Source organism: Arvicola amphibius, chromosome 7, assembly GCF_903992535.2.
Source record: "Arvicola amphibius chromosome 7, mArvAmp1.2, whole genome shotgun sequence".
Taxonomy (NCBI): Eukaryota; Metazoa; Chordata; class Mammalia; order Rodentia; family Cricetidae; genus Arvicola; species Arvicola amphibius.
In genome coordinates this window covers 82362958-82507136 of record NC_052053.1, presented here as the reverse complement: position 1 = coordinate 82507136, position 144179 = coordinate 82362958, and the positions used below count along the sequence as shown (strand labels likewise).

At 41.9% G+C, this 144179-nt stretch overlaps 2 protein-coding genes across 2 annotated transcripts; one reads left to right on the top strand and one right to left on the bottom strand.

The window, feature by feature from the left end:
• Positions 1-52820: 52820 nt before the first annotated feature.
• Galc (galactosylceramidase) lies at positions 52821-101809 on the bottom strand. The gene is made up of 17 exons (XM_038338024.1): positions 101609-101809; positions 94570-94638; positions 94268-94331; positions 91605-91718; positions 89990-90129; positions 86548-86586; positions 83330-83460; positions 76484-76639; positions 73818-73942; positions 71676-71803; positions 66948-67037; positions 63908-63994; positions 61916-62066; positions 60647-60827; positions 58493-58656; positions 57197-57273; positions 52821-53617 (listed from the first exon to the last, which is right to left on the bottom strand). The coding sequence occupies exons 1-17, from the start codon at positions 101807-101809 to the stop codon at positions 53471-53473; spliced, it is 2064 nt and encodes a 687-aa protein (XP_038193952.1). The 3' UTR covers positions 52821-53470.
• Positions 101810-110457: 8648 nt separating this feature from the next.
• On the top strand, positions 110458-115879 carry Gpr65 (G protein-coupled receptor 65). Its single transcript, XM_038337400.1, has 2 exons — positions 110458-110516; positions 113833-115879. The coding sequence occupies exon 2, from the start codon at positions 114260-114262 to the stop codon at positions 115271-115273; it is 1014 nt and encodes a 337-aa protein (XP_038193328.1). The 5' UTR covers positions 110458-110516; positions 113833-114259; the 3' UTR covers positions 115274-115879.
• The last annotated feature ends 28300 nt before the right edge of the window (positions 115880-144179 follow it).

Genomic DNA, 144179 nt, shown 5'->3' with positions numbered 1-144179 from the left:
TAAATTCCCACCATGTTCACCCCCTGCATAAATAAGCAGGCCCAGACTTTGCAAGAAATATTAAAGTTCATTTAAATTGCAAATATGACCTTATTAAAATGGCTCTCCCAACGTGCCATAAACAAATAGAGTGTGTCGGTAATGCTGCCAAACAACAGAACACACTCTCTACCTGTTCTATAATTAAACGGCAAAGATGGGAATTTTCACAGCTCTTAATGACTCAGCGATGGACAACAAAAACATGTCATGTCAGGGACTTGAGGTGAGGACAATGTGTCCATGTGGAGGGTCCCTTTGATAAACGGATCATCACAATTGCTGTTTGAAAGTCAAAATGAGTTCTTATGAACAGCTTGTAAATGTTATTACATTGTTGCTAAATTTAATGTGTTTGAAATACTTTTTCTAGAGCTACCACATTCCCTCTTAACATTAGCAGCTCAGCCATTAAGATTTACTGTGTTTGGGGGTAAGAATAAAAATGAAACAATTAGGAATAAGCTTACACCTGCAAATGGCTTGAAAGTGCTAATAAATTTCTAAATTAAAAGCCAAACAGATATGCTGGGCTGTTTACTGAGTTTATGGAAAATCCATACTTTAAGGTATATTTAAATTAGTGGGCTGTCATCAAGCAAATGGCTTCCTTGTGCTTAGAAAAATAACCCAAAGTTCTATAGACCACGAAAATTCCATGAGGTGGAGATGAGCCTTGGCTTAGTTTTAGTTGAGTCTGACAGTCAAGGATTTTAAAAGTGCTCCCAACATCTAAAGCAGATAGATGGGTTTTTGTAAAGATATGGGTAGACCACAAACACTTAAGTTATCCACCAACATGGAATCATACCTCCTTCAAAAATATGCTAAATGCTTTAAACACCACTATGGCTTATTTAGGTATGATTTGGAGCTTATTTGGATGGATATGATTTGAGACTTATTCATTAACACATTCAATCATTGTTAATAAAGTTCACGTGGTATCCAGAGTATTAGATTGTAACAGGAGCAGAAGAGGGTTTCTTGTTCTTCCTGGCCACCCTGGCTAGCTTAACCCCTGAAATAATCACACAGAAACTGTATTCATTAAAACACTGCTTGGGCCATTAGCTCTAGCCTTCTATTGGCTAATTCTCACATATTGATTTAAAGCATTTCTATTAAATCTGCATTCACCACGAGGTCCTGGCTTACCAGGAAAGATTCAGCATGTCTGATTCTGGCAGCTCCGTGGCGGTTCTCTCTCTCTGGTTTCTTCCTCCCAGAATTAAGTTCTGTCTTCCCCGCCTACCTACATTCTGCCCTATCAGGCCAAGCAGTTTCTTTATTAATTAACCAATGAAAGCAACACATAGACAGAAAAACCTTCTACACCATTAGATGAGACAATACAGAAGAGATCGCCTTTAAAATCTAGCCTGTGGACACTTCCACAAGCTGTCAGCTACTGCAACTGTGTCTCTCCACTGCCTACGAAACAGTCACTCTTAAAGGGGATGTGGTGAGGAATCATGTGATCTGCATCAGCCCAGAGAATGAATCTCCAAGAGAACTCACCTGTGTGAGCAGATGATTATACGAGTCAATCAAACTGACAATGGTGCCAACCAAGTGTCACTCCCAAGGAGGTCTACAGTCTGTTGTGACCCTTAGAACAAGAGGTTCTTTCTGCAGGGTGCCCAGCTGTGTGCATCTGGCTGCTCAGAGCAATTCCGCCGTTAGTCTCAGATTGCAACCAGGACAACTCAAAAGATGCATTCTAAGATTATGCTTCTGACCTTGTCAGATCTAATGTTAAACTATCTCTTTGAAGTTTCCCAGAGTTTTATGAGCATCTGCCTCCACTTATGTAAGGCTGAACATTCTCTGTTGTATCCCATTCGGTCCCACAGCCAAGCATTAATTGCGCACCTCCCTTGAACTATGATGAAGTTAGATTCTATTATAGGTGCCACGGGGACCCATTGGAGAGTTAATATGGAGGCTCATGCACCCAGCGCAGCACGCACCCAATTATTCTTAGTTCCACATAATTAAAGATTTGACTATAACAAGGCCACTAAAATAGAAAATAGAAAAATAAGCAAGTCATCAAGCTAATAGAGGCACTAAACTCGAACATTTCACTTTGTTCTCTGTGGAAGCAGTTCAGAGCAAGGACTGTGCTCTAGTTCTTGTCATTTTCCCCCTCCCTGTAACACCAGGAGAGGAAGAAAGTTTCATATGACTAATGACTAAAGCGCCCCCAGATTCTTCGTCCCGAGAGGACCATTTTCTATGTTTGAAATGTAATGAGGAAAATATCCATCAATGCTAAGCGCTTGAGTGTGGCTGTTTCCAACTAATAAATCACCAACCTTGGTCAATTGGTTGATCCCAAAGCCTGACCAGGGAGATTACCATGCACCTCCCTTTGACTTTTTTGTTTCCCCTTTGCTTTACCATCCTAAACCACTCTAGCAGACGGTATGGGCATAGAACTGTAGCTTCTAGGTCTGCATGTGTGCCTATACCTACATGTAATCTCCATATATGCATGCATATATACATCTGAGGGTGCCAGCACTACCCCAACTATAACTTCCATCACAAATTAGTAAAGCCCATTATTATCATCTGCAACACTGTCCTCTCATCCAACCCACTGACATAAAGACTCAACGCAATTGAAAAGCAATTCATTGAGCAGGTTGGGGGAAAACTCTCAGAGTGGAATTCTAGGTGATCTCAATATTGACATTGAAGTTAAGTGATTCCCCTGACCATGGGAGAGTAATCTCTCTAGGAAGGGCAGGAGGGATTTGAAAAAGAGTCAGGAATCCCCTGCGTACCAGTTACAAGGGTATTCTGTTCAGTCTCGATCTAACTAAGCACAGTAGCCTACTAATTCTGACTCAGGAAATAAAAATCAAGAGGTTGGAACTAAGCAAAAACAAGAGGCAGGTGCGGTTTAAGCTTCGATTTTTCCGTGTAACACAGCTTGAAAATAGCGAGCTCTATGATTCCTTGAGGGGATAATAAAAAATGTGATGGATTTCTCAGAGGGCTTAACACTAGGCTCCCCCAGAGCACAGCTTAGGACTCTGTTTTCTAGCAACATAAACTCCCTAACTATGTCATTGTTTTCCTTTAGCTTAACTTCCTGTAAGTGACCACAATTCCTACAAAATAGGTGTGGATCTAATCTGTCCTGGACTGGCCAGGCAAGGTTTAATTGACGACAAAATAAACAAATAAATAAAATAAAAATATCTGAAAATCTGAAACCATTCTCTCTGAGAGAAGACCAGTCAAGTTGAGAACCAGGTGGCAAATATCCACCTGCAAACGCTGATGTTGCCAGGGCTCAGAAGACGGGGTGGAGTTCCGCTGGTGAGAGTCCAGTGCTGTTTGGAAGCTTCCAAAGCTTGCATGGAAGAATTAAAGACAGTCTGCTGTGACACTTGACACTGCTGCTTCTCTTTCTAAGAACATGTACAGAGCACTAAACCCCAAAAGAATCAGCTGAAAAGAAAATGGGTACACGCCAGCAAACAATAAATAAATACACTGGTAAATGTGACCTGGAGCTGCAGGGACTGGGAGTAGCGACTTAGAAGGATGCTTTTAGAGACCCAAGCTGGTCCTTTTGACTCAATAATCTATTACAAGGAGGTTAAAGCTGTGATAAAGATTTGCCTAAAATTTTGTTTATGTTATGTAAAGTCTGAAACAAACTAAGTGGCCAAAAATAAGAAATCTATTCAAGAAAAGTGTGCTACATTGATAAAATAAAATCACTTAGCTAATAAAATGAAAACAGATCAATGTGGATTAACACGAAAGCAAGTTCCATTATACTAAACAATGTCTTATAGTTTTATGAATGATTCTAAAATTCGCATAAAGTTTATAATATACACGCAACCCCCACTATTATTACATAGCCTCATGTGCACATTTATAATTATAGATAAAGCATTATTATCTCTGAGTGGTGGGATTAGAAGGGCATTTTCTTTTATTTTTAATTATCTATATTTTATCATTGTGATTCGATGAACATATATTTCTTTAGTTATTAATAAAATGTTATGAAACTGGGAAGATAGCATCATCAGTAAAAGGTTTGCTCTGCAATTAAGAGGAGCTGAATTCAATTCCCAGGATTCACATAGAAAAACCAGATATATTTGGATTTATTTGATTCCCAGCAATAGGAAGGTGTAGACAAGTGAGTCCCTGGAGGTCACTGGCCAGCCAGTCTAACCTTCTCTGTGCATTCCAGAACAGTGGGAGACTTTGTCTTAAAAAATCAGGTAACTGGTCCCTAAGAAAAAATACTCAAGGTTATTTTCTGGCTTCCATGGACATATGCATGCACACACACAAACACACATGCACCCTTTCTCTCTCTCTCTCTCTCTTTCTCTCTCTCTCTCTCTCTCTCTCTCTCTCTCTCTCTCTCTCTCTCTCTCTCTCTCTCTCCCGCCGAAGAAGCTAAAAGACAGCTCTTGAGAAGACTACTAGATGAAACCAGTCCAAGAGCAAAGCTCTCCAAGGCTCACAACATGATCTGTGAAGGAAACGGTTTGATTGGTGATTGTTACCAATCTATGGACATGAGTTTGAACATTTTAATCCAGACAGGCCAAAGACAGCTTGGAAAATAAAATTCACAGCCCGCTAAGCCTCGACTGTCTTCAAGGTATTACTCACAATCAGAAAACCATGAGAATGGGGGACAAACAGCAGGTCCAGCCAGGCGTGAAGGCAGCAGGGAGAGCCTTGTGTTTGGATAACTGCTAGAGAATTGATACCACCAGCTCTCCATGAGAACAAATAGAATCTGGCAAGTCAGAGGAGATACCAGCAAGGCCCGCTGGAGGCTCTCATTGGTGCTGAAAGCACACACCCTCTGAAAAGGACGCTCTTACTATGCCACTTAGTAACAGTTGTTAGGTGAGTGACAGAAAGCACATCAAAACTACATTACCCACTGAATAGGGAAAAAGCTAAGCAGCACACCGTTTATTAACTGGTGGAGAAAATGATTATAGGGTAAATAAAAAACAGCTCAGGGAAAGGGCCATGGAGACGTATTAAGGAAGAAAGAGAGATATTAACAGCCACGGAGAGCACGGGGGAATGAGGTGGGTAGAGGGCAGACAGCTGATAGGAAAGCAGAAGAGAGGAGCTGGCTCTAAACTCCATGTAGAAACCCACTCACAGGGCAGCCACGATGGGCAATAAAACCGGGCTCATTCATGCACGCAAGGTTGAAAAATGCAGAAATTACAGTGCTGGCACTGTCCAGGCGTGGTGCAGGCAGGTATGGGATGCTTAGGCAAAAGCATTGATTAGAGTGCTAGGAAGAGGCAGGGTGCAGACCAGTCAAAAACTACGATGGTTGCCTGCTATGCAATGGGGGTGCGTGGGGGTAACACCCAGCTGGTGGGGAAACGAGGCTTGGGCTTTCCTCCTGTCTCCACCATTCTAGAAGAATCTCTGGAGTTACCGTGTCTTTAAAGTCTCTCTAGAAACGCTGATTCCACACTAAAACTGCTCACTGTGTGCTTTGGACATATGGATGTGCAAACTCTCACTCTGCATGATACATTCCCAAAGCCAAGTTTTGTTGTTCTTGGTTTTTGTTTTTTTTTTTTTTTTTTCTTAAATCTGTGACTTCGCTGCTGAGAGTAATGTTGTTCATTCCTGAGCTACATTCTCGGCAACATTTATCTCCCTTGTTTGGAGGACGGCGCGTTCGCTAATGCATTCCTTATGAATAATTCTCCGATACCCTCCACAACTGGGATTCATGCAGAGTTTAAATATTGGCTTCCATTTATTTAACACCTGCTTCGAACTCCCTGCTGGGCAAGCTGCGTTTGTGCTCAGTCTTGTCTTCTGGTTTCTCATGCTTATGCCTTCATTCCTGACCACTATCATCTCAAAGCTCCTTCACAACTTGAGTGGCTACAGAGGCGATTCCTAGGATGCAGTAGCATTTCCATTTCTGTGTAACAAAACGAAAACACATAGGTAGTGCGGAACTCTTAAGAACCTCTCGCTTGTGCCACGTCTGCCTGCATGTGCCCCCCCCCCCCCCGAAACACCAGAATGTCACTCTATACACACTTTTCCTCTTAACCCTTTTCTGGTGGCTCCTTTTAAACATTAAAAAAGGTTAAAAAGAAAAAAAAAGAAAAAAAAAAAAAAAAAAAACCTCTGAAACTCGGAGGAATAGCTCTATTACAAGACAAAATGGCTGGTTGTAAGAGCCGGCCATTGAGTTGCCTAGGTAATAACAGCACTATATACCGGCACTAGAAAAATCATTTGGGGCAAAGGATGCAGTTCGGCTCTTTATAAACTGGTTTATAAACCCTTCGCTTGTTATGTTGTCAGCAGAAGAAGAAAGCAGTTGAGATTGTTTCAGAAGGAAGCAGACCATAGCCGAGTTCCTGGGAATTGTATTCCGTGTGCTGCATCCTCACAAAAAAAGCAATACTGTGTACGGAGTCCGTATCCCTAGATGATGAGAGGCTATCTTTTGAGAAAACTAGCCCAGGTGAAGAGCATGTGGGAGCCTGATCCAAGAATCCATCAAGCAACTCAAAAAGATATGGGGAAAAGGTGGCATGTTATTACCTCCTGGCGTGGCCACAGCTTGGCCAGATAATGAACACATCTCGCTCTGCTTGTATTATGTTAATAAATGAGATATAACTCTCATAGTACTGCTGTATTATATGGAAAAAGGTATTCTTGAAAACTGCAATTACATTCATCATTTATTTGCAGTTGAGGAAAAGAAGATCATCAGGGTAGGCGAATTCTAATAATATACCTGAGTAAGCCAGAGAGTCTGAGCCAGTTGGTGGCAGGATAAAGGAATCAGCGTGTGATGGAGATGTATCCTAAGGGACACTGCTGCCAGCTGTCCTGATGAAGGCTGGCCTGGGAGAAGATTGTGACAAGCTACCGCCAGTAGTCGATAGCATCTGTGAGCTCTTGATGACAGGAAATAGAAGGCTTAGTCCCAGGTCACAAGAAATGATTCTGGCAGCAACCTGAATGAGCTTAGAAACGTTCCTCCCAGGGTCTTATTGTAGACTGTGACCTCTTTGGGACGCTTGAATAGGAAGCCCTGGGCAGAGAGCCCAACCAAGCCATTGAATGTCTAAGAAACCAAGTAACTACTCCGTTAAGCCCCTAGATTGAGAATGTGTTGTTACACAGAAACAGAAAGCTAGCTCAGCCCTTCTATTCATTCCCCAAACACACGAATTAGTTATGCGTGATGGATGGGTGATAGGTGTAGACATATGGAACATGCTTGTCACAAATGCTCAAAATCATGTATTCCACAGCACAGTCCCAAAGCTCTCCTAGAACCTGAGGGGAAAAATTGTAAAAGACACATTTGTTTTGATAACTGATTGCTAAGTTCCTTTCCAATTCTGATGATGAAGACTCTAGTATTCTAAGGACCGGTATGACTTGATCCACTCTGTTCTATGATTTATTATTTACTAACATCCTTTAATCAATATATTTAGAATATTATCTTATATTCATCTGAAATTATATACAGTACATATATATACACCTACAGATATGTATTATATGTAAATATATACATATACATACACACAAACACATTTTAAACAAAGTTATGCCATTTGAGCTGGCAATGCTCCCCATAAGGGTTGTAAACTATCTCATAAAATCTCCAATACCCCAGACAAGAGAAACCTCCACTAGCGTTTTTGCTCAGGGTAACCCAAGTCATACTCACTAAGTCATAGCCCCAGTTCACAAATATTTATTGAAGATCTGATATATGCTAAGGATTATTCGAGGCACTGAACACATAATGGTAAATAATTTTTTTGAAATATCTTGTGGCTTTAATTCTTTGTGGTCAGGCTGGGCACTAAATGAGTAAACTACTAAATAAACAAGATAAATTCATATTTTTCTAAGTTTTAGGAGGGAAATAAAGATAATAGAATAGTGACCAGTGAAGCAGAGAATGGCCACTGTAGGCTGAGGCTCTACTAATAAAAATAGTCCCAGTTGTGAGCAATGAGCACCTCAAGAAGAAAATACCACAGAAACAAAGACCTGAAGAAGAAATTAAGAGGCCAGATATTCAGATCATAGGAGTCCACATGGAAACTGTCACTCAGAGGAGCTACAAGCTGAGGCTACCAGTCAGTTGATCATAGACTGGAATGCCATGAGCATTAAACACAATACTTTTGAGAGAGAACTGAGATTCTATGATCCATGAGCCAAATTCAGCTGTTTTGTTGTTATTGTTGTTATTGTTGTTTTGTTTGTATAACCCATAAGCTAGTAATATATTTTATACCTTAAAAATGGTTGGGGAAAAAAAGGCAACAGAGTATTTCATGACATTGGAAAACAATGAGAAATTCAATCTTTGATGGCCCTCAATAAAGTTTTATTGGTGCACAATCCATAACCACTGCATTAAGAATTCTCTAGGATGACTTACGTGCTACAATAACAGGGCATAGTACTTGTAATCAAGACTGGAAGGTCCAAGTAGCCTAATATATTTTATACATAGCATTTCTCAGAAAAGTTTACAGGTTCCTACTCTGCACACTGTTATCAGACCACTTAAGTGAGTTGGAAATATCTGCCAACAATAAAAAGCTACAGCTCCCACTGTGAAGCCACTGAGGAAAGCCGGAACCTGAGTATTTCCATGCCTGGAGCTCACAGGCAACCAAGGAGGCTGAGGGCCCATGCAGGTGATTCTGCTCTTTGTCTCATGTCGAGAGTGATTTCTGCTACTTGAGTTCTTATTGTCATATCTTTGCCTTGGGGTGAAGGTTAGGATAAGGTGGGGAAGTTGAAGTGAAGAACTAGAGAGAGACACCTTTAGGACACAGATGCGGTCACATGTCCGCATCAGAGCAAGGTAAGAGAAGTCACTCGTGAGCCTGAGAGGATGACTTGGGTACCCTATGAGAAATGTGAGGGAATGACAAACAGCAGGCAATCCTGTCTTCACTACTGACTTGCTAGCCCAATCATTTTCAAGATGCTAAGTCTCAATTTTTTTCAAGTGAAGATTATTAAGAGAGAAGTCATTCTTCTTAAATGAGGCTCCTCCATGCATCATCACCTCGTCCTGCTCCTGCACAGTGTGGCTCATTTAGATAGATACCTGCCTTAGAGTCTGACCAGAAAATCAAGTCGGGGAGGAAAGGGTTTATTCAGCTTACACTCTTCCACATGGCTGCTCATCATCAAAGAAAATCAGGACAGGAAGTAAAACAAGGGCAGGATCCTGGAGTCAGGAGCTGATGCAGAGGCCAATGGAGGGGTGCTGCTTAAGTCACATAGCTTGCTGTACATGACTTGCTCAGCCTGCTTTCTTACAGAACCCAGGACCACCAGGCCAGGGATGGCACCACCTACAAGGGGCTGGGCCCTCCCCCACTGATCACTAGTTGAGAAGATGCTTTACAGCTGGATCTCATGGAGGCATTTTCTCAACTGAGGCTCCTTCCTCTCTGATGACTCTAGCTTGTGTCGAGGTGATACACAAGATCATTCGGCACAATACCCATGTGTCTGCTTTCTCCGCTAGAGTCATATGCATGCCTTATAAACCCAGCACTTCCCCTAGGACCTGTTCTTTGGTAAGCCCTCAGTAAAAACTTAGATGAATGTGTAAATGAATGCTGTGATGATTAAAGTGTGTGTGTGTGTGTGTGTGTGTCTGTGTGTGTGTGTGTACAATGTGTGTTAAGAAGTGACAGTAGTGAATGTATTGTCTAGTACTTCCAAGGTAGAGGCAGGAGGATTGCAAAGTTAACACCAGTCTGGGTTACATAACAGGTTTTAGGCCAGCCTGGACCACATAGAAAGACTCAAAATAAAAATGTGCATTCATGTATTAAGTTTGACATAAACAAAAGCACCTAGGCCAAGGCCCAATACGCTAGTTTCTTTTCTTAATGAAAGAGGTAGCATCACCTTGGCCCTCACATGGTAGCCGCTATTTCAGTTTCACAAGTTTGTCATGCTAAACACCAAATGCACCTGCTCAAGTCTCAGAAACCCCCAGGCAAAGGAAGAGTCAAAAGCTGTTTTCTTCAAAAATTACCCTGGTTGTTTCTTTCAAAAGCAGTTTGTAGACAATATCATCATGCCTAAACAGAGCCTCTTACCCATGATCTACTCTCCTCACAAAATGAAATACTTCCTAGGGAAAACTTAGAAAGGGAAATATGTGTCATCCTTGTGTACTCTTTCTTGTGAAGAAGAGGCGTCTGCTTCTATTATTTAGTGAAGAGGATTTTGAGGCAGGGATCAGGAGACTATAACTCACATAGTCTAGTCTTGGGAAAGCCAGCGAAAACATCAGAACGATTGTGGAGAGATGCTAACAGAATCTTCATGTTCTCTGCACATTTCCAGACTCCCCTGTACAGCAAGGCAATCTTTAAAACCTTCCCTTTCATCTTGCCTGCTTCACCCTCTGCATGAAGCTACTCTTATACCTACAAAATTAAGCGGAGACATTCCTGGTAAAGACGGGGAGGAGAGAGAGATGACAGAGGTCAAGATAATGACGGTAGAGCTGGATATAGAGACAGAGATGAGACTGAGAGACAGAGGCATAGGAGATAGAGATGGGGACAGAGATAGAGAAACAGGTAAGAGACACAGATACGGACTTATTTTAAGGATTGACTTGCACAGTTGTGGAGATTCAATTTCAACAAGAATGGACAGCAAACAGGCTAACATTCAGAGCCATTGAATTCAAAGCAACCTTCAAGCAAATTCTCATTTGTTTGGGGAGGGCAGTCTGTGTGGCACTAAAGGTTCCAACTACATAGGTGAGCCACCTCTAGGACTGAGGATAAGTCACTCCAATTCAAAGTCCTCAGTTGAAATGCTAATTTTATTCACTGCCCCACCCACAAACCCCCCAAAAACATCTTACATAGATGCGCTCACAATAATGGCTAACCAAACATCTGGGCACCAAAGCCTGGCCATACTAAGCATACAAAAATAATTACCACATCCAGGCTCTTAGCCAAGGTTGAGAAATGAGGTGCAAAGCATCCCACACCCCTAAGGAGCCCTTCTGCAGTTCACATTCTCATGATATTCTCAAAATCTCACATGATTTGCTTGAATAAATTTCCTGAATATGAAATTTAAATATATGAAGTTTAGAAAATAATCTCATTAATTAAATCAATTCTGCCCAGTAATAAAAAAGGAAAAAAGCTACAAGAACTGAACTGCTGGATATTCAGACACACAAGATTATCAGCTACACATTTTCGCCAAAATAAACAACAAATAAAAACTTCTGTTTTCCTGTGGATCCATTTTAGCAATCAGATTTACATGATTGATAATCTATCTGCAGTTTTGATTATTGATACAGAATTAGGACCCCAATGGAGTTTTGAATGTGTGGTCTCCAGAAGGTCAAGTTTATCTCAGGCAGCCAACTTTTGGTTATTAATGAGAGTTTATTTATTCTAAGTTTGTGTTTGATTCAGTGAATTCTACACCCAGTGGCATCCAAATTATGAAGGTTCTTCCAAGCAGGATTTGTCTAGCAAATTTGCCATGCATTTGGTCTTTTGTGTTCTTTTTCTAGTGCGCAGTATTTCCTCTGGGTGTAATCTCAGAGAAGAAGCTAGAAAACGTCCTTTCCATGTGGTCCATAAAACACACGAGAGAGAAGCATAACAGAAGGACATGTACGCAAATACCCAATGCAAGGCCTACATATATGTCTGCTGAGTTGAAACATAATATCAAACAAGGCCAACCTGGGAACATTATACAGGTGGGTTCAAGAGCAAACAAAATTCCTGACAGGCTAGACAAAGAAGACAGCTTAAGGAGGTTTATCAAATGGCAATGGTGAGTTATTCTAAGAACACAACCATACCGGGGGAGTCCTCTTCTAAAGACGATTCCTCTCTAAAGTTTCAGGGTTCTCCCCCAACATAATTTTGGCAATGAAAAGTTATGAGTTCCCCTCTTATCAGGGACACAGCCAAGTTAGAAATTCTCTGAGGTCTCCTAGTGCATTTTCCCACCAGGCATGTCTTTTATTTCTGCATTACCAAGCCTAACACGTTTTCTTGATAGCCACTTGATTTCTATTCAAGATTCTTTTGAAAATGCTCAAGTAAATGATGCATAATCGTTGCAGGTAACTACACTCCACAATTTCGTTTTACCCCCATTCATATCTTTTTCCTTGAACTGTACTATTTGATGATTAATTTTGCTTTTCCCATAATTTGCAGTCATGAAGATAATAGAGTTCTGTTCCCCTGAAGAGAAGCTAGGTAAACAAGATTATGACTTGGACCCCTCTGTAGTGATCCCACCTCTGGGCGGGGCTCACGATTGAAGACATTTGAAAATATTGCCAAGATACCTACACTTCTGAGGAGGCTTTCTCAGATGATGGACAGAAACACTACAAAATAGATTGAAGGGACAGGAAAACAGAATTTCTAATACTTGCTTCTGTATCTAGGAGACTAGCCAAGTTGCAACCTCAGTTTCCTGACTCGAAAAGCAGAGGGTCAATTCTACATACAGTACCTGCGCAGCAAATCTGCCTTGTATTGGCTTCCGGGATCAGAAAAGAAAAAGATACGCTGACTGTAGGAATCAAGTGCTTTCAGAGAAGAACTTCAAAAAGAGATATCAAACGCAACAGTAATGCCTGGATTTATGTACTTTTTAATAACGGGTATGACACATTCATACTCAGTTTAGATAGAGAAGACAGATACTCAAGCTAGCTGCCCTCGTATGCAACTCAGTCAAGCTCACATAAAAAGCTATATTCAGAGATGTCTCTACAAGGAACAGAAAGCCCCATGTGCCTTACCGGGTAGGGATTCGGATGCTCGTGGAATATGCTTGTTACTTCTGGCTGGCTGCCAGCAATCAGCTCTTCCAGTTTTGCCAGGACATGTGCCTCACTACGTTGCTCTCCTCCCCATGTGCAAGCGAATGTTGAACACAAAGGCAACTCAATACCAAAGAGCACTAAAAGGTTCCAACAAGATGACCAAGGGCGTCAAAGATTGTATCCACTTGGACCTCTGCTGATCGCTGGGACAGGCCTGCACACCACGTCAGACATCAGAGCAAAAGGAATCATGTAACAAAGGCAATCCCTGAGCAGACCCTGCCTTGTGCACTTAATGCCAGGCAGGTGATCACGCAGAGGTGAACACTGAAATTTATGTCATGTATTTATAGCACTTAGTCTGTGTGTTGACTTCAAAGTACATGATGACCAAATGCCACAAGGCTTCCTCCTAAATGCACTGCGGACCCAATAAATACATTAATAATTGACATTTCTTTGACATTTATTGGCTTCTCAGGGGTATATGGTATATGAAAGACAGGCCACTTGAATTTTAAACAATATACTACCGACATAGTTCGGATTGTTGTTTAAAAATAGCTTTAGCTCTGAGCTATCCCCCCAGTACAAGTGAAACGAAAGGATTGGCTCTGGATCAGCTGCACACACGGATTCTGGTAGGTGCTTGAGGGACGTTCGAGACAAATGCCCACTGCCTTCCCGTGGGACAGAGAGGCAGCTTCGCAGTGGGGATTCCTCCTTTGGTAGTCCAAACTTCTGTCTTGTAAGATGGCATCCGCTGCCCTGCAGTTTTAGTGGCATCCAGTTCGTCTGGGGTGAGTTTAACGGACCACACTGACCAGTCTATAAAGGCTGTCCTTTGCTACAGGTGATGATTACGCCAGGATGTCTCCTGGCGCTTCTGGGCAGAGGCATGTCAGCTTTTCCATTGGAACCACCTGCACCAGCACTGAACGCAAAGTCCTACAGGAGAAGCCTGCGGCTGAGGCTCGCCTGGCTTCCTCCAGGCATCTTGTACCAATATGCTACGGCCAATTGAGGAAGCTGTATCTCATCTTCAAATGGCTGAGCTTTCTACTGCAGCTCTTTAAAAAAAAAAATACTGTTTGTAATTGTAACCAGATTGTCCCCCCGCCAAACACACCATAGAATCTGGCAATAAAGGTAATGTTCTTCTATAAAACAACAGTTTCATAAAATGATCAGAGCCTGGCCCAGTGTCCTAAACACTTACCTACCCCCTTAAAGTGTTGAATTAGATTAAAGTGCTGTGGGGACATTAACTGATGGAATGTTTCAAAAGCATAAATGCAGGAGGTGGGATTCTACAGCGGGATAATGGGGAGAATGGAATAATGCAATAAAAGCTGGCTCGAACGCCGCGTCTGATACCTGATTTATTGTTTTAATATATGCTGTAAAGGCCATGCTTGAATATACAGCAGTATTTTATTGATCAAAGAGTCACGCTCCTAACAATGAGTGTTTAGCAATGGTTTTAGACCGAATGTGGTGGTACACACAAACAAAGCTGGTTTGGGGGTATTCCATAAAAAGGCAATGGGACAGAGGGGATGTTGAGAGGCAATGTTGCAGGGATGCCTAAGAGCCCTCCTGAAAACCCCATTTCTCATCTGTCCAGAATGGCTCTGCATCTTTTAGAATTGCCTCCAGCCCAGCAAAGCTCAACTAACTGAATACATTTTGAAGATACTGGTGAATAAGCACAGACCTTGAGACCAGTCTGAACTTAACTGTTCCGTGTCCTGTCTGAAGCTAGTGGTGGGGAACACATCTTCTCAGGGGAAGGTAAGCCAAAAGAAGGAAAGGGAGAGCATATGCATGCGCTACTTCCTGTTCCCTAGATGACTCCCTCCCTGAGAGCCGGGGAAGCCCCAGACACAAACCCTGAGCTATGGCAAAAGTTCCCTTGCTGAGGAACTTTTCAAGTCACCTCACCAAGAGATGGGGAGTTAGACTTGCTACATTGGCCTGCGTCTGTGTGTCTTCAAAAGAAATAGTCAAAGCAGGGTGGTGGTGGCATAAGCTTTTAATCCCAGCACTTGGAAGGCAAGAGACAGGCAGATCTCTATGAGTTCGAGACAAGCCTGGTCTACAAAGCTAGTTCCAGGACAGCTAGGGCTGTTACACAGAGAAACCCTGTCTTGAAATGAAAAAAAAAAAAAAAGAAAAGAAAAGAAAGGAAGGAAGGAAGGAAGGAAGGAAGGAAGGAAGGAAGAGTTGGAGGTGATGATACATGCCTTTAATCCCAGTACTTGGGAGGCTGAAGCAGTAAGATCAGGAGTTCAAGGCTAAACTATGGGTTTAAGGCCTGCTTAAAATAGATGAGATTCTCTCTCTCTCTCTCTCTCTCTCTCTCTCTCTCTCTCTCTCTCTCTCTCTCTCTCTCTCCCCATACACATACACAAACACATACACACACACACACACACACACAGTCCAATACTATGTGTCATCTTCACAAGTTCATTGTTAGCTTGTCCAGCAACTGTGCCCTTTATTGCTTATGCAGCAACAAAACACAAGAGCTAGGAAAAGCTCCAGGGTCCCATCTGGTCCTGCGACTTCATGCAAGCCTTAGCTCCTTCATCCTCACAGCAGGGTTAAGAACATGACCCATTTCCTACAGCGTTGAATAAAATATCCAGTTTCTTAAATTTATGGGGCCATGCAACTGAATGTCAGGGTTATAAAGAATTTGGCAACAATAAAACGTTTCTGAATCTGTAAAGGCAAAAAGTAATTCAAAATAAAATACGTAATGAATCCACGCTGCAATATGATCATATAGGAAGTGAAATCTCTGGTGAGGCCCTAAGGATGGGACCTGCAGAACAGGACAGGTGACCTTCTGTAACTGGCCTTAACATCTTCCTTGGGGGAGGATGTGAGAAGGCACAGCATCAATGGCTCAGACACTGGGAGTCAGGTAGAAGGCACATAGCAGACTTGTTTATTTAACGATAAGGGAAACCCTCCCAGCACTCCCAGGTGTTCCCATCCATTGACATTGCCTAGTCACCCCTCATTGGCTGTTCCTAGGCCCTCAGGCAGCATGATGTGATTGCCCCTCACTGCTTAGGCAAAGGACCTCTGACCACACCAGGCAGACTTCTGGTTGGCTCCTCTTGGCCTGGTAGGCCTTAACTTCCTACAACCTTCTAAGAATTCTCTGTTACCACATGCTTTCCGAGGCCAAAACAGCAACAAGACTCCATCTTCCACAAGTGTGAAGAAGGGTTTCACCAGCACCAGAATCAAGGCTTCTCAGATTCCAAAACCTTGAAAGATAGATGGCTGTGATCTAGATCACCAGCCCTTGGTATGCTGCTATAGCCGTCTGAGATGACTAAGCAACATATCATTTGCCTATTATTCTCCCTTAAGTGTAAGTGCCTTCTCTACATTGGCCATCTAAAGAAAAACCTCAGGTTTTAAAAGGCTACAAAGCAAGGTGTTCATTTTTTGTTGACCAACGACTCTGGGATGTGAGGCCTTCCTCTTCAATGTGGCTGGTATATCTAGCGGCACTCCTTTGAAGAAAATTTATTTTTCCCCTTGCCAGCAGATATCAATCATTTGGTTAAGGGTGGGACCTCATGGCCACTTTACCCTCTCAGAGTTAGTACCTGTATCTGGCTTAGACTTTTGCAGGGATTTTTTTTTTTTCTTATTCTTCCCCCCCCCCCCACACACACACTTTGTTTTGATTGGGGGTAGTGTTTTTGTTTTTGTTTTGAGAGAAAGACAAAACTCAAGTTGGGTGAAAAAGGAGGTGAGGAGGCCAGGCGGTGGTGGCGCACGCCTTTAATCCCAGCACTTGGGAAGCAGAGGCAGGCGGATCTCTGAGTTCGAGGCCAGCCTGGTCTAAAAGAGCTAGTTCCAGGACAGGCTCTAGAAACTACAGGGAAACCCTGTCTCGAAAAAAAAAAAAAAAAAACAAAAAAAACAAAAAAAACAAAAAAAAAAAAAGGAGGTGAGGAGAATCTAGGAGGAATTAGGGGAATTAGGGGAGAGGGAAACAATCAAATATTGTGTTAAAATATAAATAGGAAAAAGAGACATGAAATAAAACAGGAGAAAATTAGGAAGAAGAAATGGAAATGGGAGGCAGGTTGAGAGGTGAAGATGATAGAAATGCATAATGTCCATGTATGAAAATGTCATAGTAAATCCATTATTCTGTATAATTAATATGTGCTAATAGAACATTCAAAGACAAAACGGAAAGAAATGAACCGGCCCCACCCTCTCTCAGGGTCATGCTGCCCATCACCTGCTGTTGGCCAGGCAGAGGGTGGCTCCAGGGCATGATCCGTGCTCAGCATTTTACCTTCTCTCCCGCTTTACAAATTAATGGTTCAGCTTCAGATTTAAGGCTGGATTTTTTTCATAAATGTGCAGAGTCGTCATAGATCTATAAATTCAAGACTGAGTTTTTCCCAGTCAAATTCTTTTCAGCTTAATCATCACCTTATGCGTTTCTGTGAAATTTATCAGTATCTGTTGGCAGTCACTCAAATGCTAGGCCTGTAAGGGCTGCCAATAGCTTATGTGTGGACTCACCCAGGGCATGTCACTTCTAGACCAAGTCCTGGAGAGAGCTGCATGTCTTTTCTTGTTTGTTTTATAATTATTTCTTAATAGGATAATAATAGCATCATTTCCCTTTTCTCCCTCCAAATCCTCCCAAATACTCCCTTGTCCTTTTTCAAATCCAAAACTTCTTTCATTAAGTGTTGTTACCTAAGTGTGTGTGTCTATGAATGTACATGTGTATATTTATGTTCTAAGAGCTGATCATTTGGTATTAGACACTAATTGGTGTGTTCTTCCTCATGGAAGGCTCATTCTGTTGTCCTCAACATTAGATGCCTGTAATTCTTTGTGTAGGGTTGAGGTCTCCTGGGCTTTCAGAGATCATTGTGGAAGAAGAGTCCAAGAAAACTGGCTCTTGCTATGAGGCTGTCTCCAGTAAATGTCAGAAGCTACAACCTTAAAAATCTCAGCAACCTGACTGCCTACATGAGTTGAACAAGGACAACAGACATACTAATGTGGGTATTTTTTTAAATTATTTCTTTTATTTTTGATATTATAACATAATTACATTACTTCACCCTTCTGCCCCAACCTCAACCAAGCCCTCCCATATACCTCCCTTGCTCCTTTTTGAATCCATGGCCTCTCTTTTCATAAACTGTTGTTACATATGTGTGTGTGAGTGTGTGTGTGTGTGTGTGTGTGTGTGTGTGTGTTTGTAAATACAGAAATACAACCTGCTCAGTCTGTATAATATTGCTTGTATTGTTTGTTTATTTTCAGGGCTGACTATTTGCTTTGTTTTAAGAAAGCAAGAGGGAGACAGGGCCAGAACTACAGAGATGGGCTCCCAAACATTTCTGACGTTAATAAAATATTATTAACGTTAATAATAATTATACGCAAACAAAACCTACTGTGTATTAAGGACTCATTGAAGAGATCAGATAATGTGAGTTTTGAAGCCATATTTGAGCATGTTACTTCCAATCCAGTCTCAGTTTCAAAACAGGGAAGCAGCTGGGCATAGTGGCGTATGCCTATCATAACAGCACTTGGGAGGCAAGGCGGGTGGATCTCTGTGAGTTTGAGGCCAGCTTGGTCAACATAGTGGGTTCCAGGACAGCCAGAGCTACATAGTGAAACCCTGAACTGAATGAATGAAGAAAGGAAGGAAGGAAGGAAAGAAGGAAGGAAGGAAGGAAGGAAGGAAGGAAGGAAGGAAGGAAAACTGGGAGGCAACAATAAAAGAATATTTGACGACTGAGCGAGTTAAAATATATGAGTTTTTAAAGCAGTACTAGCATAAAAGTCTTGTGCAAACCTGAGGCACCTGCCAGTTAGGAGCCAGCATGGGGTATGCGAGAGGAGACCAGAGGGACAGCTGCACAGGGGCCACCCGGACCACAGCCTGGTGCAGACTGGGTGAAGCACAGCTCCAGGAACCTGCACAGCAGTGCAGAGAAACAAAGAGGCCTCCATCCTGGGGGTGAACAACCTCCCCAGCATTCCCTACCCACTCCCCCCCCAACATGATAGGCTTAGTGAGATCACCCTCTGCCACAGCTTGCCTGGAACAATTCAAATGTAGAGAGGCTTCTGTTTCCCAAAACAGCCAATGAAGTAGATTGAATAAAGGCTCCCCTGGGAAGCCCATATCCAAATCCACAGAACCTGACACCTTTACCTCATACAGACTGCGTAGAGATGGTGTAGTAATGCACATTGGAAGGAAAGTGTACTCTAGAGTATCAAGACAGGCCCTAGGTGTAATTATGAATATCCTCATAAAGGGAAACTGGGCGGTGGAAAATTATGTTAATAAAATCTGGAGCTTAGCATGATGGGAGGAAAAAGAATCATAATCCAAGTCATGGAGGAGCCCGAAGAAGGCAAGGACCAGAAAATGCCTCCTCCCTACCCCCTCCACAAGGAACTCGCCCTTTGGACAAGCAGAATTAAGCCCAGTGAGATCAATTTCAGGAATCCACCTTCCCTTTCCAGTACCGTAAGGCCCATCCCCGGTGTTGCCAAGTCTGTGCAAAGTCACACCTCTGAGATTACACTCACGACCTCACTGGGCCTCATGACCTCATCCTGCACGCAATAGTTAAAATTGGACGATGGATAAAAATCACAAGAAAAACCTAACAGCTATCAGGTTTTGAAAACATGTTGGCATTAAATTTTTTTCCTGTCTATGTAATCCTCAGAACAATTTCCTTTTATAGGTAAACAAGCTGGTTTCTTAAAAGGTTAAGTGATTTGTCCAGTCATAAAGCTAATGGAGTAGACGAATGTGGATGCAAACCCAATTTAAGTCAAAATTTAATTACACTGAGTTTAATACATGAATTCTCTCAAAATTGGCATTTGTGGTGGGGCTTTTCTGTGGGTTCTGATATCACATCTGCTTGCTTGTGCAAGCTGAAAGACATGTGAATTAATTAGACAGAACCAACTTCAGGAGCAAAACTCAGAATTTCCAATGAACAAGATAAGATGCTTTCTTTAAAAACACGAGACAGGGCCAGCAAGATGGGTTAGCACGTGAAGGCCCTTGCTAGGAGACTGACAACCCGAGTCCCCCTGGCAGACACATACATGGCAGAGGGAGGCGGTGATTCCCACTTGTCTATTAACCTCTACATCCACACTACAACATGTTTGCTTGTGCATGTGCACATACTTACATTTACACGCACTTACAGATGTGCACACACTAAATAAACAAATATAATAAAGTAAAAGACACTAGTTATTTGAGCTTGTAATTATAGTGTTCTATAGCTTGTGTATATAGCTTTATGTAAGTGTGCACATATCTCTCTCTCTCTCTCTCTCCCTCCCTCCCTCCCTCCCTCCCTCCCTCCCTCCCTTCCCGTGTGTGTGTGTACGTGTGTGTGTGTGTGTGTGTGTGTGTGTGTACGTGTATGTGTATGTGTGTGTGGTGAGAGAGAGAGAAAGATGCTTGGGAGGGGTGCTCACCCATACAGAAATGTATGGCGGCCAGTATCAGGTATCTTCCTCAATTGTTTCTCCACTTGATTTTCTGAGGCAGGGTTTCTCATTGAACCTGGAGCTCACCCTGTCTTCTAGACTTAAGCCCCCAGGATCATCCTGTCACCTCTTCTTCCCCACCTCTTCCCTTGAGCACTAAGGTTGTTGACATACCCCACCAGGTTAGGCTTTTATGTGTGTGCTATGGCTCCAAACTCGGGTACCCATATGTGCACCGCAAACACTTTACTCACTGAGCCATAGGTCTCCCTAGCCCTGCCTTATACAGTTTACAGAAGCATTGCTTGTTTGTATCAGTATCCTTAGCAAACTTGAGACAGTTTGCAATAGAGGGTCTTTTAAGGCTCCCCTTATGTACCTGTTATTGTCAGATGCCAGGACACGACAACTATCCTGGGACAAATGAAGCTAATTTTTGCATAACACAAAAAGTTGAAAATTTCCCCCAAGCTCCCCCACTTAAGAACAGCAGAGTCATGGCTGGACAATCTGACATAAAGCCTGCACCCTTCTGTACTCCACTAAAGAGAGAAAACCTAAACCCTGATGTCTTTCAAAAGAAACATGCCTTCTAGAGCATTCCACCCCAAGCTCAATCCCATGTGATCCACTTTGTATCTAAAGCAATGACTAGCTCTTTTGGAGAGAAGGCCAAAGGCAAAGTGAAACAAACATCTGGTTAATTTTGTTCAGGATCTGCAAAGAACTTGGTGACATCTAAGTCTGAGAGTCCCCAGGCTAGAAAGTTGCCCATGCTAATGAGGCCAGGCATGGCTGATCAGCTCTTAAGCTCCTTCCCTGTGTCTACCCTTTGTCTCACAGAGAACAAAGCTCTTCCTCCATCCAAGGGGCCTTTCATGCTTAGGTTTCTGTTTGTTTATGAACTGATCGGTTCCTTTTCTTCAATGCCCCTTGGTGTGTGACAAGATTGTTGCTTTAGGATCTGCCACAAACACGGGTGACTCCCCGAATGACTATGACCTTCATGTTAGTTTTGTCAGCTCGGCAAGATGGAAGCCTCGGGACATGGGGAGAGAGAGAGCAAGCAATGAGATTATTTTGATTTTACTTTTATTTTCCTTTAGTCGCTATCAAGACCCTGCAATGTAACATTTAGCTTTTCTAGTCACAGCTTCTAGTCCTTGGCCTAAGAAGAGATCATATGAATGAAGGGCAATGTTAGGCTTATAAGATTGTTGTTGTCTAACACATGAGCAGGGCTAGCACAGACGATGAACCACACCCCACAGCCAGCCTGTATTGTATGACCAGGAAGCAGAATTGATGTGACAGCCAATGCCCTGGAGGCAGAAAGAGTCCTACTTCATTGAGGGTCTTAGGAGGCGGGCTCCCTCTCTCTCCACAGAAGCAAGCAAGTCTAAGAAAAGGGCCACAGTACTGACATGAGCATCCAGTGAGAAACAGTGCCCACCACTCATTCTGACTGTTGAGCATGTGGGCATGTTGTATTTGGTGAAGTCAATCTGTTCCCTCTCAGGAAAACAAAACTAAGTATTCAATTCAGGAAAGCCTCACTAGTGGAACTTGACCAATGGCCTCCATTAATGTGCTCCATCCTCATCATCTAGTTCTCCTCTAGATGGTTTCCATTTAAGATGGCTCAGACCTCGAAACAATAGCACCAGGGTATTTGTTATAAAACAATCAGTAGATTTGCCATGTCCTTCCTTAAGAAAAATAGCGGAGTAGAAAGGCACTTTTCCCCATCAAAATCCCCTAAAGTCTAATTTTTTTTCCAAAGAGAAATGACTAGAAGCTTAGCTTATATTTTTACCACTCAAAAGTCTGTTAGTAAGCATTCTGTTGCTACAACAAAATAACCCAAGATTAATCAACATACAGAGGAAAAAGCAACACTTGGGCTCATAGATTCAGAAAAACAGTAACTAACTCCATTGTTTAGGACAGGGCAGAACCTCATAGCTGGGGATGCATGATGGGATAAAATGAAAGAAGACATAAAAGGGGGGAGCAGAGTCCCAATATCCTTTTCAAAAGCAACCCAATCACCTCTTCAAGGTTCCACCACTTCCCAGGAGAGCCAAAGGCTGGTGATCAAGCCTTTAACACATGGACTTTGAGGGAGGATTTGGATCTAAACTACCCAAATGCATGTGAGCCCAGATACATAACACTTTGCAAGTCAGAAGCAAGCTATCTGACAAAATCTAGGACTTTCTGAGAATGAGAATGGGCTCTGAACTCTAGGGTCTTCACCTGCTTTGGGTCTGTAGCTATTTCTGACTACACTCTGGCTTCTCTGTGTTCCATCAGAGTGGTACTTCTCAACTTTTCTAACGCTGTGACCCTTTAGCACAGTTCCTCATGTTGTGGTGACTCCCAACCACCGACCATAAACTTATTTTCGTTGTTACTTCATAACTAATGCTACTACTGTCATGAATAATATATATCTGTGTTTTCTGATGGTCTTAGGTGACCCTCCCATGAAAGGATTGTTCAATCCCAAAGGGATCACGACCCACAGCGCATTAGAGTAAAATACATCAGGAGATCAGGACCCAGCCGCACTTCCAGCAGTTGGCAAACTGGGATCTTGCACACAGCCCTCACATTTTGAAATGTGGTGATCTCCTCGACCAAATACTTATTAATATTGCAGTGACACCTATCTTCTGGGCTACTGTCAAAAAGGATGATGTAATATACTATACCGTACAAATGTAAATTGTGGAGATACCTATGAAGCTCTTTCCATAGGGCAGGTCTTTTTTTGTCTGTGAATCAGATATAGAACAAATTTCATAGGTGGATTAGATATTCTCAACAAATGGAAAAAACATCTCAGTTCAATTCACGTCTCCAACTCAATTGGATAAATAAAGCATTTGGTGTCTTTCAGCCTTTGAATGTTCATAGCCCCCCTGGCGGAGGCTGGCTGCCTTGAAGAAGGTGGAGATTGACTTTCCTTTCTGCATCTTGTCTAGTCATCCTTTCTCTTCAGACCTGTCACAACATCACAGTTTCTGACCCTTCTCAGTTAGAATGTGAGTGGAAAGCAGAAGCAAAGAGGTTTCATGTCATAGGACCAAGTACATTGCCCTCATCTTCTTTCCTTGGACCCGGGGCCTCATAAACACGAGCCACACACCTTTATCAAATGAGCTCCATCCGACCCCCGCTGCATTCGGAGTTCCTCACCTCTTTTCATCACCACCTCCTTGTTCCATCTTTGTAATCCATCTGAGGCTGAATTGAGTGGGTTGGGACCTAATGTTTCCCTCACCTACTTTTACAAACCTTGCTTATGCTTTTGTGACTCCCTTTGGATTATAGCTTCTGTTAACTCAACTGAATAGCTGAAATCAAGAATACAAGACCTATGTTATAATCTCATTATAGCCACAGTAGCAATGACAATGACAGCAGCCAGTGTGGCTCAGTCACTGAGATAATGCCAGTTCTAGAGATGTATGACAGAAGTCCCCACAGTTTCACTATAACCCTGCAGGGGACTGAGATACATAGAAACCGAGGCTCAAAGTAGATCTCTAGCTTTCCTTGGGTCCCCGAGTTCATAAGGGTCAGTAGCAGGCTTAGAAATGCTTGTGTAACCATCCGATCAGCCATGTATTTGATAGTTGAATGAGAAACATCCTTTATAACACTATAAAGTCTTCTTCAATTATTTACAATGTTATTACAGTTATAAAGACAATAACGCTGTATGTTCTATTCATTCAGCGTTGAGATCCTTATATAAGACACATTAAATATTCTGAAAAGATTTAAATTTAGGAGAGATGGCAAGATGAGAGAATAACCCTTAGATGGCCATTAAAATGTCTTAAACATGGAAGCAACTAAAAGCAGAATACTTAACTGCTTGAAGACTTCCAAATTCAATACACTCTTCTTGCAGCTGGGATCACCCTAAGGACAGGAGACAGAACAGTGAAGCAAGCTGACCAAAGTGTGGGCAACACAGGCGGCCTTCCAGCCAGCCCCCCTATCACTCACTAGGCACACTTAGCTCTACTGGCTTCTCGGGAAACAGGGCAAACGTACCTTGCTTTGTGTACACTCCAACATCAGAGTCACCTGCACAGGTGTCTCCAGCTTAAAGGGATTTAAAACAAGGCATAAGATGAACAGCCAGAACACAATGAGATACTGCTGCGGGCTAGGCCCTGGACTGAGGGCGCTGCAACCTTCAACAATAACTCCTTCTAATCCTCTTGTGGACTTGTATAGCAGAACCGCTCAGATTCCCAGTTTCCTCTATGAAGGGGTTTTGAGATAGTGACTATAACAGACAAAGCAAGCCCCTCAAGAAACATTCTCGCCCCACTCACGGGAGCTTGTCTGTGTACTACTTCCCATGGCGCGCACTGTGCAGAGGTGCCTGAGGTCCAGTTGTTCACAGGAAGAGCTGGAGCATTACCCAAGTGGGCCCAACAGAATCACAAAGGCACTACAGAAGATAACACAAGGAGGCAGAAGGTCGGATTCAGAGAGAGTCAAAGATAGCCACACCATGAGCTCTGAGGATTGAAGACTATGAGCCAAGGAATGTTGGTGGCTTCTGGAAGACGGGAAAGCTAAGGATGAATTAATTCTCTCCCCTAGAAGCTCCATAAGGACACACTTCTGCTGAGATCTTAATTGAAGCCCTTTAAGTCCCCCAGAAGGACCATCCATACTTCTGACCTCTAGAACTAGGAGGTAATAAATGTGTGTGTATGTGTGTTTAAGTTACTAACAGTGTGTGTGTGTGTGTGTGTGTGTGTGTGTGTGTGTCAGTCACAGCCGCAGTGGGAAAGCAAGAGTCTCTTTGCACTGGTTCACCATGAAATCTGGATTTAACAGTTCTGTGCCTTGTGTCTGTTAGACAAACATTCCACCATCGAGCAACATCCCCAGCCCACGTGAACAGGAAGCTTGGAAGCAGACCTTTGTAGGAAATAGTTGATATAAAGAGATATGGGGAAAGACGGACATACACAAGCAAAGGGGAGCCTGAGGCTGCCATCACTTAGAGACCACACCTTCAGCAGCTTCAGAGGGATAGTGGCCCTACTGATAACTCCATTTCAAACCACTAGCCGAAGCAATAAAATTCAGCTGCTCTAAATCATCCCAGGATCATCGATGTTCCATAACACGACCCTCTGAGAAGCTGCCTTGAAGCTCTTCCATTCAAAACTGTAGTTAGACACCCCCATATTTTATCAGCAGGGACAAGTCCCTGTCTTCTTGTGCCACTATCTCATATAGCGGAGGCTGGGTGACTTAAAAGTAATGAGAATTTATTTCTCAGGAGTTGTGAAGGCCTGGGAAGCACAATGTCAAAGTGCCATCGGGTTCTCGATATAGTGAGAATCTCCTCTCTGCCTCCAAGATGGCACTTCAAACAGCATGGACTCCCAGGAGTGAAGAAGGGACTGGAGAGCAGAAAAGCCCTCTGCTAGCCCCTCCCATCCTTTTATATGGTAATAATCAGCTCATGATAGAAGAGCTCTCAAAATTTCATCACGTCCCACCAAACTTGGGTTAGCCTCAAACGCACTATAGTAGATACTGACCCTGATCAGCCTGTCTCCATCTCCTAAAAGCTGGGATTCCAGGCTTTCCCCACCACACTGGTCCATGTGTTGCTGGGGATCAAACCCATGACTTTGTTCATGGTGACCATGTTCTCTACCCACTGAGCTATACTTCCACCTAAGGCCTTGTCTCTTAAATGGGGATCACTTCCAAAGGAATTGTGGAAGAGACCCCTGCATTCAGACTATAGCAGGAAGCCATTGGTAATCACTGGGATACAGAAACCCTTTGCATTTACTTCTGAGGTTCTGGCTTTTAGAGGGCTCCTCCTAAGTACTACTGTGTGAACCACACCACAGTCAGACAAGCTAGCCAAGGATTGTTTCTCCAGGGTGTGTCTGTGGTAGCCATACACTTGTAGAGAGTTTTGTTGTTGTTGCTGGTGGTGGTGGTGGTGGTTTTGTTTAGTTTTGTTTTTAACATATCGGTCTTAAACTGTCTGAGTCCAAATTCTGCCACTTTCAATGGTCTAGAGGTTACAGTTTTCATTGTGTTCACTTTCTTTTCTTAAGTAAAAGGAATTATAGTAAAAACTCAACAGCCTCGTAACACTGCTGAGATGGCATGTTGGTATGTTAAAACGCTCTTGGACCTTTTCATTCGGCCCACTACAAAGTTCTGAAGACTCTCCTTTACAGGCAGGAAAACCAAAGCAAACAGGCATCAGGAGATTTACCCAAATGCATGTGGCTTCTAAGCAAAACCAGGACTGAAATACAAAACTTCAAAATCCTGTGGCAAAACCGTTCACCCCATAACACCCTTCTCTCAACACCCTTTCTTTGTGTGTGTGTGTGTGTGTGTGTGTGTGTGAGAGAGAGAGAGAGAGAGAGAGAGAGAGAGAGAGAGAGAGAGAGAGAGATTCTTTGCTGTTCTAAGTTGAAATCCATTCGAACCTCTTTGTCTGTTAAGCAATTATAAATTTAATTCTGCTTTCAATGCCCACCCCGGCCATTCAATAAAGATTACACTTTCTCTAAACCGCAAAGTCTTCCTGCTCAAATTCTTTTATGAGAACCTTTATCTCAAGAATTAACTCGTCTTACTGCCCAACAGAAAAGCAGTTCTCTGGAGATAATGTCATCCCTAAATAAAGCGCCAAGGATGTTAAAAGAGAGAAAACACAATAGTCCTGGCCAGCAGCTTCCAAACCACAGACTCCCCCTTCCCCCATGCACACACATCCTTCCTCTGGCTCATTCCTACAAAGTGAGCCAACCTGGAGAACTTACACACTCAAAACTATGGGGTTTTTTTTTGCTTTGGTTTGGTTTGGTTTGGTTTGGTTGGTTTAATAATTTTGGTTTGGTTTGGTTTTGAATAAAGCCAATTCTCTGCGAAGCTGCTTTCAGACCTTACTTCCACCGTTTTCTATACTTCTCGCACTTATCCAACCATCTCAGAAAATGGTACTCCTTAAAATTATGGGATGCAGAATGAAAAACGCATCAGGATTTAATGACCATATTTCAGCATCTGACTACTTAGCAGAACTTGGCTTTTTCAGCGTTTCCACAATTACTCAAACTGGAAAGGGATCAAAAAGGTAGAGTTTGGAGATTTTATTTTTAAGCCTCCACAAACCATTCATCAAAGCTAAACGGCTGTTCAGAAGAGGGGCAGAGGGGTGAGGAGCCATGAGCATGGGGGTTGGAAGGATATTTTTAAAAAGACAATCTCACTGTCTAACAAAATACAATTAACTGAATTTCATCAGGGTTTCTATAAAAAATACACGAAGAATCAATATTAGACATAAAATCCAAAAGTGGGTTGTTATCTATAGACCAGGGGGGAAAGAAACCATTTCATTAGGCCGAAGGATTTTATACTCCTGTTGGGAAAATTGCTTTTCCCTTACACCCCTCCCCTGCTCACTACAGAAACTCCACCGAAAAGTCAGTCGTCAAAACCACTTAGCAAATGTCACAAGGTGCTGTTGCTCTCCACAGACATTTGTTTCTCAATGGGAAACTCAGCCGCTGGGAAGCCTGGCACCTTTTCCCCCTGTTGAATGAAACTCCTCCATCTTTCCGTGGTGTTTTATTCTCTCGCTGGGTCCTTTACTGTTTGCGCGTGTTGTTACGGGGCTAGGGGAAGATTCAGTATCACAAGGCCCTGAGCAACAGCTTTTCCCTTAACATCGCAGTGTTCCTCCACGTTCCGCGCCCCAGTGAGAGCCCTGCTCGCCCAAGTTATAAATGAGCATCACGGTCTAGTCTTACTCCCTGCCGCAGGGAAAGCCTTTTGCAGGCTGGTGGCCAGAGGTGTCCTCTTTTCACACTGCATCCTCAGAAATGCCTGTCACTTCAGGGACACTCTTCCTAGTAATGGCACTGTATCGGTACACCGCTCTGCAGGCCACAGATCAACAAGGCTCCCCTCCCCTGCAACAGAAGCAGAGCGGACACACAGGGAAGCACAGAGAACCCAGGAGGGAAATTCGAAGATCAGGCACACATGATCCAAGAACGATCTTGAAGATGCCAAGTTATAAATTATTGAAGTGGAAAAAGTATGGGAAGAGACCAGTATGCCAAGGCTTGTAGTGAGTGGTAGCCAGAGGGAAGTAATAATTTCCCCGATACCTCCTGTGTGCAGGTGATACATAGTTCATCATTGCACTTCTGAATTCTGTTTACTGGCCAGTCATTTGAGCTGTTTCTTTTTTTATATGTTTTATTTTTTAATGACTTATCTCCTTGTGAGATTGGTTTATCTTTTATTTTGTGTGTATGGGTGTTTGTCTGCATGAGAGCTGTGTATCACGTGTATGCAGTGCCCTAAGAGGCCAGAAGAGGGTGTTGGATCCCCTGGAACTGGAGTTAGAGCAATTGTGAGCTGCCTTGTGGGTTCTGAAAATTGAACCCCAGTCCTCTGGAAGAGCAGCCAATGCTCTAAACCACTGAGCCGTCTCACCAGCCCCAGTTGCTTCTATTTTAAAACACGGGCTGTGAAACTCACACAGTGTGTTTGGACACACCTTATCGGCTACAGGATATTTTTAAAGAGAATGATTAATGGTGCCAAACCTAACAGATGTGTTATCAGTGGACTAGTGTATGTGGGTGGGCTTGTGCGTATGCACATGCACATATATGTAAGTGTACATGTGTGCTCAGTTGACTAACTCAATTAACCAGACTTACTATGTACACGTCTCTAACTTTGTCTTGACCACATGGACATGTCATAAAGATCACAGACAGCGACAGTAGCAGGCAGCCCCAGTGGCACCCTGGTTCCCCATGAATGTCCTGGGATCAGTCTCCCACTAACCCCCAAATCTGGAAAGCCACACGGATGCTCTTCAACCCCAACTCTTGCTCCTCTCTTACTCAGCCAGCTACTTAGAAAGAATTTCTCCAGTCAATAGAACCGGGAGCCCTGATTTTCAGTTGATGCTAAGAAAGCATTCATTTCTAATCAAAGAACACACTTTATGTCCATAGTATACTGCCCTCCAGAGTGAAGCAGCAGACATCTTGCTCTGCATGGCTAAATTGCTAACAGCTCACAAACCGCCTGGCACTCGGGGCAAACATGATTATTTAATACCTTGCCTCCATAAAGGTCAAAGCTGGGGCTGCGTTATTATGAAATTGCAGCAGCAGAAGAAATACTCACATCCCACGACTAAGTGAGAAGTCACAGCGTAGCAGCCGTTAGTAGGATCGTAACTGTGTGGTTGGCTTCAAATTAGTGCCACTGAGCAAAAATTGCCACCTGCCCTCGGACAAGTGCAGCCTTGGCCAGGCAAACCCAGGACTGAACAACCAAAAGTGGAGGTGGGTGACAAGAAACTTTTAGCTTTGAACCCTAGCATGAAATTCGTTTAAATCATAAATTACTTAGGGAGTGATAGACAGAATACTAATGTGCTTTATACGATACCAAAGAATTCTTGGGTGGGTGAGATCGCTTAACAGATAACATCGTTTGCAGTTGTCTGAGCCTGATGAGCTAAGCTCAGTCCCTTGAGCCTGTGTTGAAGGGGAGAACTGACTCCATCCATAAAAGCTGTCCCCAGTCTCCATGCGCACCCTGTGGCATGCATGTCTCTCTCTCCATAAACATGCATGCACAGACAAGCACACACACACACACACACACACACACACACACACACACACACACACACTAACTTGGAATACTTTAAGAGTAGATTTACATACACAAAGCACTTTGCGTTCCAATCTCTCAATATTAAGAAACCCCCTTTTCGAAGCCTATATACTTTAACTGAAGTCATGCTGCCATCTAGTGGACATTCCTGGAAACTGAGCTATTTCTGTTCTAGAGAAATGTCCGACAGGGATCCCCCCCCCCATCTTTTTTTTCCCTGAGGGCAGCATTTTTCTCACTGCCTCTAGTTCCTGGTTTCATAGAAACACATTTTCAAATGTGTCAGTCACACTCAATGAGCTGGAGTAGAATTTCTGTCTTTCAACTGTTGTCTAAAATTGAGATTCTCAGGAAAGAAAATGTGTCTCCCCAACCCCCAGGAAGCCGTGCCCAGAGACCAAGCATGCTCTGCCCTTTCTGCTCAGCTCTGCCATGTGTCTTTGAGGAAACAGACCTCAGACAGACAGAGATGGATTTGACGTGCCGTGTTTCTTTCCTTTCTTGTTGTTCCCAGACAACACTGAACAGCACTGTGTGATACAACATGGTACTGCTTGGAAGGGGACATGTCACTTCAGTCCTTCACACACATCCATGAGGCAGCAAAGTTACCTGACAGATTACAGACAGTGCAAATAAAAAATCAGATAACTGACTCCTTCCTCAGAAGATCCAGCAAGGGCCACTTTGTCCTACTGCCCCTCCGTTTCCCCATTCTCTGAATAATGGCATCAGGGAATAAGTACAGTGCTCATAAGCACATGTAGATATACCATGTGTGGGTCTAATTGCCTTAAAATAAGGCAATATTATGCCAGGATGACCCAAAAAGAGGCAACTGAAAGATTTCTCACATTTTAATTTACTTTCCTCTGTTGATAGCAGGCCCTTATTGCTATCAAGAAAGATGGGTTATTGGTTATCCAATACTACATGGCCAGCACTGAAAACATACATACAAGTAACACTAAACAGACTGAGCAGGTTATTTGTGCAGTTATGAATATATGCATATATTTATATGTATGTAACAACAATTACTAAAAAAAGGAAGTCATGACTTTGAGAGAGAGCAGGTGGATGTACAGAGAAAGTAGATTAGGAGGGGAGAAAATAAAAAGGGAAAAGATGAAATTACATTTATCTTAAAAATAAAAAAATTATTGTAAAATCTAAATAAATCTTCAAAATAAAACAAAAAGAATTTACTAGGCCTTGGAGGTGACTCCCTGGGTAAAACACTTGCTGCACAAGCAAGAGGACCTGAATTTGAAGACCCAGAGCCCAGGAAGGCGCAGATGTAGTGATCCTGCCTGTAATGCCATCATTCCAGATGTGGTGACTCCGGGTGTAATGCCATCATTACAGAGGTGGTAATTTCAGAAGTAATGCCAGTATTCTTGTCATTAGATAGCGGGCAGAAATTAAAAATCTCTTAGAATTCAGGGACCAGCTAGCCAAGCATAAGCAGTTATGTTCTAGAGACTCCATCTCAGTCAATGTTAAAGGTAAGGACCAAAATTCAAGAGGATGGCATTTCAGACGGAGTCACCACATCTGTAATGATGGCATTACAGACAAAGTCACCACATCTAGACCAACATCCCCTCTGAGCTGACAGAGAAGCCATGACACCCGGAGCCCCCCCACACACACACTCACACATAATCTCCCATACACTCTCACACACACATACTCACACATACTCTTACATACACACACTCATACACACACACATACACACAGGAACTACAGGTCACTACTCTTGGCTCCATAGGGAGTTGACAAGTAGGACTGACGTCTGAGCCCTCCTAAATGGATCTTGGCATGCATACTGGAATTGTCTGGAGAAGTTGGCCATGCTGAAGTCCAGGGTGTCCTGAAACTGTGCGGTAATCTCTAAACTCTCTGGTGACTTGATACAGTCTGAAGATCACGACTTGAGAGACAGCAAACCACAGAGCCCTTGGAAAATGAAATGAACATTTCTAGAAAATGCCTGGAGAGAGAAAGAGACCTGCCATGAGTCACCTCATCCCACATCCCTGTAGCCTTGATAACTATAAGCCTCTTCTCGTTTAAGCTCTACTACATCCACTGGGAACTTCAAATACTGATATTTGGCTCCTTGTATGTACACTCTGATAACACATTCTCTGCTACAGAGGGGAAAACAAAAGTTAGAAGAAATATTAAATATTATCAATCATATATTATACATAAATATTTTCATGTGTACAGTTTCCAATGTGTCAGGCAAATTATTTCTTATTTTTTAGTTAGCCTAAACATTTTCATTATACGTAATATTAAATACAGCTATGAAGGCTTCAAATAAGTTTTATCAGAACAGTTTGGTTGACTCAACCATTGCTTGGGAATGACTTTAGTAAAGATGTTTCCTGTTTACTTTAAAACAGTATTTAGTTGAAAAGAACTGTTTAAAAAGTCCATTTTCTGTGGACACTCCAGACTTCTCAGAAATCCTGTCACTATCAAGGCCCTACCTTCTAACCTTACACCTGTAGTGATATTCATTTTGTATTTTAATAAGTAAAGCTTGCCTGAAGATCAAAGAGTTAAAACAGCCCCATTGGTCAACCTTACAGACCAGGCAGTGGTGACACACACCTCTCATCCCAGTAACCACACTAGTTTGTCATAGAAACTGGGTGGTAGTGGTGCACACCTTTAATCCCAACACTAGAAAAAAATAAAACAGGAGGAGACAGCTCCCACACACAGTCTCATTGTGAGATTCCTGGAGGCTGAATCGCCATTTCAGACTGAGGTAGAGGTAAGAGCCAGTGGATGTCTGGCTTTTCTGACCTTTAGGTTGAACCCCAATAGATTTTAGTTTTCATGCTATATACACCTCACAAAATAAATAAATTGAATTGTTAGTAGGAAATTTTATTAAAATGTAAAATATACAACAATACTATCTATGTACACCAACTTCAACAGTATCAAAATGCACCTGCATTTGGTAAAGAGTTGAAAGAGAACTCAAAAAGAGAAAAACAGGGCTTTGATTAGATATAGGAATTAGGAGAAAACTTTATTTTTATGACTTTCTTTCCTTTGTTAAAATGGCTTTTTGTGGTAAATAATTCAACCTATCAGGTAGGATGACCATATTTGATCTATTTAAACTTTCTAACTTCAATGACTACAATAAGCATTGTTTCTTTAAAAAAAAAAATAGGGTTTACTACTACAACTTAAAAAAATCAGCAATCATTTATTGAATGCTTAGTATACGGCAGGCTTGTGCCACGCACGTCACATTCATTATCTCACTTAACCTGCATAATACCCATATAATTAGTCTATGTCTTAAACACAGGGATCCGAGAACCCAAACAAATTGCATTGTCCAAGATCAAGAGCCAACAAGATTCAAGCTGGAGGCCACCTGCTTGGCCTTGGGATTTCATAGACTTTGGACATATATTATGTAATGCATCCCTACCAAAATCGCTTACAGAGTATCAGGAAAATAAAAGTTCGGTAAAGTTTTCTACCTCATTGAGCAGGATAAGCATGCCCCCAAAGCTTCATTTAGACAGTTTATATTAGTAAAATAAAAAATAAAATAAAAGCGTAGAACCCGAGCACACTATCTAGCTCTGGGAACCAGGCGATATGTATGAAAGCAGACTTTTATTAGGTCTTAACTAGCTGTGATAGCTTCCTTGTAAATTTTACATTTGCAGTGCATCTACTTTCTTCCTGAAGATGTCACTCATATCCGCCTTCCACACACATCTATGTGTGTGATGTCTGACTAGTGTCCGACGGCTGAGGCTCAGCAGCTGACACAGACGCCACTCACTACAGAGGAGAGGGAGGGGTGATGCTGGCCCCATGGATGTTATAAGATTGACACACGGCTTTGAAGCCATGTAAGGTTTCAGGCAAACATTGTACTGGGGGGGGGGGGGTTTGTCCTTGGGCCATTCAGACTCTCCCATGAAAACCTCATCTTACACAACCTCTGTCCTAGTCAGTCTAAGTAAACAAAGTTACTTTTATTGAATTGGACTGTTTTTGTGTGTTTGTTTCTTTTTAAAGACCAGGCCTTCTTAGGCAGCTCTGTAGCCTAGGCTAGCCTCTACCTCATGAACTTCCTGCCTCATCCTCCTGAGTTATGACTACTGGTGTGCACCGACACGGCAGTGCTGAACTAAGCGGTTAGTTCTCTGAATGAAAAGTCTGCTGAAAAGCACTGGCATCCAAGCCATTACAGAAATCCCACCTCACCTGTAGAATTCTGTCCCCTAAAATGAGGCCAGAGAGGCCAGAGGTCACTGAGAAAGGGGAGAGAAAGCGTCACCACGTGATGACACCAGGCAGGAACTCCAAGGTAAAGCACAGTCTTGATTATTTGCTCTGTTGAGAGAGGCAGGTAGTCATGTTTGGATGGTAAGGTCATTAGCCCTCCACGTCTGTTTTGCCAGGAATTAATGGGGCTTAAAGAAGAGTCCCTGGCATTCCCAGACTCCTTACAATCTGGACAAGATTGGCTGTGACTCTCATTCCATTTTAGTAATCCATGCTTTGTCTGTGTCTGCACCTTCTACCACTCTGAATCTAGAATCCAGCTCCTGCTGAACTGGCACGCCATCATTCACCCTGCTGTGCAACGCCACTGTCCTCCTAAGAAAAACTTGGGCTCTTCCTTTCATGCAAGCTGTTCTACTTTGTCTGTTATTTGTCTCTGACTCTCTCTGTGTATCTCTCTCACACATATAAGCAGACGCATACATATTCACCATATATGCACGTCCTTACAACTATTCATACATACAGACTCATGCAAACACAGACCTTTCATATTGCTTTAAAGAAATAAATATTGGGGGATACAATAAATGTAACCAAAGACCAGAACATTAAGAGATTGGCAACACTAACGAATAGTTCCTTTAAAGAACAACTATCATCTCTATTCCCAGCCTTTCCTGGGTTTCATGACCTCCAGCAGGGACACTTCGGTGCCCTCTGGATTCCTTTCCAGCTTGTGTCTCTTTTCCTGGGTTCTCTAGTATCAAGATCTCATGCACAGAGATTTCTAAATCCTTTCAGTCACCTAGACTCCTGCAAGCCCTCAACGTTCCCTGCTCCATCCACAAAGGATTTGACAAGACGCTTTCCTGAAATAGATCCAGTCAGAGGAATAACTCTAGTAGCAGATCTCAAAAGAAATTCATCTCCCATCTATCCTTCTCTCCAATTAATTTTTCTATGACTTGGTACCCATCAGTCAGGACAATAAAGACAAGGTATATACTGGATTTGGTAAATCTGGCAACAAAAGCCATCATTAAAGCAATCTTAAGGCTATTCCATCTTTATGAGCATTTCACTACCATAAAGCAGTTTGCTGGCTAGAGTTGTGTTAAAACCCAGGGGTCCTGTATATTCTTTGGTCTAGAACTGAAACAACCACGAGGCCCAGCTCCTTTCAAGGATAGCTGGACATCTACCAACAACAAAATTTGAAGCCTTGAAGACAGATGTTCAATAACAAAAGAGAACTGTTGGCGGGAGGCTCCAAGTACGATTCCGTGTCAAAACGGAGGCCTGCTGAAGATGACAAGCGGTAGCTAAAGGAAGTCTTGCCAAGCAGAAGGGTTTTCAAAAACAATCAGTAGGAGTGGGCATAGAGGGGACCAGCTGGGGTGTCACTTTCAAACCTCAGTTGAGTGTGCCAAAAAACTGAAATTGAACAGAGTAGGAAAAAAAATCGTACCAAGTTGTCAGCAGATGCAAGCTCAGAGTGCCAGGTGTCATCTTCACACGGCCAAACGAGGAAAAAGGAAGAGAGGACCAATGTCCTGAACTCAGGACTTGACACACTGGGCCAGTTCCAGGTCAAAACACTGAAGATGCTAGACAAAAAGCCCGCCTCTTCTGATGCCTATTTGCTGGGTCATCCCGTCTCCCCTCTGCTCACCTCCTGTTCGTTCCTCAATTGCTGTCAACACGCCTACTCACTCACTCATGCACAAAAGACCAGCCCTGCTGTTCCTGTGCCCATGTGAAAGAGAGTGAGCTTGCTCGGGGACAGCTGCTGAGCCACATCTACCCAGGCAGGAAAATATACTGCTGTCTTAGTGAGAGGATTTCAAGATTTCACCCACCTTGCCCCAGGGAACAAGACAAAGGGGCAGAGAACCGATGTGCCGTGGTACGGTGTGTTTTAGGGTTGACAGATTTTCAAACTGATTGTAGAAACCATTTTCTCGCTCTGCTTTTTTTTTTTTCACTACAAAGAGCAGCTTAGCCAAGGGTTGTGAGCAATTTGGAAAGCCCGTGTTCTCTGTGACATTGCAGACTCAAGAAGGAAATACAGCTTGGCTTGGCTAGCGAGGGAAGGATCTGGGGAGAAGGACTGTGTAGGAGGATATCCGAAAAAAGCAACAGCAAGCTGGAAATAAAGTCTCCTTCCTGAGGGAGGGTTAAGGGCTCTCGTGCAGAGCAGGACTTCCAGACACGCTGTGCAGGGTGGAGGTGCTCTCAGCCCTCTTGCTGGTCACCCCTCCAGCAGCACTAAGCACCCCATGCTCACTTTGCATGTTGCATACATTCTTTTTTGTCTCTACCACACTGGCTGTCTCTCTGTTTCTTTGGCCGGTGCCTCCCCTCCTTACCCTCCAAACTGGGGACCATACAAGATCTTCATCCTTTTGACTCTCATCTTATTATTTCCAAATCTCTACCTGACCTCACCCAGAGCATCAAGCTGTCTTTGGCAGGTAAATGTAGCTCTCACCCCTCATCAAAGAAGCACCCCTTTACAGCCAATGGAGATCATTACAGAAAACCACAACTGGATATAATGCAGAAATCAACAGATCATGGGGAGCCCAAGCTCATTAGATACATCAACAACATAATTCCTGTACCTAAGGCTCAGAGAACATCTTGGAAGAATGGGGCAGAAATATTGTAGGAGCCAGAGGACTAAGAAGTCTGCTGTGTTATCCTGCCCTGACCATGGAACCAGAGCCAATGAAAGAAACACACTTCGACCCTGAAACTAGAACCAAAGAAACCCACCCTGACCCTGAAACCAAAGTTGGTGAAAGAAACCTACCATAGCCCTGAAACTAGACTCAAAAGGTTGAATAGTGCTAGTGAAAGAAACAATTTTGACCCTGAAACTAGAGCCAAAGAAACACACTCTGCCCCTAGCCAACTGAGCAGAAAACCAATCCCTGAGCAGGAAAACCAACCAATCCGTGAGTATGAAACCAACCAATCCCTGAGGACAAAATCTAGCCAATCTCTGAGCTTCTCAAGCTCAGGGGATTGAAGTCTGACCAATCCCTACCCTGAAAATCTTCTCCCTGGAAAAATCTGCCTCTGGGAAGTCCTATATAAACCCTGTGCCTGTTAAGTGGGTGGCTCCCCTTTCCTACCCTGACAGAGGCAGTCACTCTCCTGGATTTCTCCCTCCCAAATAAATCTCTTGAAAGAATATTGGGTGAAGACCTTCTTTTGCCAGGGAAGAACAGAATCTCTGCTGGGAAACTCTCTCTGCAGAGTGGAGCAGAGAAGCAACAGACCTCTTTGCTGGAAAACTTCCTCAGGGGAGCCGAGCAGAGCTCAGCTAAAAAGGCTCTCTCGGAGAGGAGCAGGATTGCTACATCCCCAACAGAGCCCTGCTTCAGGTATAGCCCGATTTCCCAACAAGTCGGGGTATCCTTCTTTTCAGAGCTGTGGATATCCAAGATAGCTTCCCTTCACAGCTGCAGGTACTGCCTGACTTCCAGCAGGCAGGGTGCCTTTCCCTCAAGAGCCTGCAACACTTGCATCAGTGACTTGGACTTGTGGCACCAGATTCCCCAATCACAGATCAGTACATCCAATGGCCATTCATCGTCTTTACTGGGTATCTGGTATATAGCCTAATAAGTCACAAATATAAAGTGTTGGTCTTCTATCCCAACTCCACTCACCTCATCTGTGGTCATCTCAAGAGAACAAGAAGCTCTTCTTCCAGAGGCTTAAGGCCATCGTTGGAGTTTGCGCTTTCTGATATGCCTTAAATCTAGACTATCAGCAAGTTTGCTTTCTTCTACTTTGTAGTTATATCAGAATCCAGCTGCTTCTTACCACAGTGGTTGCTACCACCATGGTGCCAACCACCATTCATTAGTATCTGGACCACTGAAATAACTCCCTAAGTAGTCTCCAAGCTTCTGTGTCTCCGCGGCATGCTGCTCCAAAGAGACACATCCTTTCTAGGAATCCAAGCAGATTATTTCCCTGCTCAGAACTTCTGAAGATTCCCATCTTGCCCCACACAAATTCCTATACTATCTGCCCCTGCTATTTGTTATTCCCTTTTAAATTCCAAGTGCTCAGTCACACATCCCATATACCTTACACCTATAGACCCGTAAACATATCTCGAGGCACACTGTAGCTACATACCATCCCTCAGACCAGCCAGATGCTTCTTAAAGGCTCCTATTGTAATACAGGCATAAAGAAGGGTACACGCTTTGACTAAACATCAGTCAGTACATTCAACCCTGCCACCATCTGTCTGTCTCCCAGACTATCAAGCTCAAATTTGGCAAAGCCTCCACCACCTCAATGGAATAAGACTCCTCACCTTTGATACCTTTGATATCATTTAAATTCTTCACCTAAAATTTTTGCCATGCTCTTCAAAATAATTCTGTTGGGTTGGTTTAAGGAGAATCTTCTTCTCCTTGATATCCATTCATATTCATCTTAAGAATTCCCCATCCCCACGACTTGCTCTGTTGTGTTCCGGCCTGAGTAGTTCCATAGCAAAGTCTTTTCCCCTTCCTATAGTGACTTGAATGCATACCTTGTGCCATTTTTAGCAAGTATCCAGTGCAAATTTTTTCCTCCCACCATTCATTTGCATGTTGCCCATGGTGACTTATGAAGAGCTACAAGGCAGAGGTGAGTAGTTAAAAGAGAACGCATAATCTTCGAAACTTAAAATATTTCCTCTCTAGTCATTTAAGCCTGCCAATCCTTGCTATTGACTGTGAACTCCACAAAAATAGAAAATTTGTAGATGCTCAGCAAATATTGATTGCATAAATAATAAAAAACAAGATAAAATTACAAAGTAGTAGCTGAGTTTCTAACAAAGGGAACTGGTTGGGACAATCAATCAAATACGGCCTTACTGCCATGATTATAATAATAAAGTAGTAGGATACTTCTCTCCAAATATGAAGTTGAGATCTTTGATGCCTCAAATAGTGTCTGCTTCCAAAGGAAGGAGCTGTGAACTTATTTTCAAGAAAGATCATACTTTAATTTAGGAAAACGATCCCACTCAGATATAAATAGATTCCCATCTGGTGTCATCAGAAACCGTGACAGTGGAGCCACCAAATGCTTATGCTCCTGATGCTATTTCACATTAATAAGGTAAAAATAGGGGTGTGTTTCTGTAGTGTTGCAAGTTTTATAAGGTGAAGTAAAACTAACTCTCTATCTATCCATCTCTCTCTCCTTATACTGAGGGAAGCTGAGGGAAATACTATGGACTCTGAGCAACGGAGGATGCTGGGTCATCCCAGTGTTGGATAAGGAGTTGTTTCTTGCTTCTGATGGCCGGCCAGGAGGCAGGGAGGGAAGTGGCCTTGTGGAGGCCAACATGGGTAAAGCCTTGGAATCTAGTGACTGGTAGAAATTTTAAGTTATTCTCTGTGGTATGCAGGCCTCTGAGATGCTTCTGGGAGCTACAGAAAGAACACTGCCCAGGTGAGAGATGGAATGGCAAGAAGTGGGGTTTTTAGACAAGACCAACAAAAGGTAGACAGGATCCCTGGAAGGACTGAGGGTGACAAAGTCTGGGATGGCATCAATGTAGACACGATGTAGAGGCTGGAGAATAACAGAAAGAATTGGTCCTGAGTATCGTTAAGCGACAGTCCTTCTAGAACACCCAGAATTATATAGGGGACAGGATTTCTAAATTTAAAGTGAAAGGAATGCTACAATGTAGATGTCTCAAGTGATGTGTGATTTTATTTTAGACCATAACCCACTGTCTTTTTCTTATTTCCTAAGTTCATTAAGAAGCAGTATCTGGGGGCTTTCTCCCAGTAGACAACTCTGTTCTTGGAAGATCTAAAAAGATGAATGCCACCAGGAAATAGTGGCATACGCCTTTAATCCCAGCACTCGGGAGGAAGAAGCAGATGAATCTCTGTGAGTTCAAGGCCAGCCTGGTCTATAAGAGCTAGTTACAGAACAGGCAACAAAGCTACACAGAGAAACCCTGCCATGAAAAAATCCCTCCCCCTCAAAAAAATATTTGAATGCCACCCTTCTTAAGCATCCACTAAAAGTACAAGAACTCAGCTATCCCTGCCACACTCTCATGAAAACAGCTTCACCGAAATACCCTGGGCCACCTGCCCCTCCTCGGGCCCTTGCTCCACATTTCAGCAGTGTCAGAGCATGGGTAGAGGAGACAAGAGACGAGCACCAGCTTGTTCTCCTGATAGTAGAGATGGGAGTGGCTCAGGCATCCTTTATGGATCTTGGAGCAGTCACTTCTGAGAGATGCTTCTCTTGATCATGGGATATCAGCCTTCTAAATCACAAGAGAAATGATTCAACAGGGATGCGCCCAGCTCTCACTGGTGTCTCCTAAACATGGGGAGGTTGGCAGACTGCAAATGCTACATCGAGTCTTCGCTGCTTTGAGATCTCAGTGGGGTTTTACTGGAAATTCTAGGCAAAGCGATTCCCTTCCCTACCTGCCTATCAGCCACACCTATTATTTTTATTTTTTTAGTATCTTAAAACCAAAAATTTCACACTTTCTGGTCAGACCCCAGAGAAAATCTCTCTCTATCCTTGGCTAGAGTTCTAAAAGGTCTTCGTCATCACATTTGGTAGAAGAAGACAACTTGGATTCGTCATCAGTCGGACCACACATTCACTGGTATGAGCTAAATGATCTCCAGATTTCAATGTTGGGCCACACGCAAGTGTGATAGAATTAGGAGGTACAGTCTTTGGGGAACAATAAGGGATAGATGAGGTCATGAGTACGGGTGGCATTGGAGCTGTTTAAGTTCTCTGGCATCTTTCTACCTTGTCTGGGCACAGCAAAAATAGAAGCAGCCTAGAGAAAAAAAAAAGGGAGTCCTCCACACACACAGGACCTGCCGGAATCTTGGCCTTGGACTTCCAGTCTCCAGAACTATGAGCAATAAATGACAATTGCCTGGTCTGCGGCATTCTGTTACAGCAGCTCAATGTAAGATATCAACAACTGGTGGATCAAAAGGAACAAAAGGTAACATAGTCTGCAAGGGTCTGGTTCCTCTGTTTCCTGGGCCAGTCGCAGCATATTTTAAACGTCTTTTAAGTGCCAGTATATGACAGGCATTTCAGAATCCAGGATGCATGCAGCCCCACCTCCTCTGGTCCAAGAGTGGCCATTAGTTTAAAGAAGAAAAGGGATCTGAAAATAAATCTTTACACCACAAGGCCAAGAGCATCAAAGGAACAACTATTCTTTGAGAGAATCTGGACATTCAGATGAATAATACTGTTCCTCAGTTGTGAAAGTAGACTACAACAACAGAATACTATCAGGTGTGAGGGGACAGTTCAGTTGGTCTGACTCCATGTAAGAAGAAAAAGTCAGGTGTAGCAGCATGTTTGTAAAGCCAGGACTGAGAAGGTAGAGACAAGTGGGTCCTTGGAAAGCACAGGGAGCCAGTCTAGCCTATGTGGTGAGTCCCAGGTCAGTGAGAGACCCTGTCTCAATAAATAAGCAGGCAGGAAGTGTGGTCTGAGAAATTACATGAAGTTGTCTTCTGGGGCATTTAAGTGTTCATGAACACACACACACACACACGGGTGCACACACACATACCATCCTACTCACACACACACACATGCCCACATGCACATCTACACACATGTAGTCACATACATGGTCACACATATTTTCACACAAAAAAAATAAAGAAATTCAAATCACAATACTGGCAGTTGCATTAGTCTTTCAAATAGCACTCAACAAGCATGACAAGTATGATTTATTCTCATACCTCGAGTATCTCAGAATCCCCAAAATATCCCATCATGGGCAATAAATACCACTTCCTAAAACTGTCCATGACAAGCCTCTCCACTGTTGTAGAGCTTAGAAGTAGAAAAAGAATCAGGCCTTCTTTGAGTTGATTCTGACCTAGAATTAGCATCAGTGGGTGGAAGTTCTACAAAGGCGGATCTGTGGGCTTAAAATAAATCATTTCTGATGACTCTCACTCCTGCCAGGAAGATAGCTCCATGGAGGAGCAGAGGCACCTGCCACCGAAGAGGTCAGACAGAAATCACACCATCATAGCAAGAGCTACAGAGGTATGTATTCATCTGAGGTCCAACATGACCTCCAGATAACTCAAAGACTTGTTCATTTTATTGTGAAGAAGCTGCTCATCTGGATGTCACATTTTCATCATGCTTATTAAACCATGTCTAAGAGTTCATGTCGTTACAAGAGGTAAGCTTTGTGAAGGAAGGTCATTTAAGAAAACAGCTTTTGTGCCAAACCATCCATTTGCTGTTTGGTCCTATGGTCAAAGCTTGGAGTTCTTGCTGTGGCACCCATGGAGGAAAGAGGATTGCTATTTAAAAATGAATCCAACACTATTTGGGGAAGGGGGTATAAAAGATAAAAAGACTTTCTTCCTTCCAAACTCCACAGCTGATGCTGGATTGTGGTTGTCATGGTGACCTGAGCTGGTGCCTGCCTCCTGCTAGGACACCTTCCTACTCCCTGCTGGGGTACAGTGAGTTTCCAAGCTTGATAGATACTCAGCTTTCCTCCAGGGACATCAGAGCCCTTCTGCCAGTAGTGAATTATGTTCTGCTTTAGTCAAAATGAATTTTAAAAAGGAGGGACTTCAAGTCCTGGTCTTGTGTTTTTTAAATAAATTTTAATAACTTTATAAAATACTAAACACACATTATAAAAAACACATTTCTATGTACACAAATACTGCATAATACAAAGTAAATCCACCTGAAATTCTATTTAAGGAGGCTCTCTGTGTGTACCAAACACTGGAAAATGCTGTTGTTAGTTCCTCCATTCAAGCATCCAGGAGCTAAAGGGGACATATTGTACTAATCCCTTTAACTCTCAGAAACTCCAGGCAAGTAATGTCCCTGCTTCTGGGACTATTTTACTATTATCTTGTTTCACAAATAGCAAAGGGATATATTTGAGTTCCAAGACCACAGAGGTAGGAAGTGGTAGGAATGAGAGTCAGTTCCCCATTCCTCACCCAAAACCTGGTACACTTAATTGCCACATGATGTCTTTGAGAAATGGTAATTTTTTTAAAGGTAGTATAGTACTATGAAGCATAAATGCGCCACTGTCTATCCGTCTGTCCCTTTTTTGATGGGCAGTTAGATAGATGGCAACAATTGTTGGCAATGATGAGCAACACTAATAGGCTGGCTTAGCTGTAGCCCTTGTATAGACCTCTTATGACGTCATCTCCTTCTTCGGTTGACATTCCTGGAAGTAGGATAGGCAAGCAGGGGACCCACTCTTCCCTGACTTAAGAAAGCAAGGTGAATGGCACCTAAAGCATGATAATCTTGGCTGATTGCTGAAGCACACATGTATGTGTGTCCACGCTTATGTATACGCATGAACACATGTGCACAAAGAAAGAAAAATACACAAACAGAAGAAATGCATTCTTTACAAAATTGTCTTCCAGTCTCTCTTCATTCAGTTCTCCTAGTATCATTATGTCTCTTCTCTTCTAGGGTAGTCTAAACAGAGACACGAGTCTCAATGTTGTCTCCTGCGGGCTGTGAGATTATAGGATTCTACTTTTCCCTGTTTTTATTTTATTATTGGTAAAATAGGAATAATAGTATCTGTATTGAAGGGTTTGGGAGGATTAGATGATTTACTTGGCACACAGAGATAAATACTCTTTTTCTGGTTCTCTATTCTTCTTGCTGTCTGGTAAGAAAAGCCATGTCCTTGCCTTTAAGAATGGTTCTCTTGCCGGGTGGTGGAACATGCCTTTAATCCCCAGCACTCAGGAGGCAGAGAATAGGTGGGTCTCTGAGAGTCTGAGGCCAGCCTGGTCTACAGAGCGAGTTTCAACACAGGTTCTAAAGCTACAGAGAAATCCTATCTCAAAATCTAAAACAAATCAACAAACAAGAATGGTTCTCTCTTCTGGCTCTAGAATTCCTTATGCTCTGTCTTTTGCAGTGTTGCCTGAGCTTGGGTGGGTGTCTATGTCCTGTTTACAGTTCAGTCATCCTTTATTCTCAGCCCCCCGAAGAGCCATACGTGTCTGTGTTCACCGCTGTTAACTGTAAGATCAGCTTCTTGGATTAAGTATGAAGAGTAGTATCTGTCTACGGGTACAACCATAAATGTGGAGAGGACTTCCTGGTACCAACAGAAAGTCACAAAGCAAAACAAAAGGCCCGTGAGACAGGGACCTGTAGAGAGAAGGACAAGAAACAACAGAGATGGGAGGGTGTCTTTGAAAGCAAACAGGAGTACATAAATTGTCAAAGAACAAATTAGTCAATTTAAAAAAAAAAGAAGTCATTCTAGAGAAAAATGATTCTAGACTTTTACTACTTTAGCATGCTGAAAACAACTTATGGAATTCTTCTGAATATGACCTATCATCCCTTACTATTTATCCAGCACATACATTGGACTTTCACCAGCCACCTCGGCCACATCTGTTGACATCCAAGCTTTTCCTCCTCCTTTGCCCACTGCATTAACACAGAGCTTTACATTAGTAGGTTTCCACTATGGATCAACCTTTGGTTTGTACCACTGAACTTCACTTGGCCATGGACCCATCGTTTCATTCACTGCTCGGTTCTGTTTGTCTGCCCTTTATTTGCAGTTTTTCATATTGATATTCTTAGCATGGCCAGCTGACGTCTCGCCCACCACGTCCAGGGGCGCGCTTCCCGAGATCATGGTGAGGCGCCCTTTCTCCTCCGCTCTGTCAAACTGCCCTAGGACTGCTCCTTAGTCAGCGAAACTGCCCAGCTGGAAACTGTTTCTGTCTGATGTTTTATGGCAAATGGCAAGTGTTTTATTCTTCCGTGATAATTGGTCATTTTCACTCGCTTCTGTTTCTTTTGAATTAGTTCGACTCGGATCTGTTCACAGAAAAAAATACTCATTTGGGCTCATTTTGCCATTTGTTGGCAGGTTATCCATATCTGGGCATAATGGTTATAGGAAAATAACCTTTAGCCCAGGTTTCTAGCCCAGGTTAGTTTGGTATTTATTTCCTCGACTAATTAACTTACAATTTAAAAGAAAATTCATTGTTGAGTGCATCACACTCTGTGTTCCATAGCCTGTTTTCTCTACTTATCTTCTAAACTAGCTAGGTCTAGTCTTTGAGGTCATTAGAACACCTTCCAACAGAAGCAAGAGACCACCAGTTAGGTGAGGAAGGACACCAGGAAGGTAAAGGGTGAGAAATGTCCATCGGAAGCACCTTCCTCTTCTACAAGAATGGCACTCAGTCCTGACTACACATCAGAATTACAGGCAGTGCTTACAATAAGAACCAATCCTCAAAACCCTCCCCCAGACCAACCAACCAGATTCTCTGGGGCCAAACCCAGGTATCAAGTCTCCTCAGATATGCTTAATGTACATTTAGAGTTGATGGCAATTATATGTGTGTGTGTGTATGTGTGTGTGTGTATGTGTGTGTGTGTGTGTATGGCAAGATCAGAGTTTGGGGTATGGAGACATGAAAGCTCTTCTGGGAATATAACCACATCATCTCTATTAGATAGTGAGTCAGATATTAGCAGGCTTGGAAGTTTGAGGGTGGATCCCGCCTCCTTTATAATCTTCAAATTATAAAACCGGGAACTCAAATTTTGATCACTGATCAATAGAATGAGATATGAATCATATTTTCAGCCCTGTGTGAAGATAGGAGGTCCTCAAAGCTCATACAGTTACTATCAGAGACACCCTGCTACAGGACAAAGCCATACTAGTTCCCCCTCCCTTAATCTAAACAGACCTATCAATCACCTGCTCAGTTAAACACATCTGTTCTTGAAAGTTTACAAATTAGCATAAAATCCACCTTGACAAGGGGCACGATGGCCACTCTCCACTGTCTTTTCTTCCCTTTGAAAGGCCGCTCCTTTTGTCCTGCTTGTCTTCTGCTCTCTGGGGTCTCTTCTGAATTAATTCAACAGAGATCACAAGCACCAGCGTGTTGAGGGGATGCCAGAGCCAGATCCCTGTTACAAATTCTAGCCCATGTCTGCCACTAAAAGATTTATTTGATCCATAGGTGAGGCTTAAGGAGTCTCTCCAGACACAGGGTTAGATCAGTCTCAGTACTTAACACAGGCTTTTGTATTAACGGAGCTCAGGAAACAAGTCATACGCAAACAAGCACACAGCCATGCCAAACGTCTCTCCTGAAGGAGATGGAACGGCAGTGCCAGAGGCACAGAGGCAGTTCTGTTCTTCACCCCTGCAAAAACTCATGGCTTCCTTCAGAAGCTTGAGAACCATGGAAATCAGTCCAATCCAGGGAGAATCTATGTCTCCTATTCGGGACCTATAATACATTTAGACAGCATTCTTTAAGGTGAATGTATGGCTCAGAAGAGCAACATCTCCACCAAGGTAAGTGGGAGCTGTTTTGATTAACGGTCACTCAGAATCACCTCATTCATCCTCCCCCCAAATATCAAAGTATCTCTGTTTAAATTAACATGTCACCATTTTGATTTTCTCTAATTGTTTGTAAGTGTAATTAATTTTTCTTCTTAATCACATGCCAACTAGCCAGACAGACTTCGAAAACTACCCCTATTTGGGCTAGCGAATTTGCTGTCAGTAAAGTACTTGCCATGTAAACATGAGGTCCTGAATTCAGATCCCCAGCAGCAGCTAAAAATCCCGGGGCAGCAGAACACAGCTGTAATCCCAGCACTGGGGAGCCTGAGACATGAAGGTCCCTAAGGCTGCTGGCAAGACAGCCCAGACAAACCAATGAGCTCCAGGTTCAGAGAGACCCTGTCTCAAACAATAAGAAGAGTGACAGAGACATCTGATGCTGACTTCTGACCTTCATAGGCATGAGCAAACACATGCATGAGAAAACACACACACACACACACACACACACACACTCTTCCTATTTAAAAGTAGTTTTATACATTTCATATGGTAATCAATGGCAATTCCCAGCTTCCCTGGATATCCAGGAAGGAGTCAGGCGCCAGCACTCTCTGACATCCTGTGAGTTTTAGTTGCAAACAGGTTCTAAAATGATGTAACTCATGAGAATTACTTAACACAAGATATCCATTCCTCACAAATACTCCATATACTCTACGGTAGTAGTTTGAGAATGGCCTTCAAAGGCTTATATATTTGGATGTTTTATATATTTGAATGCTTAATTCCTTGGTCCCTAGATGGGGGCTTTTTTTTTTTTTTTTTAAGGAAAGATTAGGAGGTGTGGCCTTGTTAGAGAAAATTCAGCCTACTTGGAAGAGGTGTCACTGGGGGTGGGCTTTGAGGTTTCCAAAGCCTATACCAGGCCCAGTCTTTCTCCCCCTTTCTCTGCCTCTCCCCTATGGACCAGAGGAAAGCTCTCAGCTATTGCTCTAGCACCATGCCTGCTTGCCAGCTGACATGCTGGACTTACCCTCTGAAACTGTTAAATAAAGCCTCAATTAAATGCTTTCCTTTACAAGTTGCCTAGCTCATGCTGTCTCCTCGCAGCAATAGAATAGCAACTAAGATACCTCCCAACAGCTACTTATTCATCACCTCTGCATTAATTATCGGGGCCTATACTAGATACTACAGATACGGCTCTGCACGGAATCAAACTTAATCCCGGTTTCCACGGAGCTTACAGCCTAATTCTCAATAAATGCCTGCTGATATTATTTCAAGACGCTAAGAAAGGGAACAATCCATTCACTGCTAAAAATAGTGTGGGTGGTACAGCAAGAATTTACAGTCTTTCACTAGAACATGCTGGTTCCCAAAAGGCAGGGATTTGTAAAGTTTCATGAAAAGAAATAATGCCGTCCCGGAGGGCCAGATAACTTTCTGCCATTAATTAAACGTAAAGCAATGGAGACGGGCTGAGTGGATGCCATGTAAGAGGGCCATCTTCCTGCTCGAGAAGTCTTCCCAAAGCCCTGAGAGTCACTCTCTTCACCCCTCCTGGGTCTGTGGGGGAGGCGGGGTCCATGCACACGAATTCAGGATCCTGAAGAGGCCAGAGGTCTTGGGTCCCCTGGAACTGGAATTATAGTGCTCGTAAGGCCCCTGATGTAAGTACGAGGAACTAAACTCAGGTCATGTGCAAGAGTAGTAACATTCTTAACCTCTGAGCCATCTTTCCAGCGCCTATAACATAGATTTTAAATACTGCCATTTGGAAAGACAGTGAGGATCTTGAGAAATGATAGTACACACACCCAAGAGTGGTCATGGGACTTGCCAAGAGAGATTTTCTTGAGAAGTTATCAGATTATTTATAAGACATTAGAACTAAAGTTCCCAGAATAATAGCACCTATGTTAAAGATTCTCCAAGGCAGATTGATGGTCTAGAATTTTAGTAAATATGGAGAGCTGGAATATTCAGGTCTGGAGCCAAATTATCTTGGGCTGTCTTTACCCCTTCAGGCCTCTTTAGTATTTTTTTTTAACTTTTATTCTTTGTGAATTCCACATCACGTATTCTAATCCCATTTATCTCCCCATCCCCTCCAATACCAAACAAAGGAGAGCGAGAGAGAGAGAGACAGAGAGACAGAGAGCTTGCTATGGAAACTGTAGTGTGTCCCATTGAGTCACAGAGTTTACCCTTTAGTCTGTTCATCTTTGCTTGCAAATGCTCACCACAAGTCGTGGGTCTGGCTTAATATCAGTGGCAGAGCAGTAGCCAGCGTCTTCAAGCCAGATCCTTGTGACAATCAAATAAACACCCTTTTGAGGTTGTACAAACGGACCTCTAAATTCCACCAACCCAGACTAAGAATATCATCAGACAGCAGCTTGGGGCCCATATCTGAGAACTTCCCCACCTTGCTGTAACCCAACTACTGATGTTGCCACCAATTATCTTTAACAGTGCCTTGATGGATGACTTCTGTTGTTCTATTAGTATAAGAACTTTATGAAATTGCTACCACACAGGAACATGGGATTTGAGATAACCTAAATCCATGTTCCTGGGCTGAAGTCACTCACATTTTTCTCAAGAATAAACTATTACTGCCTTTGAAGCGAGATCTGCACTTAGGCATCAACAGCATTATACAATGCCCTAACACTTTCCAGGGATTTTTAAGTGTTCGGCAGGTTTTCATTTTCTTGTATCTACTCCAGAAAGCAGTTCTGCTACTTGCCAGCTCCAGCGTGTATCTCAGGAAACTTCTAGACCTTCAGGAGCTGCAGTCCAACCATCTTCAGTGTGAGCCAAACGTCAGTCTGTGGGAAAGACCGCTGCCAAATCTGTTTTCTGCTTTGTCCTTGCAAGGTAGGCTATTGCAGCCAAGGAAGTAGCTGGTCTCTATCAATGCTTTTCTTGTTTTTTTTTTGTTTTGTTTTGTTTTGCTTTGTTTAACAGAAATGGGTGGAGATAAGACACTGTTCTACTATACAGTACAAGCTGGCCTCTAATTCAAGCTTCTCCCACCTCAGCCTCCCGGGTATTGGCACTGCAGGCCTGGACTGCCAGGCCTGGCAGTTTCTTGAAGCCCATAACAGTTCTGTGAATTCTTAGTAGTTTATCTCACACCTCTAGTTATCAACCTTTGTGTTAAGTGTTTTCTGTCTTCTGTCTTTTGACTGGCCCCTGACTGAGAGAACTTAAGAATTCTACAATTTAAGAATGTCACGAAGTGTTGGAAAAAATCAAAAAAGAGAAACCATTTCCCAGCTATTTTGTTTTAGAAGGGATCACTCTGTATCCCAAGCTGGACACAGATTTAATAATGAAATCAAACTAGAGCAATATTGCACATGGGCATAGATGCAAACACCCTTATTCAATTAAAGAACTTCTGGAGGTATCACCATCCCCAATTTCAAACTATACAGCAGAGCTATAGTAATAATAACCACATGGTATTATCATAAAAAACCCAACATGTTGATCAATGGAATCAAATTGAAGACCCAGAAGTAAGTCCTCACACCTATGGACACTTGATTTTTGACAAAATCAAAATCACACAATAAAAAAAAAAGAAAATATATTCAGCAAATGGCGCTGGTCTAATTGGATGTCAGCATGTAGAAGAATGAGAATAGATCCATATCTATCACTCTGCACAAAACTCAAGTCCAAGTAGGTAAGAGATTGTAACATAAATCTCGTTACACTGAACCTGATAGAAGAGATAGTGGAAGGGACCAGCTAATGACTGGCCCAGCCAGAGGCCCATACTCTGGGAGGGTACTTACCCCTGATGGTCAGGATCCAGAAACCTAAGATAGAACCAAATATGACTGGGGGGAAAAGTCAATGAAATGATTCCTAATGATATTCTGGTATACTCATAGATTGGTGCCCAGCCCAACTGTCACCAGAGGCTTCACCCAGCAACTGATGGAAACAGACACAGAGACTCAAAGCCAAACATTAGGCAGAGCTGGGAGAATTCTGCAGAAGAGGGGGGATGAAGGATTTTAGAAGTCAGAACTGTCAAGGACACTGCAAGGAAACCCACAGAATCCATTAATCTGCACTCTTAGGGGCTCACAGAGATGGAAACACAATCAGGGAGCCTACACAGAACTGACATAGGCCCTCTGCATATATGTCACAACTGTGTAATCTGGTCTTCTTGTGAGAGTCCTAACAGTAACAGCAGGGGCTGTCTCTGACTCTGCTGCCTATTTTGGGGGCCTGCTCCTACCAGATTTCCTCTTCCAGTCTTATTAGAAGAGGAGGTGCCTAGTTTCACTGCAGCTTGATATACCATGGCTAGCTGATATCCATGGGAGACACACCCTGCATCTGAAGGGAAACAGAGGAAGGGGAGTCGATGGGGGAAGGGAGCATTGGGGGGTAGAAAGCTCAGAAAACTGGAAGCAGAGGAAACTTTCCCTAGATAAAGGGATCTAAAAACAAAAAAGTAGAATGGGGGGGGGGGGAGGAGAAACCACCTTCTTAGAAGATCATAAGAGTGAAAGACACATTCTCCCTAAAATTGGGAACGAGAAGAGGATGGATGCTCTGACCACTCCTCAAAGCTGTACCTGAAAGTTCCAGCGAGCTCAAGACAGCAGAAACTTCAGAAACAAAGGGACACGCTGGGAAAGAAGCAAAAGCCCTGGAGCCACAGATGACAGGAGTGTATGTGCAGAGATTTTCATCTATCCAGACGCAACACACAGTATTGGCAAGAACGCCATCACCGGTGCATTAGCACTGGTGATGGGAGTGTAATGTCACGGGATCATTTTGGGAACAGCTGGTGGTTTCACATGAAGTTAAACGTATCTTAACATAAGAGCCAGTAACCTTTCTCCCCAGTTAATTCAGAAGAAATAAATGAATAGTCCCAAGATTTGTATGCAAATGCTGTCATGAGTTTTACTTTTCATCTCATTAAAACAGAAGATGGAAAACCAAACTGTGGTATAGCCATTCGGTGGGGTTCTCTTCAGACATAGGAAGGAGCCCACCACTTGGGCAAGTGATAACCTGGACAAATTTCACAGCCTTATGCTGATGGAAAGCAACCATTCTGAAGGGTGCATTGCACATCATGTTGCTTCCATAGCAAACACATGTTTAGCAGCAGAAGCAGAGTGGTTGTACGGGTACAGCAAACCCTCCCGGGTGATGGAGATAGTTGATGGTGTCATCGCAGTGCTGGTCACAAAGGAATATTTACACTTATCAAAATAAACTACACACTTCAAATGGGAATATTCTATTATATGTAAATTATATGTTAGTTTTCAAAAATATTTTAAAATATAAATTATAAATCACTTAGACTTGGTTTAAATATATTTTTTCTTTAATTTTAATTATACTGGCAATTATCTTCCAGTTTTTAAAAGCAACACAAAACCTCCTTCTAGTTCTACCAGTGTTAGACTGCTACAAATTCCCAAGTAGTGGAATTAATTCAATGAGTAATTTTTCCTTATAAAGAATTCCACAGTTCTCTTTACCCACATGAAAAATTGACTTGGTTCTAAGAGTTACATTAATGTTTAGACATAAATCATACTAATGAGAAACATGCTTGCCAACGCTTAAATATAAACAGTAGGAACATACTAAGTGCACCTATCCATAAAAACACTAGAACATGACCCAATTTAGTAAAAGGCTAAGTGTACCCTCCTGCCACACAGAGAGAGGTGATGTGATGGCAGTCGTTAGTGCTCGGCTGTTTCCGGAGGCACCCATGAGGACACACTGCAAAGGGCAGAAGAGATGAGGGGAAAGTTCTCAAGACAGTTACAAGGGTGATAAGAGTCAAAAGCCAGAAGTAGATAATGAAAGAATACAAACAACCCAATTTAATTATTTTTATTACTGCAAAAATGGCTTTGGAGTTAGTTTATTAATGAGGTATTTTTCAAATCATCCCACCAATTCCAAAGGCAGCATTATGGGGGGAAGAAGGCAGAGAGACAAGGAGGGGGGAGGGAGGGAGAGGGGCGTGTGAGGGAGAGGGTGTGTGTGTGTTTCTGAGAGAGAGAGGACAGCATGTTAAAGTGTGCACTGAAGTGTTCATCAGCTTCCGCTTAAGCATCAGCATCTTCTAAGGATGCCTCCACTCATTTAGACACATGGTCAGTGCTCGCTCACAAACCGCCTGTGGCTCTCAGGGCCTGGCCATCTGCATGATGATTTACAAACAGTATGGAGAGCGCTACCAAGGTATCAGTGCCAAGACTGCAAAGCAGGTACCACCCAAACCACTCCTGAAGGATGGGACCAACAGTGTTAAGGCTACCGCAGGCAATGCCAAAGACATCTGCATTCCTTCCGGAATTAGTTCTAATTAAATCTTTCATAGGATCTGGCAACCGTGTACCATTTTCCCTATATACTCTGCACTATTGCTAGCCTCAAAGGCTCACATATAGGTCCATCAAAACTGGCCCTGAATTGAAATCAAAAATAGAAAATCCAAATAGTGTCTTGAGGCCCTGTGAGTACTAGTGAGCCGCTTCCACGTGAAAGTTGTCAAACTGCGCAAACTCGAAGGTGTGCGTTCCGATTGCAGCCCAGCCATTCCCTGAGTATTTCACAGGGACGTTTTCCCACAGGATCTTGCCGTTCAACCTGCCAGAGGCGAAATAACCCTGCAGGAGAGAGAAAGGTGTCCTGTGAAAAGGTGGAAATGATCCTCACATACTTAGTGGAACAAACATCTCTCATTCAAGACCTAGAACTGTAAAATACAATTTCATGTGCTTAAGCAAAAGTCTAAAATATATCAAAATTTTTCTGAAAGAATTAATAAGAGGTACCTGTTTAGCCGGGCGGTGGTGGCGCACGCCTTTAATCCCAGCACTCGGGAGGCAGAGGCAGGTGGATCTCTGAGTTTGAGGCCAGCCTGGTCTACAAGAGCTAGCTCCAGGACAGGCTCTAGAAACTACAGGGAAACCCTGTCTCGAAAAACCAAAAAACAAACAAACAAACAAACAAACAAAAAAAAAAAGAAGTACCTGTTTAAACAGTTCCCAAAATACATTAAATCTCGATATTTCCTGATATTTCACCCAAAAGCAAACCCCATAACAAACCCACAATATTTTTATAGCATCATTATGAAGCTTCAGACAAAAGGCCACTGAAACAGCACAGCAGTTGCACACACGGGTACTTTGGCCAAGGGAGACTCCTTCAGAGTTTGCTGAGTCCAAACACCTGCTGCAAACTGCTGTGTGCTTAAGGTCTCAATTAAGGGCTGTGCACCCAGCCAGAGAAGGAATTAGCCCTTCCTTTTGCTCTTTTGTGCCCACGAGGAGCATGTCACTACAAAGCCATATGGAATGGTTACTCTTAGGTCAGAAGAGCAGTAGTTAAACTGAACCGTGGGGTGAAGTGGTGGGGGAGGAAGGAAAGTGCACAGAGGTGTGATTTACTGGTAATGAGGGGAAGAAATCAAGTGTGTCTTTCTCAGGAAGTGGCCATTACATCTCCCTTACTGTCTGGCACACGGTAAATTGTAAATTTCAACCTTTATTGCCTCTGCTGCAGCGCACAATGAACACACACTCAAAGGCACAGCTAGCCACCTAAAATAAGCTACTTTCAAAAGAGAAAGTACTGGGCCAAAACCCAGCACCAATATAATGCATTGCTCTTTAATTTTATAGATGAAGGCACTGAGAGGTGGGCTGAGTAAGATTCTATGTTGAAGGCTCCAGAGGATCCAGGAAACGAATCCAAGTCACCCAGGGCCCAGTGTGAATTCATACGCCTCTGGCTACACAAGTGCACAGCTGTCTCCCTCTCAAAGGCACTCCTGGACACCCCCTGCCACTTCTAGAGCAGTGACCATTAACCCTGGGCCAAGGGACACGCATACACAAATCATATTAGACATACGGCCTGTCCCACGGAGCCACAGTGTCTCCTGGTCCCACTCCCCAGGCTCCAGTCATTCTGGCTTCCCAGATGCTCCCTAGACAAGGCTAGACCAGCAGCCTTCTGTACCAGCTATGAGGGCTACTCAGCTTGTTCTTGGCCTCATTCACATCTAAACTCAAGCATGACCCACTTGGCACAGTCTTCTCTAACTTCCATGGTTAGGAAGCCAGAGCAAGGGGGTTAAAATTTCTTCATAACTATGTCTGTACTCACTTCCAAGTTACTGACTTAGAACAAAGCTCAGCAAACCAAGGCCCCAGCCAGCCACCTCTTTCCACAGTGAACTTTGATTGGCATGCAGGCACACTAATCATTCATCTCTTGTCTGTCTGTCATGGCTATCTCATGACAACAGAGAGGAGTGGCTGTAGCACAGAGCGCATGGACCACAAGCCCCACTGTCTCCCATCCGGCTCTTCAGGTAAAATGCTTGCCCAGTCCTGAGGATGAAGTCCTTCATCTAGCATGACTAATCTAGAAGACAGCTAATTCCAAACCAGAAAGTGGCAGAAGTTAATTGGTCTGCCCCACGTCTCAAAAAAAAAAATTGGTGGCAGAATTGGACTTAGGAACAGACCTTTTAGTGTTCCTCTCTTACCTACCTGGCACTATTAACAGGTCAGAAGATTCAGGAGAGATCCCACCACAGCTATTATTCCATTTAACAAGCATAATATTATGCCAACTCTTAGTGACTTAAGCCTATAGATTAATGCAGCTTTCTTTTTCTTTCTTTCTTCTTTCTTTCTTTCTTTCTTTCTTTCTTTCTTTCTTTCTTTCTTTTGGTTTTTTTGGAACTAGTTCTTGTAGACCAGGCTGGTCTCGAACTCACAGAGATCCGCCTGCCTCTGCCTCCCAAGTGCTGGGATTAAAGGTGTGCGCCACCACCGCCCAGTTTAATGTAGCTTTCAACCCTCATCCGAGAAGCTTCCTTTTGCAGCAGATGGTGATTAACACATAGACTCACAACTGAGCTAGGTGTAGAGAATGTTCCACCCTAAACAGGACACCTACATCACACCCATCCTCCCAAGATCAGGGATCATGCAGAAGAGGAGACGGGTTATAAGGGCCAGAGACAATGGGTGACTACAGGAAAATGGTTTTCTGGACATATGGATTCTGAACTCACAGCAACTGTGACAGCATGCATGAGCCCTGTGCAAGCTCACACCAGACGAACTGCCAATGTGGAGAGAAGAGGTAGGTATGAGGCCCCTCCCATCCCAGGCTAAGGAGCAACTGGCAACTCACAACCACACTGAGAGGAAGGCTTCCTTAAAGCATGTGGCCCCTGGTAGATAGAACATGCTCAAAAGGATAGTCACATACCCAAGAGGATGTAGTCAATGTAAATTGGACTTGACAGATTTAAAAAGAGAGAGAGAGAGAGAGGACACAAAGTCATGCGGGTAGGGAAGAGGTTAGATCTGGTAAATGTAATTATTCTAAATGCCGGTCTCCACCAATCATACCACAGAAGATTCAGGAACTATGCTTTCCTTGGGATCATTCTATCGAAAAACAACTAAAACCAATTATGCCATTAAGAATAGTATCATCAAATAAACTACACCACACCCCAACTATATCCCCAAGTCTATTAAAAAAGAGCTTAAAAATCAGAATTCTCATTTTTAGTGGTTGAATGGATACTGAGAAAAACATTTTAAGTTTTTTTCAGTCTCAATTTTAATTTCTATTTACAGCCTAAGCGAAGGTATGAAAGGACCACTAGGGAAGAGACACTTTCCCACACAGCGTCCTTCGGGGGCACTGTCAGCCGGCACCGCGTGATCAACCAAGGATGCCGATGTTACCAGGAAAGGGACACTTTCCCACACAGCGTCCTTCGGGGGCACTGTCAGCCGGCATCGCGTGATCAACCAAGGATACCGATGCTGATGCTTAGATCCCTTACCCCATGGTCGCTCCAGTATCACCTCGAATAGAGACCAGCAGGGATAAGCTGCTATGGCTTTGCTACTCTGGTGGGTTCTATTTACACTCTTGGTTCAAGAACACTGACAACAGCTAGTTCAGTTACTCACTTAACCAATTACAACTCAATGTAAGAGACAAAAAAAAAAAGTTAAAAGAAAACAGGGTCGAAAAAGTCAGCTTCTGGGTCTCTGACGCAGCACCCCGTCCTGTGGATGGAGGCTTTAATGACTTCACCTCAGACTCCCCCATTTCATAGTTTGTATCCTTCCGTTTGTTTTCTAACAGAAAACTCTAGAAAGTTACACATTTTATCTTCACTCTTTCTTGTCTGCAATACTCACCTTAATGCTCAGGCTGAGTGTATACCATCTTTTTGCTGTAATGTCAGCGTGTCCTGAAGTATATGTGATCCATCCTCCTGTAACACAAAACAATCTCTCAGCTGGGCTGCTTGTACAACCTAAATCCCGGGGTCATACAACTCCGGGAGCTTCAGAAATAATACCTGTATGTAGTTAAGTCTACCTTAGGGAAGCACTGTCCCTTCATTTCCAGATCTGTAAGTGACTTCCAAGGAACATCCCTCATTCAGCTACACACTACACAAGCCTGTACTGAGAGTGTATTCTACACCACGGACCATCCGTGCACTCACAGCAGAATGAATGAGATAAACTTAAAAACCACCCACGTCTGACATACAGCATGTAAACCCACAGATGTCCTTATATCTGATTAGAGCAGTCCAAGACTACTAGAGCCTATCAGCTAGTAGATATGTTTACATGAAAACAGCATCAACTACAACAGAGAGAGAATCGAATAAGCTAGTTTTGCACTTAGAACATTTGAATGTCTGTAAGAAACCTGGGGTTAGACATGAAGCAGGTGACTTCGAACTACAGCAGTGGGTATTGAAGAGGCAGGTTGAAGTTCCTAGTTCTGGCTCCACCACTAACTAGTTTGGGGGACTTTGGAACAAGCAATTCATGTATTAATGAGGTATCTCCTAGATGGACCACACTATGACAATATCCTTACCACCTGTTACGCCCTATTATTTTATTTACAGAGTTGGAACAAAGAGCAGAAAATTATAAAAAAATGTCACTAATGTGGTAAACCAAGAGACTGGGAATTAAGACGTTACCACCACAAGGCCTCATGCAGCTGTGTGAACTAAGTGCAATCCAGTGTCTACGAGCACCTAGGCCCCACTCGGCATCAAGAGCTGTTCTGCATAGGCCAATGCTGCAGAGACAGATGCCAGAGAGAAAAGGCAAACTCCTTCCCAGCATTCCATGTATTAGGGAATAGGAGTCTCCGTGCTAAGAGGTTCAGCTTGCCCTTTGATTTCCAAAAGCACCAATACTTCTAGTCTTCCGAGAGGCTCCCCAGTGTGTTCTCCCTCCATCATTACCCCACCCGGGTCCTCACAAGCTCACCCTCACAGCGCTGCACACCCCGAGTGCACAACCCTTTCTACTGTTCCTTCTCATTGCTGAGCTGCCCTCCTCCACCCAATCAAATAGCTGTGATTCCAAATGGCTGGGGACTTGCTGACACGCGTTGAAATTCTTCCCCCTAGACACACAGGCTCCAGGTAAGTCCTGACCCCGTTGAGATGTATCATTTACCAAGATCAGCTGTGACTCTGTAAGATCCATTTGCAAAAATCCAGAAGAAAACTCCTGTAGCCGTCCTCACCAAAATGCCCCCTTTGGTCACCCTTCCGGCGATGAACACGCCCCCACTGTGAGGGGTCTCTATGTAGACATCACACTGTACAGTCATGTTGGTCCTGCAGGATCAAAGAGTCGATTGATTACCCTCTGCAGTCATGGTACCAACCCAGCAGTAACAAGCTGCCTCATAGCAAATGTCTCCTGTCCTCAGTTGAGAGTAACTGGCTATGTCTGAACGGGTAGCGAGGATGGGCTTCAAGAATCCTCACTGACGGCTGTTTCAAGTTTTCCAGGATTAAATGAACCAACTGTGTTGATTCTTTCAGTGGTTTGGTGGACAGTGTTTACTAGTTTTAGGCACTGGAACGGTATGCTACTTGCCTTTCTATACTAAAGCAGTTTGTCGTCGTGTAGTGTGATACCGAATGAGGCACTTCCATAAAGGCGAAATTTCTAGTGAGTCTGAATAGGAAGATTTACCTATATTTCCATCACCAACACAGCAGGCAGCCCATGCCAGGGGTGTCTTAACTACTCTGAGGCCAATTACACGCTCTATCTATCAAGATTAAGAAACCCCCTTAATGATCTGATTAAATTCCATCTTTAAAAGGACAGTCGAGTTGAGGGCTGGAGTGGCCCCACCGGATGGCCCTGGCTCTGTTCTGGGCACTCAGACAGAGGCTCACAACTGTCTGCACCTCCAGTTTCAGGAGAATTGATGCCTTCTTCTGGGCTTTGCCAGAAAAACAAACATGGCACACAGACTTACATAGAGGCAAAACACCCATATATATATCAAATAAACCTCAAAGCAATGAAGATAGTATTTTGTCTTGGCTCTGCATCAGGACCCCTGAGATATAATAGAGAGTTTGCTAACTCAGCAGAATGGTATCATCTCCACGGTGCCTAATTCAGTAGGTCTGAGGTGAGCCCTTCAGTGAGACTTCCCAGTACTGTGATGGGAAGCATTTTACCCTGCATAGGATGTCTGCCTGAGACCTGTATGGATGCAGCAAAGCACTGGTTATAGGCACACTGGTCCATGGGGCTAACGAGGGAAGGGGAAGATTCTGCCATGCAGGAACTATCAGAGCTCTTACAGTAGCTCTCCTGCCCGTGGGTTTCCTTTGAATCATGTTACCAGGTACGGCTCCTTCCCTCTGACACAACTTCTCCCACTCCAAAACATCTTCCCCGAAAACAACTCACTTCACACTCAACACCTAACAGCAAAGAGGAAGGAGAGTGTGCACATCACCGATTTAGCAAAAGCAAGATTAAGGGTGCCAGGGTACCAGGGTACCAGGGCATCTATCTGGGAGATAAGGTGCGAGGGTATGGGATCCGGAGCTGTGTGTCCTTTACATTTCTCAAAGCTCCTCCTAAAGTGAATTGTTCACAGCCGAACTTTACCATATAGGGGAGGAGGATAGGTAGGTAGGGGAGAGGAAAAAGTGGAGAAAGGAGAGAGAAAGTGAGAGGAGAAAGGAGAGAGACAGACAGAGACAGAAAGAGAGAGCGAGAGACCGAGACAGAGACACAGAGAGAATTTGTAGGTGTGTGTAATGAGAAAAGTAAAAAATACTACCTAAAGTGGGCAATACAGTAAGTCAGCACCCTAAAATTCCACAATTAAATTAAAGGTGAAGGTACAAGTTTTGTCAATTGCATTTTAACTAGGCAAAAAAATATAACTTGTGTGTTTACTATATATCTAAAGAAAGATTTGAATGTTTAGGATTGCTTTTTAAGTAGCTTCCTAGACTTAGCTTAGGTGTAATTCTACTGTTTGTCCATCAGGTGGCAACACCAGCTCAACAAATCAACTGGTAAACTTCAAATCACAAGGTCTGCAAGTAAACATTAAATTATAATATATTATTTATTATATAATCAAGCCCCAAGTATTCTCAATTCTTCTGTTAAAGTTAAATTTCTCTCACTAAAGTTATTATCAACCTGGAATAATCTGAGGTCATCTGAGTTCACACAACCATGACCTGCCTAGTAGGCTTCTTGACATGAGGACTACCGTAAGCTTGTCACTCAGAATGGACCCAGATCAGGAGGCTAGACACTGAGGGCATCTTTCTCACACACCAGTGGTAATTGCCTATAATGCTGATCGTGCTGGAAGCGTCGGCAGCCCAGGTGATAGGTCGTTGATTGAGAACTTGGCGCAGTGTGAAGCGATGCGGTCCGGGGTCTTCGTTATTTATGTAGTACTCAAACACGCCGGTCTGATCAGCAAAGTTCGGAGCTTCGCTAAAAAATGGGTAATCTGTTCAGAACACAACAAATCTTCTGATAAGTGTCTCAGAGGCCAAGCATCAACCCCTTGCCAGTGCCCTCCTGTCTGATATCTGTGGAATATTGTGAGACACTTTCCAGTGATTTTTAAAATATAAATAATACTTAAAATCAACCAAAATTTAGACCTAAAGACTCTCTCTCTCTCTCTCTCTGTGTGTGTGTGTGTGTGTGTGTGAGAGAGAGAGAGAGAGAGAGAGAGAGAGAGAGAGAGAGAGAGAGAGAGATTTGGACATGTATAGCCAAATAATTGACCAGATGCCGGTAGCATAGCCCAAAGGCCTTTCTATGTCAAGCAGCTGAACGTTCATGCCCTGCCACGGGAATGCGAGACCCAGCAGTGAGTGGCACAGGAGGGAGTCTCCATTTTGGGTGGAATAAGTAGTGCTGCCCTCTACAGGAGGATGCGGGTACATCACGCTGTACGTCTGTACACGCTGTACATCGACAGCCGTCAGTTTTGGAGGCAGATTATAGAGCTACTGGACTCAACTTTGAAGCTTCAGGCCCACCAAACACTACTGCTTGGTAAGCAAATGCTGCTGCTTGCTGCTCCTCTAGAGATGCAAGCACAACGAGCACGCTTCTGCTTTCAGAGGGTTTCCCAATGGCCCATCCTCCAGGGCTTCTCCAATCACATCAGGGCAGACCCTCCTGAAGACGCGAGGGTTAAACTCCAGCAAGCAATGAGTTGAAGTCCCTAACTCTAGCATGGCTGCCCTTAGGCACTCCGTTCCCTGGCACCAAGATAGAGACACAACGGGCTGGTCAAGGAGGCGGTACCCAGCTATCATCTTAGGTTCCACCCAAAAGAGCTTAGAATTATAACTTTCCTCCTCACAATGACTTCTGCATCTTTTTCTGGAACTGAAAAATACAACTTCGCCTCAAAGAACCGGAAACATTAACTATCTTTTAACCAGATAAAACTCAAAGGCCTGAAAAGGACGTCGGGACTTTGGACACCATGCTATCTGTCATTCATGCAGTCTGACGAGAAGACAGTGCTCTGCTCTGCAGAGGATGGATGGCAGGTGAGACAGGTTAGAGACCACTCACCAACGTTGAAGTCATCCTTATAGCTTCTGGGGAAGGGCCGCGACTTGGGAGGCGGAGGGTAGCTGCCTTTGCGGCCCGTGGTGAGAGTGGTGAGCGTCACCAGCTCGTCCTCCTGCAGCTCCAAGGCAAAACTGCCACCGCTGTCCAGGAGCTGAAAAAGAAGACAGCCCCGCGCTCACAGCCAGGTGCTAGAAACCTCACGGGCATGGGCGTGGGGGCAGCTTTGAAAGAAGCAAGCTTAGACAGTCACTCTGCTAGAGCTTCCTAAACACATGGGGAAGACATAGCAATGCTAAGGCCCTCGGCACTGTCTAAGGGTGTTTTACAAGAAGTTTCACCAGAAAAGGGGAAAAGGCCAAGAAGGCTGGAAGTCTCTATCAGTCAGCCGCCTCCTCCGTTGCACTGCAAGCTTCTTAAAGCTCATGCTGGTTTGAGTAATGCAACTCAGAGGCCTGCTTGTTTCTTCCAGAGCTTGACTAACAGACAAGAAGGCACAAAAGCTCCCAGACAGCTCGGCTGGTGAGCACTAGGAACCTCTCACACTTGAGAGCTAAGAACCAAAACCTGCACATTGTACTCTCAGTTTTAGCTTCAATTACTAGGCTGAGTTTAGGTCACATGTATGACCCTAAGTTTTTCATCTCAAGGCTCCGGACGCATATCTCAGAGGGCTGTTGTGAGAGATCAGATGTTTAAAAAGGGCCTGCTTAGCTTGCTTCAATGTATGGCTAGGGGAAACACTCTCTAGAGCCCAGTTCCTATAGTAAGCACTGCCCTCTGGAGACATTAGAATCCCGCACAACTAACATGGGCACTGAGCTTGAGCCCGTCTTTCAAACTTTAATGAGTTTTTATCTACACTGAACTGCAGAGTTTAGCATTATTTCTTGGCTTCAAGGGTAAAAAGATGCAGAACCATGGATATCCAGTGCTACATTCTGGCTCAGGATTAACGCCAGATAATATTCCTATGGGGGAAGTCAATTGCATTATACGATAATAATTGCAAATTATTATACAAGTAGAAAGTGTTCTAATGGGTATTTAATCACTGATACTGACTAGCTAATTGTCAGAACATTATTATTAAAAATGCAGCAGATATAGTCAGTTCAATGATGTAATCTGCTTGCTTGGGCCAGTTCACTCTTTGCAACCTTCCCTGGGGAACTACCAAGGATCAAACACCTCTGGACTAAAACAAGGCAGAGCCCCAATCTCAAGGTAACCAAAGTCCTGGGGGAATATTTAATGAGATCCACAGAGAGTCCTACACTGGGTCAGGTGAGCACGGCTTCAAAGAAACAGACACTTGAGCTGTCGTATCTTCAGAGATACGATGGGAGCCATTTTAGGAGTTTACTCTCTGTGAGGAGAGGCCAGCTACTGAGATCTGCCTCTGGAAGAGAAAGCTATCTTCCAACGCCTGAGAGGACAGCGGTGTTCACATGACAGGACAGTGATGGTCACGTGGGGAATGTGAGCTGACGAGGAAGATTGATGATGCATTCCAAAGCAAGGTCTCCAGGCACACCGCTCTAGCAGCAGCCATGGCTTGCCCTGAGACTCAGACTGGAGTCTGTTGAAACCGTGGGCAGTTTCTGAACAATGAGGCATACTGAAGAGCGGATACAGGCAGCAGGGAGAACAAGAAACAATGGGGATTAAGAGAAAACACATAGGGCAGAACTGCCTACAGCCAACTGCCAAGGGGACAGACCAGGACAGAGGGAAACAACCTCAAAGGAGACCTACATCTCTCACTTGGGCGGCCAGACAACAGTGGACACATCCACCAGTATAAACAAGCACTTAATACAGCTACGAACACACAAGGTTTTCACACCTTAGTCAGGATTTCTGTTTAAGTAAAATATAAAGAGATGTTTATCTCTACTGCCCTAAAATCAACTTCATTTTTAATTCATTAATCACATTTGTTCTTTTTTCCTATTGTAGTGCCCCAAACGGAGGAATCAATTTTAAGACTACCCATAGAGAGTCCAGTTGTTTGAAATGAAGCCTCTCCGATGGTCCTCTAAGCTTGGTATACCACACCTGTAGCTCTTGTATTTTTCTCTGGGAAGAAAACACAAGAAAGCATACTTGAGAGATTCATCATATCCCGGAATTAGTCTCTCATCATGCTGCAGAAAGAACTGTCTCAAGGTTAACACAGTAACACTTTCAGAAACAGAAAGACAGGCTCCAGCAACGCTTTGGTTTCCTATGAACACTAGCCACTGAGCAAAGCAGGCACCATCAGCAACAAATGTCTGTGTTAAAGAACCTGCACGATTGTCCTCTTCTGGCTTTGCTTCAGTGGAGACACTCCGGAGAAACCCGAGGAAAGCCAGCACAGCCCTAGAGACACTGACTTGCATTGTTAGGGAACCAAGTCAGCCTGGATCAGTACAATATTCAACTGGGCAGGCTCAGAAGTGTTCCCGCCATCTTCTGCTTTTGAGTATGTGTTCTCTGACCTTACGTTAAGTAGGTCTACTACGGAATCTGTCTACTGCTTTTCCTAATTAAGCCACCACCTTAAACTGAGAGTCCTTGGGAACAACAGGCTTTCCTCTGTGACCGTGGCCAGGGTCCCAGAACACTGTCATGCTTCCTTTTACAGGAGAGAGCACTACAGACAATAAATCTCCCTACTCTGTTAGCTCATTGCATCAACACCTGAGAATGCTGGCAAATGTCAGACACAGGTCTTAGTGCCTTGGCCTCCCAATGTAAGAAGCTTTGTTAAACATTTAATTACTTTAAAATGTCTTTACTTATTATTACAGAATCTTACCTTGCTTTCTTCTGGCTTCTTGTGTTATTGACATCCATATAAAATTAAACTTCTTCAAAGGTAATCATTATGTTCTAAATTTTTTCCTTCAAAGTATATAATATTATGGTAAATGCAAAAATGCTAACCAAAAATTGAAGATCCAGTATGAATAATTAATAATGTCCTAAAAGTATCTTAAATTAGTCTTCATATTTTAATAATTATCATTAATTATAATTATTATATATTACAGTAATCTCTCTCAAGTCAGTAAATCCTGAGTGCCACATTGACAATGGCAATAATTCTAGACATATATAAGAAAGAGACTCATCTTTCAAAAGAATTCAGGAGGAGATGCATCTCCATGCTCACAGCTGGACTACACGGAAAGCACCAGATCCACATAATTTTTAACAACTTGGTAAAAAAAACATTTCAAGTGGCAAATTAGGGCTTCTGAGCAATAACTGCCACACGTAGCTGGGTGGTCTTAACGTCTTTGAATGTCTTCGTCATGTGCTTTAAATATGTGGGTGGTATGAGGTTGCAATATAAAAAAATAAACATGTAGCTTTGGGCTTGATTTTGGAGACAGCTGTTCAATAGCAAAAAGCCTAGATCAGTGTCTCTTTCTAAAGCCTTCTAGCTTCCTGGAGTAGGACGTTTAATCAAATACAGAATAAGCCATTCCACTCTGTGTGCTTTGTGAGCAAGTTCCCCTTTGCTAGGACATTTAATCAAATACAGAATGCAGCCATTCCACTCTGTGTGCTTTGTGAGCAAGTTCCCCTTTACTAGGACGCTTAATCAAATACAGAATACAGCCTTTCCACACTCTGCTTTGTGAGCAAGCTCCCCTTTGCTAGAATGTTCAATCAAATACAGAATGCAGTCATTCCACTCTCTGTGCTTTGTGAGCAAGCTCACTTTTGCTAGGAGTTAGAGAAACTACACTGCTTTTTTTTTATTACAATTAGTAGATGTTTTGTCTTCTTTTATATTAAAAAATTTTGTTCTCTTAATTTTATGAATGTATATAATGAATTCTTTTTGGTCTCCCCTTATCCTCTCAAATCCTCACCCCCAGCCCTGCTGGCTGCCTAATAATTCTCTGGCATAAAAACTTATTTTGTGACATCATTTGTAAGAAAGTATACTGGCTTCTTCCATTTCAACTTTAATAAGAGGTTTAAAAAAATTGGTGACTTTTGGGTATTTTTGTTTAATTGGGCTTTGTTTGTTTGTTTTTCAGTATGGAATACTCTAAACTTTAGAGATTAAAAATTTCTCATCAGGTGGTGGTTGCTATATGCCTTTAATCCCAGAACTCAGAGGCAGAGGCAGGCAGATCTTTGTGAGGTCAAGGCCAGCCTGGTCTACAGAGTTAGTTGCAGAACAACTAGGGCTGTTATACAGAAAAACCCTGTCTCAAAAAAAAAAAAAAAAGAATGGAAGGAAGGAAGGAAGGAAGAAGGAGGAGGAAGAGGAGGGAGGGAGGGAGGGAGGGAGGGAAGGAGGGAGGGAGGGAGGAAAATCCCTTAGGCCACAGTACTGATCTTAGACCACCAATAATAGTTTCCTTACAAAGGACTTTTTAAAGTCCCCAAAGCCACAGGCAGCTTTATCCGATACTGGCCTCTGTTTTTGGTTGTGAAAGGGAGAAGGTCAGAAGAGGCTGGTGATGTTGCTCAGTGGGTGGCGGGCTTGCCTAGCATTCCTTGCCCAGCACCCCCTGAAGCAGGTGTACTGGCACAGGGCTGTAATCCCAGCACTCAGCAGGAAAAGGTGGGATGCTTAGGAGTTTGTGGTCATTCTCCACTGTGCAGTGAGACCAGGCTAGACCAGCTATTACATAAGACTATTATTAAAAAGGGAAATGCAGGAGATACAAGGCACCATGACAGGTTCCATTTGTATACAAATTCTTAGTAATTCTATAAGAGATGGCTTCAAGACTTTAAGAATTGATGGCCTGTAATATAACACAAAATTTTCATAAATTTTTAAGAATTTATTTTATTCGTTTATTTCTGTATGCTCACATGTGTGACATTTGGAGGCCAGAAGAAGGCATGAGATCCTCTGTAGCTAGAGTTATATGTAGTTGTGAGTTATTTGACAGAGGTGCAGAAAATCCAGCTCCAATATTTAGGGAAAGTAGCAAGCGCTCTTAACCACTAGGTTATCTGTCTAACCCCAACATAAATTTTGAAAGCAAAATGAAAGTTAAACATATGTACTTACCAAAGATCCCTTGAGAGTGAAGGTGGCCAGCTGGCGTGAGACATTATAATATGGTAGATATGGCCGTATACACATGGAGTGTTTATGACTCTGTGGGAAGAGAGTCATGTAAATTATTCAAATAATATTCCACACTATATTGTGGGGGAAACTTTACATAATCAATGCTTGAAGAGTAGCAAACGAAGCAAACATTTATAACAAACTTGACTTTATTTCAAACTATAAAAAATACATTCCTAACATATCCTTAATGAGGGTGTGCCTGGCCAAAGCTTAGAATAAGGAAATGACCCTAATGGCAAGTTAAATACATAGAAACAGATCCAAAGAACAAGAACCATAAATAAAATAAATATAGCAGGTCATATAAATATATACTGTCCTCTCTTCTTCTCTTCACTCTTAAAAAGTCATCTAAAGTAATAATTTCACAGCACTCTGTTCTCTTCCTGTTGGAGATGTGATATATATAATTAAAAATGGGAAAACATAAAAGCCTAAAGGGAATGAAAAAGGCAGAAGCGCATCCCTGCATCTGCCCAGGACCGAGGAAACTGAAGTCTGCAGTGGTGCTGAAGCAGTAAGGTATGGGCAGTGAGTTCTGAAACCATCGCTAAGATGCAACTCCCAAAAGTATAGTGAAAAGATCATTAAATGAACAGAATGCAGCCTGAGAAAGCACTCACTAAATGTGAAAGAAAGTGGCAGAGGAGTGAGCCCCACATTGGAGCACCGGACTGAGCTCCCAAGGTCCTGATGAGGAGCAGAAGGAGAGAGAACATGAGAAAGAAAGTCAGGAACGTGAGGGGTGCGTTCACTCATGGAGACGGTGGGACAGAACTAAAGGGAGATCACCAACTCCAGTTGGAACGGGACTGATGGATCATGAGACCAAACCTGTCTCTCTGAATGTGGCCAACAGTGAGGGCTGACTGAGAAGCAAAGGACAATGGCGCTGGGCTCTGATTCTTCTGCATGGACGGGCTCTGTGGGAGCCTTCTCAGCTTGGTCGATCACCTTCCTGGACCTGGGGGGAGTTGGGAGGACCTTGGTCTTAACATAGAGTAGGGAACCCTGATGGCTCCTTGGCCTGGAGAGGGAGGGAGGGAGGGAGGGGAAGGAAGGGGGAGGAGGAGGGGAGGAGATGGAAATTTTTAAATATAAAAAAATAAACCATGAAAAAAAAACAAAATAGAAACAAAATCATGATTGTGGAAAACAAAGATCACAAGGCAAAATTAAACTCAACCATAGCAACACTAGTGCTTATCCAACAATTGAACCACGATGCCAGACAAGTTTAAGAAAAGCAAGATTCACCTATGTGCTACTGAAAAGGCGATATGTTTGACATTCAAAGAAACAGGCTGAAAACAATGATTAAGGGAAATAAATACACTAACAGATGCCACCAAAAAAGCAGCAATGACAAAAAGAGAAAATCAATTTTAAAACAAAAGAAAAATAAAAACAGTGAGAAAATTTAATGGCAGAAGTCAATACATTAAAGTATCTGAAGTAGCACCAAGAAAATCTCAAAATAACAGAAAACAAAAACTAACAGAAGAGAGGAGAATTGTAGACAATTCTACAAGGTTGAGATTTTACTCGTCACAATTCACAGCAGAGAAATGAACACAAACCACCAAACAGATCTAAGAAAGAGTAGTGTGGAATTCCACAGGCAACAAGGCACCTAGTCTGCTCCAGTGCAGTGTTCAGGATGGCCCACGGGCAAGGCCGCGGCTGCAGCTCCTCTCAGGAACACCGAAAAGTACGCTCTCCAATCAGAATGGGATGAGATGTAGCATCATCAATGAAAGTTGCAAATTTCACAGAAACACAAATATAACTTGGTACTGAGCTATGAAGTCGAGAAATAAATCACAAGGACAATAAAAAACATATACTTTGTCATCAAAAATGTTAAAATGAAACAGAAAAGGGATAAAGTACACTAAAGGACCGCCTACAGAGGAAGAAGTGAAGCCAATTCATGTTTATATATTTGAGGTTCAAAGGAATAACCTTGACTTCTACTTTAAGAAGCTGAACAGTTTTCAGAAGAACAAAGCAAATCCATAGAGGGTAAAATGAAGACAATAAATACTGGTATGAAATACTGCAACACAGAAAACAAACAAAAATAATATTATTCCCTCGGAAAGATAAATAAACCTTTAGAAGACCAACCAAGAAGAAAGAGACGTGACTTGGGTGACTAAGGTTGGGACCAAAAGAGGAACATTAGGAACATTCCTACCAGCTTTATCCGAGTAGAAAAGGAACTGAACATAGGCCTCTGTGTTAAACAACACAGATCAGAAGGACAAAAAAGACAGAAAAACAGAAAATCCCAACGTTTCTGAAACATAACATCTAAACAGACCTACAGTGAGTAAAAAGATCCTTAAACTCATGAAGGAAAATCCTGGGGCCAGATGACATCATATATGAATTCTGTCAAACATTTGAAGAGCACCAGACCTTCAGAAATTCCCCAGAAACATTCCCAAATCACTCCATGGGGTTAATAACCATTCCCCTACCAGAGCCAACAGGGCATCACGAAGGGAGGAAATTCTAAGGACTCTAGGAAGTTGAATCCAATACGGAATATAAAGGATACTGTATGACGTCAGGATGATATTATTGGGCATGCATGGGTGGTTCCACACACAGAAGTCAGTCAGGATCAGAGTGCATAACGGGCAAAAGCAGCACAGGCGCTCATGCGGTGAAACTGGAACTCTGACCAAAAGGATTCCATGTGCTCCCTATGGAAGGCAAGATCCTCAACCCGAAGTTCTACACACTGATGCAACACCAGCAGCTAAGAGCACACTCTACACACTGACACAGCACAAGCAGCTAAGAGCACTCCACACACTGTCACAGCACCAGCAGCTAAGAGCACACTCTACAGTGATTTTTTTTCTCTAGATCAGTGGCAGGGCAGGACAACTGGGCAAACAAAGGAAATACAAAGATTCTAGGATAATAAGGGGGAAACTACCGGGAGGACTAAAAGGATCTTACTTACTTGGTGTCCTCATTTAAACAAAATCCTCTAGTAATCCACAGAAAGAACAGGTTGTGAGGACAAGATCAATACATAAGAATCAATTGCATTTCTACACATGAGAAATGAACATGCTGAAAATAAAATTGAGATGACCTATTTATAGTAGGACCCAAAAGAATAAAATACCCAGCAATATTAATAATAAACAAATCAATAAAAATTTAATAACTTAATAAGTAAGTTTACTAAATTTAATAAAAAGAAATATGACTTGCACAATGAAAAAGACAACATATCATAGAGAAATTAAGTAAGACATAATGCACAGAAAGACCCCCACATTTATTGACTGGCAGGGTAGACTGCTAATGCTTCCCCATGTTCACATACAGAGTAAGTAAAGTATCAATCTTAGGCTGTATGCTTGCAATAACTAACTAGCTAGTCCTAAAACTCATTTTGAAATTCAAAGTACCCAAAATAACCAACCTTGAAATTGATCAAAACTAAACTCGCCCATCAAACCCTCACTCAGAAGTACAGGAATTAAGATGCAATGGTAACCACTAAAGCACAAGTATAGAAAAATAGAAAAAAAGAACCAAATTTGTTACAGATTGCTTTTCAGCACATATGCAAAATAATCCAAGTGGAAAAATAGACTGTTCAAGACATGGTGGAAGACAACTAGCCCTGCACGCACACACATACACTCACACACACACACACTCAGGAAGAAGCTAAACAAATGCTAAGCACCTCAATAAATAACAGGATCAGAAAACTAAATGAAAGACTTAAAATAACAGCAAGCTTACAAAAAATACACAAATATAGAACATTTTTACTTCAGAGAATGCCATTAGAAAGAGAGAGAAAGGTTGGGTCTAGCGAAGCCAGCATTTGGGATATTGACACAGCAGGACTATGATTCTTAGATTAGCCTGGCCTACCCTGCATACACTATAAGGATGGGAGCAAATACATGGAAGCCACATGTGTCTTCTGAGAGGTGTTAGATTATATGAAGAACTCTTACAATTCAAGATGAAAAATAAAAAATATTATTAACTTAAATGGACAGTGTAGATTTAAATAGACATTTCTCCAGTGAGGACATACAGATAGCCAGAGAGCATATGAAAATACAGCCAGGATCATTAGTCATGAGAAAAAGGTAAATAAAATTACAATGACACCATTTCACAACCTGTAGAATGGTTATACAAAAATATGGACAATAATTACTAGAGAGGATGTGGTGATACTGGGAGCCTTAGGAACTGCTGGTAGCAAGGAGAAATGGCACAGGCAAGTGGCAATCTTTGCCCTATAAAAGTTACTGTTTCAGTTGGCAGGCCAGGCCCGCTCCTAGCTACACCCCCAAAGGGAGTGACACACGCTGTGCCAGGAAACCTTCCATAGGAGTGTTAAATACAGCTTTCATAAGAAGCCACGGTGAGGGTCAAGGCCGGCTATCACAATGTATCTTTAAGGATAAAGAAGTCTTAGAAAGAACATGAGGAGCAAGTTAACCATCAGATCCTTTCCCCCACCTTTCCCCCAGGGAACCAGTCGTAAAACTCTTAGAGAAGTGCTCTCTATGCCTGGGAGAACACAGTGCCCTTCTTGTCTCTGAAGACCAAGTTTCTGTGAAGTATGAGGTGCCCACTAGTTGTGTACCAACAACAAAACATTACCATGGTTTCGATGATGATGGTGAGGTTCCCCAAGCCATCAGTCAGAGCTACATAGCTTCCTCCTTTCTCTAGATGGCCAACTGTCTTCAGGTAATACCAGCCTGGCTGAGTAAACTGAGTTGTATGAGCTGCAGAGAAAGAGAAGAAGATGCAAATGAGATGAGTTTAAAAGAAAATGGTCTACCGACTAGCTTCTGACTGATTCCAAGCAGCTACACTCCATTTTAAGAAATTATCTCTCGACTTCGTGCTTCCATTTTTAAATACTTCAGCAGAAAGGTGTAAAGGCAGGAGGGCTTTCTGAATGACTGATGAGATTAAATGAACCTGGAAATTCAAGAATAGTAGTTGTACATTCCCATTACCAAAGTACACAACTAAGTCACTCTTGCCAAGCCTTGGTCATCAGTACTTGTTCCACTCTAACAGAGCAGGGAAGAATTAAAAGAATGTTTTAAAAGAAACTTTTAAAAAGTTAATGAATGATCTCAGAACTATTTTATGGTTTGGTGTTAAACAGATTTGTTTCTAAATTCCTAAGTACTGTCACCTCTGAATCTGGTCCTGAAAATAAACTAAGCAATATTCCATGTTCCTACCAACGCCAGAAATTTATTAGAGGATTAATTCACCTAAGTAAGTGAAACAATGCCAGCAACTAAGAGGCTATCCAACCAACACATAGAAAAATGTCATGATTACAATCAGAGAATAACACACAAAAAAGAAAATTATCAAAATGCGGATTTAAATTAAAGCAAGTTGACTTAGAATTATCTTTCTTTGGAAGAAATTGGGTTTTTTTAAGACTATGGTATAATTTTGACGCACAATAAATATAAATGTTAAATATTTTACTAAAATATTAAAATTTTTCACTATTGTTATTTATCTTATTTATAAGGTTATTAGCTATTAATATGGTTATGTTCCTTTGGATATGACTGATACTGAAAAAGACCTGGATTTCACTGGAAGTACGTAGATCCAACAGCCCTGTCTTTGAGCCATGTAGACTGTCATGTCTAGAAGATATTTTAATTGATTTCCTCCCAGTTGTGAGAAACTCATCTTGTCTCCACTTATAATTAATCTCAAGTTACTTTGCCTTGATGACTTTCCCTCTACGCTGGTTCTAGCATTTACCTGGTTTCTTCCTTTCATGCGAGAAACACAAAATCTTCAGTGTATGACTATTTTTTAATCTATATGAGAGTCATAATTTTATCTTTTCTAAAACCCAATGCTGTGGAATGATCCTTTTCTACACTATAAATATTTTTCACTTGAATTGGTTTAATAAAAAGCTGACTGGCAGAAAGTATAGGCAGGACAACCAAACTAAGGATGCTGGAATGAAGAAGAATGGAGCCAAAGGAGATGCCAGCAGAGGAAGCAGGCCATATAAAAAAATGAGATAACAAGCCATGAGCTACATGGCAGAGGGTAGATTTAAAAAAAAATGTGGATTAACTTAAAATGTAAGAGATAGCTAGTAAAAAGCCTGAGCTATCGGCCGAGCATTTGTAATTAATAATAAGACTATCTTGTGGTTATTTGGGAAGAAGTGGCTGCTGGGATGGGAAAACTCTACTTACAGTTCATATCTTCAAACAGTAGATTTAGGGACCATTGTAAAGTCATACTATTTTACATAACATGTTTATTTCTTTTGATTAATGACTATAATTTTATTAGTATTAAAATTAATATACTATATTCACTCACTTTAGTGCAATCAATAAAATGGAACTGATATAAAAGAATAACCCCAAAACTCCTAGACATGCTGAGCTTAGCTGAATATTTCTAACTATATTCATTCCATCAGTTATAATCATGATTTGGGATCATAAACTTACATGATTACCTCTGTCTCCATCACTGGACATCCCCTTTCCCTATGGTGCTCTCTTCCCCCTCTTTATTCTCCCTTTATAAGGGCCTGATCTTAGAATAGTCAAGTATAAAATACAGAAAACAGTCAGGTTACCCAAGATAGTATTATGAAACACTGGCATAACTCCCTTAAAAGAGTCAAACAGTTGACGCATGGACAGTGTGATAACCTCCTTCGGTGCTTTCTGGTTTGTCTCTCAGAAATAATCTGTGGAGAGAGAGACGGAATCTAGACATCCATACCTGTTATCCAGATAGGAGCTTCGACAACATAATGCCCACTCCATGGCTCCTGGGCAGTCATCAATCCACTTCGCCCATAAGGCAGCTCCTCATAGTAACTAGCCACCAAATTCCAAGCAATTGTGCTAAAACATTAAGTTGAAAAAGAAGAAACACCAAAGTACTATGTAATATAAATATTTAAACAACTGGAGTTAAAATTCTCAGAATGATATGTAAGTGAACATAAACTTTTAAGTACCCCAAACAAAACATACGATGTCTCAGTTTACTCTCATCTTTAAAAATTCAGCACAGTGCACAGCAGAGCATTTTTAACAGTGAATCAGAGAATTAAAAGTAACACACATATGTATTAATGTAAAACACAAGCATACACATTTACACACACACATTCATGTGCAAGAATTCAGCTTAACCTGACATGTGAAAATGTGGAACCAGTATAAGTAAGAGCTTCTCTATAACTGCTCTCCATGGACAGCCTTCCTAGTACCCCACCTTCACAATGTGATTTCCACCAACTTGACTTGGAGCTGCTGCAGTCTGAAAACAAGAACTCCAAGACTGGGTTCAAATCAGGACTCCACAACCTCACCTCTGATGACCGCTGTTCCCTCCCCTGTGGACGAAGATGATGATTGCACCTGAATCACCAGGTGGCTGGGAGGATTAACCATATTGACACAACCCCAGCCCCTATCCTTCCTCCTTCCGCTAAAGTACCAACTCAAACAGCCTGCTGGCCTGTTTGGGGCCCTTTCTTTCAGGTGAGAGACACTAACAGTTTACAGCACATACTAGCTCCAGGAGCACAGCCCTGCGGCTCTCAGAAAATTCAAGCACAAAACATTGTGGGTTCCTTAGAGCTGAAATACTAACAGCACCCACTCAAGAACTCCACTTCCCTGACCAAGTGCTCTCCCAAGACACAAAGCTACTCTGGCATACTTAGAAAACCTAAACCTTCTCGTTACCTCAATATAAAGCAAAGATAATAATGCTAATAAAACACACACACACACTATCAGTGGACATCATAAGAGTTCTCATGATCTGGGTCACACATGGCTGGCATCCTCTATTTTGTTTCAGGTGTTTCCCAAACTTGGGCATCAACAGAATTTCCCTAAGTACTGGCCAGATGTACAAGTTCCTGGACCCTGGAAGTGAGCAGCTGCTTAAGAACCCGTATAATAAGCACTGCAGGACGTCTTAAGACAGGGTATAGTTAGGAAATACTTGTTTATGTGTCAGAATATATGGACGTATGATAAGTATCTGGATGTGGTGGTGTATGCCTGTAACTTCAGTACTCAGGAGGCTGAGAGAGAGTATAGAGAGTTCAAGGCCAGCCTAAGCAACATAGGAAGACCCTGTCTCAAAACCAAGACAAAACAAACAAAAAAATATAAAAAGTAAAAATATACTTAACATGAGAAAAAAGTCACAATACCCTGTTAAGTGAGAAGTAGCTTGCTCAACAGTCCATGTACCAAGGTGTCAATATATTATTTAAAAGTCTATAAAAATAGGGGATGTTTTAGGGACCATTATTTCAAGATAGCAACATTATAGGCAGCTTTGTCTCACTTGGTACTTATCTTCATTTCCCAATGTCTGCAAAGAATGCACATCATCCTAATACCAAGCAAGCCACCACGAAAGTATGCATATTGGCTTGCTTTTATTAGACTTACAATTATTTTATAAGATTAACTTGCATCTAATTACTCCTCAGCTGTCATTAAATAATTTAGGAAGTGCTCCCTTTAAGGATAAAAGGGATTGTGTTGTCTTTACAAACTTGGTTTTGTGAAGAATTAGATAAAGTTAAGAGATCCCATAAGGACTCAGCCACTCAGAGTGGACGTGGGTACCAACTAAAGGCTACTGCCTTGCTTGCTGTCTGTTATAAAGGTAACTATGAAAAGAAGGTGAGTTAATAATTCCACTTTAAAAGAGGCAGGGACCAAAACTGCTAAATGGAATGCACAGACCTGTGCTACATCTTCTTTAAAATAAATAAATAAAAATTACAAATGACATTTTAAAAATATGAATAAAGACTAAGAATTAAAAATATTTTATATGCTCATATTTATAAAAATAATATAATCATGTGAGAAAATATCCTAATGCTCTAGAGATACACACTAAAATATGATGGTATGATATGACACAAAGTAATTTTTTTTTTTTTTTTGGTTTTTCGAGACAGGGTTTCCCTGTAGTTTCTAGAGTCTGTCCTGGAACTAGCTCTTGTAGACCAGGCTGGCCTCGAACTCAGAGATCCGCCTGCCTCTGCCTCCCAAGTGCTGAGATTAAAGGTGTGCGCTACCACTGCCCCGTGACACAAAGTAATTTAAAATATATGCAAGTTATCAAAGATCAGTGCACTGCCTGAGTAGACTGGACCTCAACAAAACCAACACTACTTAATACAGACTCTTCTCAAACATAAATTGTCAAATTCATGCAGAAAAGAAGGCATAAATTAGGCAAATATTAGGCATATGTAGATTAAGTCAATAAAGCATATGTTAAAAACCATTGAATCTAGAGAATGAAATTATAAAGGCCCATTATACATTTCTGCTTATTGTATTTTATAAAATACATTATAATAATAAATACAACATAATAAAAGACTACAAATAACTTACGAGGTCATATTGCCATTGATATAGTTCTGATTCAATATGCGACCCCAGCAGCCTGCACCAACATCATTGTTGATGGTGCTAAAATCTTCCGACGACCAAAGCTTCTTCCCTGTCAGCCTTGCATTCCACACTGTCCGGGTTCCGGGATAATGAGCTCTAGAAGAGAAAACCAAGGGTAGCAGTGGGGAGCGGTCAGAAGGTACCACTTCTATACGGGAGATGGGTGAACTGAAATACACGTCTTTGCCAAGGTCTGCTATTTTAAAACAGTCAAGCAGCTTCCAGAAGAAAGATGAAAGATGGGAAGGAGGCATCCGCTTCCCACTCTCCCATTGCGGGCACTCTCCAAATGACAGCAGGTAGGCAGAAAGGCAGAACCTTCAGCCATGCTCAGAATGAAATGACAATTTCCAGAAAACCTTAAACGGATGAAAGTAAGTTGACTGACAAAGGTTAAAGCGGCCACAATCTGGACCACTACAAGTAGAGAACAAAGTAAAGAAAGATTTGCCCTTTCCAGGGGAAGCTGGGGAGCTTTGGACAGGAGGAAAACACCCAGGAAGAGGTCAAGCAAGGTGACTGAGTCTTTTTTTTTTTCTTGGTTTCTTGAGGCAGGGCTTCTGTGTAGCTTTGGAGCCTGTCCTGGAACTAGCTCTTGTAGACCAGGCTGGCCTCGAACTCACAGAGATCCACCTGCCTCTGCTTTCCGAGTGCCACCACCGCCCAACTTGAGGTGCCCAACCTAAGAAGCAACCTCTCCCATATTCCTGTCCTTTGGAGACAGAAATCTTGGCATTTACTCCAAGGTAAAGCTCTGAAACAAAGCCACAAAGGCCACACCGATAATAGTGCATCACTAATGCTTGTGTGAAAAGAATGAACTACGCTGAGAAAATTAAGTTACTGTCTCAGAGCGGTGGTTATCCTCAGCCATGGGGATTTCAGTCCTGAAAGGGGCTAGGCAGCGATAGGGACACACTTTGTCAACTATTTTCCTGCTGAAGCAGGAAAGGTTTAACAGCTGAACTTAGTAAGCAGACTCCATGAATGCCGCTACACAGCCTGCGAGACAGAGGACAGATTCCAATGACAAAGAAATGCCTAGGGATGACATCAGAAGCGCAGCAACTGAGAATCTGTCCCAGAAGACCAGGCCCTTTCATTCTAGCACGGGAATAGACTCAGTCTGGTAAAGTATAAATATATACCGTTTGTTGCAAGGATAAAACACTGCTCTAATGACAGCTGTAGACACTACCTATTAAATGAATTAATATGACTAAGATATTAAATGTAAATTAGAAACTAGATTGATAGGTGATACAGTAATAAGAGTACATTCGCTAACTTCAAAGAGTATAAACTTCACAAACAAGCAGAATAAATACAAAGCAGAACAATGGAGATTTAATATATAACAATTCTAATCTTTATACTTTTTTGGGTAGTATAACACCAAAAGAATGACTTTAATGGTCTTTTAATCGATATCATCTTAGGCCAGGTAATTTTAGCAGAAAGCCCTGCTTGGAGATCGTTTGGATCAGTAAAGGTGAGCTGAGGCATAGCATGAATGGCAGGAAGAACTGAATTGCAGGCTGCGTATAACAGAACCAACAGAGATGCTGGAGAGAAATGAGGCTCCAATAGGACTGTGTCGAGTGGCTCAACACAGCTGAGTCAGGCTGCAGGTCAACCTTACAAACACCCAAGAGCATCTCAGCTCCTTCTAGGTCTAAGAAATTATGTACTTACCTTATTACGCCAAACTTAAAAAAATCAAACTGCTGATCTTCAAATTACAAATGACTGCAAGCCTATAATTCTAACATATTCTTACATCTCATTTTTATATCTTCTAACTTTATACTGTAATCACTGTGTTCGGTCTTGGCACTTCAGTAAGTACAAATTGTCAATATATTCAAAATTAGAATATTTCTAATTGGCACTCAGGAACATGTATGTCTGCTATCCTTGTTGTTGTTTTCTGTGACCAGGTCCCATTGGCATGAGCCACCATACCCGGCTTGTCTGATGTAGACAATGAACATATACTCATATCTGTATTTTTTAAAGGAGGAAAATTCTAGGGACATTTGCTATACTATCATTGATCTTTAGAGGGTCATAATAGGAGTAAATTTAACTCTATCTTTATAATGGTCCACATCTTCCAAACTATTTCTACATTTTATAATTGTATAATTTGAACTATATTTCTCTTATGTTTTTGGAGCAGTATAAATCTGAATATTTCTCTATCTTAAATATACCTAATATATTTATCTTTGAGCTCTGTTTATATTTTTGGATTACTTAATTTAATCTGGCATACCAAATCATCATTCAACATGTAGTCAATATAAAAATTGTATAAGCTCTTTTTTGATTTTGATTAATTAATTTTCAAAACCCAGTCTAGGATGTACTATACCCCCTCTGTACACTGTGAATATGTTTTATTACCATTGTTTAATAAAGAAGCTGTTTTGGCTTATGGCAGGATAGAATATAGCTAGGCAGGAGAGAGAGAGAGAGAGAGAGAGAGAGAGAGAGAGAGAAGGTGGTGTTGGGGAAGATGAGAGCAGTTGCCAGAGAAGCAAGATGTGAGGTAACAAGTCACAAACCTCGTGACAAAATATAGAATAATAGAAATGGGTTGATTTAGGTTGTAAGAGCTAGTTAATAATAATCCTGAACTAATAGGCCAAATAATTTATAATTAATATAAGTCTCTGTGTGATTCCCCGGGACTGGGTGGCTGGGAAATGAAAGCACAGCCTCCAGCGACAGGTCTGTCTCCCACTTCTGACATGCCTAAATTAGATCAGTCACATTCCTGGTGATCCACAGATGCATGTGACTGGTGGCTAGTGTATCAGACAAGGCAAGCCTAAGGCCTTAACAAGTTCAACAACAGGTAACAAACAACCCATTCAGGAATGGCAGAGGCTTGTTATGAGAATGAGATACCAGAGCAGAATTAAAACTAAATAGGGGGCCATGTTTACAGTGAGGAAAAGTACCCAGAAGCATTAGGAGAACTGGGCCCAGCAGAACCATCCTGGGAGGAATAAATCTCAGAAGACAAAAACCTAAAAACAATACAAATAACCAATGAGGAAGGATTTAAGAGTCACAATACTGCTCAGCCGAGTAAGCGTTCTAGGCCATTCTGACCTTGGGAAGACTTTCTAGAGCATAAACTATTATCATGAGATCATATTAGGTAGGTAGATGACGCAAGCCTGCAATCATATCTCTTGGGCAGAAGCCGCAAGGATTATTTAACATCAGCCCTGGCCAGAGAAAACAACAGAAAAGAAAACCCCCATTAAATATCTTTCCTTCTTCCCTGGAATCTGTAATGAGCAACCGATAATAACATCCTACGTGGTCAACAATGCAATTATACAAATAGCTTGTTGAAATCTTGAGAGCTGCCTGCTTCTGCCTTCTGAATACTGGGATTAAAGGTGTGCATAATTTTATAAGTTATTTTAAAAAGTATAGAAGTGACCTGAAAGGTTAGCAGTTCAAAGTTCATACAAAGTTCAGAGAAGCATTGAAGAGAAATATACTTCCCTGGTTTTTCTAAAGGCATGCATGTCTAAGTGATGTACAAATATTAAAGACAGAACTACTTTTTCCATGATTTTTTTTGCTGGTAAAGCTTTTAAGTTAAAAAGATGAAAACTGCTTTATTTATTTTCCTTCCTGATCAGTTTCTAAGTCCTCAACTGAGGGGAAAGCTATGTTCCTCTATGAAATGCCATCACAATGAAATTTTATGTTCTTTGCTGTTAGGGGTCAAGATAATAACTACAATTTGAGGTAAATGCATAGAAAGGTTTCCAACCTGCCTGGGTACTTTACAGTTTTCTGGGTGACAGGCCCATATGCATACACATTCTGTGGTATTTCATTAGCTCGCCTAGCATGGAAAATAACAATCCCAGATACAGTTTGATCCTCATCACCTCTGCTTGAAAAAACAAACAACAAAACCAAAAGAAAACAGGGAAGAGCACAGGAGCATAGAGCAGTTCCTCAATTTCAGCACAACCAAAATCATGGACTGGTTATAAACATGGGAGAGCTGAGCAATGTACCCCGGAATTTCTGCAAACACTTCCGGCATCTACCCAACAACAACAGGTCTTATCTAGGATATTTACAAACACTCCCAGACGTTGCCAAATGTTTCCTTGGAGATAAGATGATCCCCATCTGAAACATCCAGTATCAATCTATGAATCAGAATGGCTGATACCTGCAGAAACAAAAGCAAGTCTTGCGAAGTAGGAAGACACCTCCTTAAGCAAGAACCAAGAAGACAAACACCACAGCAGCAGAGTTTGCCTTACCAGAATCACAGGACACATCATTAAATAACAGAAAATATCTCCAACATGGAAAACACAAACATCAGTTACACCAAAAATTGTAAATATGGGCTGGAGAGATGGTTCAGTGGTCAATAGAGCTTGCTGCAAATCCAGTTTTCAAACACCCATATAACAGACAACTTACAAACTCCTATAACTCCAGCTCCAGAGGATTCAAGATCCTCTTCTGGTCTCCAAGAGAAAATAAGTGCACACACACACACACACACACACACACACACACACAGAAAGAGAGAGAGAGAGAGAGAGAGAGAGAGACTTAATAAGAAAAGAAATATTAAGACCTTTTTCAAAGCAGTACCAGGAAGCAAAATTTAATTCAATGCAAGAAATGTATCTAAAATAAAATGACCTTGAAAATAAAAAAATTAAATGTAACAAAAACTAAAAGCAGGATTTCTTTTAATCTCATATAAAAAAGAATTCAGTTCAAGAAATACTGAATAAGTTACAGAATGACATTTTCTATCAATAGTTACAATGCACAAAAAGATAAAACATCCATTATCTAGGTGCCAAGGAACAAGGCACCAACTCTCATGCAAACAACCGTCAGCACTGTACTAGGAAGAGGAAATGTGCATACGCAGATCACGTGAACAATGTAATCAGTATATAGAGCATTTAAACTATATCAGTGAATTTATATACTCAACCAACCTGTTTCCTGTTATCAAACACATCCTAAATCAAAAAGCAATTTTTGAGAAAAAGCATTTAAATAATACATTTACCATTATATGACCACAATCAATAAAACATTAATGAGAATAAAAGAAACTATGAAGTAATGTTATAGCTCAGAGGAAAACTAATTGCACTAAAATACCTTTATGACTAATGAACACTGAAACACCACACTTCTTCGTGAGGTACTACAGAAACTATCCTTCACTTCCGACAGCCTTGCTAGCCAAACACAGTCAAGAAAAACAGTCTTTCCTCCTTCAGATCTGAGCTGTTCAAGTGGATTCTAAGGCAAAATCTTCCATTTAAAAAAAAAAGTATAACTATAAATGTACAATTACACTTTCTCTTGCAAAAAAATCCCATATCTAATTACTCTCATCAATTTTCCAGAAAAAACAGGATAGACATGTGTGTTAAAGTACAAGGATGAAATTGCTAAAATATAGACTAAGAAAACTTGAAAACACAAACAACCCAGTCACCCAAGTAAGTTACAAGAAGAAAATAAACAAGAAGTTAAAGGAACTGAATTATAAATCAATGGGAAGAGACTTAATTACCAACCAATAGATGAATCTTAAATGGATGCAGATCCAAACACATAAAACTACAAAATAAGAATAACACATATTTGATAATATCAGGAAACAATTGCATGCATAGGTATAATAATGGTATTATTTATGGCAAAAAGGGAAAGACTATATCTTTAGGAAGGCATGATAAATACATGAAGAAGATGGGAAAAGAAATGGATTGACACCGGAATGAAAAATGGCCATGACTTTCTGCGGCTGAGTAGTCAGAACACACACATTTATTATTCTGCTCACTTCTGTAAACAGTGAAAACTCTTGCAAGGGGGTGTAGCTCAGTGACAGAGCACTTGCCTTAGCATGTATGAGGCCCTGGGTTTGGTCCCCAGCGCTGAAAATCAAAGACAAAAATAAAACACTAAAAAAAAAATCTAAGATTTTTATTTTAGAAACAAAGATATGCAGAGATTAAGCTGTGTCACAGTCGATGGAACTAGACAAGATTGCCGGACAAAAAATGGGAACATCGGGGTGGGGTGGGATGGGGGGAGGGGGGAATGGGGAGAGAAAAAATAATCAAATTCCATGCATATGCAGACTCTAGTTTAAATGCTTATATAATGTCATGATACAAAGAACACATGTTTACTTTAAAAAAAAATCAAACTTCTGAGCACAGTTCAGTAAAGACCCAGAGAGCTATATGGCAGAAATTAAATTATAAAATAGATTATAAATTATAAAATCAGATTTAAAACTAGAGTCAGACGTCTAAGAGTCAAAATGCTAAGGGTACAAGAAGAAAAGCCAGTCAGTGCGCATACCAAGCCACTTACAAACTGTTCGTGTATGAACTCTGAGTCACATCATACGAAACCTGAGCTAGACACTAAGTTCACAACATTTCCCTGGTAACGTCTAAGACTACATACCTACCTTCTAATCTAAATAAAGCCCTGATTTATTCATCTAAACATTAACTCATTTATTGAAAAAGTCACCAATACATGTCATTATCATAGAAAATGCCCCAAAACACATCTCAAAGAGAATGGAATGAACTGTGAGAGATCAATGTCTTACTGAGTGAATACTACCATGAAATGTAATCACAGGGGTAGGGAAGGCCAGAAGAAATACATAGTCAACACCAACACCCAGATAAAGAAATCATGAACTACTGGTAATCTAAGTGAGCTGCACCTTACCCTATGACATCAACCACCTTCCAGAGGTCACGGTCAAACAGCATGGAAGAAGAGATGGGCTCCCAGAGATTATCACTTGCTATGATTTTCACTCGCTGCAGACCATGGTAGTCCAGCATTTTTCTTAATTCCTTTGGAGACATAAATAGATCACAGCAAAGGTTAAAAAGCTTTTAGTTGTTAGACCATGACCAAAATAGCCAGAGAATCTTTGAAAAATTCAGCATTCTGATGACCGTCAAAACCTAGTCTAGTCTTTATGGACTCACTCCTAAGCAATAATCAGGAAATGTGTGTATATTCAAATGCAGTGCAATTGAAACATTGTTAAATGCACGTAATCTGTAAGCTCTGATTTACAAATCACTTTCTGTCTGATATGATTACAGCACTCTGTACAGAATTTTATCCTATCTCAAATGTTATCTTTATTGAGCGGTCCTTCCCTCCCAAAATCTACATCCATTTTGTCTGTTGATGGGTAAAGAAGGAAAGAGGGTCTGGAAGGCCCAGAGGCTTACACATCCACATCTGTCCATCACTCTGACACTGTGATCACAAACTACCACGAAACCAGAGTCAATCATGAATATAACTGCACAGCAAACATAATCCTAAAATAAGTGATACATAAATAACTTGTATCATATATATTTTATTCTTAAAAACAAATTCCTCTTCTCTCCAGAAGCCATCTTCCCACACAATAAGGACCATGTATTCGTTGAGGTCATATGAACTTAACATCTCCCTATATTCATTCGTCATTATTTAACGCTGCAATAGGAGTTTCAAAAGAATGCAGAATCCAATAAACCCCCTGCTATAAAAATATATAAATTAAGCGCTTCTATATCCAGAGACATTAGTGTAGGAAAACCCCAAGGTCAGAAAAAAATTAAATGAAGTCTGACTTCAAAACAATGATAGTGAATCTTAGAGCAATAATTAAATTACTAACTTAAAAGAAAATGGAAACCAAATATTAATAATTCTAACATTCCGGCCAGGCGGTGGTGGCACACACCTTTAATCCCAGTACTCAGGAGGCAGAGGTAAGTAAATCTCTGTGAGTTCGAGGCTAGCCTGGTCTACAAGAGCTAGTTCCAGGACAGTCTCCAAAGCTACAGAGAAACCCTGTCTCAAAACCAAAAGACAAAACAAAACAAAACAAAAATTCTAACATTCCTAGAAATGAAACAAACACTATTCTTACTATGCTGGGCATGCACTACCTTCAGCATCTGTCCCTGCATCTTTCTGACTCATAGCCTTCCACTAACAATCCTGTGCTTCAGGTTTCTAATAAGCCCACTGTGTCATCTCCCATACCCAACTCACTCCCACACCTCTATGAACAAGACCTAGAAAGAGCAATAAACGTAGCAGAGCTTCAGTAATGGGGAGAGGCTGGGACACGCCAGGTCCAGAGCTAATTACAGTTCTTTAGCCCCTTAAATCACTATTTCTTGCACACCTCTGTGTTGGACCTAACACCCCATGACTAACAGAGCACCTGAGGAGGTGTATTGCTTAACTGAACCCTAGTTTCTACCAGCCAAGAGGCTGGGAGTATCATCAGATCACATCTGAGGCTTCCAGCTAACCATTCTGCTTTGCTATAACCACCTATTTAATGTGTCCACCAATGCACAGAACAAGTGTCTTGTTATATGCTTTTCTTTGTTCTGTTGCTATAAAACTGTTTCCACATTGGAACATGAAATTTGGAGGAACCTAAACCTGTGCTCCTAGACCACGGCACTTGCATTTGTCTCCAGAATAACCAACCTCTCTGTTACTGCACTGACATCACCTGCTTACCACCCTACGTCAGGCCTGCAGCCTGGCACTGACACACGGAAGCTCTGGATGGAGCTGCAGTGTGGCTGCAATGGATGCTCTCAAAAACAATACTCTACCTCCTCGCAGACGACAAAGTTACTAAAATGTGCCCTCACTCCAGGGACCCCAGGAGCCTACTGCTTGGGCTCAGTGTCACTCTTGCTCTTCGGTCTGATGCATAATTTTACAAGTGTTCTTCCTGTCACCTTCCGCTGTGACTTTACTACCATGGGCTGCCTTAGCAACCCAAGGGTTACAACTGTACATAATCTTTCAACAGACCTCCCTAACCAAGCCAGGGACAAAGTCCATCTCTTCTAGTCACTTTCTGAAAAGCCAGTTTTTTCATTATTCTTTTAGAAGAATTATGACTAATTTTTTTCTCTATCCCTTTGCCAAAACTTCTTTTGGACATTAACAGTATTCTCTATCACTGCATTCCAAACATGCTAACGATGCCTGACAGAGTATGTACTATATACTATGCTGACATAGTATGTACTGAACAAATATCTGCTGCTTTGCTGACTAAATGAGTAAGCAAAAGAAATCCATTGGAAATGATATGCTTAGAAGCATATGCATTTGATTGGAAGAAAAATGGCAACACATTATATGAGTCTGTGAAGTTCCTAAATAATATTTTTCAAGAAAAAATATATGTAATAAATAACCCTCCCAACATAATAATGGAGACCTGTTATTGTGGACCACCACAATGTTCCTCACACTGTGTGCCTGGGGGTACTTGTATTCCATGACCAGCCTATAGGTGTGCCTGGAGAACATACTCATAACACCTGAAACAACTGTGAGGCAGTGGTGGTAGCATACACCTTTAATCCCAGCACTGAGGAGGCAGAGGCAGGCTGATCTCTGTGAGTTCAAGGCCAGTCTGGTTTACAGAGCAAGTCCAGGACAGCTAGGGCTGTTACACAGAGAAACCTTGTCTCGAGGGAATAAAAAAAAAGAAAGAAACTCACTATGTAGACCAGAGTGGGCTCAAAATCACAGAGACCTGCCTTTGCCTTCCAGGTACTGGGATTAAAGGTGTACCACTACACCTACCTCATGTTTTGCTTCATTTTGTTTTTCCTTTTGGTGCTGAAGGGCTTCAAATAAGCATGACTTCCACTGTCAACACAACCTTACCCCAACATTCAACATTCAACCCAACTCTTCAGATAGGTCATTCAGGGCCTATGAAGAATTGCACACAGACTTTTCAATAGCAGGAACATAGACATCAAGAATTTAATTTTATATCACATTTAGCAAATTATGCTGTCAAAAATAATGCTTCAAATCTGACTGTCTTCCAAACTTCTGTGTATAAAAGTATAAGCAAAAAGAGATTATATAGTTTTACAGACCTTTATATAGTTGGCATCAAATGGCCTTTCATTCCAAATCTGCAAAACAAAAATAAAAAATTTCTCAATTGAACATATTTAAATATCTAAAAATGAACACTTCACATCCCATCTTTCATTATATCTGATAAGCTAGTTTCCTGTCTTTTGAAAATGCCTGTCATGGAACTTATAAATATGTTTATAAAGCAATGTAACTTTTAAAAATTAAAAGTTTTAAGAAAACTTAAAATAGCTAATTTTTTTCAAAGTAATTTATGGGCCTGGAGAGAGAGCACAATGGTAAGAGCACTTGGTGCTCTTTCAGGGAACCAGTCCCTTTGGTGGCTCACATAGCCTCTACCACAGCTCTCAGAGAGTTAGCGCCCTCTTCTGGCCTACAAGGACAGCGAGCATATATGTGGTGCACAAACACACACACAAGCAAACACTCACATACATAAAATCATTTTTTTCAAAATAAGTCATTTATCATTTATTCCAGAGATTGACGACAACAAAGTATATACTCATGCAAAAAAAAAAAAAAAACAGAACTGTAATGTGTACAAAGAGTACAGTGGGCACTGGAAAACTAAAAGGCATGAGAATCATTGAAATAACTCCGATATATAAACATAGTAAAAAGCAAATTATTCACCAGTGCACTGTATAGAAGGAATTTGTTTACACAGAGAAATGTAATGATCAGCAAGAACACAAGAGTAGGCTCCTAATCAGGAAGGGTAAAACAAAACACACTCTGCTCCCTGGAGTTCAGAATCATGAGGGGGTGGTTTCAGTTTTGAAAGGGAACTTCTGAGACTTTAGTCTTGTAGTCAAGAAAACCATTTGGATTGGTATATATAATGAAAAAAGATTGTTTTCTTTTTTTAAAAAAGTAAAAAAAAACCATAAAGATGATAAAAAAATTAAAAAAAAAAAAAAGACAAAAGAGATGACCCTAAGGTCTGGGTGTAATAGAGCAATTCTTATTAAAGAATGTCTCACCATAGCACGTGATTATTAGAGACATGGGAACAAAATGAGGCGTCAGCGTCACTCACTGGAAATATTTAGTGAACATGGACACATCAGAAAGATAAAGCTGAGCGCTCTATCTGCTTCTAACCACACTACCGGGTTAAAATATACCAATACTAAAAACAATTTCCAGACACAAGCTGTCAGCTATAATCTGGGAAGGGGGAGCAGAAGCGAGCGTCCTGCTGTCTCTGCCGTCCTGTGGCCAGGGCTCCTCCTCATGCCTCTCTCATCCTACAGGACTGGGGATCTGCGGCAGTGCCTGCCTGTCGCTGACAAGAGCTCGCTAATCTGATGTCTGGAACATGACAAGCACAGCTCTGCCACACAGTAGGAACTCAGGAAGTGCTGGCTAGTAATTTAAATCGTGAGTATATGAAAATTTCAATATCAGCTTTAGTCGGTGCTGTATTAAAACACAAATGCTAATGGAGACCCACTACGGTTATGCGAGGCATCGTAGGGTAGGTATAGTTTCAGGTATGTGGCCGGCCCCCAACACACAAACTCAGTATGCTTTACACTTTTTGACACATTACAATATGTTATAAACACTTTCAGACAGAAGGAAGCAGATTTTCAACAGCCTGCAGACTCTCGCCCATCACCTATATCTTCAAGGTCTGAGGGTGAAAACAGTTTTCAGTTTGAAATGATTATATCTTAATATTGTCTATGATCTACTAGTGCCAACTTAATATCTACACACTAGGTCTTTATAAAAAAAATCAGCTAATTCCTGGCTTGGAAGATATTCACCAGAATGAGAATAACTTTTAAAGTATAAAGGAACCACATTATTGCTTAAGAACTAGAAAAAGCTTTGAAGGAGAATTTGAATTAGACTGGCACCAAAAAAAAAAAAAAATTATTAACCACAGCCAATCAAAATGCAGAGTAGTGGAGTCTAGTCCCACTCTACAAAACACTCCCACACTCGCCCAAGGCTCAGAAAACATGCCAGCAGAGGAGGCAGCAAGAGCGCAAGAACCAGAGATGGGGAGTTTGCTGTGAGACATGCCTCCTGGTGACGTCAGAAACAGCCCCTATAAAGTCTCCCCAACATGACTGCCCAGCTGTGAGCTGAACACAGATGACGCTGACAGACATGCCAAAGTGAATGGGAAATGCCTGCGCGGCCTCAACACCACACAGAGAATTACAGGCAACCCAAGAAGCCTGGGAGGGGGTGAAGTTCCCCAGGAAACTCCACATCAATTGGTTGTCCAATGCCAAATAGAAACATACAAACATACATGCAAGTAACAATATATGGTCTGAATAGGCGATATTTAGTAATATATATGTATACATACACATATATGTATGCAATAATAATTAGAGAAACAAAGATGTCATGGATTTGAAGGAGAGTGGGGAGGGGTAGGTGGTAGGACATAAAAGGGAGAGATGTAATTATATTATAATCACAAAAATAAAATTAGAAAAAAAACACTTTCCAATTAAAAATGTTTTACTGTGAAAAAAATTTAAAGAGAGGAAATATTCAGTGCTGTCCAAAGGTAAGAATAATGTGGACTGGCAAAGAACAACAATAAGGGGTCACCTGCAGTTCACTTGTGGTGCTTTAGACAACAAAAGAACAAATGGATCTCATGGCATAAAAGGGCTAATCAACAAAGCACCACAGAGTCAAGTGTTAGGTGGGGAGGAAGGGCTGAGTGCAGGCAAAGGGCACATTCCTAACAAAAGACGATACAAAGCCTTTTTTTTTCCAAGTTTCAACTCTATCGTGATTTTATTTGGTTTGATTTTCTCATGGTCGTAATATGAGTTCAACTTTCTGTTTATTGAAGTAACAAGAACCATTTGTACATTCCCTAAAAAATCTAACATGTTATTATTTTTTGAAGCAATGATGTAAAAATAGGGATTTCTTTTAACCCCACCGACTAGGAATTAAACCAAACTAGTCCCTGAACATATCTGTCTCATTGATCCATTTAGAAAGAGTGCTTTTTAAAATCTTTTTTCAGTTTTGCAACCTGAAATAGTTCCCTTTTTTCTTCTTAAAATTATATCAAAGGCTGGAGAGATGGTTCAGCAGTAAAGAGCACTGGCTGCTCTTCCAGAGGACCCTGGTTCAATTCCCAGCATCCACAACAAGGCTCACAAACACCTGTAATTCCCAGTCCCAGGGAATTGGACACCTCCTTCTGTCCTCTGAGGACACTACATGCACAGACATACATGCAAGCAATACACCCATACACATAAATAATAATTAAAAAATAAAAACTATATCAAGTCATAGTGTAATGCAATATGTAAATTGTATTTCTACACATAAAGTATGGTTATAAATCTTTTTAATGGAACAAAATATGAATCAAATTGCTTCCTAAAATTTCTAAAATACACATTCGAAAATAAATCCTATTTCCAATATGTTACTAACCCCAATATAATCAATGTCCAGGTCATGATAATGCTTGGCACCCAAAATCCATCTCACAATATAGTAGGCAGTCAGCGGAAGATTTACATAAGGCCAGCTGAAACCTTTGCCCAGCCATCCAGGAAATGACCATGGCAACCCTGCAGGGAGAAGAAAGGCAAAAGTGAAATGTGTGAAACAATGCTGGCACTACCAGAAACAAGATGAGCAACACTAAATTGGGCATTATATAAAAATATAAATGTCAGGGACCCTAGAGGAGGAAACGCCGCTGTGAAGGCGACTTCAGAGTGAGGGCATCCTTCCTGTGACTCTTTTGACTGTGAAGTCAGAAAAGGGAACAGAAAGGCACGAGTTACAATTCCCACTTCAACTGCGATATTTTCAAATAAGTTCATTTCCAATTGAATATATTACCATCTAGTTCACTGCTAAAAACAAAATCAGAATCAACATGATGCAATTTTTCCTGAGCTAATTTCACTAGTAAAAAGTATGACATTAAAACAACAGACCATTTATAAACAACAGAAAGCTGAGCACAGTGAAGATCCACCACGTGAGTCTTTGCTGGGCTGTGGTTTAACAGGAAAATGTCCACACCTAAATGAGGTCTGACCTTGAAAACAGCACAGCAGGGAGCACATGCTCAATTCAAAGATGCTTACACTCTTCCAAACATTTCTGGAAGAACACACTCTTCACTGATCCTTTAATTTGGAAAATAATATTCTTTCCTTTAACTATCAAGGGAACTAATTTTTGTAATTAGTAATTTTGAAAGAAGGCATTTAAAATAATTGTATTTAGCTCAGCTTGAATGTAAGTCTGCTTCAAAAGAGCAAATGATAAAGTGATAGAGTTCATTTCAGATGATAAAAGCCCAAAGCTCTGGCTGTTTACAGCAGTTCATGCTGCTACAGAATGTGAAATGAATCTAGTCCTTCTTGAGCAACTATCCAGTGAGTCTACTGCTAAGGACTAAGCTCCATGTGGGCAGGGCATTTTCCTAATTAGTGACTGATGGCCTAGAGCCCAGCCCATTGTGAGTGGTGCCATCCCTGGCTGGTGGTCTTGGGTTCTACAGGAAAGCAGCCTCAGCAAGTTCTGTTGAGCAGGCCATTAAAAAGCTTCATGGCCTCAGTGCCAGCTCCTGCCTCCAGGATCCTGCCCTGTCTGGGTTCCTATCCTTACTTCCTTTGATGATGAACAGTGATCTGAAGTGCAAGCAAAAAGGAAAAAATCCTTTGTCCCCAGCTTGTTCTGAGGTCATGGTATTTCAGCACAGCAACAGACACCAAGACTTAGCAATAACAAACCAGGCACAATTCAGAGACAAGAGAATGAGTGAGAGGCCAGTCTGGGCTACATAGCAAGTTCCAGGCTACCCTGGGTCACAAAGTGAGACCCTGTCTCAAAAATCAATCAATCAATCAAATGTATACATATAAAAGAATAAAATTATAAATTATAATGCATAAAGATACAACATAATAAACAGTGGCAATGAAGATCAGTCCTGGTATATGTTTTGTAGCTGATAGTGGGGAGAGGGGCATCACAAGCATGATTCTTAATACAAAAGTTAAAGGGACCCCAAGCACTGCAACCTTACCCATGAGGATAATATTAGGGTTCCTCTCCTTGGCTTCCTTCATCAACCACCACTCATAGCCTCGGAAATAATTCTCATCTAGTTCATAGTGCATGTGGGATGGTTCGGTGCCATCTGAACAGGAAGAGAGCAAAAGGAAGGAAATGACCCATGAACGGTGTGTCTAGAGCCATTCAAGGTCTCTCTCTCTCTCTCTCTCTCTCTCTCTCTCTCTCTCAATAGATCATACACACACATTCACACACTCTATTCACACACTTATACACACACAAACACAAACAATTTTTAAAGTGGTACTTTCCTTGTATTCTAGTTGTGAAGTTGTGAAGATAAAAATTATATAAGAAGGTGGCTGTGCAAAGCATATCATTTCCTACTTTTTTATTATCTTAAACATTGTAAGGTCCTTAAATAATAAAACCACAATGTTACGTTAAAAACAGTACTGAGAGAGAAGCTATCACATTTTATTACTACAAATTCCCAGGACTGAGTTCTGCTGAGCTTTTGATCTCTCTGAGGTTTTCAAGCTCCCGAGTCCAACTTCAAGTCCATACCATCTCAACTTTCACTCTCAGCTTTGGGTATGAATGCCTGGACTCCTGAGCCCCAGTTCTTATATTCCACCGTGTAACACGTCATCAGACTGCAAGCCTGATGGAAAAGTGAATCTACATGCCTAATGCCACACCATCAAAGTCCTATGCCAGCACTCACAATTGGCAGAGGAAGCACCGAGGTCCGAGGTAGTTCTCTGACATCCAAGTCCTCACGTGCTCTCACGCATCACAAACCCCACTTGTTGCTCAATGGAGCCTTATGAATGACGCTTCTGAACCATTTCTTCTTTAATGTCAACATGAGAATGTACGTATGTGTCGTTATCTCTAATTTAGCTTCAGCAAATGCACCAGATCAGCATCAGCACCTTATCTGCATCAGCACCCTGACTGCATCAGCACCTTATCTGCATCAGCACCCTGTCTGCACAGGCTCCGTCTGCACCAGCTCCCTGTCTGCACCGACACCCTGTCTAAATCTTTGAACAAGACACTTTTTGAGAAAAGCCTCTGTTCTGCAGGACCTTTTTATCTTTCCACATAAATTCCACATGAATACCGAAAAAGGGCCTAGCAACTGACCCACTCCCCCCCCCCCGCTCATTTTCTCCCTCTCTGACTTCATTTTGCCTCTCTTTTTCCCTCCTGAGTTCTAAATTACTCTGTCCTGTAGTTATCTTGGAGTCTAAGAACAGTTCTGATCCGCAAACACATCTTTATCACAGAAGACTAAGACTGCCTCCCAAAACAACAGCAAGCCTCCCACAGCAGGTAAGAAGGGAAATTAAGCTGCCCTCTCAAGGGAAGAAGACTTCTCCGGATCTTTGCAGAACCAGCGCTGAGATAATGAATGATCAGACCACAGCCTGACCAAGGTTACCTGCTCTGCCAACAATGCAAAACTCTAGCTAGCCAAACCACAGACACAGGCCTTTGTTCCCCATTTCAATACGGCCTCAAAATCCTTTTCAGCCCCTCACAACAAGCCGTGGTTCATTAGACCTTTCTTTGATCTTCCAGGGTGGTCTGAAAGGTAAGAGTACCCTTCCTATCCATCACCAATGTCATGTTCCTGAGAAGTGGTCAAACCAAATTTGTCACACTAGATGCCAAGGCTTTTGTCCTGAAACTCCAATAGAGTATTTACTCAGAAGTACCTGTTAGAAAATGACTTCCAGCAAGCTAGAGACATGCCTCAGGTGTAAAGGCTGCTCTTCCAGAGAACGTGGGCTTGGCTCCCAGCACCCACATGAAGGCTCACAACCATCTGACACTCCAGTCCCAGGGAGTCCAACACCTCTTCTGGCCCTTGCAGACACCAGGCATACACACGGTACACATATATCTTCACAAACACAACCCTCATACCCATAAAATCAAAATATATCTTAAAAAAAAACTGTGAAATAGCTAGCAGGAAGACAAATATATAGAAGATATTCTCAAGTTAATATTAATGGGCTTAGCCTATAAGTATTAAGTTAAATACTGAACTGGAGTACTTTAAAATTTGATATGAGGGTTGAAGATTTAATTATTTAATATATGTTGTTTTTTATAAAAGAAAGCTCTGTGTTTCTAAAATACAAGTTGTATTTTACAATACATTTTTAGAGTTTGTAACAACTTAATGTCCTATACATAATTAAATTTTTCTTATAACTTTTTCATAAACTTCCAGCTGATCAATTTAGAGTATTAATACTATCTTGAAAATTTTACATTTGACATAATTTTTAAAAACAAAAATAAGAAATATCAGATCAGCAAGATGGCTCAGCAGGTAAAGGTGCATATCACCCAGCCTGAAGACTTCAGCTAGAGTCCCAGGACCCACACAATGGGAGGAAAGAACTGACTCCCTCAAGTCGCCCACTAACCTCCACACAGCCATGAGCATACACACACACACACACACACACACACGCATGCACACACATGCACAAGTATCCCGAAAATGAGAAATTAAAAGAGGAAAGCACAGTCTGTGGAGGACCAGTCACTCATAGGAACTGACCCTCCTTTTGCCCTGTATGTATACTTATGTAACCTTAAGTATAGGTTAAAATGTTGGGGGAACCCTGTTTCCCAGATCTTCCCTACCTGTTGTTTGCCCATCACCACCGATTTCCACTTTTAAAATATGCAAAGAGGCACCGAAGTTTGGCTGTGGAAAAAAAAAATAACAGTATTATCACCATGCTCCATCCTGTAAAACCTCAACACAATCATCCAGAGGCCTTTGGCTGTGCAGATGAAAAGAGCAGAACCGCAAACAGCAGCTTATTCCAAGCAGAATCTGCCACTGTTTACAAAAACTACCAGGAAGCTGATAAACTCTACGGTTGAGATTTACCATACACTTTCAAAATATCATAGCCCAGTAGTTAATTAATTTTCCTTACCTTAAAGAGATAATCCAGTATTTCAGAACGAAAGGGCTCTGGGTAATTTACTAGAAGCCGAGAGGTTGCCTGGAAAAATAAAAGTTTTCAAAAATATGAAAACAAATATAATCATTAATACCTGTCTATAGTGTTCACACACAGCCCATCCCACTCCCAGCCCCACATGTCCCTACTGGACCACTTCTTGGGCAAATGGAGCTGGGGAGAGTGATTTCCCTGCACTGTTTGATCTGTTTAGTCAGGCACCCAATCCCTAGTGCACAAGCCTATTATTTTTCTATGAGCTAACAGGTTTTCTTATGCTGGTACAAGAGGTGATGAGAGATAAGCTTATAAAGGCTACTAAAGCATTGTTGATTAGTCTCTCTCTCTCTCTCTCCCTCCCTCCCTCCTTCCCTCTTTCCCTCCCTCTCTCCCTCTGTCTAGTTGCAGATGCAATGCATGCTGCCTCGTCCTCCTAGACCAAACTCTCAAACTAGGAGACAAAATAAATCCCTGCTCCCTTGAATTCACTTGGGGTATTCTGTCTTTGCAACACAAAAAATTACTAAAGTAAACATGATTTCAATTTTATCTTGAAATTGGAATAATCTATCTTAAACCATTTATCAATATCTGGGGGCTAGGGCATTTGGGACCTTATTCCTCATGCCAGATTGCCTTGTCCAGCCTCAACAGGAGCTGAAGGCCTTTCCTGCAACCTGACATGCCATGTTTTGTTGATAGCCATGGGAGGCCTTCACTTTTCTGAACAGAAATGGAGGAGGACTGGATGGGGGTGGGGCAGAAGGGGAGGTAAAAGGAGGGGCTGGGAAGAGAGGAGATGAGGGAGGGGAAACCACTGTTGGGATGTAAAATAAATAAAACTATCTGGGGGCAAGGACAAAGGAGATGAATCTCAGACAATTTTACCCATTAGTATCTTACAGCCATCAGAGTAATGCTGAGAAGAAACAACACTCCCCTCATCTTCATAAATTCCATCTGCTACCACTAAGATCAACTACACAAAGATCCCCAAGGAAAGGCCTTATGAACAAAATTGCATATGAGATTATTAACAGAAAGAATGGAAAAACATATGTAGAAAGTATAGGTACTAACAAAACCTAGACCCTGACAGGCGACAGCTAGAAAAAAAAAAAAAAAAAGAAAACCAATAATAACCCAAAACCTGTCCTTTGGGAGGTCAGATCAAGGAGAAGGCAAGGCATAGATAGGAGGTAGCCAGGGAAAACTAGAGCTGCATCTTCATGGTTGTGCCTCTCGTTGGGCAGCAGGAAGACATGACAGAACCAAGGACCTGAAGGCTGTGTCCCCTGATGGTCAAAATGCCCCCTTTGAGATTACAAGCATCATTGAAGCTGAAGTTAGGGTCTTTCTACTTTATTAAAAACTAGGGAAGTTGTGGTGCACGCCTTTAATCCTAGTACTCAAGAGGTTGATTTCTGAGTTCAAGGCCAGTCTGGTCTACAGTGAGATCTAGGACACCCATGATGGAGGAAGGTCATCTGTATATCTGTTGTTTCATTGGTTAATTAATAAAGAAAACTGCTTGGCCTGATAGGTCAGAACATAGATAGGCAGAGTAGACAGAACAGAATTGTGGGAGAAAGAAAGCAGAGTCAGGCAGATGCTTCAGGCAGTCGCCATAGGCCGTCGCCATGCCTCTTCTCTCTGAGTCGGATGCAGGTTAAGATCTCTCCTGGTAAGCCACCACCTCATGGTGCTACACAGATTACTAAATATGGGTTAGTCAAGATGTAAGAATTAGCCAGTAAGAGGCTGAAACTAATGGGCCAAGCAGTGTTTAAATGAATACAGTTTCCGTGTAATTATTTTGGGTGTAAAGCTAGCCGGGTGGCAGGACGCAGCCCTACGGCTCCATCTACACACCCAGGGCTACATGGAGAAACCCTGTCAAACAAAACAAAACTAGGGGACCAGGAGAGCACTTTCCCAACCGCCTGCCACATATGCACACTCATGAACTAATGAGAGTTACATCCTCAAAAGATCCTAACTTCATTACATCATTTTCATTATGGTTTTGACCCCTCCATTTCCCCGCCACACACACACATACTCAAATATTTTTCAAGATGATTATGGAAATATTTTATAGGAGAGATCTGGTCCTCCATGATTTAGGAGAGGAAAAGTAGACCTTATCCATGAATATGGCATCAACCTCATAGTCATAAAAATTCTTTAAAATCCATAACACAAAACCCACTGGGCTGCTTTTCCCCTGCCTTTGAGACAATCTCTGTAGTATCGATCTCCTTGTAGTGTTTGCTTTGCTGCTAAACATTGTTTAAAGACTGTGTCAGCCTGAATTCTCTCTTTCAGGAATATAAGAACTAAGGAAAGGCTTTTGCCTGGTGACATAAGCAAGGTAAACAGGGGTAGGTTTTTTTTTTTTTCAGCATAAAACTGGCAATCAACTGACAATTTGCCGAGAATATGAGCTTGGTTTTTTATGGGGATCCATCCACTCTAAGCGCTCTCATAGATGACATTCTGCTTGGTGCCCAGTCTACTTAGAATCTTCCTACTCTGTCCCTCTGAGTCACAAACCATGTCATGGAGCACAACAGATCCAAACCAAACAGCATTCCTGCCCAATCTGTTTCTTCTACATTTTCTACCTTCCTAAACGCCAGCATCTGTCTAAGCCATAAGCCTGAGGTCATGCTCTCAACAAACTCATCCTCAGTCAGCAAGCGGTCCTCGGTGCTCTCAAATCCATCCCCGACTCTTCAACCCCACTAGCTTAACCTAGCCCTCCTCACTAGACTAAGGAAAACAGCTTAGGGGCTTATCATTCACCTCCCTCTGTCCAGTTCTCCACACCACTTACCCGTTCAATATTCTCCAAAGAAAAGTGTAATCCTGTCATTATTCTGCTGAAGTTTCTTGTTCTCTGATAGCTTTCAAAATAAAATTCCAACTGCTTAGTTTATACTACAGTCCTTTAATAACATGGACATAGTTCTGCCAGCTTGCCTATCACTCTTGCAAGTTTAATTCAGACCTATCAAACTGTTTTGTTGTTGTTGTTTCTTGCCAGCCTGGGATGTATATTGAATCTTCATTTTCTAGTCAACTCCAATTCAATAGCTATCATCTCAAAGTCCACTTCTTCAGGGAAAGCTTCCTTCTGCCACTCCCAGTTAATCCAGGTTCTTGGGCAACGCTGGTACCAGATCAACGTCTCTATTTGAACTAATCCTACATCCTAATCACTGGTGCTGTTCTCACCTTTAAGTTCCTTGTATGCTATGTCATCCTCAAGCTCTTGCCCTTATTCCTCATTATTCAAAAAGCAGCTATTTAGTATCTTCTATGGGTTATTTGCATAGGTGCAAGGAACAAGAGTAGGAGTCTTTGAATTAAATGTAGCATGTGTCCTGATTTTCTCACAAGACCATGAGCAAGTAAGAAAACGGGGTACTCATTCGGGTGCTGTAACTTTATGATGCCCATTAAAAGCACAAGAGCTCAAGCACACAGTAAGCCCCAGATAAATGGAAGGTTCACACACACACACAAACACACACACACATACACACACACACACACACACACACTAAAAATATACATTGTTCTAAAAAAAACTGTACAGTCTATCAGAGGCTCAAATGTCAAAAGAGGCATTCATCACGTCCACTTGCCAATATATGCTGTCATAAGTAATTCTTCCTAGTTTGCATTATACAATTAGAAATGCAGTTTGTGGTCTGTGAGTTCTTTTGCTGCCTACGGGTATCTCCTCTTAACACAGCAAGTACCGGGTTTAGAAAAACAATGCTATAGTCACACTCAGTGTAAATGTTAGGCAAAGGCAATAGACCTAAATGTTGAAACCCATCGTTAAACAATGAATTTTCAAATTACTAACCAAGGTGTCTAAATAAGGCCTGAAGCTATTTGGCAATACTAGGAAATAACACTGGAGTACACTTGTTCATCACAAGACTTCAAAATAACTTCCTCCTCCCTAGCCCCTAAAGTATTACAGTAATCGCAATTGGCTAATCATGCCTGTCCTTACAATGGTATAGCCAAGCAGTTATCTTTGCTCCCTCAGGAAAAAACAAAAAAAACCCAAAAACTATGAAAACTATGAAGTGAGGTGAATGTCCTTACCAGAATGACTCCAACAACATGTCAAGCCCACATTTCAACTACTGCACCAAAACACTTTCCCTAAAAATGTAAGGGTGAAGTGAGAGCAATCTAAATGCTGCTACAAACTGTACTAGGTAGCAAGAGTTACACACACACACACACACACACACACACACACACACGCACGCACGCGCGCGCGCCAGCTGACCAGCTCAGCGGGGGCTCTGGGACCGACAGGACAGGGTCTCAGGAATACATGGGTTAAGGAGTAGGTTAATGACAGACACAAAACTCAAAGGAATTGGATCTGAATACGTCTTTACTAGGCAGGAGGCTCATCCTTTATACAGAAAAGATGGTTTAACAGCATGTATTGTTTTTTCATGCAGTACAGATTATTCTTAGAATCATTATATCAGATACATGAGAATAGAATTTCATCAGACAGATGTCCCCAGTGTGAGTCTGTGGTTGGTCATGCTAGACATGGCTTGGCATTAGTTTCGATATAAATCTTTATATAGGCCATGCGTTCATGGCATTTTAAGCTAAGGACAAGCAGTGTGGTTAACAGCCACACAGTCTCCAGTCTTCTTATATTTCTACCATCTATGATGTCCCCAGTGTGAGTCTGTGGTTGGTCATGCTAGACATGGCTTGGCATTAGTTTCGATATAAATCTTTATCTAGGCCATGCGTTCATGGCATTTTAAGCTAAGGACAAGCAGTGTGGTTAACAGCCACAGTCTCCAGTTTTCTTATATTTCTACCATCTATGCAGAAGAACTTTTCTTCTCCTCCTCCACATTTCTAACTCCTTTTCAAACCTTCCTCCAAACCAATCTCAAGACATTACAGGCATTTATCTCTCTCTTCTGTCCTTACCCTTTTTTTTTTCTGAATCCGTCTTAATTGCTTAATTAAGTTTGCCTTTTGTTCTTTATTTACTAAGCACCAGATTAAACTTGGAAACCTTTTCCGAACTTTAATGTTAACCCATCTTCCTCCATTAGCATAGTATACTCCTGTTTATGGCAATGGCTCATCAGTGGTCTCTGGAAACTTAAAATACTGTCTTCCCTTCCAGAAGAAACCAGACTGTGTTCCTTAGAACATAAGCAGGTAATGCCAGGAGTGCAAGGGCTCCAATGCAGGAAGCACATACACCTTCTCTGCGGGCACTCTTCCTTGAAGCTTGAGCCACAGCCTACGTGAGAGATCGGTGGCTTGACTTGAGTCTTGCGTCTGTTTGTCTCCTTACCCACCTAGTCCTGAGAACCTGTCCCATCCGTCCGTCCCAGTGCCCCAGCTGAGATGGTCTGTCACACACATGTACACACACATACACACAGTTTAAACTGGTAAGCAAGTAGTATGTTCAACCATCTTCATTCATTGCTGATCGCTCTCCTGAGTAACACTGTACAGAGACATTAATAATGGAATATTTTATAGATAAGAATTACCTGCTCTGGGGACTGGAGAGATGGCAACTCAAAATGACCTGATTCTTCTGGCCTTTCAAGGACCCTGCTCTCACATGTACATATGCTCACACTACACACACACACACACACACACACACACACAATTAAAATCTTTAAAAATAAAAATGAATTTCCTGCTCTAGGTTATTAACTGATTTTTTTTTAGAGACAGAGTTTCATTATGTAGCACTTGGATGGCCTGGAAACTATGTACATACACACTAGTTTGGCCTCAAACTCACAGAGAGCCATCTGCCTCTGCCTCCTGAATGCTGGGATCAAAGGCTTACTCCACCACACCAGGTTATGAAATTATTCATTTTAAATTGAGCTAAATAAGTAAAACTAGAGACTTTGGCTTTTTAAAGAAGCCTATGTAATTAGACCTAATATCACAGGGATAGCAATAGGAGACACTGAGGATTAATATGAAATACTTGCTATTTTAAATTTTAACGAAAAAAAAAAGAACCGCCACACCACTGAGAATAAAGTTCATTAGTATACACACATACACACACACACACACACACACACACACACAAAATGTTGGGGTATATAGAAAATTATACTGTGCTGCTAACTTTCCTGTAGATCTAAAGTTACTCCTTAGTTTCACTTGGAAAACAAAACCACTTCCCACGCCTGAGATCTTCGATCCAAAAAGAAATCTTTCTCAAGACCTCTTCTTTGGAGAATTAACTGGTGTTTATGACAAGGTCAGAATGGGAGAGGAAGACAGAACTTAAGTTCTAGCCGGTACACCTGACGATTCTCAGGCACTCGAAGAGAGCCAGCATTCCCCATCCCCGCACAGACTGCATAGCCCCTAGGCAGTTTCTGTTCGTGGATGAAGGTAGCCCTCTTTAAAAACAATATCCCAGATAGCTTCAGACCGTACACAACCCCAAAGAGTCTATGAGGCCACACTCGCATGGGGAGGGAGAGGAGGTGTACTGTCGGCTGCTCAAGAAGGGTCCCCATGCCCCGCTGCACGGCTCAGGTCTTGTGACTCGCGCGCGGCCCCACTAACTCTCTCCCTAGGAAGGAAGAGAACAACTAGGGCAGCCCGCTAAGGCTCCGCGTTCCCTCTCTGGCTTTTTCAGAGGCGACCCTTCCAGCGCGGCAAGCACAGCCCAGGAGAGCGATCCAGAGCGAGGGCACCCTGGAGCCCTCGCCGGTCCATTGCAGCCACTTGTCCCCTCGAGACCTCCGGGCTTCTCCGCTCAGGTCAAACCGCCTGCCTGGCTTCTTCTCAGAGGGGCGCGCGGGAAGCGGCATCCGCTCGCCCGGCAACGCCGCGGGGGCTTGTGGGACCGGGCCACGCCCGCCTCCCCCACCTCCCACCCCCGCCCCATCCCGCGTCCCCGCGCTCCAGAGCAGAGCATCCTCGCCTCCCGCCAGCCCGCGCTCACCCCGCCGCCGCTGACTGCGCCGATGCCGTCGAACTCCTGGCCCAGCCCGTGGGAGTCGTCGAGCACGTAGGCGCCGCTGGACGCTAGCAGTGCGCACAACAGCAAGGGCACCGCGACACGGCCTGCCGAGCCCGCGGCGGCGGCGGCGATCATGGCTTTAGCCCGGCGTTGCTGGGAAGCCTTAAGTGGCCTGCCAGCCATTGTGCGGGTCACGTGACTGTGGCGCCCAGGGAGGCGGGCCCGATCGCCTCCATGATGAAGAGCAGGGGGCGGCTGAGGCAGCTTTCGCCATCTTAAGTGAGGGCTGCGGGCTCTCCGAGCAGCCGCAGTAGTGTTCAGCAGGGAGAGGCTGAGCGAGCTTTACCTTGGCACTCCTGTGTCAGTGAGGTGGTGCGGGTCTGTGCGTGTAATTGCTTAGTGACCGCTCTTGCTACCTCACCTGATAGATCATGGTAGTGAATGGGAAGTGGACGGTCAACAACTGCCAAAAGAAGAGAGCTGTAAGTGGTCCTACTCTAGTATCCCAGATCCTACCCGAACAGCTCATTCTCAGCGGGACACAGCAAGGACGGGGGACCTTGCTTGAAGCCCCAAACTAAGCACACAATTAATCGGTCATCTTGGTGGAGTTGCTTCGTTTTAGAACTCTGAACTTTTCTAAACCAACCAGAATGGCAAGTCAGGGAACCTGAGATTAAATAAGATAAAAGTAAGATAATAGGCACTTGGGAACACTTAGCAAATGCTCACCGACAAAGTTTCCCATTGATTAAGCACTCTGCTGCATCCGGGGCTTTTAGCCTTAAAGGAGTTGAGAATATGATTACTCCACCACAAAATGTTGCTATAACATATGACTATTTTGAATTAGAAGAGCTAAACAATACCATAGGTCCAAGATACTCTGACCTTCATTCTGTTTCTTAAAGGAATATGAAAGTCACTTACGAAAGATGCCCTGACTAAACTATCAGGAAGCAGCACTGTTGGCCAGTTCTTGTTACAGTAACCCTTACCTTCCTGTTCACTCTCTAGCCAGTTAAATACCCTACCAGGTACATCCAAACCTGGGCCTGCAGACCACATGTAGCAGATGTTAGCTATAGAGCAGCCCACCACAAAGTCTTGTATACTTTATGAGACTGTTTATGATTCAAAGAAAAAACACTCAAATGTGCAGACATCAAGTGTGAAGTCTACAGTTGAAAACAGAGTGTCACAATAGCAAAGGTTGGACATGACTGCTGACCCCTCTGGATGACCATATCTTACAAACCCCAGCTACTTCCTCTTCTGATTCAGCTTATAAGTCATTGGCCTGTTTGGGGGAAGGGGTGTTTTCTTAGGGTATGGCCCTGTGCCCTGTAACTTGAACTTGTAAGCTTCTTCCACCTACTTCTTCACATCAGTTTGATTCTTAGGCCCATCCAGGACCCAAAGATGGCAAAGGTAAATGTCTACTTCCTTGACCCACTGTCAGTAAACTGATTCCAGGAGATAACCTTAAGTCGTTAGGGACGTTGTAAATTCCCTAACCAGGGAATTCTGGTTCCCCTGATATAGAAAATTAGGGAGTGAGAAACTAAAGAGAAAATTATTTTTTTTCCCTACAAAATTTCCTTTACTGGGAAGCATTGAATCATTTGAGTTCCCATCTAAGCTCCTAAGACACCAGAATGGCAAAGAGAAGACGGGAACGTGAGCGTTAGGGTAATTATCTCTGTAGGAAGTTACGTTGTTCCTTAACGACAAAGCTAAATCTGTGTTTCAGGACTTCTCCCTTAGGTGCCTTTCTTGTTGCTGTAGCAAAGAATCTGATAAGTGGTTAAGCCAGGGAAGGCAGGATTTATCTTGGCTCGCAGTTAGTAGGGAAGTCATGCCAGCAGGACCCTGTGACACCTGGGTATGTAGCATCTGCAGTCAGGAAGCTGAAAGAGCTGAACGCTGGCACTTCGCTTATATCCTTTTTGCTCGGCCCAGCCCCCCTCCCCCATCTACAGTGCCAAACCACATTCAGGGCGAGTCTTCTGTAAAAGCCTTTCTGGAAACAACCTCATAGACACACCCAGAGGTGTGTTTTGTGGTGATTCTAAATTCAGTCAAGTTGATAAGGAAGATTAGCCACCACAGACACAATTATAGGAAATTACATGAAAGGGTAAAATCGAATCACTTGGAATCCCATAATGGACTTCTTGAGCTGCTGTGATATCTCTAGGTTCTCTCTGGACAAGAACTTTGTTCATTCCACCTCTTTAGATGTGTAGGTGTGTGCATACGCATGTGTTTGTACAAGTGTGTGTGTGTGTGTTGTATGCAAACATATTTGAGGATATGCACCTGTGTCCTTGAAGAGGCCCGAGTAGGTCTTCGGGTGGCTTGCTCTATGACTTCCTACCTCATGACCTTGAGGTGGGATTTCGTACTGACCCAGCAAGCCCCAGTAATCCACCTGTCTCCTTCCCCCTCCACAGCAGTGGGATTACAGGTGCCTGCTGCCATCCTCAGCTTTTTATGCAGGTGCTGAAGGTGTGAACTTGGGTCCCCATGCTGATGCAGTAAGTGCCCTCACCTACTGAGTCACATCCCCAACTCTCCACCTTATTTTTTGAGGCAGGGTCTCTCACCGAACCTGGAACTCATGCCACAAACCTGAAAGGAGGAAGTTAACGCCAGCACCCAGCATCTGCCATCCTGCAGCATACCCCATTCCAGCTTTTCCTTGGCACACAGGCACAGATGGTGTGCAATGTGTGAGCCAGAGAGAAGAGGACACGGAAACCATTAAGAGAACAGGTAGCTTCCGGCCACCCCTGCTCCACCCGTTCAGGAAGCAATACAGTTCATGCATCAAAGAAACCAGCTGTTGTTTTAGATCTCTAATCTAATCTCAGGAAACCAAAAAGAAAGCACTCTGTTAAAAAAAAAAAAAGTCACGTACACAAATTGGAAAAGAAAATCTACTAAATGAGATGAAGAGAAATCACAGTTATCAGAAAAGCATTTATGTTTCATGTTTCTCATATGTATGGATTCAGGATCAATGAGATAAGACTAAGAGAGGAAGGTCAAAGGTCACACATTTCAAATGTGTAATTTTAGGATGTGAGGGCAACCTGGCTGCCTCATCTGTCACCCCATTGATTGCCAGGGTTGATTTGGCTGACCTGGCTGGCTAGCAGGTGTCCCTTCCTCCCTCACCACTCCATGTGTGTCCCTCTGGAAGCTGTGCACTCAGTCGAAGAGGACTACCTTCCCTGAATAGGGAAGAGGAGAGCCGGTCTTTGGTCAAGGGTATACAAGTAGCTGCGCTCCCCTGCTAGAACCTCCAAACAAGCTCTCAAATGTGTTATTTTGAATGCTTTAGATCGCAAGTATTCCTGTGCATCCTATTTCTGTCCCTATAAACCTCTCTTTTATAAGTTAAAACAAGAGAAAAACCATAATCTTTTGAGAAAGGTGAGCAATCTTGCCCTCTAAGAAAATGTGCTGATTAAGTTTTGTAACAGTCTGTTGCAGTTGTTACACCATACTACACACACACACACACACACACACACACACACACACACTTTCTAAGCAATGTCCAACACATATACATATTCAACATATATTTCTTGACCAGTCAATTGAAGAGCTAAGATGAATTATTCACTAACGGAATTGGAAACATTCTTCGGAGACATCCCCAGTGTGTGACAGGATGTGAAGATGTGTCTCTTCACAATCATCCTGTAATATCTGCTGGCTGCTCTGCTCTTTCAACTCTGGATATAGTTTGATTACAACTGTAAAACAACTATAAACTGTAAAGCAGCAAGGGATTGTAAACCAACTGCCATCAAAATTCCATGATTGTGGGGCTGGCGAGATGGCTCCGGGCTAGGAGTACTACATACAGGGCCAGAAGGGCTATAGTTTTTTTTATAAAGTCTGGCATCAGCAACAGCTCTAACTCCTGCACCTTGTCATCCAACGTTCTTATCTGGCTGCTCTCTCTATATAAACATGCAGATTCACACATGTGTGCATGCACTCACACTGACATACTCATGAACATCATCTAAATATATGTAATATGTAATATCAAATATATATTATATATGACATACATAGGTATGACTCACATGCATGTGTGTGAATGCACTCACAGAGACACATTCATACACATAAAGTTTATGTATATATGACACACATAATGGGAACCAAAGAGATGGCTCAGGATTAAGAGCATTGACTGCTCTTCCAGGGACCCATTCTCAATTCCCAGTGATGCATTACAACCATCTGTAACTCGGTCCCAAAGGATTTGGCAATCTCTTCTGGCATCTATGGGCACTGGACATGCAAGTGGTGCTCAGACATACATGTAGGCAAAAACACAAATCATTTTTTAAATATGTTATTTTTTAATACATGATGGAAATCTGCTAACTTGGAGCAGTAGATAACAGTGAAAATGGTTTGGAGGGAAGAGTCTACCATGTGGAATAAATTGTACAATGCTTACTGGGCATTTTCCTAAGAGTACATGAGTGTTCCTCCTTTATCACATCTCAGCAATCCAGAAATAAATCGGTTTCTGTTTTTGTATTGGTCTGGAATTATTACAGAGTGGGAACTGGGTGCACTTTTTTGTGTTGTCATATTTTAATGCTGTTTATCTTTTTTCTATATATTTTTTATTAGATGTTTATTTATTTGGGGTGTTGGCCACACATGACACTGTGCACACATGGAGGCCATAGGTTCTCTCCTTCAACATAGGTCCTAGGGAGTGAACTCAGGTCATCAAGCACGCTGGTGAGCACCTTCACCCGCCGAGGCATTTCACCAGCCTTGCTTTGGCTCTGAGTTTTGGTTCTATAATCACCCAGACCAATCACTAAATCCCCATGGTAAGAGTGCTGGGAGGCAGAATGATGCCTCCTTCAAGAATGAAGAAACGAGAGTCTCCGTCTTCCTGCTTTCAGTGTGGTCCCCAAGACTCCTTCAGTCAGTTCAACTGCGTTGGAAGGGTGACCAGAAGTAACAGAATGGAGAATTTACACTGGAATCCCAGGAGTCCAGGGGAGGTGGTGCCACAGAGACTCCCGGCACAGTGGGGTCAGCAGCATCCTAACCTGAAAGGCCGGGTCCGGTGATGGGGTTTTCTGTTCTTTGTCTCTATTAACCAGTTTCCTAAGCCACATCCTCAGGGCTTTGCATCATTCATGGGCCACACCCTAACTGCTTCCCAGGTCACTTTTCTGTGGCAGGTGGCCACAGTTTCTGTTGTTTGCAGCAAAGAACCTTGGTTGAATGTTACCTTGGCTACTGTGATCATCACAACGAGTTTCCCCACTTTGAAAATTGCCTCCTCTACCTGTAATTCATTTGTCAGCCGTGTTTACTGTATGCATTTGCTCAATGCAGTAGACAGCCAGGGGTTTTCTGGCTGGATCTGTGGTTTGTCTGCTTTCTTTTATATTGTCAATATCTTTTTTTCCACACTCCTGCCAGGAGAGGAATTTTTTTTTTCTTTTTTTTTTGGTTTTTCGAGACAGGGTTTCTCTGCAGCTTTAGAGCCTGTCCTGGAGCTAGCTCTTGTAGACCAGGCTGGTCTCGAACTCACAGAGATCCGCCTGCCTCTGCCTCCCGAGTGCTGGAATTAAAGGCGTGCGCCACCACCGCCTGGCTCAGGAGAGGAATTTAAGAGTCTACCTAGTGCCTAGGCATGAAGAAAATAGCAGTTTATATGTTAGTGACTTTTTTTACTTATTTTTTTTTTCTGTCACTGTAACCAAATAAGACAAGAAGCAACTGGAGGAGGAAGGGTCTGTTTGTCTTAGAGCTTAAGAGGCTATAATTCATCATGATAGACATGATATGGCATCAGGGTGTGATGGGTGTCACTGGTCACAGTGTGTCTGCCACCAGGAAACAGACAATGAACAGGAAGTGGGGTCAGGCTAGACAAAATCAAGGCCTGTTTCACTGGCCCACTTCCTCCAACAAGGCTCCAACTTCTACAGCTTCCACAACCTTCCCCGAATAGCACCACCAGGGGGACCAAGCACTCTAACACATAAGGTTCTGCAAAACATTTCATGTTCAAACCACAACGCAGTTCAAGAGGGAGATTATTTCAACATCCAGTACGATATGGCCCAACAGAGATAACAGCAAAGAGGCATTGTTTGATCTTTGCTATCAGCCACATTCATGTTAAGACAGAACATTAACTTCAATGGTAGATTTTGTGAAACCCCAATATTAAGAATATTACCATCACAGAATGTAATTAGTGTAAACATTTAACCTATATTTATTTCTTCATAATTTTCGAAAGGCATGTACTTTATGCATCTATCACATCTGAGTTTGGATAAAACCTCACTGTATCTCAGCAGCTTTTCCCCCAAACAGCCCAGAACCCCATCCTTTCCTTTCCTTTCCTTTCCTTTCCTTTTTCCTTCATGTGCCCTTTTGAAACTCAATTCATAGGCTTTCCCTTTTGTGCAAAGAATCTTTTCTCTTTAGGCAACCAACACAAAATGACTAACTGAATGTATAAAAAGAAATAAAAATGAGAACACATAGCGGGGTGTCAGAACAGGATCCTGCTTTCTTTACTTGCTGCTTTTCTTCTTGGGAAAAGTACCAGGCAAGTGAGGTAGCTTCAAAACAACAAAAGGAGCCTTCATCACCAGAATAATCCTCCCCACTGTCTACCCATGGAGAAGTACTAATCCAGCAGGTCCACATTCTTCTGCCTTGTTTCCTAGTTCAAGCCCCATGTGCTGCCTCTAGCCAATGTCAAGTGCCTGCGTTGTGATCTCAGAACAAGAAAACTGACTGCAAAACAATTCTGACTTGGCAAAGCCAGTGTTCTCTGTTCTCAATAACTGTTCATTAATTTGATCTTTATATTGCTAAAATACCTCGGCATCTCAGGGCTCTGAAACTTCTAACTATTCATATTAAATATCCCTATAATTAAAATATGATACTGCCATATTTTTAACTAAACAAGGTGCAGAATCCATAAAAGCTGGTGAAGGTCTCCCTGTGTGAAGTAAGCAAGGCTTTGTCGTAGTCCACTAACTTTTTTTTCTTTACTTAAGCAGAAGTGAAAGTTTGTATTTCACGCTCTCTAACTACATCCTCTTTTTTTTTCTGAAGAGTAAAGTACATAGATAACTGGACATGGATGTGAAAATGCTCTTTCTCTAAAAACAGAAGTAGGGTCTGTCGAGGTAAAACTAGAAGTAGAAAACAATAGTTAGGCAAATGTGCAAAACCAAGCAGAAAAAAAGAGATTTGGGGATTGTAGTTATGACTAAACAGAAATTATTATTTTCTTCTTGGTAAAGTTTAGGCCTTTCTTCTGTATGCATGTGTGTGCGTGCATGTGTGTGCAGATTCACATATGTATGTACATGTATGCAGATGTGTGTGTGTCAGTCTGATGGCTACCCTGGAACCATCATCCTTTGCTTTTTTTCTTCTTTTTTTAAAATTTAAGACAGGCTTTGCCTAACCAGGAACTGCCTGTCTCTACCTTCCTAATGCTGGGATTGCAACCGTGTACCACCACACTGGGCTTTTCTGACACTGGTTCTGAGAATCGAACTCAGATCCCTATGGATGCAGGGGAGCACTTCATTAAGTCAGCACCCCCCCCCCCAGCACGGCCCCTGAAGCCTTTGGCCATTCAGTTTTTACATTTTACCTACACTTTTTATCATCTCAATGACAATATACCCTGAGGTTTTGAGTTAATATTTACAATCTTGAGTGCTTTACAAATGCATTTTAAATTATTCATTTGTTTGTTTTTGTTTGTTTGTTTGTTTGCTTGAGATAGTTTCTCTGCGTATCCCTGATTGTACTGGAACTGTAGGCCAGGCTGGTCTCAAAACTCGGAGATCTGCCTACCTCTTCCTCCCGAATGCTGGGATTAAAGGTGTGTGCCACCAAAGTCAGGCATATTTTTATGATTCTAAGAGACGTGTGAAGAGACTTTCCAAAGCTTTCACATTCTTGATATCCCCTAGTTACTCCAAGATAAAAAAAATTTTGGCTGTATCCCATGATTCCATTCTTCCACCTACCAACCCAGTCTATCCTAACTAGAGCCTAAAAATAAGTCAGAATTTTCCACTAAAAATTAATTTCATACTCAAAAAATAATTTCCCCTTATTTCTAATTCTAAAGTTTATCAGGGGAGAGCTTAAAAATGATCTCTTAACTTTTCTCAGAAGTAGGATGTTCTAGAAACTTGATTTCATTTCGTATTAAACCACTTATAGAGTCACCTTAAAGTACTGCATTAGCTTTTTAAAAATAATAATCTGCATCACTCACAAGCAAATTTTCAAATTTCATGGTTATCTATTTGCCTGAGTCAGTCACTCTGGTTGCTTTTAGCCATCACTGTTTTCTATTCTCAGAGGGTTACTAGAAGAGAATTTATTTCTATAATCAAATACTACACATCTAATCCTATTAGTCCCCCAGAAGGAGAAGCAGGTCACTTGACATCCTTTTCTGGATTCCAAAAAAATATGCACACAGGTGACACACCTGCACTGCACACACGTGTGCACACACCATGCACACATACATATACAGGAAAAGAGAAAAGCATACATGTAAGTATGCACGTATAATTAAGAGACAAAGAAAAATGAGTTAAGAAAATTACCCCACAATAAATGACCCAAACATCATTTAAAGTACTGAAGGGATCCTTTTGTTTGAACTCAGATAATGTAAGCCTTCTCATTAAGAAGCTGCTTCCTCATTGGTTTATGACAAAATATGACTGCAATTTCCTGTCCCCACAACACAACTGGTTTCTCTTCTTGATACAAGCAGATCTGCCAGTCTCCTCGGTCAAGAGAAGCATCACTCCCGAAACGGGTGAGTATGATACTAAAGGCTAGAACGAGAGTTCAAAGTACATAGCACACTGGGCCTAGCGATCAAGCGGTGTTCGTGGCGTTTCATCTGGGTTTGGGTTTTGTGAATATAAGACGAAACTTTGTAAGTGAGATGGAAATGAGGAAGACACATGGTTTCTTCTACTTTGAGAAGTGGTAAGGGGATGTCAGGTCTCAAACTTGGAACCAGTCAGGAGAAGGTATGGGTAGAGCTAAGGAGACTGTGTGTGCTCAGCCTTCTCTTCTGGATACAGCTATTGGGACCCTGGAATGGTTCCGGAAGAATCTCTGTCATCCTGGGAGGTATAACTGCTTACTTCTATTTTCTCACCAGGGCAATGGGTCTAGGAATAGCCTTCAGTTTCACCAGGAATCACGCGAGGTTAGAAAATTTTGTTTCCAATGTCAGTAAGCATCAGTTGTAACTATTTGTTAACAACTGTCAGAGGCACGTGGAGACCCAGTAAGCAGCAAACAAGCTCACAGGTGAAAGCAAATACCTCTGGAATCCTGTGTACGATCAGTTTGCTTTGAGCTATGTCATCGATTATTTAGACTATTTTTAGAGCTAGGCTGTAAATTGTCTTTTGGGCACTTCAAAAGTTCAAGTTGATATTATCCATATTTTCAATGAGGGTGGCAAAAATTATTTCTTAAAATTCCATTAATGCAGTATAAATACTATTGGGAAAGATACAGAAGTAATATGGTTTGCTTATCCTGTTAACTTTTGGATGCACTTCCATTGGATGAACGTGCTGCCTGCAATGCTTGGTATCATATGTACCAAGTCCCTAAGCTACCCTGTGATGCTCTTGATGTAGGAGGGAGAGAGAGCGTTGCTGACATTAACAGATGGCTTTCCATGAGCTAGGTTCTTGGCCTGACAGGCAACCCTATCAGGCAATACTAACTTACGTGGGAGAAAACAAACTTGGAAGAGCCTTTAAAAAGGCAAGCACAAGCCCATGCTGCCTCCGATGCACAACAGATAAGATACGATCTGTTTCATCTAGCCATTCCGACAAGTGACTGCTCTCGGCAAGGCAGGAAGTGTGTTTAGAACTAAAGAAATGAATTCTATTGAGAACTCTAAGACCTCTCTAAATAATTTTCTCTGTCTCATGCTTTTGTGGAGAAAAACCTATACTTATATTAGCAACACACAAAAAAGAGGCCCCCTCTGCCCCATTCTCCTATTCTTGGTCCTGTCTCAAGAGAGGGGACTTTTATAGTTTAAGTGTTTTCCCTCCGATGTGTAAACCCACCCAAGGGTGTGCTCGCTGGCACTGATGAAAGCCCCGTCCTTAGCAGGCTTTTTTTGCAGTCCTTCCTGTGTTTCAGAGTGTCACTTTCTGTCTTTGTCGAGAGCCTTTGAAGGGTTCTTCAAGAAGTGAGGAGTAAATTTCCCGAGTGATAGTTACCTGCAAATGTCTAGGTTTTGCTTCAGGTCTTGCAGTTTAATCCCACCGGGAATATAATGATAGGATGACATCCATTTTCTTGGAACACAGAGACAGGAATATGTCACCTGGTTCTATCAGCCTGGAATGTATCCTTTTTATGTAAGCCGTCTCTTCCCTGGCCCTTTTCTCCCCTCAGTTTTTGGTCTCTGCAGTTTGAGCACAGTGTGTACCAAAGGTTCACTTTGCGCCATCTGACACTTCCCAAGCTTCACGAGTCAGAGGGATGCGTGCCCCTGATCAGTTCTAGATATCAATCAGCCACAATGTTTGTGAACACCGCTTTTCACTGACCTCCCTTTGCTTCCTTCCTGGAGCTTGAGTTGCACATGCACTGACCTTTTCTGTTTATTCTCCATGGATCTTTGATGTTTTCCTATTTCTTTTACACTGATAATTTTGTTCGATTTCTTTAGCTTTAAGTACTATTGTCCTCTTCTAAGGAATTTTCACTATTACATTTTTATTTTTTTAAAATTTCTTCTAATTTTAAAAGAAAACCTGGCTATTCGGATCTTAACATTTTATCTCTCCTCCATCCTTCTCCTTCCTCCCCTGCTTTTGAGTCAGGATTTCATTCTATAGCCCGGACTGTTTACAAATTCATCGTCATCCCTAAGCCACAGCTTCCCAAACACTGGAATTACGGGAGAGAGCAATCATCCTCCGCTGCTGTTTTTCTTTCTCTTCATTCCTCATGTGTTATGATTCCATCTTTTACTTCTTAAAACTGATTAAATACACGTTTTGTGTTACACGTATATTTGTTCATTTCTTCTAGGTGTCAAGAACTTTTTTTTGTTTAGTAAATCCTTACCTTCTGTGAATCTTTCCATGACTGTTTAAATGATTTTTTTTATTGATTTTACCAATTTTCATGTAAGAAAAAAAAAGAAGTAAATTAATTTCTTAGGAAGACTTGTGTGGACCATCTCCGTGCCAAACGTGTTGTCAAGATGCTTTCTACCCCAGGCACCACGGCAGTTTGAGTCCTCTTCTTCTCCTTTTCTTTACAATATTGTATTCAGGCAGACAGAAGACTATATACTAAGCACATAGTTAAACCAAGTTTTACAACTGAACCTGTTCAAATCAAGTGTACAGCTTGACAGTTTTACAAACTGGACACTCTCAGTCAGCCAGTACCCATCCAAACCACCAAGTGGCCCCACCAGCCAAGGAATGAGGAGCACTTCCCTATGTCATCGTTACTTTATGAAGGAACGAGCCCCGGAGCTAAGCAGCTCTGAGGATGGAAGTTGGTAATCACAGCCTTCTCCCAGCATTGAGGTGTTCTGTCCCCTCCTTTATGGAATGAAAGGGAAGTGGTACAATGAGCTACATCCCATAAGAAACAGGAGGGAGAAGCTGTGTACTGTGTATTAAAATTCAATGAACTATGGTGCCTTATAGTGATATTGTATATTAAATTAAAACCGGCAAATCATGTAGCCACGTAGTTTATGTACACTCCAAAGCAAAAAAAAGCATTTTCTCATCACAACCAAATAACCGAATTTTCTATTTTTAGCCACCAAAATGACTTTAAATGTTTAACAAACTTTGATTCTGATTGTTAGGCATCGTCTGATGAGAAATATACTTCTCTATAAGCTAGCATCCTTTGAGAAATTCTTATTTGAAATAGGTAAAAACATCTCAGTTTGATTTTATTTACTAAAGTTTATTAATTGCTTTAGTTGAATAGCACTTTTCAATTGAAAATATTTGATACTTTCAATAAATAAAAGATGGCTGCTTGGAAGCCACAACAGTAATCGGGGGGTATATCTCGTAAGTATCTAATTTTTCCTAGTTCATCTCTCATTACAGAAGCGGGACACTTTGGAAAGAATGCCAGAGTGCGTGAAAATAAAACCCACGTGCTCATATTTGCACCAGTCTCCAATCTCCTGTAAAATTCAAAAGGGCAAACTGAGAGTGTGTGACCTTTAAAGAAAGCTAAACAGCCCATGACGTTGAGCAGGAAGACTTCTGGTGGTTAAACTCAGTTCACAACTTTATGTCACCTCCAGGAGCATGGATGCTGACTTTTGGTGGTGACAGTCTATGTAAACATTTGATCTATAACCACTCCCTGAATGCATTGATGAACTGATTAGAACTTCAAAAACCAAGGAAAATCTAAAAGAAAAAAAAACTCCTAGCCAAAAAAAAAATTAACATTGAAATCTTAACGAGGCAAGGCTTCCTTTCCTGTCTACAGCCTACGAAGTAATGTAACTGCAAATGTCAAACAATGACGATGAACAGCACGTGTGTTGAAGAGCAGCATGACCTAGATCGCTATTTGTTCCCAGTGGTCTACATATTTGTGTTTATAGTCAGCGTCCCGGCCAACGTTGGCTCTTTATGTGTATCCTTTCTGCAGGCAAAGAAGGAAAACGAGCTAGGAATTTACCTCTTCAGTTTGTCACTGTCCGATCTGCTGTACGCGTCGACGCTGCCTCTGTGGATCAATTACACTTGGAATAAAGACAACTGGACGTTCTCTCCCGCCTTGTGCAAAGGAAGTGTCTTCTTCACGTACATGAACTTCTACAGCAGCACGGCCTTCCTCACCTGCATTGCCCTGGACCGCTATTTAGCAGTTGTCTACCCGCTGAAGTTTTCGTTTCTGAGAACGAGAAGATTTGCCTTCTTGAGCAGCCTGTCTATCTGGATATTGGAATCCATCTTTAACTCCATCCTCCTGTGGAAAGATGAAACAAGCGTTGAATACTGCGCTGCGGAGAAGTCCAACTTCACGCTGTGTTACGACAAATACCCACTGGAGACCTGGCAGATTGACCTCAACCTGTTCAGGACTTGCATGGGCTACGCGCTGCCTTTGGTCACCATCATGATCTGCAACCATAAAGTCTATCAAGCCGTGCAGCACAACCAAGCCACGGAGAACAGCGAGAAGAGAAGAATCATAAAGCTGCTTGCAGGCATCACGTTGACTTTCGTGCTATGCTTCACGCCCTTCCACGTGATGGTGCTCATCCGCTGCATCTTAGAACGCAATATGAACTTCAATGACAAGTCCGGAAAGCAGACGTTCACAGCATACCGAATCACCGTGGCTTTGACGAGTCTAAACTGTGTCGCCGATCCAATTCTGTATTGTTTTGTGACCGAAACAGGGAGAGCCGATATGTGGAACCTATTAAAATTGTGTACCAGGAAACACACTAGATCACAAGGACAAAAAAAGGAAGTAATTTCTGTGTCCACAAGAGATACCATAGAATTAGAGATTATAGCATAAAAGATGAAGGCAGGTTAAGTTGCATGATATTATACAATAAAAACTGTATTTTTGAAAGTAAATCTGGTATAGGAGGACCAAGTGTTCTGAGTGAATACTTTATTCTACTCCAGTAGAAATATTTTAAAGGTACATTGTACAACTCCTCCATTGACTTTAATTAAATAAAGTATGAAAATGTATCATTTTCTAAAGACTTGGCATCATCCTTGTTGGTAGAAATTCTCTCCCCTAAGAAGCATGTAGGAGTGTTAGTCTTTAAATCAGTGGCCATTCTGTCTGATGGTTATAATTTTGCTCTTGTTGTTCTCTCTTTGGATTTTCATACTGTCAGCCGCCAGTCTTCTCATCTCTATAAACCTGTACCTAACAAATGTAACTGCTGAATGCTGTTTCTAATTCATTCATCGGCAATATCGACGCCTCTCCATATACTGGGATTTCCCATTAAATTCTGGGGTTGTGAAAGAAACCTTCTCAAGAACCTTCATGAAGTTTACATGGATTTGGGAACTGAGTCACTAAGTGATGTAAAAGAAAATGGACTTTGTATTTTGATCTTGACTTCTTTCAATTTATAGCTGAATACACGATTGTTGGAACTGATATATTTCCATCTATAGACAAATAGATATTATAGACATCCCCCCTTAGGCTTCCTTTTTGACTTAGAATATGTAAAGAACTTGATACAGTATAACCTTTCAAATCTTCATTGTAGAATTAATCTGCCTAGCTTTAGGTAGGCATTGGGTAGGCACTTCTTTTCACCAAAGAATTTTTGAAGGTTTCTTTCCTACCCTACTGTTCCCTTTGCTCCGTCTCTTTCTTCTCTTTCCTGTATATTCTTTCTCCTTATGCAGAAATGATCAGCTAGCAAGTGTCTATAGCACTTTGGAACTACACATCATGAAATGAAAGCGTGATGATGACAAGGACTGATATGTGCACAGCAGGAGGTGTGCACATGGGGCAGTAGTTCATCACTGGTCTTCCATGATGATGTGTGCACACAGTAGAAAGCTACCGTGTCTTGGTACCACACATCCAGGCACTGTGCATTGTATTTTTCTGCTCAAAATGCTTTCATAGAATTAATTCATGCTGTCTCTATTCTAAGATTGAAGATACAGTATTCAAATGAAGAGTAGCTAAACTCATTTGAACTGCTTAGTTAATATTTGGTTAAGTTATTGGTGGTTTCTAAAAATGCATTTAATGGTAAAAAGTCCGGAAATAATATCTTGGATGCAAATGAAAATTCAGATGTAAATTAAGTGACTTCAAGACCACAAAGATCCAGACCTTGAACCCAGAATCATGACTTGATTTCCGGACTTGGCTTTGCCTTTTATGATAATTTAAAAAGACTTTTTAAAATAATTTCTTTCTTTATGCATGAAAAATTAAATATAGTTGTTGGGTTTAGGTCAAAATGGGGAATGAGAGTTTTATCACTATTTATACCTCTGGAAGTAAAATTCAAATAGTAATTACTGATCTGTTATAGAGCCTTGCTTAGGATTTTTCTTCAGTTGGTTTTGAAAGAGACACAACCAACACAAACTTGCACGATCACTGACTGGAACGTTATAATTAGATAATTAACACTAAAACGCTGGTTTAGCAGATTGTAGAGTTAATTTACTGAAATCTGGACTATCAAAACCTGCTAGCTACCTGTGAGCAGGGACGATGATGAAGCCAGAAGGTTTCTCATATGACTTAGAGCAGAGCACTCTAGACACGACTGAATGCAATTCCCACTGAAAAGTTAACCCTTGAATCTTTAAAAAGACTTCCCAGGATCCTCATTAAGATTTCTCATTAGGAAATAAATAAATAAATAAATAAATAAATAAATAAAGATTTCTCATTAGGCCCACAGTCTTCCTGGGAAGGAAAAGAATTTCTAGCTTTAATTACCCAGTACTTTTTGATAAAGCCAATTCTCTTACTGACAAGTTGTTGGGAAATTTGCAATGATTTCCCAAAGCTTGCTTTCTACAAAATGCAGCAACAGTGGTAGCTAGCTCCTGCTCTTAAGACTTCGTTAAGCCAGGGGTGATGGTGCACGCCTTTAATCCCAGCAGTCCGGGAGTCAGGGGCAGATCTCTGTGAATTTGAGGATAGCCTGGTCTACAGAGTGAGTTCCAGGACAGCCAGAGCTACACAGAGAAACCCTGTCTCAAAAAAAGAAAAGAAAAGAAAAGAGAAAAAAAAGAAAAAGAAAAGAAAAGAAACTTTATAAAAACCTTATTTTTATTTTTTATCTTCTGTATGTGGGTGTTTTGTCAGCAGCTACATCCGTAATCCATGACAGTATCTGTCTTCACCGGGTAGACAGAACAGTGGGCACTGCCACGAGCTGTTTTTGCTTTTAGTTACACCTATTCTCATCAGGACTGTGAACAGCTACCTAAGAAGTAGAAAGTACTTCATAGGACCCTAAGAGGAGATTATAGCAATGAGAACCAACTGGAGCTGGGCACTGCTGTTATACTCTCCAGATGCTTAAACACTGACATTAAGGCAATCCAAGGTCCTTCATATTTTCTGGGTCTGTGGGAAATTCTCAATGGTGCCAGTTCCTGGGCAATCCCCACCCCGAGGAGACACACTGAAGGCATCAATATATGGCTAGATATCCATTTTAATGTATTTGCATATATGACTTTTTTGTTTGGTTTTCTTATTCAAAAGGATATCTTTTAACAGCACGTACATTTTTGGAAAGCCAGAGAAGCGTCTACCTGTAGGTGGGGTTTCTTTGCTTTAAGGTTTTGGTTTTCATTGTTTTTGGTGGTTTGTTTTTTAGTCCCCACTTTCCCTGCCTCATTTAGGAAATCTTTATGGAAGGAAGGAATAATAAAAGACATAAGAATTAACTCCTTGTTCTGTACAAATTATAAACATTATCTCCCTGAGAACACCTGTAGAAAATCTTTGTGTGCAAAGTGAGGCATTCATATCCCTTTTCTCTCTGCCAAGGACACTGGGGGCCTCTCCTTTAGGCTAATGATTAAATAAGTCACTACTCACCAGTTACCTCTTTGTTTAGCCGACTTTGTTAAGCTGATTATTTATTTATTTTAGTGGGATGAGTTTGATTTCAAATATAACCCATGATACAGAGCACACGGGCATCTTTTTAGCTTTCTCTATCATCTCTCTCATTCCTGGTGCTTCTTTGTACCTGATCCCATACTCATCATTCTCTTATCCATGATCAGGGCCCTGTTCTCTCCTAGCAAAACCCATCCCAGTTGCTATGGTAACAGTTGCTACTGTAGCACTGCTGACCCAAGAAGGCTTTGTGATAAGTGATCATAGCCTTGCCTACGTGGGAACCCATTATGAAATCAAAAGAATTCTGGCAGAGACAGGACTATAAATGCATAGACACAAAACCATCAAACTTGCTTCATCTCATGAAAACAGACAGAAAAAAAATAATCTCTGTAAGCCAATTTAGCATGAGCTTGTGCTTTTTTGTATTATGTCTAATACCAACTAACAAAACACAAAGTCATCTTTTTTAACATCTAAGGTTATGCGCACTTTGGGTTCATTTAATTTTCTTGTTTAGCAGTCAGCAGCTGAGGGAAACATTTTAAATATTTTTCTTCCCTGCTCCTGCTTTCCTTTTTCTCACTGAAAGTGACTATCAGTTTTTTTTTAAACCAGGTTTCTTTTTTTTTTTGTTTCTTTCTTCCCACGTTTTATTTTCTACTCAACACATTAAACAAAACTAAAATATACAATGTATATACTGGGATGTTTTCAGCCACAGATGTTTTTTTTCCCTCAAGACACAAAATTCTGTTTTGTAACATGCCTTAATAAATAAATAATAAATAAAGAGAAATAAACATTATCTTTATGTATTCTTCTCTGGTGCCATACACCCTGACCACAGCCTCTCCTCCCTCCGCTCCTCTTCACTCTCCCCCACCTTCCACCTCTCCCCTCCCCTAGAAGGGATTGTTTTAAGAAAATATCTATTTTTTCCTTATAGTGTTCTGGAAAAATTAGTCCTAAGTAAGTTATTCATTTACACCTCCTAAGCAGACACTACTGAAAGGGGCAATCAATGTTTTATGTCTAGGAAAGCCAGCTGTATTTTCAAAGTATTCTCTCCTCTTAGCATAAAACCCAGCTCATGTCATGTTGCTGTTGTTGTTGTTTTTAAGACTTTTGAGCACTGTGATCTCATTCTTTCTTGGTACTTCTTATAAAATAAAGATGGAGCACACTGAGATAACCTGTTATCTCAGTACTAGTTACATTAGCTGAGTGCACCTGATCTTAAGAACGACCTAGAAATCACAAAAGCACTTCAGATATTGGCTGAGGCGGAAATGATATGGCAGTTAAGATTTTTCTCCTCTCTTTAAAAAGTGATTCTTAGTACTATTTGTTGATAGGCAGCAGTAGTCCTGTTTGTGACCACTAGAGGTCAATCGTGTCCTACCATAGCAAACACCTCCTGTGACCAGAAAATAAAAGGAGGGATACGCCTGTATTACTTCCTCTGTGTTCTAAGAAGCTAGGCTATGAATTGTGGGTACTTTGACATAATTTGTACTACAAATGCCATTTCAGAAATGTTTTTACCAAGCTGGTTAAAACTAGTGAGTTCCACACATAAGAGAACATAGACGAAATTGTTTAATTTCTCTGAGATTATGGGTATAGGAGCTGGAGATCTGGCTTGATGGTTAAGAGTACTTGTTGCTCTTGCAGAGGACCTGGGTTCTGTTCCCAGGTACCTACTGCGTAGCAACTCACAACTATCTGTACTCCAGTTCAAGAGTATCCTAGGGCCGTATATGACTTCCTAGGGTATGCATGTAGTACATATGCATACATGCAGAAAAAAACCACTCATAAAAATAAAGTGAATAGATTTAAGATTTAAGGATAGATCTTGCCCGCTCTGTGTGTGTGTGTGTGTGTGTGTGTGTGTGTGTGTGTGTGTGTAAGGCACTTCAACTGTAGGCAGTTTGCATGTGAACCTGCTATTATAAAAGTATTGTGTAGAACTCAATATGCAATTCAATGTATGTGCAGTTTTTAATTTTTAGTTCATTATTGTTAGATCACAGCACACACAAATTGACATCTGTTATTTTGAATTATTTAAATCCATTCTTCCCTAAAGAACAGTAATGCCATTATGATCTCATTTAACAACATTTGCATATCATTAAACATATAATGGCCTGTAATCGGTTCCTCTTCTGCTTATAATTTTCTGATGCCTTTCATAAAGCTCCGATGGATATTTGCACGTTCAAAATAGGTTACTGTTCTTCAAATGATATTGCAATTAGACGTTCAACAAGCAAACCAGGGGCTGGTGAGATGGCTCAGAGATTAATAGCCTTTGATACACAACCCTGAGGACCTGACTTTGGATCCCAGCACCCATGCAACAAGCTAGATGTGGTTTCACACGTGCCTGGAACTCAGTGTTGCAGGGAGCGTGGGTACACGAGGATGACTGGGGCTTGCTGAAGCCAGTCAAGCTGAAAAGCACAAGCTCCAGATTGGGAGAGATCACACCTTAAAGGAATAAAGGGAACGTGATAGAGGAGGACCCCTCCCCCACATAGACCTCTTCTGACTTCTATACACACATGCACAGATGTACATTCTTACATATGCCACACAAATATCTCTTACATGCACGCATTCATGCACACAAGCAAAATGTATGTATACTACAAATAAATGAGTAAACTAGAGCCTCCATGTTGTTCAGTTTCAGCTTTCAAATAAAGATATATGCTTTATTAGTTAGGAAATGTGCTCTATTTCAAACTCAACATAATCAAGAAAATTTTCTTTCTTGTGCCATGAAGATAATTCCATATCTCAATATTTTAAAGTTCTTAGACATTTGGTTGAACTTGTACATATTCTTTTAAGAGAATTCACTTCAGAATTATACTAAAATTTCTGATCTTATCTCCAAGATACTGAGAAATGATGCAACTGGAAGTTACGGTTGGAAATTTAGGGCTGGCTCCCACCTTCACCCTGGAAAGGACTGTTCTTGAGGGCATGCTCATGAGTTATTATAATTATTTTAGAATGGACATGTTAATTGATGGAATGGTGTAAGGATGGTACAGTTCAACAGCTATTGGAGATATTTGTGTTTGAGCTGAAAGTTTTTAAAGATCCTAAGTTTTAACTTATTTTCCCTATCGAAGAGGACCTCTTAGGAGCCTTTCTGTGTGCTGCAGTAAAACGGGAGGAGCACGGAGTCAACAATGACTCATTCTTCTTGCGTTGATGGTCGTGGGTGTGCTCATGTGAATTTCCAATCACGGCTAATGCCTTACTCATCAAAAAGATTTTCAGTGGGGTTCCCTCACCAGGAGAAGCTTCTTAAAGTTATTTTTTCTTATGTGTGTGGGTGTTTTGCCTGCATGCACATCTGTGCACTACATGTGGGCCTGGTGCCTCAGTAAAGGCAGATCCCCTGGAAATACAGTTACAGATGATTGTGAGCCACCATGTTGGTGCTGGGGATTGAAGCCAGTTCCTCTGGAAGAGCAGGCAGTGCTCTTAATCCCTGAGCCATTTCTCCAGCACCCCTCTCAGTTCCTAATAATTCACAGATACACTAAATTCATTGCAATCTACATGGTGGCATCAATTTCTGTTGAGAGCATCATACACACACACACACACACACACACACACACATACACACACACACACAAATACTGTTTCATTTTCTCCATCAACTACAGCTTCCAGACCACATGCTGAGCTATGGGGAATTCCACCTTAGCCATTACTAAACTGTGCTTCCTCTTTGAGGTTTACACCAGAGTAAGAGAGATTTACAAGACACTAAGAAATGAAGAAGCAGCCTTTGATTCATGTCCACCCAGACAGTGAATTTTAGCTTTCAGCGATTCTGTAAATATCACTGCTTCCTTCCCACCTCCCTGAATATTACGGCACAGGGCTCAATGGCAAAACTGGAAAGGAGTCAGGTTGCAGATGCTTTCCTCTGAATCACGTTACGCTTTCCAAATAAGATGTTCTACAGAGATGTCTCCCAACTGCCACAGGCATGTGGGCTTTAGCTTGATGGATGGCAGGAAGAAAATAGCCAAAAATCTAAGCAGGAAGAGAAGAATCAGAAATCTAGGATTAGCTGGTTCAGTGACTGTGTTTCAGGAACTAGCTGAAGATAAAGTTAGATTGTAATCTTGAGAATGATCTTGAGAAACAGGGAGGTTCCCCCTTATGATTATCATTGGTATTTTCGGAAAACTGTGTTTCAGGAACTAGCTGATTATGACCCTCTCCCAGTCACTCGGGTCGAACTCTTCCCCTGCATGGGTTATGAGTCTCGGCCCCAGTGCACTGGTTCCCATCTCATCTCATCAATTAAACCTCATGTGACTGCAGCAAGGATGGTCTCTCACGAGTTACTGGGTGGGGGGGTCTTGTTATCCCGAGACTTGAGTGAGAGTCTTCCCACACTGGGGGTCTTTCAGTAGGCATGTGACTTGAGTGGCTTACACAGTTGAAAGGCTCTCTCTTTAACTCCCAAGGATGCAATTTGCCCCTGAGATGCCTGGAATTTTTCTGGTCATTTTGTTAACATGGAATAGCAACACATGGAAGAAAAGATAGCTCAAAGAACCTAAAAGCCGAAGCTGAACCCTAATGATATGGTGAGACTTGGCACACGACAGTTACACCAACCACATAGACCTTGCCATTTAATCCAATCTGAGTCAGATTTTTTTAACTTGTATCCCAAAAGTCTGTAGTGGAATTTGGGATGTGGAAGTGAGGGTGATGTTATAGCCTCTCGTTGTTGAATAATGAGGGCCCCCCACAGCCATGAAATCTGCCATGTCCTCTCCATCATAATAGATTTCTCAGAAACAGTAAGCCAAAATAAGCCACCACCTTCCTACCACTTATGTCAGGCATCTTATCAAAGCAATGAGAAAAGCAACAATGCATTAGGCAAAAGACAATGTCATCAAGACTTTTCTGGTATGGAACTTTTAGGTTAAAAAAAATATCAAAATATGGGTTCTTTTGCTTTCTTCTTATTGCCTTCAATGAGGCACCCAAAATCCTTAAAGTGAAGTAATTTTCAAACTCTGAAAATGTCGTTGCTCAAGAGACCTGGCCACTGAAGAAGTGTGTTTAGGAAAAGTCAAGTTTTAACTAGAAAGTGGAACTCAAAATTGTGAGTCACTAGTGAACGTAGTCTCAAAACCCAGAGATTAGGAAGAAAGAAAAGACCTGCTAACATTTACCACATTGTGGAGGCCCAAAGAGGCCAAAGGTCAGAGACTTTGGGACTTGTTCTTTGTTCATTCAAGGTTATTGTGCTTCTAACTCTAACAAACAGCCCACCTAGTTGTAAATCAGAGTTCTGCTCTCTCAAGGCTACTGTCAATGGTGTGGCTAGTTGCCAGACCTTGTGCTCCTGAAATAGGGAAGTAGTTGGTTCCTACCTAAAACAAAAGTCTAAGGTTCCAACTAAGTTCCAGTTCCCTTTATGGAAATAATTTGGGATTGCACCCTGGGAGTGGTTTGCCTACAGAGTGTTTGGTCTAGGGCGTGAGTCAAGGGCATGAGCTGTGAACCCAGGACTTTCAATTTGTATGGTAATGCAGGCCTTCTGTTCTACTCCCACCTTTTGAAATCAGGGGTGTATTAAGCTGTTGGAAAATAAAACATGGGCGAATTTTCAGTACTCACTGAAATTCCCTCCCATTACTATCCTATGTTTTATTTTTTTTTTCACATCTTGGTATTCTTTACTATATTTCTAAATTCCCCCACCTCCATTCTGGAAGAGGGTATTTTTGTCAAGGCTGGCCCCTGACACCACATTAAGAAGAAGCAGGTCTGGTTGATTTTTGAACTGGAGGTTACTGTATGCCAGGAGAAATGAACAACTTTGGTGTGTGATGTTTAATACTGTCAACTTGATCTAAAAATCACCCAGCTATAAATCTCTGAGCATGACTGTGAAGAAGTTTCTAGGTGGAGTTGAGATTAGGAGACTCTACCTTTGGACAGTCCTGTGGACTGAGGTCCCAGACTGAAAAGGAGAAAGAGAGTTGATAATCAGGATTCGTCTCTCTGCTTCCAGACTACGTGTGATGGGACCAGCTGCTTCAAATCATTGTCACTGAAAGACCTGGATAAATCCAGATCCCCCTAGCAGGAAAAAATAGAGCCAAAAATCTAAGCAGGGAGGGAAGAATCAGAAATCTAGGATTAGCCGGTTCAGTGACTGTGTTTCAGGAACTAGCTGAAGATAAAGTTAGATTGTAATCTTGAGAATGATCTTGAGAAACAGGGAGTTTCCCCCTTGTGATCATCACTGGTATTTTCGGAATTTTCTATGACGCCCTCCCTACCCCCTTTGGATTACTGGGCTGTGGTTTCTTCCCTTGGTATGGGTGGAGGGGAGGGGAGGGAAGAGGGAGAAGGAGGGGAGGGAAGGGGGAGGAGGAGGGGAGGGAGGGGGGAGGAGGAGGGAAGGAGATGGAAATTTTTAAATATAAAAAAAATAAATCATGAGAAAAAAAAACAAAAAGAAAAAAAAAAAACTCCTTCTCCCAGTTACTCGGGGTCGAACTCCTCCCCTGTGTGGGTTATGAGTTTCGGCCCCAGTGCACTGGTACCTGTCAATAAACCTCATGTGATTGTAACAAGGACAGTCTCTCGTGAGTTACTGGAGGGGGGGGGGGATCATGTTATCCCGAGACTTGAGTGAGAGTCTCCCCACCACAACTCCCCACCTGATGGGCTGAATCCTCTAAATGTGAACCCAAAAATCCCCCTTTGTCCTTAGGTTGTTGCAGCAACAAGAAAAGTGACTAATGCATGATATACTCAGACCTTCTATTACACAGCACCCTGGCAGGTACCTTGATCCAGGGGGCTTTAGATTAGGAAAGAGCCAAGGAAGGGTTCAAATAAGGGCCGAGTTGAGTGTTGGACTGATGTGAGAGGGTCTTCTGTTTGATTTGATTTCACTGGTTAATAAAGAAACTGCCTGGCTCATTTGATAGGCTGCTCCTTTGGTGGGTGGAGTAGACAGAACAGAATGCTGGGAAGTTAGTCAGATGCCATGCCTCTCCTCTCTGGGCCAGACACGATGAAGCTCCGGCCCAAGATGGACATACGCTAGAATCTTCCCGGTAAGGCACCACTTCGTGGTGCTACACAGATTATTAGATGTGGGTTAATCAAGATGTGAGTAAGAGGCTGAAACTAATGGGTCAGGCAGTGTTTAAATGAATACAGTTTGTGTGTTGTTATTTTGGGGCATAAACTAGCTGGTGGCCGGAAGCCGGGCAGGATGAAAAGCAGGCCTGCCTGCAGCCCCTCACTACAGAATGGCACCCACATGGATAACTGAATCCACAGAAAGCCTGAGAAAGTTTGGGAAAGACTAGAATAAGCATGTTTTCTTGGTAGCAGCAATTTCTCAGGTCTGTTCTGTTTGTTAGAGGCAAGCAAGTGCTCTCATCTAAGAGAGGCTTCTTGACTCAGCTTTAGCTGCAAAACCCCGCAGCTCTTTTAAGAGGTCCTGCCACGAAACACTCAAAGGGTCTTAATGAAAAGCTGAACACGTGCTTTTTGGGTTTCAGCTGTAGCAGGAAAAAAGTTGTGCCATTTTAAAATGCCAGCTTTCTGAGCCGTCCTGCCAGGGCAACCTCTAACTCTTTCAAGCAGGCGGTCCTGACTATGGAGATTTTGATTGTTGTTTAACACTGTTGCAGCTTGCTTGCTGGCAGGGACCTTGAACTGCCACAGAGTTGTGGGGATAAACATGGCTCTAGCCAGTACCTCAGCCACAAGGCTAGAATCGCAGAAAGCTAAGGAATGGGCTGGATCTAGCTGTCAAACCCATGACTTTAATCCTACCTATATTGCTTGGTAAATTAAAGACTCGTGTGGTTAGAAAAAGAGAGATATACAGTAAGGAGTAATTCAAAGACAAAGAAAACCTCTAAATGGTTTCCAGTGTCTTAAAAATATATGCAGGCTAAAGGTTAAAGTTCTTAAAAGTAAAAAAACAAAAAAAGAAAAGAAAAAAGAAAGTAGTTTGTTGTGGTGGTACACACCTTTAATCCCAACACTTGGGAGGCAGAGGTAGATTGACCTCTGTGACTTCAAGGTATGGTAGCAAACACCTTTAATCCCTGCACTGGGGAGGCAGAGGCAGACAGATCTCTGTGAGTTCAAGGACAGCCTGGTCTACAGAGTTATCCCAGGACAAAGATATACAGAAAACCTGTCTCAAAAATTGAAAGTAAAAATAAATGAAATAAAGGTTAAAATAAAGCTGCACAAAGATGGAAAATACACAGAGAATCTTGATGCTGTATACTATTATGCTCTCTTTGAATTGTTTGAATGCTGAGGAAGAAGCAACAGCTGCTAAAAGATATTTGTTTATAAATGCTGCTGAACCAATCCAAGATAGATATTTTGAAAATACCTTGACTTCAGAATTTGGATCTAAGGATATGATACTTTGGAAAAGAGATTCTTCTTTTGTTTTTACAGAAAATGAGACTCTGTGGATTGCTTCTATCCCAATATGGTATGATAGACCACACCCTCCTGAAAGGTTGCTGTAAACACCCTCAAAAAATTACTTTACTCAACTGCCAACTGAGATGAACCTGGCACACAGGTTACACCATAAAAGATCTGATTAACAGCGCCCCCATTCAGCAGGAAGCAGTTTGGAGAGAAATAACTGCGCCCATATTCCCAAATATTGTTTATCAATGTTCTTTTACATTTAAAGGGGGATATATATAGATATGAATAATTTGCATTGATATGGATTTTGCTTTCGTGATTTAAATTTAAGGTCAATTTTGTTATATGTATATGTATTTCTGATCTTAATTAAGGTATTGTGAGTGTGTAGTTCATTTTAAAAATGTAATGTATAATTAGGAAATATAGGTTGTTAATGAATAGTCATTGATAATAGTCAAGCTTGTAGTCATGTTAGTTAGATTTTCTAGATATATAGAGATATATTTCAGTTAGATAGGCATACTTCATATCTTCCAAAGACTACAGATTATGGCATTTTAAATGTTTTAATAACTTAGGGCTTTTCATGACAATGAGACATGTCTGCTCCTGGCAGCACCAATCTACTTCAAGAGGAAGATGGGCATCGAAGAGGCTCCTTATTGAGTTTGATAGCCATTTGGGCAAGAAACTGCTCTTGCCTGGACTGTTGCAGAAACTGGACACAAAGAACCCACAGAGAGAGGACAGCTGAACTAGCCTATAGGTGAGATGATTCTTTGGGATTTCTGACTCATGAAAGAGTCTGCAAGACATTCTGCAGGACACAGCAGATAGTGACTGAACTGCCTTTGAAATTTCCTGCTTCATGGAAATGTCTGCTGGAAACTATGGACCTGTAGGCCGAAGATGGATGCCCCAATGGTACAGAGGAACTTTGGGTGACTGTCCAGGCAGTGAGATGTCTCTGTGATTTCTAGAGTTTTGTGAGTTGCTTACTTCTCATTTACTTAGGTTAATATTATATCCTTCTGGAGTATTTGATGGCGTTGAAGAATAGATAGATAGTTATAGTTGTTTTCCTTTGTTATGATAAAAGATAAAATATATAAATATTGTAACTAATTCTTACTTGATAACTGTTTTGTTATATGTAATTTTGTTATGTTAAAGTTAATGCCTTCTTTTTTGTTTAAACAGAAAAAGGGGAAATGATGTGGGAGGGTCTTCTGTTTGAGTTGATTTCATTGGTTAATAAAGAAACTGCCTGGCTCATTTGATAGGCTGCTCCTTTGATGGGTGGAGTAGACAGAACAGAATGCAGGGAAGTTAGTCAGATGCCATGCCTCTCCTCTCTGGGCCAGACGCAATGAAGTTCTGGCCCAAGATGGACATACGCTAGAATCTTCCTGGTAAGGCACCACTTCGTGGTACTACACAGATTATTAGATATGGGTTAATCAAGATGTGAGTAAGAGGCTGAAACTAATGGGTCAGGCAGTGTTTAAATGAATACAGTTTGTGTGTTGTTATTTTGGGGCATAAGCTAGCTGGTGGCCGGGAGCCAGGCAGGATGAAAAGCAGGCCTGCCTGCAGCCCCTCACTACATTGGACTTTATTACTGGAAAGAGATAGAAACTTCTAGGCCTGAATGGTATTTCCATCATGGCATCAGTTGTGCTAAGGTCTGGAGGCCAACTAAGATTTGGGGTCTGTTACAACATACTGCAGGTTTGCACATTTATCTTCTATCATAAAGTACCTGGCTTGAGTTGAAAAGGCAGCTCATACAGGAAAAAGTGATCTCATCCTTAGATAGTTTTAATTTACAAGTGAAATAAATTTTGTCACTCGATTGTAAGCCTATTATTATATTAGAATAGGATAATAATACAAAACAAAGGCGCGCGCTTGCACACACGTACACACACACACACACACACACACACACGAGTCATAGCAAGATCATTGTTTCCCAGATGATAAAAATTTTCCATGAACATAGCTTTCCTCAGTCCTGTCCACATGTGAGCTAAAATTCAGACAGAGTACAGATTCAGCTTTTACAATGATCCTTTTATTAGTGACTTTCCTCATTTCTGGAAGGAAATACCTGTGAAGGAGGCATTTGAGAAAGGGGAGACTTATCTTGGCTCATGTTTTGAGAGGGTGCAATCTATCCTGGCATGAAGGTGAGGTGGTGGAAGGACCAGGCCGCTGATCACATTACATCAGCAATCAGGAAGCTGAAAGAACCAGATGTTGGACTGCCATTGGTGAATCACCTCTTCCAGTAAGTCTACACCTTCTAATGAGTCCACAAATCTCTAAAACAATGCACCTAGCTGAGGGCCAGAGAGTCAAGTGTATCAGCTGTTGAGGGGTAGTTCACATTCAGACCCCTAAAGGTTCATGGCTATTCCATAATATAAACTGCATTCATTCTGCTTTAAAATTTATCATAGACTTTCAATAGTCACACCACCAGTCTAAAGGTCGAAGTTCAAAATAGCAGCCTCTTAACATGAGCCTCTAAAATCAAAACATCAGTTACATATGTCCAAGAAGGTCACTAGGAATAGGCCTGCTTCTGGTGGGCATGGTAGGAACCTAAACATCCTTGGCTGCTCCCGGGGGTGGATGGGCAAGGGAGACAAAGGAGAGCAACTGAGCCATCATGGGTCACTGTGGAGGGGAAACCATGGTAGGGCATAGATGCAGGGTCAAGAGGAAAAATCAACAGAAGCAAAATACGCAGTTCTAATGAGGTCAAAGATTAGGAAGCATAACAAAAGGAGGACATACTAGTCATCCAGGACACTAGACCACAGCTACACCGACTGTGGGCAGCAACAGCCAGTGACTACGTAAAGAATATTTAATGAAAGGAGAGATTGTCTTCTTTTTTTTTTTTTTTTTTTTGGTTTTTCGAGACAGGGTTTCTCTGTGGCTTTGGAGCCTGTCCTGGAACTAGCTCTTGTAGACCAGGCTGGTCTCGAACTCACAGAGATCCGCCTGCCTCTGCCTCCCGAGTGCTGGGATTAAAGGCGTGCGCCACCACCGCCCGGCTTCTTAAGGTACAGTAGCAGACTCAGCAGGCAAACCTCAGTCCTTTTCCTGTGTGCGAGAAAGGCAAGCTTTCTGGTTCACCTGGGAACCATTGTGTAAAGACTTCCTGCCATGGACTCCATATAGCCGTAGCCACCTAAGATGAGAAACAGCACTGAGAAGTACTGTGAGGGTTAGTATCATTCCCAGGACTCCTGGGTGCACCTGGGAACCCAGCATTGTGAACCCAGCTTATCTGCTTGTATTAATCCCGGGGAGTGTTTGTGGGAGATCTTCTTGACGACATTATCTTGCCCCAGATGTGAATTAACTTTCTTTTGATGTCGAAGATATAAGGGGGTCCAAGGGAGAGTCTCTTTGCTCTTTGCATGTTTACCTTTGCGACTTGCTCAGGAGTTTATAGACCCTGTTGCTACCCCTGTCCACTGTCATTGCTGCTGTTGCTGCCATCTCCAGATAGCAGAACCCAGCTTCTCTGACCTTCTAAGAGCGAAGACCTGGAGCTTTCCAAGGATTCTTGGGGTCTTTGGTACCTGTCTGGGACTGCTGAGACATTCAGGCACCAAGACCGAGCAGCTACTGAGTTCTCAGTCTCTCCAGGGTGAAGACGGACATTGTTGGGGTACCCAGGTCATATCGTATAGGCCAACTGAATAGTCTCTCTTTCTATGTGTTCATTCTATCAGTGTGCTCCCCTAGAGAACCCTGACTGATGCTGACATGAGCTTTAAATCAGACTCACTGTTGATCCAAAAGATTCTAACCCAAGCCTTTAAAAGACTGTTTTATCTGACAGAGAATAAAATACCTTCTATGAAGAAGTTTAGTTTGTTTTTCTCAATATTGTCAGTTGGGATGTTTTCAGGGATGATGGCAGTAGATTTTTTTCTCCCATTTGAATGTAGAATGTGTAAATACATAGCCTCCACTCAATGCACCTTCAGCAAATAATTCAAGACTATACCGCTGTGTTTATTTTGCACAAGTCTAGTTTACTTAGTTTAAAATTTCATCTCCTGGAAAACAATAGTCAAGAGTATGACTACTGTGAGCAGCCCAGAAACAATGCCCGGGCCAGTGGGTGGCAGGAAGATGAATGCATGAATAATAAGGAGAATTAACCACTCTTCAAAACGCACCTCCATCTTTGTTTCAAAGCCCATTTGCTTTTCTGGCATCCATGTGATGAAAATAAACACAGCTTCTTCCCAAGAGGAGACATAGAAAGAAGAACAGTGGAGACAACAGTGCCACACAGGGGATGTTTATTTGGTCACTTGAAGAACTGGTTAGAGTCTAAGGGAGATATTATGGAGTTGCATTGTGAACCCAGCTGAATGAAGTGGAGGGGGAAGATGAGGTTGGATCTCTTAGGCTTCCCAGTGGGCTAACAAGGGCTGTGTTCAGTCAGTGTTTGCAGTGGCCTTCATTAGGTGGATAACAGTGGCTGCCTCTCTGCTGTAGCGGATGTGCTGGGAATGGAGGACAAGCTCACTCTGAGACTGAGTTTTCCTTAGTTCCACCTGGGGTGGGAGGTTGGACACCATCCTTTTTGTATGAGCAGCTCTAGAAAAGCATTTTAATAAGATCTGGGGTCAGCGAGTAAAGCACTTGATATGCAAATACGAGAAACTGAGTTCTGATCCCTAGTAGCCCCCCCGAAAGGCCAGGAATGATGCACATGCCTGTGACCCTCGTCTTGGGGAAGCAGAGTCAGGAGGGTCACAGAGATTCATTTATCAGTCGCTCTAACCAACCGGTGAATTCCTGGCTCAATGAAAAACTGTCTCAGAAAACTAAGATGGAAACAGGAGGGACTGAGGAAGTGATCTCATTATCAATCTCTGGTCGCCACAAGCAACTACAGTGGTGAGCCCACCTGCACACATGCACACACACATTCACACACACTCACACACAAATAAATAATACATAAAATAAATCAAGTACCTCTAACCAGAAAAGTTTTTGTTCCTTCTGAAAGGAGGTGAAATGCATATTATCTATGAAAAAAAAATACAACAGGTCCAGGAAAATGGCTAAGATGGCTCAGGGATACTTGCTACAGAAGTGTGAGGACTAGGGTATAGGTCCCCAGAAGTCACAGAGAAACCAGGTATGCACAGTAGCCTCCTGAAATCCCACCAAAGGTAGAAGATCCCCTGGGATAAGCTAGCTAACTAGACTAACTGGAATTGGCAAGCTCTCCATTCAGCAAGGGACCCAGCGCTAAAAAAATTCTAAGGGGAACAATGATTGGGGAAAAGATATGATGCCAATTCCAGGCCTCCATGCACATGGCAACACACAGGCACATGCATGTGAACCCACACACAGGTGTACTTACACACACACACACATACACATACATACACATGCACACACATGACATCATGTGAAAATATTATAGGCACTAGATTGCAAAGAGTTGACCATTTCATTGCATGATACATAGGGCTTCTTTGTGATCTGAGGTGCTGGGAGCCACTGTTTGTTTATTTACAAATGAGGTGACCATTCCCTAGGTCTGTTTGAGATAAAAAAAATAAAAAGTAAGCTGAGCTCAAGCATGAAATACTCATTACTCTCTTGGAGAAGACTTAAGAGCTTCTTCAAGCCCGTGTTGCACCTATGGGATGTCTTGCCAGGCCAGTCATCATTGAAACCCTCAGGGGTAACTGCTGGGTAAGACTCACTCTTCTCCAAGAGCATTGTGAAAGATACCCGGTAGGAATGAAGCTTCGAGGTTGGTACCAACTTGATTTCTCTATGTCCCGTGACTTATGAACGTGGCATCTTCAGCAACAGAGTCTGAGCCTCAAGTTCTGGAGGGTTACTAAGAATATTGGCAATAGCCTTCAATGTTTTGTGGTCTATGGGACCTCACTGGTATTGGCCATTTAAAAAAATATTCATTGGTTATTTGTATTTCTTCTTTTGATAGCTTTCTGTGTAGTTCCAAGCCCCGATTTTTAGTTATTTGCTTTCTTGATGATAGGTTGTTTTTTATTTTTATTTTTGATTTTACTTTTGTTTTAGTTCTTTGTCTATTCTGGACACCAACACTCTGTCAGGTCTACAGTAAAGATCTTTTCCAGTTCTCAAGGCTGCCTCTCCACTCAAACAGTGGTTTTTGGCAATAAAGAAGCCTTTTAGTTTCATGAGGTTTCAGCAAACATCCTTGTCATCTTCTTCTGAATTTTGATTTTGTTTTTGTTTTAAATTATTTTACCAGGAAAAATTTGATAGTCTACTTGATGCAGTCCACACAAGCCAGTATTTTTCAGTATGTGAAATTAACTTCAAACTAACCTCCAGTTTACTCCAGTATCGCATTCAGGAAATGATTTACTATTATTCTGTTTACTGTTAGAAGAAAACTAAGGCAATCAAGTTTTCTGCCTGACAAGTGAGTCACAGTGCTCATTATGTGTTCACGACCAGTCAGGAGCACTGAGCATCCCCATGCGTCCAGCGAATTTGTAAGTTTCCTAAGAGCAGAGCATCAGCCATGGATATGCCTGCTGTCTCATACCTGCAGTTTACTGAGAAGGTTTTCCATGATAGAACTGAAGCTATCACAATTTATTTCTGCTTTGCTAGCTCCAAGCCTAGAGTTCTGAACCCCAGTTCAGAAGCTGGAGTTTAATAAATACACTGAGAAATGGTCACACATATCCACTCCCCTCTCCCCTCACTCTGGCTCCTTGGTCCTCACCATTCCTTGAATATCCAGGCTCCTAAGGTCCTTTTAATCAGATGTTCTCCTTGCCCTAGGTTTTTAGGAATCAGTCAGTGACAGGTGCCAAACCCTAGCTCTCCACGTCTTACAGTGCAGTTAATTGCTCCGCCAGCCTTAGAAAGCTGCTGGTGTTTTTCCTTCATCATATATGAAGAGACTGGAGCTTAGGGGCATTTAAAACAGGATAGATATTGGAATCCACACTTCTGAGTTGAAAGGCTGAAGTTCTAACCAAGTACTGTAGACCCTTCTCTTGGCCCTTGGTTTTAGCAGGACTTCTCTTTCTAAAATGGCTGACCAATTTAGAGAAGTAGATCTAAATTAAGGTGCAGAGGTTTCATTCCTGTAAGTTAAAGAGATCCCGTGTGCACACATACTACTGCAAAGAAGTGTTGACTTATTGAAATTAAGGCTGCAAATACCCCCAGGAAAGCTCCATTTTAATATCCAAGTTGTTAAACAGCATTGATTGCCATTATGACATCTAAGATTATAATTATTATGATGTCATGTAACAATCAGGGCTATGCATGATCAGAAGAAAGCCTGATTTTCCTCGTGATATGTCACATGAAGACAGCATGAGATTTTCAAAACAAAACTGTAGGAAAATAAGGCATGATTATGAAGCTATATGTAGAAGTTTCTGTCTGTCAAGGTTTGGAAACGATCTATTTCTCCAAAGGTTTAAATGAGTTGAAGATTTTTGTCTTCTATTCAGAAGTTATGTAATATTTAAAAAGTGATACTCCACAAAAAGTAAGCCTTTAGAATTAATTAATGCCATCTCTTCAGAGTGGTTCCAATGTCAAATAAATTAATGTGTAACTCCACAATAATGGGTTATTATAAAAAGAATGAGTATAACCTTCCAGCTCCCTTACTTCTCAGACCCAAATATCCATCCTTTTTGCATGAGGTTGGTTCCTTTTTCAAGTTGCCAGAATGCTAAAGTACTGTATCAATTACCCAGATTTGAGCATTTTGTTATAGCAACACAAAACAGTCTAACACATGGCTTGTCGGAAGTTAAGCTCAATGATTTAGACTCTCTTTGGTAAAGTTCCCAATCAATTCCATGCTGTTTTTAATGCTATTTCATCTTACTTAAGTACATTGGAGAAATATGGAATAAAAATATGATTATATTTTAAAGGATATTATAGAATACATCACTAAAAAGTAAAGAAAAATATAATTCATTGATTTCAACAAATATTTTTGTCAAGTGTTTGATTTTTACTGGATACCAGAGTATTGGGGAGAATAGAGTTCAATGTGGGAATCCAAAGATAACTCCACAAAGAGAAGGTACAGTAAGGGTTAAATGAGAAGGAGAGAAAGAGATGACCAATCCTAGCTTGCTCTGCAGGGGTCCAGAAAGATGTTCCAGGAACCTTGCTGTTGTTTTTGAAGTCTCAAGGCTTAGTGGGATTTAATAAAGGGAGGAGGCTGCTTAGATAGAGCCAGGTCATGCAAAAGCCTGACTCCATTCTAAGGAAATGAAAGTGGTTCACTTTTATTGGAACTTACTGTAAGAGAGGAAATAGAAAATCATAAGAGCTGAGTCAAAGCAGATGTTAAGTGTTAGAGTGTCTGGCGGCTAAGATTCATAATTTGGACTTTTATATTAAGGTCAATACATATATATATATATAAAAAAGTTTTCAGCAGTGAATAACAATTAAATTTGTCCTTTACTAAGCTAACTCTTGGCGAGGTGTCTACGCTAGAAGGAGACGAGCAGTCTAAAGGCAGCATTAGCTGATATTGGGAAGAGAGGTTGATGAAATTGTCAGGAGGAATTTAATGTGTGTCAGGTCTGAGCATGCATGTGGCATCTGGATGGCAGGAAGAGGACAGAAACAAAGGGTATTTAGGACCGTGGGCCTTTTAGCTGGATAGCATATATTTAGAAGAAGCAGGAAATCACCCTGAAACCAAGAGACTGATTTCTGCAGGCTCTGATGCTGGCAGGTTGGGCATTCAAAAATGTCATTAATTGGATCATAAGGAGCCCATATAAGTCTCTGGCCCTTTAATATTATCACCCTGCTCTTTTATTCATTGTCCAATAAAAGGTATCAATAAGAGAGACTGGCTGACATACATGATCAGTGAATGTTTCCCTCTGCTGCTTGAAAGACCCTGCAACCTTGTATATTCTTTGACAGAAGTAATTTGGCTCATGAGCTATAGTTTAACTTGCCCCAATCTAGGAGAATGTGTTCCCCAAATTAATAACTGCATGTAAAGGGCAAGAAGTGTGCCTGTCTATTCCATCAAATGTACAGTATTTTGCATGCAAGTCTCAATGGCAACTATCACTACTTAGGTTGGCAGTAGTTTACTCTTTACTTCTGATGATCCAGTTGCTGTTTTTCAGACCCATACATGTCAGTTCAATGGAGATGAAAGGAGAACACCACCTCTGCATACCCTAAAGCGCTGATGGTAGCAGAGCTTTCTACAGTTCCTCCTGGGATGCAGATTGCTTTTTTATTTATCATATTTGGCAGAATGTAGGTGTGTGTGTGTGTGTGTGTGTGTGTGTGTGTGTACCTCAGTAGGAGGAAATGTAGGCATTTCAGAGGATTCTATGTGTCCATTCTCACAACAATAGGGCAACCACCGTGAAGACCCTGTCAGTTGCCCTAGATACCTGTATAGATGGAGACTAGGGAAGTAGATAGGCTGAAATTGAGTGCATCACCTAGCCTTCATATATCATCTAGGCAACCACTACTCTACCTGAAGCTCCTGCTGAAGTTTCGAGTACACCAGCAATAGAAGGGTCAGATACCACATTTAACAGTGCTCACAACCTCTTCATGTTTCCCCTTCCTCCTTATTCTGTGAGAAGAGATTACGGAGAAAGCTTGGGAGGGATGTTCAGCATTCGTGTAGCTACCTTAGGTAACATTATAAGGTTATTTTTCCAATGGCACTTAGCTTCCCTTTTGATGGGCTTTAATTTAAATATCAAAACTGGAGGGAGGACCACAAATTTCCACTGTGGTAACTGACACCACAGCTCTGCTCACTTCTGTATATCCAGAAATAGAAGGATACAAGCAATCAGCCCAGCTCAGCAGTCTAGCTGTCTCGGGACTAGAAGCGCAGTGGCCTCTTAGCCTGTAGGACAGATCGCTGTTAAGACGTTTAGAGTGACAGTCTGACCTGTCACGACAGACTTGATATCAGCAACAGCTGTGATCACGAAACTACTAGAGTCCGAGGCTCTGCAACCCTGGAATCCTGCCATTCTCAGTAACAATACAGCGCCTGGTTTTATCCCTGTTCTTTGCACAAAGACAGTTGCTTCCATCAAACTTCTAAACGACTGCCAGTGACCACCATAGATCTTGCTGCCTTGATTAAGGAAATGGGTCTGTGTTCTTTAAGTGAACATTTCAGGTGAGAGGGTTCCAGACCTTCCATAACGATCAAACATAACCCCTATCTCCTTTAACCTTCTTACCTTTCATCAGTACCATACCAAGACAGCCCTAGCATCTCTACCTCATTTACCGAAAGACATCATCCTCTTGAGTCTTTTCCGGACTCATCCCAGACTCTTAACATTGACCTTAGACTCACCCCAAGAGTCTGAAGATCATCAAAAGATATTTCCTGACTCTGAAACCCAAGTTAAAAATGAATTATTCTTGTTTGTAAATTGTCTCTATCAAACCACCCAGCCGCATTTCTCGTTCTAAGCCAACATGATTCAGATCCACTTTTCAGAGTCCTGGAAATCTATTAAGAATAATGTTATCTCTCCTGGAATGGAGGTTGTAATTCTTCCCTGACTGTGTGCTGAGACCTGGAGGAGACTGGGACGTAGATAGTAGATCTTAAGGAGAACTAGTACTGTGGTGGGTGAGTGAATAGTTCCTTCTGGGAAAGGAGAGACTGCTCCCAAGGGGAAGAGTTAGTTGCTTTGACCACCCTGGAACATTCAGAAGACTTCAGGGTTTCAAATTCCCAAGATAAATTCCTCAAATACGTCTAACCTAAGTCAGAGGATCGCACTATCATATACTCATGGCAGTCCCTATGTCTGAGGAGTCCTCCCAAAGCTGTGGAGATCTGCTATACCTAAAGCTACATCCTGGACTTAGGTTTTTGTGCATCTTGCAGGAAATGAGTCTCCTTCCAAGCACTACAGCACACTCAGCTTTTCCCTTAGCACTTGGATATCACAGGCTTCTCACTTTCTTGTGCCTCTTTTCAATGCAGTTAAGAGGAGCATTGTAGCCAAAAGGTCTTGCACTTAACATTGCCCTCAACATGTTCAAGTACAGGTCAAAATACGTCACCTTCTACTTGAGCCTCACTTCAATTGATCTCGAGTGAAGGCCTTAGTAATATTATGCCAGCATAGGCTATTGCAGGTCAAGGCCGACCACCTTTCCACCTGCCATCACAAGTGGAATGCTTGGGTACTGCCATTATATTACTGGCAAACCAGCTTGAAAATCTCACCCAGATGGTTTAATTTATCGAGCCTCTCCTGATACCAATTGTGTTCACCCTGACCCCCTTAAAGAAGTACATCTTAAAACAAGGGGATCGAGTATAATCCCCAAGATCAGGAATGAATTACAAAGAGGAAGAACAGATATAAGAAAAGAACATGAGGGTTTTTTTTTCCCACAACAAGGTATGACTGATTGCTCAAGTCTTTGCACACAACCAAAAGAAAAATACCTTGCATCTCAGCATCATCCATTGGTCAAGAAATGGAAGCAGACCTTAGTTAGATGTTTTGACAGAACAGTCAAGAGAGGGCAGAACAGAGGTTTGAGTTAGAAAGGCTACAAAAGCCAAATGGGTAGGTGTTAAACGGTGCTTAATTTTTTTTAGAATACATTAGCCCCTAGGTATGTTTTTGTTTGGCAGGTAATAATTTAAATATCTGTATGCAGAAGTTGAATTTTTCTCACTTGTAACCATCAGTACAAACCACCAGTATATTACACCTCACATACTTCACTCATTTTCCTTTTCTTTCTTACTCTTAAATGCATTTTGGCTTAAAACCTATGAATCTTGGACTATATTCTGGTAGCAAGGCAGGGTGCTGTCAGCAACTGCAAGCTTTCCAGCTGACTGGTTCTCAGAAGTGAGCAGATGAGAGTGACTCATGCCTCCTGAAAAAGGTGGGCAAAGGCCCGATTCCCTGCATTCCTGTGAGACTTCCAGCATAGGGGAGCAGAGAAGCAACAGGATTCATGGATTCATAGAACACTGGGCACATGGTGGAAAGAGAAGCACTCTCTTTTAAGAAATTACTGCTTTTAGAAGATTAAGAGAGGGCATTAGATGTGTTTAAGCAGCCTGTTTTGTAAAGATGTTTCGTCATTGATCTTATTAGATATAATGATGTTGTGCCTGGCTCTATTCCCTAGCATCTCTCTTGCTCAGTGGTGGTTTCCAACACAGCAATCATTTTCCCTCTGCTCCGAAGACAACATAAGAACTATAGCTACTGTATCATCAAAGCTGAGCTTTGAAGTTATTATCTGCATACTGACAATAACTTCATGCTGTTAAGTAAACTGTCTGGATTTGTAAAGGATATTGAATTCCTTAAACTCATTACAGTGTAGACAATAGATGCATTAGGATCTTATTATAAAATTTATACCATAGACATAGCTGAGGCTCACTCTATGCCAAGGCATTGCGTCAAGCTCTCTTGATGAAAAGAGTTGAGATATGAGGACTGGCATGGGGAGCTGGGGCTCTAGCAAGAAACACTTGATATCCTAGCAAGCTTTGGCAAGAGCATCATGGAAGAAAGACAAGCCTCGATGAAGAAATAGCATTTATTCTGAATCCTAATGACAACTGCTTCCTGATGCTGAAATGATGAGATGAGACTGAAAATAGAGCAGAGAGGCAAGGACAAGATGTGGTGCTCCTTCTCCCCATGTCTAACCCCTCTGCTTTCATGGCACTTGCTAACCACCTCTCTTAGGATGCTCTTGCAATCACCTTTACAAACAGCCCATAGAGACAAGCACATTGTACTTCATTCCAGCACATAACAAGCTTAATAGTCCCCTGTACTCTGTGCGTGGGAATTGGTTGAATATTGTCTTAGTTAGAGTTGTTATTGCTACAATTTAACACCATGATAGCAAGTTGGAGAGGAAAGAGTTTATTTGCCTTATACTTCCACATTAGAGTCCATTATTAATGGAGTCAGGAGAAGAACTCAAGCAGGGCAGGGGCCTGGAGACAGGAACTGATGCAGAGGCCATGGAAGGGTGCTGCTTACTGGCTTGCTCACCATGGCTTGCTCAACCTGTTTTCTTATAGAACCTGAGATCACCAGCCCAAGGATGGCACCACCCGCAATGGACTGGACCCTCTCCACCAATCTCTAAGTAAGAAACATCACACAATCAGATCTTATGGAGGCGTATTTTTCAGTGGAGCTTCTTCCTTTCAGATAAATCCACCTTGTATCAAGTTGACATAAAACTAGCCAGCACAGATATCTATCTCTGGATATAAACTCCTAAGCATAGCATCCTGCTGATGACATCTATCAGTAAAGTGACTGCCTGTCCTAGATCTATTTTCACGTTTACCCAGGCGAGGATTTTCACTGGGCAGGAGCAAAATTTACTACGTTGTCACTCGTCTCTGAGCATGTGGGAGGAAAATTTATTTGATGAGCAGTAGGTGACCAGATGAATAGTTGCTGCGGGTGATGAAGTGTAATCCTCCCTGGTGGAGTGTTGAATTGTTTGGGCTTTGTGGTGGTCTTGTAACTGATGGCATTTCCCGCTTTCCCTCACCCTGTTTTAAATAAACGATTCTGTAGCCAGATGTGTACAATTGAATTAACTAGATCCTTAGAAACCTGGACTCTGCAACTTTGGTCAGACTTCCTAAAGTTGGTTTGTATTTTGTGAGTTCCTCACAAGTTTGTAAGGTACAGCCAGGGTGGATGAACACTTCCAAACAACAGAGAAAGAGGAAAGAGAGCTTATAGTCAGTGACCATGACCCTTTATTGGGCATCTTCCACTATGTGTGTATGTTTTTGTGTGTGTGTCTATGTGTGTATGCCTCTCTCTGTGGCTGTGTGTGTCTATGTGCATGTCTGTGAGTATCTATGTGCATATGACTGTGTGTTTGTCTGTGTGTGTCTCTGTGTGGGTGTGTTTAATAATAATAGTATGGAAACTTACAGTGGAAATTACTGTTAGTGATACATTCCACTAGCTTGTATGAAATACTTTAATAAGCTGCTGAAGGTAAGTGATGAATTTTCCTGAGAGGGTGCAAAAGAAGCAAAGTTGTATTAAAAGCATAAGATATGAAAGGGAACAGCTTTAAATGAGTAGGGAAATGCAAAAATAAAATGAATTAAAGAGCAAACAACTTGACTGCAAATCTCTCAACCCCTCAAGTCCTGAGTTCCTAGAGCTTGAGGAAAGCATTCTGGTTACTTGGAATTTTAGAGATTTCTCCCACGTGATGTGGGGAGCTCTGAAATCGGGGATGGGAACAACAGGAACGTCTCTGTGGGTGTCTGACTCATCCATGGCAATAGCTAATGTGCATGGAGAGAACATGAGACACTCTGAAGGGAGAAATGTGGGAGACCCTGTCAGTTGGTGATGGAAGACTATTTGTGGGTGCCAAGAGAAGTCTCTATAGTCACAGATGCACAGTAAGGCCCCCACTTCTAAGGTTCCACAGACAGCCACGGCGATCAAAAATGCCTCTCCAAGTACTGAATTCCTGGAGAATGCTTATAAAGTTGGGCTCCCAAAGAATGCTCTGCTGAATGTGAGCCCTAACAGATGTCGAGGGGAAACGATTGCCGCTGCTCTCACGGGCAGAGAAACTTGGGAGGTGGCATAAAGGATAGCGTTCCTAAAGAATTTGACACGGGTGGCAAAATTCTCTGCGTGGCCACGCTAATATACCAAAGAACCAGATTTCCTAAGACTCACTTTTGGAAACATTGCTTCAGATCTATGTGTGGCAAAGAGGTAACACTTGGAAAATTTTACAAGAAATGGTCAAAAGACATAAATGTGTATGAACCTTTTAATTCTGTCCATTTTAAAAATAAAAAAGTGGATCTTTTCATTTTGAATATTCTTTCCTGGAAAGAATTCTTTTGAAAAATAATTTTGAGGCTGTGGTGATGCCGCGGTGGTTAAGCATATCTAGGCATCTACAAGGAGCAGAGTTCAAATCCCTCAAATACACATAAATATTAATTAGATGGGCCTAGTGGCTCACCTGTAATTTCAGCCTCAGAAGGTGGAGGCAGAGGATTCCCAAGAGCAAACTGCCCAGTGAGAACAGTTATGTAGTTCACTGAATTATGTTCTCAGAAACATGAATGGGGATAGTGTCTCTGGTGTCCACTTGTACGCGAGCACGCACACACACAAAATGGAAAAGGGTTAAAAATTAACAATAAAACCAGTATTTGTGGCTGCTCAGAGGCATCAGACAATCTGTAGGTATTTCCCAAGATCAGTGTTAATGAGAAGCAATCACTCTTTCAGAGTGCACTTTGTCTCTGGAGACTAACATCCCTGTTGAGAGATGGGATAATACTCATGGGGCAGTAGGAAACTTAACAGCTAAGGATTCCTGCTGCCGCACTTCTCCTATGGTACAGTCACGATGGTGACTTTGTAGACTGGGGGCAAACTGAGAAGCATTTGGCATTTCACAGCAGGGAGCTAGAAGCCAGCCTGTTTGTTATTGAACTTTGAGTGTCCTGTATTGAAACGGATGTGTGTGGTGGGTGTAGCCATTGAGTAGAGTCTGGGGACCTGAATTCCAACACTCATCATCATCATCATCATCATCATCATCATCATCATCTTAGAGAACTCAGAACCTGCAAAAAGGGCCCTTATGAGAACTTCATGGTTTCTCTTGCTAGGGTTCTCAAGGGACAAGTTGTAGGAAAAATACATAACGTTCTTTAAGAAAGTCTTCCCATTCTGTGAATCTTAATGCACTTTCTCTTTCTCCAGGGATCACACAAAATCCCGGAGCTGCATAGTGATGAGCAAATAATGAAGGGTCCAGGGTCTGAGGATTTTGTGGATCTTGGGTCCCTGATTTCAGTGTCTAGTTTTGATGCCCATACACTCAGCTATGGCAACCCAGGATGTAGTATTTTATGCCTGCTCAGTTTCTCTAGTACCTTGCTAAATGTCCCTGACTTAATTTTTGGTCAGTTGCTTTCCCTCTGCCATCTACATCTTAGACGCGTGGATCACTGGAAAGCATAAAATAAGGAAAGCACCTTTTTTTCTGGAGTTTGTAAGAGTTTACTTTTTATAAATGTTACAGTTTTCCTCATTGCCCCCAGTAATGATCGGCACACCCTTTCTTAAAAGTAGGAAGCCAAGATCCAGATGACTGGCCCATGCTTTTAATCCCAACACTCGGGATGAGGGTGAGAGGCAGGAGGATCAATTTGAGTTTGAGTCCAGCCTGGTCTACAACGTGAGTCCCAGGATAACTATGAATGTTATGCAGAGAAACCTTGTCTTCGAAGAAAAAGATAATAAGCCAACATGATGGTTGAATTATCAAGAATTTTCTGTTTTGTTCAGTCAAAATTATTTATTTGTTTGTTTATTTATGTATTTATTATTTTTAGGTTGGTTTTTGTTTTATTTTCTTGATCAAACCATTATCATTTTCCTAGTTTTATTTATTACATATCAATTCCAGTTTCCCCTTCCTTCTTTCCTCCTCCTCCTTCTCCCCCCCCCCCATTTGCTCCTTAGAGAGGTTAAAACCTCCCCTGGGAAGTCAACTAAGTCTGTCCCATCACCTCATTGAGGTAGGACTAAGCTCACCCCCTCCCATCCACTGCCACACCATGCCTAAGAAAGGTATCTCTCCATAGAGAATGGGCTCCACCAAGTCAGTTCATGCATTAGGGTTAGATTCTGGTCCCACTGCCAGTGGCCCCATGTACTACCCAAGTCATGCCATGGTCACCTGCATTCAGGGGGCCTAGTTCGGTCCTATGTAGGTTCTCCAGTTGCCAGTCAGTGATCTTCCCTTAGTTCAGATCAGCTGATTCTGTGGCTTTTCCCATCATGGTTTTGGCCCCTTTGTTCGTATGATCATTCATTCCTCTCTTTGCCTGGAGCTCAGTCCAGGGTTAGTTGTGGATCTCTGTATCTGCTTCCATCTGTGCCTAAAAGAAGGTTCTAGCTTCTCTGGGGTTGTGGACTGTAGGCTGGTTGTCCTTTGCTTTATATCTGGTATCCATTTATGAGTGAGTATATACTATATTTGTCTTTCTGAGCCTGGGTTACCTCACTCAGGTTAGTTTTTTTCTAGTTCTGCCCATTTGCCTGCAAATTTAAAGATGTCCTTTTTTTCCCACTGAATTTCATTGTATAAATGTAGCACATTTTCTTTATCCATTCTTCGGCTGAGGGGCATCTAGGTTGTTTCCAGGTTCTGACTATTATGAATAAAGCTGCTATGAACACAGTTGAACAGTTAG

Bases quoted from the DNA above. Each gene is read 5' to 3' on its own strand.
- Gpr65 (XM_038337400.1), top strand. From the start codon at position 114,260: ATGACGATGAACAGCACGTGTGTTGAAGAGCAGCATGACCTAGATCGC.
- Galc (XM_038338024.1), bottom strand. From the start codon at position 101,809: ATGGCTGGCAGGCCACTTAAGGCTTCCCAGCAACGCCGGGCTAAAGCC. The intron at 83,461-86,547 runs GTCTGTAAAACT...ATGTCTCCAAAG, and splicing joins TTGATGCCAACTATATAAAG to GAATTAAGAAAAATGCTGGA. The intron at 63,995-66,947 runs GTAAGTACATAT...TTTTCTTCCCAG, and splicing joins TCACTCTCAAGGGATCTTTG to AGAAAAATACAAGAGCTACA.